At 40.8% G+C, this 144,179-nt stretch overlaps 1 long non-coding RNA gene across 2 annotated transcripts; it reads left to right on the plus strand.

The window, feature by feature from the left end:
- The first annotated feature begins 26,751 nt into the window (after positions 1-26,751).
- On the plus strand, positions 26,752-112,313 carry LOC137202131 (uncharacterized). 2 transcript variants are annotated; one of them, XR_010932463.1, is made up of 5 exons: positions 26,752-26,898; positions 69,548-69,636; positions 71,320-71,442; positions 109,597-110,692; positions 112,047-112,313. It is a non-coding gene; the product is annotated as an uncharacterized lncRNA (long non-coding RNA). The 2 variants fall into 2 exon arrangements; XR_010932462.1 differs by lacking the exon at positions 26,752-26,898 and adding an exon at positions 67,003-67,059.
- The last annotated feature ends 31,866 nt before the right edge of the window (positions 112,314-144,179 follow it).

A 144,179-nucleotide genomic window follows, 5' to 3' on the forward strand; every position in this document is an offset into this window, starting at 1 on the left:
ATTTTGTTAAATGCAAATTGACCCCTCCACAGAACTGGTAAGTTTTTAACAGATAAATACAAGCGTATCTGCTTCTTTCTTTTTTTTTTTTTTGTGGTACGTGGGCCTCTCACTGTTGTGGCCTCTCCTGTTGCGGAGCACAGGCTCCGGACGCGCAGGCTCAGCGGCCATGGCTCACGGGCCTAGCCGCTCCGCAGCATGTGGGATCCTCCCAGACCGGGGCACGAACCCGTGTCCCCTGCATCGGCAGGCAGACTCTCAACCACTGCGCCACCAGGGAAGCCCATGCTTATTTCTTGCTATACCAATAATTACAGTATTTTCTGAATATCTGAATTACTTTTCTTTTAACTTATAATTAAAAGAATCAGTCCCTAGCAGATATGTGAGTTAACAGAATACAATCCTCAGCTTAGGTGATGTGATGATTAATTTTATATGTCAACTTGACTTTACCACGATATGCCCAGATAGTTAGCCAAAAATTATTCTGGGTGTTTCTGTGAGGGTGTTTTTGGCTGAGCTTAACACTTAAATCAGTAGACTGCGTAAAGCAGATTGCTCTCCCTAATCTGAGTGGGCCTTGTCCAATCAGTTGAAGGCCTGAATAGATCCTCCCCAGAGTAAGAGAACTCTTCCTGCCTGACTGCCTCAGAACTGGGACATGTTTTTTTTCCCGCTGTCTTAGGAATAAAATGAAACATAAGCTTTTCCTGGGTCTTGAGCCTGCCAGACTGGAACCATCAGCTGCCGTCAGCTGTCCTGGGTCTCCAGCTTGCTGACTCACCTGCAGATGTTGGGCCTTGTCAACCTCCGTAATCACATGAGTCAATTCATTATAATAAATCTCTTTATACATGTATACGTATGTATATACACATGTATATATGTATACATATATGTTCTATATTGGTTCTGTTTCTCTGGAGAATCCTGACTAATCTAGTTCTAGGTAATATGTTTTAAAAAGTTCTGTCTCAGTTAAAGCCACCATGAGTCTCAAGACATGTGTGGCCTAGTTAGTCCTTGCTCTAACTCAGACACGGTGGGCAGCCTAGTACTTGTCTCTTCACTTCCTAGTAAATAAAAGATTGGGCTAGATGATCTGTTTCCTCCAGTTCTGAAAATCTGATATGTCGTGACTCTAAAAGGACATCTTCCCTGGGTCTGGTCCTTACAGTTCAGGTTCACGCAGGTGAAGATGACCTTGGCATGGAGGATCAAGTGCTCTGCATTTGGTGCTTATTCAAGAGGTGAGTGAAAGAGGAATGATAAAAACAAAACCAAAACACAAAAAGGACATTTGTGGTCCTTGAATTAGTATGTGTGACAGCTCTATGAAAAGATAAACCGCAGTGTCCAGTTTCCCTCATTCATGCTCAGGGGATTTGTTCTTATAAGTCCTATTAAGTAGGTGACTTCTCTGTGTATCTGAGAGAGCACAGTCGAACAAATATCAGTTTACTCACTGCTGTTTGCATGCTATCTCTGTGGTAGGTGCCTACCTAATTTTTCTAGAAAACATGTTCGCTAAAACTCAGATTTGTATGCCGTCTTTTATTTGTTTGGTTTAAATACACTGCACACAATAGATTGTTAAGATACGAATACAAGCTTGAAAAATCTAGCATGACCAAAAAAATTATAAAGTGCAGCTCTTTATGTTAGGTTTATCACACTTCTACCAGATTTCAATGTGCATAAAGAGAAGAATTGCAGGCAACCAAATGGAATTAAGATCACATTGCATATTTAGAGAGGCAGAGCATATGGAATTTAGGGTCATGGAGGTCTGGCTTTGAATTTCTGCCTTATTAGCTGCAGGATCATTCGAAACTTAATCTCTTTCTAAGCCTCAGTTTCCTCAGCTGTAAAAAAAAAAAAGGCGGAGGAGTGGGCTGAGGACAGGAAGACCTACTTCATAGGTGAGTTGCAAGGGAGTAGAACATAGTAATTACACAATAAATGGCAGCTATTATGATGACAAATCTACATTTTGAAGGGGGATAGATAAGCCCTACATAGCTTGGGAATTAAGTGAAAAATTGTGTCTACTTTAAAATTTTACTTCAGTTATTACATTTATTTCTTTTATTAATTTTGCAGGAGTCTCTCATGCAGAAATATAGCTGTGTGTTGTGAGTTTTCATTTACAATTGCCAGGGATATCCTAGTCTTTGATTTGTGCAGGGGATGTCTGTTCAAAGTGAAATGACCACGCGTGGCAGGAGGAGGGACAGTGATGCTGCATCTTTTTCTTTTCTCTCAAGGGAAGCCCAGGGATTTCTTGAGAAGAGGTAGTAGCAGGGCAAAGACTTATCAGGTGAGACATTGTGATCTATGCATTCATCCAGGCTCCTAGGAACTAAGCCATTGGGATGTTTTTCGAAGTTGAGGTTTGCCATCACTCTGCAAACTCTGGAGAGGCCCCAGACACTATTCTCCATGACCTTATGTGCTGCTGTTCTAGGGCAGTTCTACATCTACCATATAATGTTATAGAACTAACAAGCATATCCCGTTGCATGGAGGTTCTTGATCACAAATCATTTAATCTAGGAATACTTAAGTCTAGAACTAAAACCATAACTTTGTTTTATAGCTTCCAGGCATTGTAAATTTCAGTTTTCTTTACGTTCTAAAAGAACCTGCTGATGTTTGTTGAAATATTATGTACACTAGTTTATCGATAGTTGGAAGAGTTAATTTCCCTGCCAGTCCATCTCTGCAGGCTGCATTTCACATGGGCACAAGAGTCAGTTAAGGTGCGGCTTGCCTAGCATACAAGTACATAGAAAAGAAGCCCAGTTGTTTCCCACACCATCCGAACTGTGGCTGCCATATAAAACCTGCCAAACTATATGTGTATAGCTATATATAATTTGGCACCAAACGTCTTCCTCTCAGAGACAAAGGATACTGAGTATTAAAAACATCAAAAGCAGAAAAAGTTAAGTAGTTGCAACAGGTACAGATCTAAGGCAAAGAACTACATCTCGCTGCGGAATCTTAGATCAAACATGCCCGCTTTTTCCTTTCGCCCTTTGGGGTCGTTCCTCTGATAAATAATTCACAGACTGCAGTGCAAAGTAGTTTGCATACTGACAAGATTAAAAAGAATGCTTTGTCTGGGTTAAATTTACAATCTGAAACCTTCCTTTAAAATGTCAAGAAGGTAATTAATTTAAGAAGGTTTGCCAAGCAGAGTCTCCGACCCTGTCAGAAAAATTTCATTTCCTGAGGGTGAAGGGGATGTTGCGTTTATCTTTCCCAAATGCCTGTTTTGGTTTCCATTTTAAGACCGTTTTCTCCCTTCCTAATATGCTTTTTATAGCCCTTTTCTTTTTAAGCAAAAATTAACCCAGTATTCTTTCCTGGTGGATTTTTAAAAAGATTATCTAAGATAGTCTGCAAATTACCTCTGAATGGGGACTGGAGTACAGGTCAGACCTTTTGACACAAACGGAAGAGGAACATTTTTCCACAGAGAGAGCTCTCCCCTGAGAGAGCCTGAACATGCAGACAAGCCTTTGGAGGAGCAGCGGGAAATGCATAAATTCAACAGCATGAAAATTCGCTTTTGGCATAGCAAAACATCCTGTCCCACGCATGCTCAGTGGTGTGCGTTCTTATGAATGAATGCTATGACAATCAGTGGGGTTTTTACAGAAGCTCTTCGAGCCAAGGTTACTGGTGTGAAATTTTATTAGCAGTTGTGTCCCTTTAGAGGAGATGAGACAATGCATTGCTGTTTGAAAACCTAATCCAAAATCGGCGTGTCACATGTGTGCATACACACACACTTACATACACATGGCAGAAAAAGAAAACGATTAATCAACCCACTAAAACCATGTGGCACTTCCCCTGAAGAGTAGGGTTTGCCAGGGTCGCAAATCTAAGTAGATGTCATTTCATTGATGCTAATTGGGAAGAAAGAATTTCATCTCTAATTTACTTCAGGAAACAAAGGTCATCTGAAATGAGACATAATGCTAAATGAGAAGGGAAATAGCTCACAATATATGAAATTCTAAATAAGAATCTCGTGGTTTTAATGCAAATCTAAATCAGGAATGTGTTCAACAGACATGCTTTTGGATGCTTAGCTGTCCTTCCTAGTTACCAGCTCTTGAACCTGGTGAATGAAGTGTTTGCGTCGCTACAATTCGCTTTCCTGAGATCTCCCTTCTACATCTTGTGTCATCTTGGTGGGGTCAGGATGTGCTATGTCAGTTTGACATTTGTGTTCTCTGAGACTTTAGAAAAGCAGCCACTGGACAAATCATTTTGCAGATTCCTCACTCATTACCATCATACCTTGGAAAAAGGGGTATCTCATTAAGGGTACGTGTTGGATTCTATCTATCTTTCATGGAGTCTACACTATTAATATGCTAATACTCAACATTAGTCTCTATAATCTTTTCACTTGGGGTATTCAGTTGTCCTTTTAAGAAATATTGAAATTGCCTGCAAATCTTTTGGCAAGTTGTGGTAGTATAGATTAAAAACAAAATATGGTCCAGTAGGAATAAGTATAAAAGCAAATAATCTCACAGCTGAAAGTGCAATTTAAGTTTAAAAATCTATATTTTCTATTACTGTAAAGATTGCTTTTGAAAATTTCAAGCCATCATTTTAGTTTTTTCAAAGAAAGGGTTGGAGAAGAACCTCAGAAACCGATTTCAGAGGAATGTTTAATTTGGAGATGATCGTGTTGGACATAGAAAGAAATATGTGTCAGGGAGGGGTGTAAGTTTGGCCTCTAGGACACCATCTGGAGATTGGCCTAAGTGTTTTGATTTTCAGGCGACAGCAGAGGCTGCACTTGCTTTAGTCAATGGTATCCAGAATAGAAAAGATCTGGATTCTCCATGTGTTAATGGAAACTCTCAGACACTGGAACCATCATTCAAGGAGAATAATTTATTCAAGAGAAGAACACATTTTAGGAAGGAAGAGGTAGTAAACATCAAATTATTCTGAGATCAAGAAGAAAGAATGTTGAGAAAAATACTCTGGACTTGATAGTGGCCTTTGAGAAAGCATTTCAGCAGCTTGTTGGCTTTGCATGTAAGATTTCAGGAGATATTTTTAAGTGAGCTGGGTTGAGGAAAGAAACACAGGGAGTTTAAATTGCTTTTTGTAGTAAGAAAGAAGGAGAGCTCTGGCACAGTGACTCAGTGGAGCATAGAATTCCTAGAAGAATTCCTTCTTTTGTTTTTCATTAAGATAGAGGATATAATTATATGTATAGGTCAAGGGAAAAGAACCAGCATATAGAGAGATATAAAATATTCAAGAGAGAGATGGAATAATTAAGAGATTAATATCTTGGGAGAAGCAAGAGGGGTTAGGACCGAGATCACGAGAGGAAAGTGAAGCCTTAGGGGAAAAAGGGAGCAGAACAATTTTTTCTCTGAGACAGGAGGAAGAAAGGATTAGTGAATGAACGAGGCAAGTAGATAGGGAGAAAAGAATTGACAGGATTTAAGTTAGTTGATCTCAGTTTTATCAGGAAGTAATAGATGTTGGTGCCTAAAGATAGTGTGGAAGTTTGAGCAGAAGAGATTTGGAACAGATCCTGGAGAGCGAGAGAGATGATCCACCATAGATATTTGAGATGCTTGGCTAGCAGCACAGGTGACAAAGTGGAAGGGAGAGAGAGTGTGCCTTGAAAGTGATGCTGCCATGCTTGTAATTTTCTCAGCAGTGCTCAGCCATCTGGGAGGTGGATCACAGAAAGCAGAGAGTGGGGTTTCTCAGGACGGGAAAGACAAAGCTGTGTGGTAGAGAAAGAGAGTGAGGGCGCTCAGCACGCTCCTGAGAGCATTGCATCAATGGCCGATAGGGCTGTCCAGGTTGGGCACGGAGGGATGTGATCCAGGATGGGGGTAACAGGCTGGAGGAACAGGACGGGAGGGGACGGGGGCTTGAAGGTGATGATGATGGAGCCTAGGCTCGAGAAGAGTGAGTGAGTATGATGTGAAGAATGACAAAGCGGTCTAGAGGCAGAAAGTGCTGAGATGTGGTTAGGCTTGTGGAGACTAAAATACAATGGAGATGACAGTAATCCGAGTATCCAAGTTTAAGGCCATGTGGTATAAGAGTGCTGGAAGGTCATCAGCATAGACACTGAGGGAGGGTGGGACAGTTAAGGGAATGTTAAAATTATGATGGAAGAGGCAGAGCCTGGAGAAAGTGGAAAATTGGAAAAGCAGTAGGTAGCATGGACTTTAAAAGAAAGATTAGTGAGTGATGGCCTCAAACAATAGTCTGGAAGTGATCATGAGGGACAAAGATGATATTGATTCCTTTCTTATCCAGAGACTTTTAGAGAGTAACATTCATTTAATAAATATTTAAGCAGTGTCTATTAAGTATAACAGACACTGGACTTGGGAGTGAGCATGCAATTGACAGACCCTGTTTGTCCTTATGTACCTTAAAATCTAGTCGGAAATACATAGACTAAATTTATAAAATATATAATTATAAATCATGGTAAGATCTATGAAGAAAACAAGCATAATGATATTTTGATAGAGAAATGATCAAATTATTCCTCCTTGGTTATATTTGTGCCCCAGTAGCAAGAGTGAGAGCATTAACTCACAGCCTGAACAATCCTTTTAAAACATGTATCAGATCATATTCTCCCCTTTTAAAAACTCTTATTTCTATTACACTTGGGATAAACTCCAAATTCCTTATCAAGGTCTAATAGACCCCGCATGATCTGATTCCTTAAATCTCTCTAAACTCTTCTCTTTCCATTTTCCACCTTCTTTCTCACTCCGGTGACTCCATCCTTTCTGCTCCTCAAGGATGCTGATTGCTTTCCCACTGCAGGCCCTGGAACACGGGCCTCCCAGGCCCTCCTGCACTCACACCTCTGCCTTCTCTCAGCTTCCTCTCTCCTTTTCAGAGAGACCCTCATTGATTTCCCTTGCTAGGATATCTTGGATTCCTCTATCCTACTGTTCACATCTCATCCATCAGTGAGACCTCCCATTTCAGCTTCTTAAATAAATCCTCTCAAATCCACGTCTCCTTGGCTATCTTTACAACCACCATGTATCAATTCAACCTATCACCATCTCATCTAAAACTGTAATTCCTAGTCTTATCATAAAAGACTGGCAGAAGGTCAGCTGTTCCTTTTCTAGGAACCCTAAACAGGAGAAGTTTCAAGCTGAGATATCTGATTCTAGATGGACCTTCCTAAGCGTGGCTACCAACTTGTACTCAGCAAGGTGCAGACCTTCCCTTGAACTCTCACCTCCCCAGCAGAGAGGGAACAAGGAATACAGAATGTGTGTGCCTAGAAGGGTAATTAAATGAGTCAGGTTTTAGCATACTGGGTTGTGCAATGGAGAGGTTGTTCTAGGACTTTGGTATCAAATATATCCCTGTTCGCAATCTCGCTTTTCCACTTACGAGCTGTGTGAACTTCAACTAGTACTTCAGGTTCTTGGTGTCTTGGTGTCCTCATAAATAAAACGGGAGCAATGTCTGCTCTGAAAGGTTGTTGTGAGGATAGTGTAAGTGTCAAGTAGAGTGCCTGGTCCATTCTGGACACTCAGTGTTAATTCCTTCTACTTTGTTTTTCTTAGATTTTGCCTAGGAGACAGGGATGTAAATTCCCGAAAGCAATCCCACGCATTTTGAACCATGACCGTTGCTGGCTGGAGGACTGCCCCGTGCAGGAACTCCAAATTCAATCCACATTCTCTATAAAGCAAGGATGGGAAAGTTGAGTTTGGAAGTTCTCAAAAACAGAAGAACATTACACATGCTGTTCCTTGTTTGCACTGTTGCATTGTGTTTATTTCTACATTTCCAAGAATCGTACTATTTCAGAGCTGGAAGAGTCCTTAGAGGGCATTTTGTGGTGTAGTAAAAATAACTCTGTGCTTGGGGTCAGGAGATAAGGATTGGAGGCTTGGATTTGCAGCTAATGAGCCATATGTCTCATAGTACCTGCCCTGCTTACCTCATTGAGTTGGTGAGCCTTTGGTAGGATGAGTCAAGCCTCCTCAGGAGCATGCCAGAGAGGCAGTAACTACTAATTGTTTTGACCAGCCATCAGGGTTTTACTTTGTTTGTTTGATGTTTTCATACTTGCTTTTTCTGTTTTGCTTTGTTGAAGTCACAAGGGCAGGGTTTTCAGTGGAAGAGGTGAGGAAGTGGGTCTGGGGAACAAGGGCTTTGAGCAAGGAAGACAGCGTGCTCTGGAGACTGTCTGATACAACCACCTCCATCGGCCTCCTCCAGAGAACTTCAGTGAAACTACATAGCACTGCAGTCATTTTGAAAATTGAGTTTTGTATGTTCAGATGTTACAATATGTGCAGTTGGCCACCAGGATAGTCTCTAGTGAATGCAGGGCTATTCCCAAGAAATTCAATAACATGTGGTAACTCGAATGGCAAACTAAGTGATACTTAAGAAAGCACCTTAGAAGTGCGTGTCGTAATCAGCCGTAAACTGTTATTCTTTGCTTCAACACGATGACTTTGCAGATGAAAAATCTGAAGCTCACAAAGTTCATGTGATTTGGATGTGGGTATTTTAGCGTATTTCATGGAGATTTTTAAGAGGACCAAATGAGATGTAAGGTACTTGGCTTAGGCCTTGGCACATAAGCATTCAATAAGTGTTACTGATTATTCTTATTGTTGTTCTACTGCTGCAGTTGATATTGCTGGTGGTGGAGGAAAACGTGCTGGGAGACTGTTTCCCGACATCTAGTCTATTGTACTTTCTTTCTTTTGCAATTGCCATGCAATTTTTTTTTTAAAACATCTTTATTGGAGTATAATTGCTTTACAATGGTGTGTTAGTTTCTGCTTTATAACAAAGTGAATCAGTTATACATATACATATATCCCCATATCTCTTCCTTCTTGCGTCTTCTTCCCTCCCACCCTCCCAATCCCACCCCTCTAAGTGGTCAAAAAGCACCGAGCTGATCTCCCTGTGCTATGCGGCTGCTTCCCACTAGCTATCTATTTTACATTTGGTAGTGTACATATGTCCATGCCACTCTCTCACTTTGTCCCAGCTTACCCTTTCACCTCCCCATATCCCCAAGTCCATTCTCTAGTAGGTCTGGGTCTTTATTCCCACCTTGCCCCTAGGTTCTTCAGGAGCATTTTTTTTAAAATTTAGATTCCATATATATGTGTTAGCGTATGGTATTTGTTTTTCTCTTTCTGACTTACTTCGCTCTGTATGACAGACTCTAGGTCCATCCACCTCACTACAAATAACTCAATTTCGTTTCTTATTATGGCTGAGTAATATTCCTTTGTATATATGTGCCACATCTTCCTTATCCATTCATCTGTTGATGGACACTTACGTTGCTTCCATGTCCTGGCTATTGTAAATAGAGCTTCAATGAACATTGTGGTACATGACTCTTTGAATTATGGTTTTCTGAGGGTATATGCCCAGTAGTGGGATTGCTGGGTCGTATGGTAGTTCTATTTTTAGTTTTTTAAGGAACCTCCGTACTGTTCTCCATAGTGGCTGTATCAATTAACATTCCCACCAACAGTGCAAGAGGATCCCCTTTTCTCCACACCCTCTCCAGCATTTATTGTTTCTAGATTTTTTGATGATGGCCATTCTGACCAGTGTGAGATGATCTCTCAATTTAGTTTTGATTTGCATTTCTCTAATGATTAATGATGTTGAGCATTCTTTCATGTGTTTGTTGGCAATCTGTATATCTTCTTTGGAGAAATGTCTATTTAGGTCTTGTGCCCATTTTTGTATTGGGTTGTTTGTTTTTTTGATACTGAGCTGCATGAGCTGCTTGTAAATTTTGGAGATTAATCCTTTGTCAGTTGCTTCATTTGCAAATATTTTCTCCCATTCTGAGGGTTGTCTTTTCGTCTTGTTTATGGTTTCCTTTACTGTGCAAAAGCTTTTAAGTTTCATTAGGTCTCATTTGTTCATTTTTGTTTTTATTTCCATTTCTCTAGGAGGTGGGTCAAAAAGGATCATGCTGTGATTTATGTCATAGAGTGTTCTGCCTATGTTTTCCTCTAAGAGTTTAATAGTGTCTGGCCTTATATTTAGGTCTTTAATCCATTTTGAGTTTATTTTTGTGTATGGTGTTAGGGAGTGTTCTAATTTCATTCTTTGACATGTAGCTGTACAGTTTTCTCAGCACCACTAAATGAAGAGGCTGTCTTTTCTCCACTGTATATTCTTGCCTCCATTATCAAGGATAAGGTGACCATATGTGCATGGGTTTATCTCTGGGCATTCCATCCTGTTCCATTGATCTATATTTCTGTTTTTATGCCAGTACCATACTGTCTTGATTACTGTAGCTCTGTAGTATAGTCTGAAGTCAGGGAGCCTGATTCCTCCAGCTCTGTTTTTCTTTCTCAAGACTGCTTTGGCTATTCGGGGTCTTTTGTGTTTCCATACAAATTGTGAAATTTTTTGTTCTAGTTCTGTGAAAAATGCCAGTGGTAGTTTGATAGGGATTGCATTGAATCTGTAGATTGCTTTAAGTAGTACAGTCATTTTCACAATGTTGATTCTTCCAATCCAAGAACATGGTATATCTCTCCATCTATTTGTATCATCTTTAATTTCTTTCATCAGTGTCTTATAATTTTCTGCATACAGGTCTTTTGTCTCCTTAGGTAGGTAGGTTTATGCCTAGATATTTTATTCTTTTTTTTGCAGTGGTAAATGGGAGTGTTTTCTTAATTTCACTTTCAGAGTTTTCATCATTAGTGTATAGGAATGCCAGAGATTTCTGTGCATTAATTTTGTATCCTGCTACTTTACCAGATCCATTGATTAGCTCTAGTAGTTTTCTGGTAGCATCTTTAGGATTCTCTGTGTATAGTATCATGTCATCTGTACATAGTGACAGCTTTACTTCTTCTTTTCCGATTTGGATTCCTTTTATTTCCTTTTCTTCTCTGATTGCTGTGGCTAAAACTTCCAAAACTATGTTGAATAATAGTGGTGAGAGTGGGCAACCTTGTCTTGTTCCTGATCTTAGTGGAAATGGTTTCAAGTTTTCACCATTGAGGACAATGTTGGTTGTGGGCTTGTCATATAATGGCCTTTATTATGTTGAGGTAAGTTCCCTCTATGCCTACTTTCTGGAGGACTTTTATCATAAATGGGTGTTGAATTTTGTCAAAGCTTTCTCTGCATCTATTGAGATGATCATATGGTTTTTCTCCTTCAATTGGTTAATATGGTGTATCACAGGGATTGATTTGCGTATATTGAAGAATCCTTCTATTCCTGGGATAAACCCCACTTGATCATGGTGTATGATCCTTTTAATGTGGTGTTGGATTCCCGTTTGCTAGTATTTTGTTGAGGATTTTTGCATCTATGTTCATCAGTGATATTGGCCTGTAGTGTTTTTGTGACATCTTTGTCTGATTTTGGTATCAGGATGATGGTGGCCTCATAGAATGAGTTTGGGAGTGTTTCTCTCTCTGCTATATTTTGGAAGAGTTTGAGAAGGATAGGTGATAGCTCTTCTCTAAATGTTTGATAGAATTCGCCTGTGAAGCCATCTGGTCCTGGCCTTTTGTTTGTTGGAAGATTTTTAATCACAGTCTCAATTTCAGTGCTTGTGATTGGTCTGTTCATATTTTCTATTTCTTCCTGGTTCAGTCTTGGCAGGTTGTGCATTTCTAAGAATTTGTCCATTTCTTCCAGGTTGTCTATTTTATTGGCATAGAGTTGCTTGTAGTAATCTCTCATGATCCTTTGTATTTCTGCAGTGTCAGTTGTTACTTCTCCTTTTTCATTTCTAATTCTATTGATTTGAGTCTTCTCCCTGTTTTTCTTGATGAGTCTGGCTAATGGTTTATCAATTTTGTTTATCTTCTTAAAGAACCAGCTTTTAGTTGTATTGATCTTTGCTATAGCTTCCTTCATTTCTTTTTCATTTATTCTGATCTGATCTTTATGATTTCTTTCCTTCTGCTAACTTTGGGGTTTTTTTGTTCTTCTTTCTCTAATTGCTTTAGGTGTAAGGTTAGGTTGTTTATTTGAGATGTTTCTTGTTAAGGTAGGATTGTATTGCTGTAAACTTCCCTTTTAGAACTGCTTTTGCTGCATCCCATAGGTTTTGAGTCATCGTGTTGTCATTGTCATTTGTTTCTAGGTATTTTTTGATTGCCTCTTTGATTTCTTCAGTGATCTCTTGGTTATTAAGTATTGTTTAGTCTCCATATGTTTCTATTTTTTACAGATTTTTTCCTGTAGTTTATATCTAGTCTCATAGCATTGTTGTCAGAAAAGATACTTGATATGATTTCAATTTTCTTAAATTTACCAAGGCTTGATTTGTGACCCAAGATATGATCTATCCTGGAGAATGTTCCATGAACACTTGAGAAGGAAGTGTATTCTGTTGTTTTTGGATGGAATGTCCTATAAATATCAATTAAGTCCATCTTGTTTAATGTGTCATTTAAAGCTTATGTTTTTTATTTATTTTCATTTTGGATGATCTGTCCATTGGTGAATGTGGGGTGTTAAAGTCCCCTGCTGTGATTGTGTTACTGTCGACTTCCCCTTTTATGGCTGTTAGTATTTGCCTTATGTATTGAGGTGCTCCTATTTTGGGTGCATAAATATTTACAATTGTTCTGTCTTCTTCTTGGATTGATCCCTTGATCATTATGTAGTGTCCTTCTTTGTCTCTTGTAATAGTCTTTGTTTTTAAGCCTATTTTGTCTGATATGAGAACTGCTACTCTAGCTTTCTTTTGATTTCCATTTGCATGGAATAGCTTTTTCCATCCCCTCACTTTCAGTCTATATGTGTCCCTAGGTGTGAAGTGGGTCTCTTTTAGACAGCACATTTAGGGATCTTGTTTTTGTACCCATTCAGCCAGTCTACGTCTTTTGGTTGGAGCATTTAATCCATTTACATTTAAGGTAATTATCGATATGTATGTTCCTATTACCAGTTTCTTAATTGTTTGGGGTTTGTTATTGAAGGTCATTTCCTTCTCTTGTGTTTCTTGCCTAGAGAAGTTCCTTTAGCATTTGTTGTAAAGCTGGTTTGGTGGTGCTGAATTCTCTTAGCTTTTGCTTGTCTGTAAAGTTTTTATTTTCTCTGTCAAATCTGAATGAGATCCTTGCTGGGTAGAGTAATCTTGGTTGTAGGTTTTTCCCTTTCATCACTTTAAATATGTCCTGCCACTCCCTTCTGGCTTGCAGATTTTCTGCTGAAAGATCAGCTGTTAACCTTATGGGGATTCCCTTGTGTGTTATTTGTTGTTTTTCCCTTGCTGCTTTTCATACGTTTTCATTGTATTTAATTTTTGACAGTTTGATTAATATGTGTCTTGGCATGTTTCTCCTTGGATTTATCCTGAATGGGACTCTCTGTGCTTCTTGGACTTGATTAACTATCTCCTTTCGCATATTAGGGAAGTTTTCAACTATAATCTCTTCAAATATTTTCTCACTCCCTTTCTTTTACTCTTCTTCTTTTGGGACGCCTATAATTCGAATGTTGGTGCATTTAATGTTGTCCCAGAAGTCTTTGAGACTGTCCTCAATTCTTTTCTTTTTTTTTTTTCTTTATTCTGCTCTGCAGTAGTTATTTCCACTATTTTATCTTCCAGGTCACTTATCCGTTCTTCTGCTCCATTATTCTGCTATTGATCCCTTCTAGGGAATTTTTATTTCATTTATTGTGTTGTTCATCACTGTTTGTTTGCTCTTTAGTTCTTCTAGGTCCTTGTTAAATGCTTCTTGTTATTTTTTCCATTCTATTTCCAAGATTTTGGATCATCTTTACTATCATTATTCTGAATTCTTTTTTCAGGGAGACTGCCTATTTCCTCTTCATTTGTTAGGTCTGGTGGGTTTTTACCTTGCTCCTTCATCTGCTGTGTGTTTCTCTGTCTTCTAATTTTGCTTAATTTACTGTATTTGGGGTCTCCTTTTCACAGGCTGCTTGTTCGTAGTTCCCGTTGTTTTTGGTGTCTGTCCCCAGTGGCTAAGGTTGGTTTAGTGGGTTGTGTAGGTTTCCTGGTGGAGGCGACTAGTGCCTGTGTTCTGGTGGATGAGGCTGGATCTTGTCTTTCTGATGGGGAGGTCCACGTCTGGTGGTGTGTTTTGAGGTGTCTGTGGACTTATTATGATTTTAGCCAGCCTCTCTGCTAATGGGTGGGGTTGTGTTCCTGTCTTGCTAGTTGTTTGGCATAGGGTGTCCAGCACTGGAGCTTGCTGGTCGTTGTGTGAAGCTGGGTGCTGGTGTTGCGATGGAGATCTCTGGGAGATTTTTGCCCTTTGGTATACGTGGAGGTTGGAGGTCTCTTGTGGACCAGTGTCCTGAACTTGGCTCTCCCACCTCAGAGGCACAGCCCTCTTGCCTGGCTGGAGCACCAAGAGCCTGTCATGCACACGGCTCAGAATAAAAGGGAGGAAAAAAAGAAAGAAAGAAATAAGAAGATAAAATAAAATAAAAAATAATTATTAAAAATTTTTTTAAGTAATAAATAAACAAAAGAAGAGAGCAACCAAACCAAAAAACAAATCCACCGTGATAACAAGTGCTTAAAACTATAGTAAACAAACAAAAAACGGACAGACAGATCCCCAGGATAAATGGTAAAAGCAAAGCTATACAGACAAATCACACACAGAAGCATACACATACACACTCACAAAAAGAGAAAAAGGGAAAAAATATATATATATCGTTGCTCCCAAACTCCACCTCCTCAATTTGGGATGATTCCACAGATGCAGGCTACTTCACGTTGATTGTGGAGCTTTAATCCGCTGCTCCTGTGGCTGCTCGGAGAGATTTCCCTTTCTCTTCTTTGTTCTCACAGCTCCCAGGTGCTCAGCTTTGGATTTGGCCCCGCCTCTGCGTGTAGGTCGCTGGAGGGCGAGGTTAAAGGAGCCGCTGCTTCGGGGGCTCTGGCTCACTCAGGCCGGGGCGAGGGAGCGGTACGGATGCGGGGCGAGCCTGCGGCGGCAGAGGCCGGCATGACGTTGCGCCAGCCTGAGACGCGCCGTGCGTTCTCCCGGGTAAGTTGTCCCTGGGTCCCGGGACCCTGGCAGTGGCAGGCTGCACAGGCTCCCGGGAGGGGAGGTGGGGATAGTGACCTGTGCTCGCACACAGGCTTCTTGGTGGCGGCAGCAGCGGCCTTAGCGTCTCATGCCCGTCTCTGGGGTCCGCGCTTTTAGCCGCGGCTCGCGCCCGTCTCTGGAGCTCCTTTAAGCAGTGCTCTTAATCCCCTCTCCTCGTGCACCAGGAAACAAAGAGGGAAGAAAAAGTCTTTTGTCTCTTCGGCAGCTCCAGATTTTTTCCCGGACTCCCTCCCGGCTAGCTGTGGTGCACTAACCTCTTCAGGCTGTGTTCACGCTGCCAACCCCAGTCCACTTCCTGGGATCCAACCGAAGCCCGATCCTCAGCTCCCAGACCCACCCGCCTCTCGGGCTGGTGAGTGCCGGTCGGCACCGATCCTCTGTGCGGGAATCTCTCCGCTTTGCTCTCCGCATCCTTGTTGCTGCGCTCTCCTCCGCGGCTCCAAAGCTTCCCCCCAACGCCACCCGTTGTCTCCCCCGGCGAAGGGCCTTCCTAGTGTGTCGAAACCTTTCCTGCTTCACAGCTCCCTCCCACTGGTGCAGGTCCTGTCCCTATTCTTTTGTCTCTGTTGTTTCTTTTTTCTTTTGCCCTACCCAGGTACGTGGGGAGCTTCTTGCCTTTTGGGAGGTCTGAGGTCTCTGCCAGGGTTCAGTAGGTGTTCTGTAGGAGTTGTTCCATATGTAGATATATTTCTGATGTATCTGTGGGGAGGAAGGTGATCTCCGCGTCTTACTGTTCCGCCGTCTTGAAGCTCTGCCATGCAATTTTTATTTGCAAAGTTGTTGAACTTATTGTATCACAAATCCTAAAAATGTAAATATGATGGAATAGATTGGGATAAAACATGTCTGAAGCAAGCTTATACAATTTTTAAAAAGCAAAACAAAAAATTAACACTCTTGATCTAACTAAAGTTATTATCACCATCAAAAGTGAGAATGGTCAACTGAAATTGACAAACGATAAATACCCATCCAGCTCTATTACTCTTAGTGCCCCAACTACTCGAAGTCCTAAGTGAGACATTTAATTAGGATTTGGTGAGGTGCATTTCATTCATGCTTGTTCATTCTTCATTCAGAAAACCTTTACTGAGTGCCTTTTATGTGAAGGCACAGTTCTAGCTAACATTAATTGAGCACTTCTTTTGTTTAGAACTATCTTGTAAGGAAATGTGGAAGGAAAACCTGGAAGAGTCTACAACACATCCATGCAAAACATCCTACTAACAAGGGGAAGATGAGAAATAGTGGAAGGAGGCAGAGTCAAGGACTGTTCAGAAATCTCTAGATTTAATCCCCAAAGTCTTCCTGGAGGAGGGGGAAATCTATACAGTGATGCCCTGCAGGTGGTAATGGGCAGGATTTCCAAGGTAAGGGTATTGCAGGCCTTGGTGGCCTAGCAGCTATGTGGCTGCTAGTTTTCCTTCTTTCCTGCACTGCAGGAATTTTTTTCTTAGAAATGTGGCTTCAGAAACATTGTTCAATTTTGCACATCTCCTTACCTTTCCCTTAATCTCTTATGCTTTTATGAAGAAACTTAAAAGAGCCTGCTGAAGAGAAGTTCTCTGCCTTCAGCATTGTCAAATTCTAACACTCATTATACATCAACCACTCAAGACTTTCCCTCCCTCCCTCCCTCCCTTCCTTCCTTTCTTCCTTCTTTCCTCTTCCAAACTCTCTTCTGCATCTCAGGGTAGAAGCAGCTAAATTAGACCTTTTAGAATTCTGCTTCCAGCAGGGTTCTGGGTTAGATTCTGCCAAGAAGAAGCACTGCACGAGATTTGGAAGATAGGAGAAGGGAAAAGCCATTTATCTCTGGTGGCAGCTGCAGGCATACCTTTCAGCAGTAAGCAGACATGAGATTTACAGCAGCTTCCAGGGGAGCTCCTGCAAATCACCTGCTTTGGTACTGCCGTCAGCGGAGATGATCAGCAGGAACTTCCCTGTATTTCCCATCTACCCAAACTTCCTGAAGTCCAGCTGTGGTTTTTCTTTCACCTTGGTACCCTAGCTCTTTAAGTGGTTGTGTAAATCCCTACTTGTTAGTATTATATTGTAACTTGAAAAAATTTTTTGAAGTCATCATGCTAGGCTAAGTTTTGTGATAAATCTCAGTGGCTTAACACAATAAATTTATTTTTTGATTATGTGTTAGTCTAATGGAGGTGGTGGTCGTAGGAAAGGTAGTCGGGGGTGGGGACTCTGTTTCAAAGAGCCATCTGGGGACTCAAGCTGATGGAGGCTCTCATATATATCTTCAGCCTGGCTTCAGGAAGCCTTGGGCATTGGCATCCAGCTGAACGACAAGGAAAGAAGGTTGAGAAAGGTGATTTCATGCATCAAGTCTACACTGGCACACACTACTTCCTCCCATATTCTACTGACCAATCACAAGCACCAGTGCAACTGCAAGAGGGGATGGAAAATTTGGAGTAGCTGTGTGCCGTGGCTCCTTTCACTTGGCCCAAGCCTTAGGTCTTGGTGTTTCTAGGAGTTCTGAAACCAGATCTCTCTCTCTTTTTTTTCTCACTCTGCCCTTTTACTCTCACTTTGCCCTTTCTGCCTTTTTACTCTTACCTGTACTCATTACTTCAACTTCTACTTCTGCTCTTGGTTTCTCCTCTACCTGGAATGTCCTCTCCCTTTTTGTCCTTCTGGTGAATGTCCTCCAAGGCACCAATGGTATCTCCTTTCTGAAATTGTCTGTGAGTATCCATTGGTACTTCCTCAGGACTTTTTTGCACATAGCTATAAAACACAAACTTGTAGCTGTAAAACTCAAATCTGATCTCAGTACAGACAGTTATTTGTTAGACACAGTTATTTGCTAACTGCTTTCTTTTCCAGTCAGTGTAAGTTCTTTGTGGGTAAGGAAAACAAGTCATGTATTCTGAATCCCCTGCCCTGACTTCTCAAAATGTAGTAGGTGCTCATTAAATATTGTTTAAATGAATTGATAGATTTGGCTGTCTATTGACAAATTGGAGTAACTGAACAATAGTCCTAGTCATTCTCCCAAATATAATACAAATATTATTAATATAAATTAAAATAAAACCTCTGTGGTTTGGTAATATGTTCACAGCCAGTGTTTAAACATACATGCAGAATGAATTTGATTAAAAATAATTAATACTTTAAATAAAGAATTTGTATACACATGCTAAAATAACTCCCCCATGAATTTTTTTCTACAACTTGCAAGATCCTTTGTGCAGTTGGTGTTCATTGCAGTAGGTCATTGACAAGGTACACATTCAATACAGATCTTCCTGGCTCATAGATTTCCTGCCATATTCATCTGCTCTACGTGGATTCCATCCCCTTACATTCTGTTCTTTTCTCTCCTCCTCCAATCTTCCCTCCTGCCTTCTCCCCTCCCCTAATTGATCACCATCTCTACTGAGCTTGAAAAGTTGTGACAGCTAGAAGAGACAAAGAAACACGATAAATCCATGGAGGGACAGACATTTTCCCACCATAAATTTCTATTCTCGAGCACTCCTCTCTACCCCAAGATGTGATTTTTAGCAGATTTTTTTTTTACAAGCACTGGGTTTATTTAGGCAACACATCACCAAGAAATATAATTGTGACATAAACAATGTCTATAATTTGTCTCAGAGCCATTATCTTTTCTTTGAATTAGTACTAGATCAATACCGTAGTAGGTTGTCAGGAGGATTGTATTGATGTCTCTGTAAACAAGTAAACTAACATTTCATCTAGTTTTACTAGGTATTCTGCTTGGCAATGGGAGAGGGGGTGAACAAAGAGATAAAAGTAAGTTCTTTGTTCTCAAATAATTTACAGTCTATCTATAAATTTGAGATGTTGTTAATTTATGCTTTTGGAAAAATTCATAGAACTTCCTTCACAAAATTCTAAAATTCTGCTTTAGGGTTCATTTCAGATCAGATACTTTCCTGTTCATCTTTTTTACTTCTATGGCTTTTAACTGCATCTCATCATCAGAGCTTTTTTTTATTCCTGTGCTTATATCTGCACATCCATTCACTCATTCTACAAATATTTAATGTGTGGACCATTATAGCTTTTAGGGGACACAGCAGAGGACAAAGTCCCTGCCCTCAAAGAACTTGTGTTTCAGTGGGAGACAATAAACAAACACACATAATATGGTCAGTGAGTGCCATCAAGAAAAAATAAAACAGGTGAAAATGATTTTAGCGAGAATCGTCAGGGAGGTTATCTCTGAGGAGGTAACATTTGAGTAGAGACCTGATTGAAGTAGGAATTAACCACGAAGAGAACTAGCAAACAGCATTCTAGGTAGAAAGAGCAGCAAGTGAAAAGGGCCTGGGGCAGGAATGAGCTTGACACATTTATAGAACAGATAGAAAGCCTGTGTGGCTAGAGCTAAGTTAATAGAACTAAGTTACACATGCATAACTTTTTAGCTCATCAAGTCTTTTCACATCCATTATTCTATTTGTACCTCACAACAAGATAGTTATCATTTCCACTTTACAGATGAGGAGACTGAAGTTCAAAGTTTAACCAGTCACTTGTCCAAAGAGATTGAACTTGGCTTTAGACCCTAGGCTTAAAACTCCACATCAAGTACTCTTCCCATACTTCAAATAGTGCTATAGTGAATGTTTCTTTGGCTCTGCGTTGCCCTTAGGATACTGAAAAGTCTATAAAAGTCTATAAAATCTGTGCCCCTGAAAAGAGGGCACAGAAGGATCAGTAGCTACACTGAGCTGTCATACTCGAATCACAAAGTGGGATTTGGGGAAGGTCTCTGCTTTTTATTTCAGAGTCTCCTTGGGCAGTGGAATCATCTCTAGGATGTTATCCTCAAAGGAAGAAGGTTCCAATCTAGGACAGATTACCAAAGTAGATTTAGTGGGCAGTTCTCCAATACTCACGTTGGTACTTTGTGTACATCTGGCCTGGAAAGGAAGCTCAGCAGACATCTTGATCAGGGTTCAGACAGACTCTGATGCTCACGTGATCCCCAGAGAACTTCAGAGCAGGATGAAATCATTGGATTTACACCCCTTCCTCACCTGTTTGCTATTTAAATTAAGACAAAATGTAGGTGAAAAGATAACACATGTAGATGGAGGCAGACCTGGCGTATGATTGTATTTATTCCTTCATAAAGCATTTTGAGCACTTACTGTCAAACACTGTGATGTGTGCTTGAGATAAACAAGGCATAGTCCCTCCATTCAGTGAGGTTGGGATCTAGAGGAAAACCAAACATATAAACACATAATTATCACACAATAAAGCTGTCTTGGAAGAAGTGTCTAGAGAACCCTTTAGAAGAATAACAAAAAAGAAAATTTGCCCCCATTCTGTACTGTCTTTGTTGAGAAGGAGAATCTTGCAGCCCTATTTCTGGTGGAGAAAGTACTCATTTGATAGAAAATTACTTTATTGGCCTTTCTCAAGTGACTTACTAAGAGTTGATTAATTTCTGGGAGTTCTATGGATAGCCATCTGTATGTCATAAAAATAGTGTTCTATCATTAGTGAAATCAGATTCATGGAATAGGGGCTTACTGTGGTAAAACCACAGAAGTGAGCTACCAACGGATAGTTAAAAGTTTCCACTTTTGGTAATATTTAGGAACAAAATAGATGTATATCTCTGCAGAGCGGTTGGGAAGCTGCGGGTTGGACAGATGAGTTTGAGATGTTTATGATTTTTATCATTGTCTGTGGTAAACTGTTACATCGGAGACAAAATACAGATTGTATTTCTTGAAGTCATACAGTTGAGGGTCTATTAAGCATAAGCAAACCTTAATACTTATTAAATAAAATTTCTCTCCAGTGTTTCATGATTCTCTCTGAGTCACTTTCCCTAGTCTGGGACTCATATACCAAATACCCCAGAGAGTGGAAATTCCAGAGCTCTCTGTTTGTGGTCTAAATGCTGACACTTACCCTGGAAGCTCCTTGAAGCCTTGCCTTTCTGCTGTAAATCCTCTCAGCTCCTGCTTCATTCTCTTATATTTCACCTTCTCCTTACTCTCCCCACTTGACCCTCTGCGCGGTTATCTGCGTGATTCCCTGGACCCCACTGCACCAAGACATACTTCTTCTAGCACGGGCTCTGTGTCAGCCTGCCTTCGCACATGGCTGAACACTTTGATCCCAGCAGTGGCCCCCACCACGAGTTGCAGGCAGTCCAGACAGGCTCTGCTCGCCCCACAAAGTCACATAGCTTCCGGTCTTGCCGTAGCACCAAGTTCACTCCTGGGGAACCTACAGAACAAAGGGCGATGAGTAAGATAACTTCTATTGCCAGCCTCTCTGGAGACTCTGGAAATAGAATGGAGACCGCCTTTGTCATGGGTCTCACACAAACTGGGTGGGCTTTCCTCACGGTGTCCTAACAACTGACCACTGATTTGAAGTGAAAAATCTTCTGCAAACTGAGCAGTGTCTTAGGTGAATACGGACACTGTTGATCTTTATTATTTGTGGGCTTCGTGCTTGTGGATTCACCCACTCACTAAAGTTTATTTGTAACCCCCAAATCCATACGTGTGGCACTTGTGCGGTCATTCGTGGACATGCCCACGACAGTGAAGAGTTCGAGTTGCTTGATGTTCCCAGCTGAAGTCAAACAAGGTGATCCTCTGTCCTCCTGGCTCAGCTTTCATATTGTAAACAAGCGTCCTGTTTGTGGTCTGCTCAGTGCACATTCGTTTCCATTTGTGTGCTTACTGGTTGGCGATTTCGGTGTTTAAAGTGGTTCCGAAGCATAGTGCTGAGGTGCTGGCTAAGTGTCTCCATAAGACACACCACGGGGCGGCGACGTGTCTTAGGGAGAAAATAGGTGTGCTAGATAAGCCTCGTTCGGGCATGACTTACGGTGCCATTGGCTGTGAGTCCCGTGTTAATGCATCAACAATATATATCACATGAGGCTTCTTTAAACAGAAACACACGTAACACAAGGTTATGTATTGCTCAGTTGACAAAAATGTGAGCAGAGGCTCACAGGAAACTGACCCTATATTTCTCCTAGGAACAATGGGTCAGTATTCACTAATTCTGTGTTTGTGGCAAATTTATAGAACATAGCTATAAGGAATAATGAGTATCAACTGTGCATGTGTGTGTGTGTGTGTGTGTATATATATATATATACACACACACACATTTAATTGATGTGTAGTTGACACAATATTATATTAGTTTCAGGTGTACAACATAATAATTCGATGTTTCTATAGATTACTCTCCATACAAAGCTATTATAAGATATTGACTGTTTTTCCTGTGCTGTACATTACATTCTTGTAACTTATTTATTGTATACCTTTAAGATTGTATCTCTTAATCCCCTTCCTCCTGTCTTGCCCCTCCCTCTCCCCCTCCACTGGTAACCACTAGATTGTTCTCTGAATCTGTGAGGATGTTTCTATTTCGTTATATTTGTTCATTTGTTTTATTTTTTAGATTCCACATATAGGTGAAAGCATGTACTATTTGTCTTCCTCTGACATATATTTTTTATATATTTTTTATTATCACCTAAAGGGAGTCACATAAATCTGTTTGCTATCACATTAACCACATGCTGGAGAAGAAAACTGTGAGATTTGTGGGATCTTCTCTAATGAGTAAAATAAATACAATTTTTAATGAGATGAAATAATTGTTTACAACTAATCAGAACCTATTTACTGTATCAAATTTTATTTTCTCTAACTCTTTGCAAAGAATATTAACTTTCAAGGCAAGGAGACAAAGGAAGGCCACCTTCTAATCAGCCCCTGCGTTTGTGGAGAGCAAGGCTAGTCCACTCACCGCAGAGCTTTGTGGCACATTTATAATTCACAGAAGGGGCCATCTGAAAGCATTTCCCAGAATTGTCACAAAATTCTGTCAGCTCCTGCAGTGATGAAGAAGTACAGTCTTGTGAATATGATTAAGGTGCATTGGAATCTAAGAAAACCATCGATAGCCACTCCAGCTCTCTTCACGCTCTTGGAATGTACTCTCGAGAAGAAGGTCGGTTCTGACAGATGATTTCATGGCATTTTACTCACTGTGGGATGTATTTGAGAAGCCGTGTATCAAAATCTTGACCTTTGCTTTATTTTTTCTTTATTGTTGATTTAAAAGATTAGAAGCATTCCAAAACCTTTTTCTAAATGTCTTCTCATACATTTAGCGAAAAGAATTCAGAACGCATTTGACACACATTGTAGAAGCATAAATCAGTTAAGGGTAGGATCTTTGCAAATTGCTCTCGCCTTTATAATTTCACCTCATTAGGGAAGAAGGGACAGGTGGGTGTACCGGTGGTTACTGATCAGGAATTGCATTTTCTTTCCAGAGCAGTGAGGATCTTGTGGTATGAAATCCCCTTCTGAGAAAACTATGCAGGTTTTTATTATGCATAAAAATCCATCTCTGTTAGGTTTCTGTAGTTTATAGAAAATGTGTGAACTGAAGTTAGAAACTGCTTATCTTTTATATTTTATTGACTTCTTAGGCTGAGTGTAAAAAAAAAAAACAACGAAGGGATCCCACAATAAAATTTTTCTTCCCTTGGTGTATTAAGATGAACATGCGAAGTACATTTGTGAAATATGCTCCTTTAGTCACTGACACCAAATGTGTTTGGTAGACCAAAGATGAAGGAATGTGGTCTAGGAGTTCCAAGGACTAATGAGTAATATTTGTATAATCCTATTGTAAAGTCTGCTTTCTAAATACAGATCTCTTGTGTTTCAACTCTGAAGCCTCCTGATAATGCAGAGGGTAAACATAATGATTTCAGAACATGCAGTAATTGTAGTGATAATGAGTCATTTTATGTCATGGTATTTCATCTTTATAACAGCCCTGAGGAGGTATCAGTAAACAAGTATTCATTCAATACTGTTTTGTACTCTGAATTTTAAAAAAATTAATTTAATTGTTTTTTCTTTTTTTTTTTTCCGGCCGTGCAGCTTGTGGGATCTTAGTTCCCCAACCAGGGATCAAACCTGGGCCACGGCAGTGAAAGCACTGTGTCTGAACCACTGGACCACCAGGGATTCCCTTAAAAATTTTTTTTTTTAATTGTGGTAAAACACACATAACATAAAAATGACCATTTTAGCCATTCTAAGTGTACATTTCAGCAGCTTCAAGCATACTCACAATGTTGTGCAATCATCACAACTGTTCAGTTCCAGAATGTTTTCATCATCCTGAACAGAAACTTAGTACCCATTAAACAATGCCTCCCCATTCCTCTCTCCACCCAGCCCCCGGAAACCTCTGTTCTACTTTCTGTCTCTATTAATTTGCCTACTCTAGGGACCTCATGTTAGTGGAATCATATAGTACTTGTCCTTTTATGATTGGCTTATTTCACCTAGCATGATGTTTTCAAAGTTCATCCATGTAGCATGTATCATAATTTCACTCCTTTTCAAGGATGAATGAATAATTAGTTTTTCAGCACCAACTAATGTTCTGGACACTTTTCTAGACCTGAGGTTCTTACTAGGAAATGCTCATGTTTGCTTCTCCCCAGGGGTCTCCACCCTCTGGAAGCTCTATCATTTTGCCCTGACTCCTGGCTTCCAGAATCCACCCCCGTGTCTTTTCCTTTTTCAAGCCCAAACTCCAAACTTGAGACTCAAATTACTACTCTTTGGGTTGAACTATAAATATGTAATTATTACTAATTGTGCTGATCAGTACAAACTAGCTCACCCAACAATGTTGTGAAACAGTATAGTAGTGTCATCCTTAAACCGGTGGGTGTTTGAGGGTGCGCCAGGGGAAGTACCATGGCACCGCATAACAGGGAACAGCCGCTTTAAATTTATACCCAGGTCAGTTAGTGAATGTTCCTACCCAGTGGAGTAAATCACACTTCTTTTTTTTCCCCCAGGATAAGAGAGAACACCAAAGTAAACCAAAAATCTTATCCCATGATTAATAAAGCAGGCAACTGACATTTCTCAGAGTATACTGAAAGGAGGAATCTCCATGGAATCCAAATATAGACTGTCTATTTGAAGAAACTGATAAGAAATCATTAAAGACTGAGGTCTGAATACAGGGATGCAACCATCCTAACGCAAAATGTCGCAGAAAGCACAAGAGTAGCAGCTTAGGTGGGACAATGTAAGGACTAAAAAAAAGTGTCCTGGCAGGACCAGAAGAGGATTCTCCTCACCTTAATAGTCAAGCATTTGATACAAATTCCTAGTATATAGGAACTAGAATTTGATTTAATACTACTATAATATTCACAGCCTGTCATAGAAATCTAGAGTTTTTTAACTGTATAGCAAATGTATTTTAATTCCATAACATGGGCTCAGTAATTCCCTACACGTTTATTGTATTCAGAGAGCCCAGAGTTAATGCATTCCTGTAGGTCGGTGGGTGGCTCTCAGACATCAGCGTGCATCAGAATACCCTGGAGGGCTTGTGAGAACTAGATTCCTCCAGAGTTTCTGATTCAGTAGGTCTGGAGTGGAGCTTAAGATCCGAATTTATGACGAGTTCCGAGGTGATGTTAATGCTGTTGGAGCGTTAACCCGAATGTCAGGACCACATGTTAGGAGCTCCTAGGTATATCTAGCTATATCTAGATACCTAGATCAGATGAGTTAAAGTTTGGTTGAAATTCTGACACATAGAATGCTTTTCAAATCCGCTCATCTTTTCTATTTTCATTGTTACCATTGATATTCAAGCCACCATCAGTCTCATGAACTGCAAAAGCCTCCAAATTGGTGTCCAATTTCCTATCTTGCATCGCTCCAATTTCTCCTTCAAAAGCAGCTATGGTTATCTTTTAAAAGCCTAATTAGACCATCCATCTCTTCTGCGTAATGTTATTCAGACAATTTTCATAGCACTTACTCCATATAACCCAGCTTCTTACCGTGGCTCTCCAGGGCTTGTGCGACCCGGGCCCAGCCCATCTTTCCATCCTCGTCACGTTTTCTGCCCCTCCGCTCCTCGTTCACTAAACTCCAGTCACCTGACATCCTTTCAGCTCCTTCAAACACATCAAAATTTCCTCCCGCAGGACTTTTTAACCCACCATGCCCTTTGTTGCTATGACCACTCCCCAACTATTCTTTACCCGACTAGCTCTTTCTCTTCTAGCAGGTATCAACTTAAAAATCCCCTCAGAGACACCTTTTCTGATCCTCCACACTTAAACTAGGTCCTTCCTTTTATCCTGCTTCCAGTTACACTCTCTTATTTCCCTTTGTAGCCCTCATTCCAGTTTTGTAACTGCCTACTTCTTTGTTCAGTTCCTTGTTTACCATCATTAGGCTCTAAGTTGCTCGAGAATGGGATCACATCAGTGCCTGAGAGATGGCAGGTGTTCACCGGGTTGGATCACAGACGGGACAGGAAGCAGGCAAGCTGTTGTTGAGTGCAGTGTTCATTTTCTGGGTTCATCCAAAGCCTTTCGAGTAAGGAGTCTGTCACTTGGGGCCTTTGTTCCTTCAGTTAATGCTACTTGAGGCCTTTGCTCTGAGTCACAACCATTCCATCTTTGACTGCTGAAACTGTGAGTGGCCTGCTTCAGTGTGGTTAGTGACTAAAGCACAGGCCTGGTTGTCATCAGCTCTCCTCTTCTACCCCTGTGCTATTTCAAAGCGTCTCCTGAGAGGGCTGCCCAAGGAGCTGAGGAAATGGAGTGATGCTTTGATTGAATAATTAATCAGAGTGTGCCCAGATCAAGGGAAGAGATGGTCCTTTGGCAATCTACATTACATCAAAGGCTACATTGAGAGACTGTATTTAGTTTGGGGTAAGTTTTTAAAAGGAGGGAGTTGGAAACTGTTCCAGGAGGGCAGCTAGTATAGTTCAGAATTTGAGAAGTTTGTCACAGAGAAAACTATGGAGAGAGAAGCCACCATCTTGAAAAAGAATGACGCTTGCTCTAATTGTCCCAGTGGAATGACAAACTTCAGATAAAAGTCACAAGAAAGCGGATTTGGGGTCAGCATAAGGAATAATTTTCCAAAAAGTAGAGCTGTTGAAAAACAGAGTGGAATTACTTTGTGAGGGAGTGAATTCCTCTTATCACTGGAGGTGTTAGGGCAGAGATGGTGAGGAAGGTGGGAAGAAGGAAGGAATTAACATTTATTGTGAACTGGTCACTTTACCTGTATAATTGTATGGAGAAAACCTTATTTTCTTGGCAGCAGACTCTTTCAAACCCCTACCGTCTTTTTGAGGGAGGGTATATATTGAGAAGCCTACGGGGTGGGGGTGGTATTGAGATGCTCGTGCCCTGGAGGAGGAGTAGATGGCCCTTGTTCAGCTTGTTCAGCTGTTTAACAAACTTTTTTTTTTTTTTCTTAATTCCACTTGCAAACTGAGGAGAGAGCTCTATATTTCAAGATAAGGGAAGAAGGGTTGGGGGTGGATTTTTAGGGTGATTGTTTTAGGGAAGAAAAAAAATGTGAGGTGAGGTAGCTGCCAGTGGAAAGAAATTCTGAGAGAAGAGCAGAGGTGCTCAGTGGGGAATTTGATGACCTTTATGTTGTGGGGTCTCCAGTACGAAATCTTTTTTTCCCCATCTCTATACCTAATCTGCAAAATACACATTTCTTTATTAATGAACTGTGGCTTTAGCTGTTTTTTGGAAACCAATAAATGTTGAATGTAGCCCTAAAATGGGTTCAGAGCAGCCATGGTGGGTCATGGAAAAATAGCCCTTCTATATTACACATCTGAATTAATCCTCATAGCAACAGGATGCAGTGGGCAGCTGTCTTCGTTTACAGATGAGTAAAATGGGGTAGTGGGAAAGTAAGTCACTTTTTCTATGTTATTAGATGATTCATCTGATTTTTACTACGCCAGAGGCAACTCAGAGGGAATCCTTTCTTTAGATATAAAGGTAGGCCAGATTATTTCCAATATCCTTCTTATCTCTTAAAATTTCATGAAGCAGAAAAGAGCAAATGAGAGTCATCTCACTTCTCTGCAACTACAAGAATAGGGAGTTGCAGTAGGATGCAGATAAAGATTACGAGATGGCTATTTCCTGGGGCTCAGTGCTATCAACAGGGCTGGCTTCATGGCTGTGTGACCAGTGCATTAACATGGCCTTGTGCTTATAAAAACCCCACACTTGGTTTAATGCTCTACAGTTGCCATCTTGAAATTACCGATAATTTTTAACTTTTAATAATTTTGGACAAGGAGCCTTATATTTTTATTTGCATTGAGCCCTGCAAACTAGGTAGCTGGTCCTGGCTACAGCTGAAGGATTTTTAGATACCTGGTGCTGACACGTTGTCCAGAGAGTCTTACAATGTTTTAGAAACCACAGAATCTTGGTCTTGGAAAGGATCTTGGCAGTTCACTCTGTTTAGTGGATCTCATTGCTCTCTGTATATCAGGATCACCTGAGGAACTTTAGAAAAAGATGTATAACCTCAGAGATTCCAAATTTAATTGGCCTGGGGTGGGGCATCATATTTATTTTTTAACAATTCTCTTAGATGCTACTAAGCAGCCTTGACCCAATTCATTGGTACCTACCATTGTATAGTTAAGCCTAACCTGTTATATTTTATTTACTCATTCAACAAATATCTACTAAGGTTCTACCATGTGTAGAATGTTATAATGCATTTTATAGGAGACAGAAAAATAAATAAACCAAGGCCAGTGTCCTCAGAAATCTAATAATATAATGGACTTTCCAGCTGGCTTGGCTACCCAATCCATTCTTCTGGTTCTCTTGGGACGTTGCTGGTCTCCTTCCTGTCTCGTTCCATACTGGGTCTTCAGCATCAGTATACAGCTTCCTCTCCATGGAAGATCTGAAGGCTTTAAACAGCACAACAGCATACACACACACACACGCACACACACACACACACACACACACACACACACACACACACACACACTTTTTATTCTCAGTGAAAATGTTTGGGCTCCCAATGCAATTAGTATCCCTGCTTTTAGGCAGTACTATATTCCTGGAAGAATTGGCATATGCATTTATAAAGGCCCATTGTGGAAGAAATTTATTTAGTTTTACAATATGCAGTCCCAATGTTTATAGTCATATTTTAGAGCAAAGCCTTTACATTCCATCTCCCACAAGATATCATCATGACCACCTGGGCTGTAATTTAAATTTTAGATGTTTTGTACAGTCTTGTTTCCCTTGGTCTGAAACCAGCAAAGCATGTACTCCAATCATATAAAGGCAGTGTGGGTGCAGCACAGCACCTGTTTTTAATCTCAGAAGGAATTGTTTATTGTCAGTATGTCTGAAGGATGAGGAATAGTGAATTCATTCTTAATGTTTCTCTTGCTTTGGGATTTTGCTTGGCAATAGTGCCATGAGAGGTTCTCGTTGTGGCCAAAAACCAATGGCAGATCTGTTTAGGAATCCACCAGGGTGTGTCTTCCCAGCCCCAAGTTCACTGAAGCTCCACAAACCAGTTCAGAAGTGGCTACCAAAATTAAAACAAAACAAAAAAACAGAAGAAAAAAAAAGTGGTTACCATCCCATCCTGAGGACCTCCTGCTTTACCCACAAGACCCATGGTGGCAGTTCACAGCTCCTCTATGAAGGATCAGTTAGAGCTCTAAAGAGTATGAAATGAACAGTTTTACTTTACCCTGGGTCCATCCAAAGAAAGGGCCTACAGTTTAAGACTTTCGAGAGAATAGTGTGTCCACTCTCCTCAGCATCTCAGTGCCTGGTCTGAACAGACGCTGCAACCCTCGCTCGGAGCTCTGCTGCGTCTGACAGTAGGAGAAAGTTCACTTCCCTGCCCCACCTTCCAGCCATGATGGTCTGCCTCTGATAGCTCAGTGGTGATTCCAGAAAGCAGGGCAGGGCCGCTTTGTCCCTTAAGTGAGAGTCAGGGGATATTCAGCTCTGCAGGGCCTGCAGCAAATACAATTCTGAGTGCCCTCTTTTTTAAGAAAAAAGAAGACAAAATTATAAATTAAAAAGTAGATAAATAATTGAACAAGCAAAGAATTCACAACTAATTATCAGAGCCTTCATACTCCAGCATTTTTAAAGATCTTTTTAGGCAATTTACCAGAAATGACTACAATTACAATGCTTCCTGATCGCATCCCGGCTTTCTCTAACCTCCTAGAACACTACATCTCTCGGCACTTCGCGGTGCTCGTGGGCACCTGAAGCTGAAGCTTCCTTAGATTCAGGGTGAAGTATTCCAGTCCCATCCTGGTCTTCTCATCTGCCAGAGCCAAGAGGTTAATTTGCCCTGGTTTATTTACAAGACAGGGCTCCTTGCTGAAGCGAGCATTAGCTGCTGTTAGGGACAATATAGTTGTCTCCTATGAAAAAGACTGTTGTTCCTCCTGACATAACCCTCCTCTTACCACTACTTAATTGTAGTCCCAGTGTAATTGTGTTCCTTCCTGGTCCTGGCTTAGATCGCAAGAGTTGTATTCACCTTAAGTGACTTCCATTGCCAACACAGATGGGGAAACATCAACTCTTGGTTCCAAATCTTCCCTCTAAAAGGATGTTCCGGTTTTTCCTGCCATGCGTGTGCCCTGACTGAAGAATAACGTGTGTGGGAGGAGATTGTGTCTACAGAGGTCCTCTGCGTGGCCGGTGCACCTTAAGGACACACTGGTAACAAGCACCAGCATGCCTGTCCCGTCTTGCCGTCAACGTGCTCTGCGTCAAGAATCCCAGGAATGGATTCCAGGATGCAGAAATGGATGGTCATTGCTGCGTATTGAGTGAAGAGGGCATCTATCCTGGCCAAGTGAAGCCTGTACACACCTGCTGCTGGGAAAGACACACATTAAAATATTTTAAAACTGGAACCGTTGCTGCACCATGATAAACCTGGAGCTAGTCCTCTTTAAGTGAGGCCAAAGCTTAGCATTCAGGATTCATTCCATGCCAGACTTCTCTGGAGTGTGAGTGATGCTGAGAAAGGCTGTTAGGTTAATAAGAACCTCAAAGGGATAGAATAATCTCTTATTTCTCACTCTCACTGGAGGCTCTGTTTTGAGTCTGCTGGAGTCGAATAATTACTTGGTGTTGCTCTGAATTGCATCTGAAGGTGTCTTTTCACGTTAACTTTGCCTGGTCTTCTTTAAGCTTTCACTGGCTTCTCTGGATTATTGGAGGGGAAAGGGGAAAAATAAAGTACCACTTGCAGTCTCTAGAAGCAATAGGAAAAGACTGAGAGGGAGGTGGGGGTGAATGGAATTCTGAGGAAGGCCCAGGGCAAACAAACGTAAAAGAGCTGTTGGGTCCCAGAGCAGATGCTTCTAGCCTCTAGCCAGCATCTGGAAACAAAATCCTCTCTGCTCCACACTCCTACCCCACCTGCTTTCCCACCACGAGTGTCAAATAACTGGTGCGGTTCCTTGCCTTTTGTAGAAAAGTATGTTGCTTGATATATGTAGGCATACTACCTTGATCAAATGTTGGAAAACAGTGCAAAATATTGAAAGTGAACCAAGAAAGCTTGCTTTAAAGAGAAACGTACAAAAATAAAAGCAAAGAAGACAGTTGAGTTTGGGCTTCTGATAGAACAATCATCACTGTGGACAAGACTATGAGAAGTAGAGGCAGGCGTGGTTAAATTTTAAGTCTGTGCTCAGTACGTGCCATGGAGAGTCCCGTGTATTGTCACACAGCTGTCTCTGGGAGCTACTATTATTCCAGTTCCACACATTGTACTGGGTTGAATAGTATCCCCCCAAATCCATACCTGCCTGGTCTCTCCCAGATGACTTTATATGGTAATAGACCTTTGTGGACAAAATCAAGTGAAAATGAGGTCACACTGAATTAGGGTGGATCCTAATCAGTCCCATCCCTCTGAGTGACTGGGGTCCTTCTTTATTTTATGTATTTCTCTATTTATTTTAGTTACGGCATGTGGGATCTAGTTCCCCGACCAGGGATCGAACCTGGGCTCCCTGCATTGGGAGTGCAGAGTCTTAGCCACTGGACCACCAGGGAGGTCCCCTGGTGTCCTTCTAAGAAAAGGGATATTTGGACACAGATATAGAGAGGAGGACACCATGTGAAGACAGAGACACAGGGGAGATGGCCATGAGAATGAGGCAGAGGTTGGAGTGAGGCATGTCCAAGCCAGGGAACACCAAGGTTGCTGGCAACATCAGAAGCTAGAAGCGTCAAATAAGGATCCTCTTCTAAAGGCTTCAGAGAGAGCATGGGCCTGGGGATACCTTGATTTCAGAACTGTGAGGGAATACATTTCTGTTGTTATGAGCCAGCCGGCTTGTGGTCATTTGTTTTGGCAGCCCCAGGAAAGTGATCCACAGATGGAAGACCCCTGGTTCTGAAGGTCCTGCTAAAGTTCCTTGCATGGGGGCCATGGTGAACTGGCTGCACACATGGCCTCTTGCCTGTGAACCACACTAGGTCAGTCACGGGAAGTGACTGGATTCATGACTGACGTGATTGGTTTTGTCCATTTGAACAGATCCGTAGAATTCCAGAGAGAGATTAACAGTGAAAATCTGAGGACCATCATAAATTGCAGCTGCAGAATTCATATACCTATTTATTTTTCTTCTCACCGTATCCTAAAAAGGATTTAGAATTTCTTTCAAAGATGCAAACAACAGAGCAAGGTTAAGTCAATTAAAAAAACAAAAAAGATGAAACAGAGGGAAGAAAAACAGTGGTAGGAGGCAGCAACAATAAACCTACACGACACCATGCCCTCCATCTCCTTGCCGCTGAGAAAATGGACCTTCCTGGTAGGAGTAAAAAAACCTCAAAATGAGATAGTGCCAACTTCAATTTTTCTCTAGTTTGTGTAAATTCAATGAAAATTTCAGGCTGCTGCTTCAAGTAGAAATGAGCTTTAATTATCCTTCTGATTTTCATATCATTTTCAATAAGTCAACATTGCTGTTACAGTTGATCCACCAGAAAGTGGGGAAAGAAACCTCACATTTTCTGGGGCCTCTGTATCCTCTTAAATGTGCTTCTGCTATGTTTAAAAAACTGTTGTCTTTTGAGCCTTTGTGTGGAGCAAAAAGGAGAGGATCTGGAATGGTTTAGCATACTGTTGTCTGTGGTTTATCAAATCAGGCACACAGACTTACTGTCAGAGCAGAGACAGTGCTGTCAAACCAGCCTGGGAGTTATTGTTTCATTTGATACTGAGCTTTTTGTGGGTTTATTGGTCATCTTTGGTTGCATATGAAAAATTTATCCTGCTCTGTCTAAGGGAGCAACTGTATGAATAAATATGGAATTACCTTTGTAGGAGTCTCAACTCTAGAATAATTCGGTATTGCTCTACATGGGACTTCATCTGCTGAACAGACCCCAAACCATCATCTGGGGACCAAGGCTATGCAGACTGCCTTGGGTTGAGCTGTGCTGTAGAGATAGGAACCTCTAATCATGTTTCAAATATCAAATATACAAGTGTGCTTTTTTTTTTTTAAAGGGCATGCTATTCACATGGCTCTACACGTAAATGACCTCCTTATTTGGAGAATATTTTAGAAATGAGGGTCAAGGAAAATGGTCTGCTCCTAGCTAAGTGCTTGTTGTTTGTATAATCATACTTTGAAAGCAAAGAACAATACAGCAGATGCGTTACCGATTTATTAAGTTCGGTACGCGGGCCTCTCACTGGTGTGGCCTCTCCCTTTGCGGAGCACAGGCTCCGGACGTGCAGGCTCCGGACGCGCAGGCCCAGCGGCCATGGCTCACAGGCCCAGCCACTCCGCGGCATGTGGGATCTTCCCGGACCGGGGCACGAACCCGTGTCCCATGCATCGGTAGGCGGACTCGCAACCACTGTGCCACCAGATTTATTAAGTTTTTTAAAGGAAGTCTTTTAGGTTTAAGAACAGCTTTCCCTGCAACAAGGAAACGTACCCCTGAAGGTTATTTAGTCCCTTGCTTGCTGACGTTAAGTTGATGACGACCTGGGCTTTTCACAGAGTGATTACTCTTAATGAAAAATTAAGTGTAGTCTTCTAGTAAAGATAGCACACCGAAAGGAGACATGCCGGGTGGTGTGACCTGACCCAGGATGTCGCGCTCAGGTGAGGCAGTTCCTGCAGATGGCAGTGTAGCACTTCGGCAAACAGTCTTGCTGGGTGTTCCTGGGCTGTGGATGAGATGCAACGGATAAAAGCAGGCTTGCCCTCCAGCCAGCAATTTTACTAAGTTGCTGCTTCACTACTCAATTTCATAGTTGCCCTCTAAAAGAATCTTTTCCGAACTCAGCAAAAGTACAAACTGTTCCCTCATACACCCCAAATTGTCCTTTTGGTGAAGTGAGTTTTTACTTTTAATGCCTTCCATTTTTTGAACTTCAGAGTTACTTTGAGAGGGAGATCGACTTAAACATCCCTCTTCTTGAATTGTAAGAGCAATTAGCTTAGCTGTGGAGCACTCTTTTAAGAGAGAACGAAAATCTCCTCAACTGAGACGATCATAAACTACATTTATCATACAAGTCAACGCAGCACCATCCAAAATAAATATCTTTCTGTATAAACCCTACAACCAGATTTCCACGATTCTTTTTCTCTCATTCTGATTGTTTTCCTTCCTTCCCTTTTCCTTAAGCCTTCTATTAAAAACTGTCCTCTGCGATATGGGGAGCGGGAAGGGTAAGCTGTGACAAAGCGAGAGAGTGGCATGGACATACATACACTCCCAAACGTAAAATAGATAGCTAGTGGGAAGCAGCCGCACAGGGAGATCAGCTCGGTGCTTGGTGACCACCTAGAGGCGTGGGATAGGGAGGGTGGGAGGGAGGGAGACGCCAAGAGGAAAGAGATATGGCGATATATGTATATGTATAGCTGATTCACTTTGTTATAAAGCAGAAACTAACACGCCATTGTAAAGCAATTATACTCCAATAAAGATGTAAGAAAAAAAAAATTGTCCTCTGCTATGCCCAGAGGACCTGGATGACTGAGAACTGAAATAATGCAATCTAGCAATCACAGGCTTAGGTAATTGTTAATAAAATGAAGGTATGATGTCAATTATTTTCTTCATCGTTTTGCCCTTTAAAGCTAGATAAGGGTTATATTCTGCCGTAGAGGAAGTGAGTAATGGCAGTTCTGAAAGAATCTGTGGAGCTGTGCTAGTCATTCCAGGCTAAGTTTTCCTCTCCCACCTCCCCAAACATTCCTCATTCCTTCAGCAAGCAGTTGTGCACAAGCAGTGTTAATGTCACACACTCATAATATATGTGCTCCACTAACAGAGCTGCGCTCCCATGAATTGTGAGTAACCCAAGCTCACGTAGGTAACCGAGAAGGGCTTTCATCCTCTAACTTTCACTATTTACCCACAAAAAGTATGTATATCAAGAAATGGCAAGTTTAGATATGAATGATGCATGGGAATCTGTTGTTGATGTAATCGCTATGGAGATATTATAGGAGGATCTGGTTCGTAATAGGCAATCAATACCTTCTGTTGAATAAATGAAAGCTTAAATGGAAGTAAAAATGATGTGAAAATGATGAATAAACTAAAAGGAGAAGAGACATTGACTAACAATCTAAAAGCCCAGAAAAACATCAGAAAGGCTTAAGAGACATGGGAATTCAGAGATCAAGAGGACAAAGTAGGTGGAAAGGAGGCAGCCACTGGTGCTAGGCTTATTCTCTTAGGTACAGGAAGAAGGCTAAAGAGGAGATCAAAGAGCCTGGAAGGATGAAGGAAGGGCATGTCGATATGCATCAGAGGAGATTAACAAAAAGCTGATGGTGCAACACTGAGTGGTAAAAGAAAGATTAAGGAATCTGGAAATTTGGGGAGACCATCAACAAGAGGCAATTACACAGCTGACAAACAGGGCCCTGGGGAGAGAAAGGTTGAGGGTAAAAGTAAGGGTGGGGAGCAGTGTGTAGGTCATCAGTTAGGTGCATAAGCAGTGTCAGTATCACAACTGATAGTTAGCATGTCTTTTATGGCAAAGTCAATGCTTTCTTTTCAAGACTTCAGATGAGGATGTATTTGTGTGGAGTAAGAGCCCACAAGAGGGCTTTCTTTATTCTATGATAAAGAAAAAAAAAAAGAAATAAAACCCAGCAACCAACCCTCCATTGCTCTGATCTACTAAAGTAAGTGATACCTTCTGTGCACCAAAGGCCTGATTAAATTGGCACTCGTCTAGAATTATTCATCAAGGGGAAGCTAATTAGAAATTGTTAGGGCCTCCCCCAGATCGTGATGCAAGATTGCATGAGTTGTCTTTGTTGGACATTGATGATGAAAACATAACCGCAGTAGAAAGCAACGGCTTAATAGTAGGTACAGAATAATTGGATGTAGCCAATTTAATGCTGCCATTTAGAAGGGGGAACAGTTTAATGCCAAGACTGTTTGATATGGTTTTTCTTTTAGATACTCATTAGCATTTAAAATTTTAAATTACTAAGCAATGGGGTCAGTGACATTCTTACCCCAGTTGACCACAAAACTCAATATTTCCCTAAGGCTCACACACAAGGCACAGCTTCAGACTGGAGTCAGGCTCAGGCACTGGGCAGAGCCCACTGTGGAGTGAGAGGGAGGGAAAGCAGAGAGTGAAGGGCAGAGGGGGAGGAGGGGTTTGTTGAGGCTCAGGGATGGGTTGAATGTAAGAAGTGTTCACACATTCACAGGTGGAGGTCTGTCGAAATGGTTGACGCAAAAAGCAAGTGCCCTGCTCTGATTCTCGGAGATGTTAGATTGACCACAGCGAGAGAAGTTACGTTGTGCCGGGTCATTTGATAACTGAATTCAAACTGACTTTCTTGATTGGTAACTGAAGGTTGCAGTTCTTTAACATTCTATACGATAGGAGTTTTTCCTCCCTCCTCTCCTGCCTCCCTTGCTTCTTTGCTTCCTTCTTCTTTTTCCTCCACCCCTCCCTCTCTGTTTCCTCTCTTTTTCTCTTCTTCTCTCTTCCTTCATTCTTTCCTCCTTCTTTCCCTTCTTCCTTTTCCTCTTTCCTTCCCTCTTTCTTTTCTTATTTTCTTTATCCCTCCTTTTTTCCTTCCCCATTCCCTCCCCCTCTTCCTTTCTTTTTTTCCTTCCATTCAACGTGTATTAATCATACACTATGTGCTAGTCCCTTCATTAAGCCTCCAAGAAAAATTTACATCCTTGGAGAAATACCAAAAGATGCAGAAATGTTTTAGATGAGTCAAAACATTTTTTTTCCCCAACTTACCACATCTTGTTTATTTCACACATTTAAGAAGTCACTTAGGGCTTCCCTGGTGGTGCAGTGGTTGAGAGTCCGCCTGCCGATGCAGGGGACACGGGTTCGTGCCCCGGTCCGGGAAGATCCCACATGCCGCGGAGCAGCTGGGCCCGTGAGCCATGGCCGCTGAGCCTGCGCGTCTGGAGCCTGTGCTCCGCAACGGGAGGGACCACAGCAGTGAGAGGCCCGCGTACCGCAAAAAAAAAAAAAAAGTCACTTAAAAAGGGGATCATCATTTACTATCGCCACAAAAATTGTACCACGTATACTAATGGAACAAGTGCTATTTGTATTTAGTGTTATAATTATGCACAGGTACTATTTTCTGTGGTCTCTGATCTGCGTATTCCCAAGATTTCAGTGGAGGTGAGAAAGGCTAAAATAAGTAAGAAGTCACAAGATAGAGAAGCCATTCTCGAGAAGCCTTTGTGCTTAACCTGGTGGCTTAATGTAGGATGATAGGCTTTTAGGATACAGATTTGCTCAAAAGTTAATCTAAACAAATTAATTCCACTGCAGTTCTGGAAACCAATCTGCTGCACAATCTGGCAATCACGTAGCTGAAATATTATAGGTGACCTTTAGACATTTCAAGGCTATTATAATATTTACAGAGAGATATCTGATTTGTTCTCAGTTTTTAATTTGGTAGTCTTTCTATCAGTTTTGCCAAAATCCTGGTTGCCTGGTTTACTTTTCAGTGAAGGCCTGAATGGGGTACAGCTTTTCTATTCCATCATGTCACTAACCCAACCAAATAGCCTTCATATCATGTCACCTGAGCAATGATAACAATCACCATTCATATCATATGAAGCCCTTTCACATCTATTAATTCACTCAATACCTAAAGCAGACCTGTGAGGTGGGTATTACTACAGATATTTCTACAGATTATTTAAGTAACCCAAGCCCACATAGGTAAACAGGGGTGCTGGACCTTGGCCACAGATCTACTCTAAGTCAATGTGGTATTTTCAAATGGACACTTCAAAAGTCCTTCACCAGCTTGATTTCTGTCAACTCCAGGATGAATGTTACTGTATCATGTAAGTCCATTAAATGCATTATAAACACGCCCATGGATTTATGTGGGTGTCCTCTCTACCTCCATCCTGGTTCTGGGCCCATCCTGGGAGCCATAATAGATCAGGAATCTTAGACTTCCTGCCTAGTGCCTGGACCAGGACCTTAGCAGTCATTCTAAGTTTTAGCCTCTAAGCTCCAGCATCATTTTACTAGATGCCTTAAAAGTCGAAGACAATTTTAAGACCTGCCTTGTCATTTTTGTTGTTTTTTATATATGATGATTCTTACCATCCATACATCCTTAAGATGAGCCACAAGAATGGAAACTAAATCCAAGAGATCAGCTCTTTATTTGGGAGGTAAGGGTTAAGATGTGAGGACTAGATGTTGAAATGTTCCAACTTCTTCTCCTAGTGGCTACTTCAGTATTTCTAAGTGATCACTTTTGGTGGTTACACAAAACCGTGTAAGACTTACTCAATTTAACCACCAGCCATTAAGGGGATTCCATAAATACTGAGACCTAGGGCAAGGAACTATTTTAGCTAGTTTAACAGCACACTAAGTAACCATTTTGCCTGGCAAAAGCTCCTTATTCTAAGACATAATCATAAAATAGCTTTTAAGAAAAATTTAATGAAAACTTTTGTCTAGAGGCTTTGGTACACATGGGTGCCCATATCTATTAAGGATCAGTTTATTCCTGAATATAATAAGGAATGAATATTAAAATTAATTCCTCCCTCATGTGACATATTTTATATCTTTAGATTATCTTAAAGTAAATTTTGCTGTGTGGTCCCAATCATTTGCTCATTTATTAAACATCTATAATGCACTTACAAGGTGTGCAGGGTTCTGAACTATGCCATGGAGATATGAAGACAAACCAGACTATCTCTTCCTTCTAGGAGTTCAGAGTCTAATTGGGAAGAGGTGGATTATTAGAGAATAAACAGAAATGTGCTTTCATTCATTACTATGTGAACTAGAATCAACTTTGATGGGCTGCTTCATAATGAACTTCATGTTGGGGGACCATCCTCCATGGATCTCTGCATGTCTTGTTAGCAGAGGCACTGGCACTGGATTATCTTTTCAGAATGTTTATACAGAGAACAGCCTTGAAACACAGGAATCATGTTTCTCTATGGAGCAGAGATTAGATTTGCTTACGTTTCTGTATAATAAAGATAATGTGCCCTTCTGGGGCAAAGGTTGGCGTAGGTTTGCTCGTAGCACGTTATAGAAGATTTGGGATCCCTAAGCTTGGGATTCTTCAGCTGTGATGCAAACCCCTTGCTCAGTGTCCACCGTGGCTCTTCCACACTGTCTCTATGTGATGTGAGCCTGGGAGGGAGAGTGGCCCTGCCGTGAACACAAAGCTCATGCTGCTTGCTGTGCTGAGTCCTTTGTCTCTGACCCAGGAGTCTCGTGTCTTCTGCCGGCACCTATGAAAATGGGGCTGGGTAACTTGTTATGTTGTGAATAGGGACAAAAGTCTCAGACTTTTCACAGCTCTGGACACTTCAGTCTCTGAATTGGGGATGCATTTGAATACTGTAATTTTTTAAAAGAGAACCTGCTAGAGAAATATATCTTCCAATCTTCCATTTATACTTCATTTTTGGTCTTGAATGATTGTATCTTCATCTTTGTTGATATAAAATGAAAGTGTGGGAGATTTCCCTGGTGGCTCAATGGTTAAGAATCTGCCTGCCAATGCAGGGGACAGGGGTTCGAGCCCTGGTTCGGGAAGATCCCACATGCCGCGGAGCGGCTGGGCCCGTGAGCCATGGCCGCTGAGCCTGCGCGTCCGGAGCCTGTGCTCCGCAACGGGAGAGGCCACTGCAGTGAGAAGCCGGCGCACCACAACGAAGAGTAGCCCCACTCCCTGCAACTAGAGGAAGCCTGAGCACAGCAACGAAGACCCAACACAGCCAAATATACATGAAATTAAAAAAAATAAAGTCTGGGTTGCTGTACTTATCCAAATGGCCTCTGCCCTTCTCCTGAAGAGCTGAGCTGTAAAACAAACATTTGGAGAAGAAAATTGAATCACATTATAATGAAATAACTGCAGTGTTCTCATTTGCTAATGTTTCCATTCATTTGTAATTTAGCCCACAGTGCCACAAGAGGTATTTTACTCTGAGATGGATGATGACAAATTAAATAAATAAAATGTGTTTGTTAAAACAAACAAGCAAACAAAATAACAAAGTGTTGCTTTCATGCTACTATTAATGCATAATTCAGGAAAATAAAATTGACCGCTTAAAAGCAAGAATAATAGTCTAGTGCTAGATTCTAGAAATCAGTGGTCAGTGACCTCTGAGCTTTAATTCTTAACTTGCAACTCACAAGGAATACTGGTCCTTGTGTTGTTATTTTTTGTTTGTTTGTTTGTTTTTAGCCAACACTAGATGAAAGTTTCAGATACCTTGATGCAGAACATAGGGAAAGATACAGAGAATATTGCATTTTATCAACAATTACAGAGATTCTAGGTATTTAGGTAAAAATCGGGGCTCAAACCATTGCTTAGAAAAGGTAGGTTGACTAGGACAGGGAGCTAAGACCAGTCGTAACATTTATTTGATGTAGCATTCAAAGCAGGATGAGGCATGAGATTTAGTAAACCACTTGAGTCCAGATGAGCAAGGAGAGGTGGTAAAGAAGTAAGGGTGAGAGCATAGGGCACCAACTTTAATTGCTAATTGTTGCATACTGCATAGAGAGAAGTAGAGACGGCCAGGAGCCAAATATCTGTATTTTCGGCACTGCTGATATTGTGGGGTTTTTTTTTTTTTGCGGTACGCGGGCCTCTCACTGTTGTGGCCTCTCCCGTTGCGGAGCACAGGCTCCAGATGCGCAGGCTCAGCAGCCATGGCTCATGGGCCCAGCCGCTCGGCGGCATGTGGGATCTTCCCGGACCTGGGCACGAACCCACGTCCCCTGCATCAGCAGGCGGACTCTCAACCACTGAGCCACCAGGGAAGCCCTATAGTGGTTTTTCTGAAGAAGATCTATAATTAGTTTAGCTGGGGCTCTGGCCCCACTTCTCTAGTTTCCCATCATGGGGCTCTTGTTTCTAAATACAGTGAACTGGAATAGATGAAATGAGAGCCTCCGTGATCCCATTTGTGCATCTATTCCAAGACCCTTTACCAGGAGCAGGCCAACGGGCTCTCTTGACTCCTTTCCCCAGGGCTACCCCTTCATCTGGGCTGGAGTTTCATCATCTTTTGGGTGGCCAAAAGATGAATCCAAGAGAAAGAAGGTTCTCATTTCAGCCCATAGCAGAGTAGACTTGAATCACCCATTCTAAGCTTCCTTTACTTCATTCCCTTTTATTAAAATTTTTTTTAAAAATTGAAGTAAAGTTGATTTACAGTGTTTCATGTGTACAGCAAAGCGATTCAGTTATACATGTGTGTATAAATATATACATACATATATTCTTTTTCAGATTCTTTTTCATTATAGGTTATTACAAGATATTGAATAAAGTTCCCTGTGCTGTACAGTAGGTCCTCGTTGTTTATTTTATATATAGTAGTGTATATCTGTTAATCCCAAATTTCTAATTTATGCCTCCCCCCCGCTCCTCATTTGGTAACCATAAGTTTGTTTTCTATGTCTGGGGGCGTATTTCTGTTTTGAAAATCAGTTCATTCCTCCATTCCCTTTTTTTTTTAACATCTTTATTGGAGTATAATTGCTTTACAATGGAATGTTAGTTTCAGCTTCACAATAAAATGAATCAGTTATATATATATATATGTTCCCATATCTCTTCCCGCTTGCGCCTGCCTCCCTCCCACCCTCCCTATCCCACCCCTCCAGGCGGTCACAAAGCACCGAGCTGATCTCCCTGTGCTATGCGGCTGCTCCCACTAGCTATCTACCTTACGTTTGGCAGTGTATATATGTCCATGCCTCTCTCTCGCTTTGTCACAGTTTACCCTTCCCCCTCCCCTCCCCATATCCTCAAGTCCATTCTCTAGTAAGTCTGTGTCTTTATTCCTGTTTCACCCCTAGGTTTTTCATGACATTTTTTTTTCTTAAATTCCATATATATGTGTTAGCATATGGTATTTGTCTCTCTCTTTCTGACTTACTTCACTCTGTATGACAGACTCTAGGTCTATCCACCTCATTACAAATAGCTCAATTTCGTTTCTTTTTATGGCTGAGTAATATTCCATTGTATGTATGTGCCACATCTTCTTTATCCATTCATCCGATGATGGGCACCTAGGTTGTTTCCATCTCTGGGCTATTGTAAATAGAGCTGCAGTGAACATTTTGGTACATGACTCTTTTTGAATTATGGTTTTCTCAGGGTATATGCGCAGTAGTGGGACTGCTGGGTCATATGGTAGTTCTATTTGTAGTTTTTTAAGGAACCTCCATTTGTTCTCCACAGTGGCTGTATCAATTTACATTCCCACCAACAGTGTAAGAGTGTTCCCTTTTCTCCACACCCTCTCCAGCATTTATTGTTTCTAGATTTTTTGATGATGGCCATTCTGACTGGTGTGAGATGATATCTCATTGTAGTTTTCATTTGCATTTCTCTAATGATTAGTGATGTTGAGCATTCTTTCATGTGTTTGTTGGCAGTCTGTATATCTTCTTTGGAGAAATGTCTATTTAGATCTTCTGCCCATTTTTGGATTGGGTTGTTTGTGTTTTTGTTATTAAGCTGCATGAGCTGCTTATAAATTTTGGAGATTAATCCTTTGTCAGTTGCTTCATTTGCAAATCTTTTCTCCCATTCTGAGGGTTGTCTTTTGGTCTTGTTTATGGTTTCCTTTGCTGCGCAAAAGCTTTGAAGTTTCATTAGGTCCCATTTGTTTATTTTTATTTCCATTTCTCTAGGAGGTGAGTCAAAAAGGACCTTGCTGTGATTTATGTCATAGAGTGTCCTGCCTATGTTTTCCTCTAAGAGTTTGATAGTTTCTGGCCTTACATTTAGGTCTTTAATCCATTTTGAGCTTACTTTTGTGTATGGTGTTAGGGAATGATCTAATCTCATACTTTTACATGTACCTGTCCAGTTTTCCCAGCACCACTTATTGAAGAGGCTGTCCTTTCTCCACTGTACATTCCTGCCTCCTTTATCAAAGATAAGGTGCATGGGATTATCTCTGGGCTTTCTATCCTGTTCCATTTATCTATATTTCTGTTTTTGTGCCAGTACCATACTGTCTTGATTACTGTAGCTTTGTAGTATAGTCTGAAGTCAGGGAGCCTGATTCCTCCAGCCTCATTTTTCGTTCTCAAGATTGCTTTGGCTATTTGGGGTCTTTTGTGTTTCCATACAAATTGTGAAATTTTTTGTTCTAGTTCCGTGAAGAATGCCAGTGGTAGTTTGATAGGGATTGCATTGAATCTGTAGATTGCTTTGGGTAGTACAGTCATTTTCACAATGTTGATTCTTCCAATCCAAGAACATGGTATATCTCTCCATCTATTTTTATCATCTTTAATTTCTTTCATCAGTGTCTTATAATTTTCTGCATACAGGTCTTTTGTCTCCTTAGGTAGGTTTATGCCTAGATATTTTATTCTTTTTGTTGCAATGGTAAATAGGAGTGTTTTCTTGATTTCACTTTCAGATTTTTCATCCTTAGTGTATAGGAATGCCAGAGATTTCTGTGCATTAATTTTGTATTCTGCTACTTTACCAAATTCATTGATTAGCTCTAGTAGTTTTCTGGTAGCATCTTTAGGATTCTCTATGTATAGTATCATGTCATCTGCAAAGAGTGACAGCTTTACTTCTTCTTTTCCGATTTGGATTCCTTTTATTTCCTTTTCTCTGATTGCTGTGGCTAAAACTTCCAAAACTATGTTGAATAAGAGTGGTGAGAGTGGGCAACCTTGTCTTGTTCCTGATCTTAGTGGAAATGCTTTCAGTTTTTCACCATTGAGGACGATGTTGGCTGTGGGTTTGTCATATATGGCCTTTATTATGTTGAGGAAAGTTCCCTCTATGCCTACTTTCTGCAGGGTTTTTATCATAAATGGGTGTTGAATTTTGTCAAAAGCTTTCTCTGCATCTATTGAGATGACCATATGGTTTTTCTCCTTCAGTTTGTTAATATGGTGTATCACGTTGATTGATTTGCATATATTGAAGAATCCTTGCATTCCTGGAATAAACCCCACTTGATCATGGTGTATGATCCGTTTAATGTGCTGTTGGATTCTGTTTGCTAGTATTTTGTTGAGGATTTTTGCATCTATGTTCATCAGTGATATTGGCCTGTAGTTTTCTTTCTTTGTGACATCCTTGTCTGGTTTTGGTATCAGGATGATGGTGGCCTCGTAGAATGAGTTTGGGAGTGTTCCTCCCTCTGCTATATTTTGGAAGAGTTTGAGAAGGATAGGTGATAGCTCTTCTCTAAATGTTTGATAGAATTCGCCTGTGAAGCCATCTGATCCTGGGCTTTTGCTTGTTGGAAGATTTTTAATCACAGTTTCAATTTCAGTGTTTGTGATTGGTCTGTTCATATTTTCTATTTCTTCCTGATTGAGTCTTGGCAGGTTGTGCCTTTCTAAGAATTTCTCCATTTCTTCCAGGTTGTCCATTTTATTGGCACAGAGTTGCTTGTAATAATCTCTCATGATCTTTTGTATTTCTGCAGTGTCAGTTGTCACTTCTCCTTTTTCATTTGTAATTCTATTGATTTGAGTCTTCTCCCTGTTTTTCTTGATGAGTCTGGCTAATGGTTTATCAATTTTGTTTATCCTTTCAAAGAACCAGCTTTTAGTTTTATTGATCTTTGCTATCGTTTCTTTCATTTCTTTTTCATTTATTTCTGATCTGATTTTTATGATTTCTTTCCTTCTGCTAACTTTGGGGTTTTTTTGTTCTTCTTTCTCTAATTGCTTTAGGTGCAAGGTTAGGTTGTTTATTCGAGATGTTTCCTGTTTCTTAAGGTAGGATTGTATTGCTATAAACTTCCCTCTTAGAACTGCTTTTGTTGCATCCCATAGATTTTGAGTCATCGTGTCTCCATTGTCATTTGTTTCTAGGTATTTTTTTATTTCCTCTTTGATTTCTTCAGTGATCACTTCGTTATTAAGTACTGTATTGTTTAGCCTCCATGTGGTTGTATTTTTTACAGATCTTTTCCTGTAATTGATATCTAGTCTCATAGTGTTGTGGTCGGAAAAGATACTTGATACAATTTCAAGTTTCTTAAATTTACCAAGGCTTGATTTGTGACCCAAGATATGATCTATCCTGGAGAATGTTCTATGAGCACTTGAGAAAAATGTGTATTCTGTTGTTTTTGGATGGAATGTCCTATAAATATCAATTAAGTCCATCTTGTTTAATGTATCATTTAAAGCTTGTGTTTCCTTATTTATTTTCATTTTGGATGATCTGTCCATTGGTGAAAGTGGGGTGTTAAAGTCCCCTACTATGTGTTACTGTCGATTTCCCCTTTTATGGCTGTTAGTATTTGCCTTATGTATTGAGGTGCTCCTATGTTGGGTGCATAAATATTTACAATTGTTATATCTTCACCTTGGATCGATCCCTTGATCATTATGTAGTGTCCTTCTTTGTCTCTTCTAATAGTCTTTATTTTAAAGTCTATTTTGTCTGATACGAGAATTGGTACTCCAGCTTTCTTTTGGTTTCCATTTGCATGAAATACCTTTTTCCATCCCCTTACTTTCAGTCTGTATGTGTCTCTAGGTCTGAAGTCCTCCATTCCCTTTTAAAGTGTAGAACTTGAAGAACTGAAAGGGAGGGTGTTTTTCCTCTGAAAGAACCTATATGATTGGCTCTTATCCCACCAGCTCTAAGGGAAGAGATAAAATAGAGAAAAGCAACACAAAGCAAACCAAAAGGAAGGAGCAAGAATCCAAGATAGAGACAGGAGGAGAGAGAGAGAGAGAAATCTCAAAAGAGGTAGAGACCCCTGCTTATTGCACTGAAAAACTCCACTTAAACCACTTAAGTGCCCTTGACCTCTACCAAACAATTGGCTCTTTGTGTAGCATATCTGAGTCTTGAGCTCCTCCTAAAGGAAATCACTTAATCCAATGATTTACCTGCCTGAGAGGTTGTTGTTGCCCTTAAAGGAGAAGGTAATCCCAGTCTGAGATGTCTTGCCTGTACATTTGAGAAACTACGGCTCCAATCCATCATGACACTGACATATCTATTTAGGCCAAGGGAGTGAGCAGTTTCTATTTCCAAAGAACTTCATGAATATCTTTTGCTTATTTTCTGCAGAAAGCTCCAAAAGGCATCAGGATATTATTCAATTAAATTTTTCCTGGAACTAGATGTCACCTTCGTTACAAAACCTGTCAAAATCCCCAGCTCTCCATGCTCCACGATTAATTCTTTGTTCTTATGAAGAAATGAAAGCCTCTTCTTCCTGTTTCCCTAAATAAATTAGTCACTCACGGTATATACAAAACAATTTCCTCTTTCATTGTTCTTTTTCTTCTTAATATCAGCCAAAGGAACTTCTTTTAACAGCCTGGTTAGAATCTAGCTCACCTGGGCAGCTTCTGCTTGGGGCACCCGTGGGAGCTTCTGTAGTTCCTTCTAAACCTCCCAAAGTGGATTAATTTTCTTCTTTCATACGCTGCACTTCTCCAAAATTCCACAGGGTTAACAGGATACATAGGAATGCATTAATACAAGGCCCGTGCCTGCAGCATTTTAGAAACTTAAGTACATTTATTTTACAACATGTGACCAGGCAACAGTTTATAATATAAACATTAATTCCCATAAACTATAGCATTTCCCAAGCAAAGTTAGTTTTTCCAAGATCCGTTACAAATTACATTCTAGACTGTGGTTCTCAACCCTGGCCACACATTAAAACTACTCAAGGAGATTCTAAGTAGTATTGCTTCCCAGGCCCTACCTCAAACCAACTAAATATCTAGGGGTGGGACCCAGGGATTGATAATTTTTTGAAAGGGTTGAAAAGTCACTGACAGAAACACAATCTAAATTTTTTCTGGCTGTAAATTACAACACAGATTAAATTATCTAGAGGAAGGGGATAGAATGACCAAGGAAAGAGAGAAGCAGATAGAGGACTCATGATTTAAGTGCTTCTAGGGTCACATAAACCCCTGCCAGTTACCCAGAATCTACCACTTGCTACCTTAGAAATGAAAACTTATTTGGGATAACTTTCCTAAGAAGAAGTTCATCGTGTGCTAAGCTTTTCATATTCCAGAAGGGGAAACAAAACTTCAAGAGACCCATGTGCCTAGTTGAGTACAGAGAAGGCCAAGTCTGTCTAAGCAGTCAGATCCCTGTGTTTGTCTCCTTACCATATTCTCTTTGAGAAGGAGAAAATAAAAGAAAAAATAAAACCAAATGAGGTGGGATTCCGTAGTAAGTGAAATGTGTCTAGGGATATTTGTTAGAGGAACAAAATATTAAAATTCTTCCTTACTTAAAAGTTTGCATTTAAGTTAAAATGGTTTCCATGCTTAGTGAAAACTGTCTTATTGTTCCATACATCACAATGAATATACAAACATGCAAAGATAGTCACCTTGGAACCTCATGCCTTTTCCAAGAGTAGCGACAATATTATCAATTCCTTTATGTAGGTTCAGAAACAGGGCCTTGTGCTCTTTCTTACCCACAAAGGAATACACTGGTGGGGTTCATTTCCCTGATGTGCCAGAAGAAACAGATGAGGTCTTTCTCAGAACGTCTCCAGTTCTCTGTGCTAGGGCCACATCCTTCACAAAGTTTACCCATGGATTCCAAGTGTCTTACTGTGAATTTGTCAACATAACCTTTTCGTCAGCTGGAAACCTCTTATGCTTGCAGAAAAGATGAGGTATAACAATCATTTCTCACCCTTGGCTTTCAAGAGAAATGGCTCCGCAGCTGCAAAATTCATTCCTGCACAACAGTAAGCCCATAATATTCTTGATTGGTTTGGTAGATTGATCTGCTGACAGACCATAATTGAGGGAAACATTGATTAATTGATCTGTTACTAGCTTGTAAGGCTCTGTATGGCAATGAAGAAGATGTGGTATGCAGATTAGCTTTTAATTATTTTTATTTAGGGGCCCGTCAGATGAAATAAGTGACTAGGCACTATCATCATTGACCTGTGGCACAGAAAGAAATAGTCGACCTTACATGCTGCAGACTTAGAAATAGTTTAAAATGTTTGAGAAGTTTAGAATGGATCTTTGCCCAGGAAGGCTTTGACCTATGTACAATGCAAATTATAATAACTTGCATTTGTGCAAAGCTTTGCAGTTCACAAATTATTTTCTCATGCATTATCCCATTTGACCCTCACAACATATCTGAGCAGTAGGCTGGACAGATGTTATAATTTCCCTATTATTGATACAAGCAAAGAGATTAGGGCTGAGAGATTCTCCCCCCAAGTAATTTGCCCTATTTTAGTCTACAGAGTACAGAGAGGAAAGAGGAATTTGAAATTAGTGATTTCTGGCTGGTCAAACATATTTAAGGCATTAATCACCACTCCAAGCAGTATCATACTTATCAACACTATTTCTCAGTATGAAATGTGCTAAAATAGAACCTGCCATTGTAATGTGAAGTATATTATATGGATCTGAGTGTGCTAAAAGGCCTTGTCTCCTCCAATTTTGTTACTAAGTGCAGAAGAAGCTCAAGATAAAACCCCTTAACCAGCATTATTAAAGATTTTCCTACTGTATTCACAAAAGCCATGAAAAAAAGACTTTGCTCTCGATGTAGAACCAGTGCAAAATTAGTGTGGATTTTTAACACTCAGGGCAACAGAGACTGAGTATAGACTGAGTATAGAATATTAACATTGACCAACTTGTGAGCTATGTGATCGAACAAGAAGTACTGAGTACTTTCTATGTGCCCAGAAGTATGCTGAGTGCTGTGGGCGTTTAAAACAAGCTCCCCGCCCACAGAATTCACAGTCTAGTTTGCCATCCAGTAATTTATGCAGACCCCATTCCTTAATAAGAAGTGAAGAGTTGGGAACATATGGAAGGATAACTGCTCTGGTAATATTAAAGATGATAACAAGCAGAAATCGAGACAGTCTTTCCTCCTCTGTTGTTCTGGGCTAATTTGTCAGCGCCTCATAGCCTGAACAAAAGCAGTGTCAATAGGAATCTGTACTAAGGAAGCAATATTTTCATCCTTTTTAATGTCGGTCTGCAAGCCAAAGTGACAACTGATAACCATTCAATGACAGGTCAGAAAACAAGGATGCCACTGCATTTGTTTAGGACTTACCTTATCTTTGTCTGATAAATGAAACTATTGGCCTTAAGTCACATAACCTGAGGCTCTTCACGTTTTACTCAACTGCGGTCAAAGAGTTGAAGATGATTATAATGATTTTTTTTTTCCTTCGTGCCCTTCCCACTGAAATGGCTACATGATTTTCAAAGACGAGGACAATTTCCGAAAGAGGATGAGTTTTCTTTTTACTAGAAAACATGTAGTTTTGCTTTTTATAGAAATTGAAAAAGATTAATAATAGGGGTGGTTCAGAAATAAGAATGACTGCCTTTGAAATGGAAAGAGACAAAAGAAGCCATGGTAGGGAAGGGAGGGTTGACAGAACTGTGATATCCAGGCTGGCCAGGGAATCAAGAGTAACTGGAAGTGTAATTACAGTTTTGGTTCCCCTGGGAATAATTAAGGGATTAGTGGTCCCAGGGAGGACAAAGAGACAGTGTCAATAGAGTAATAAAACTCTTTAATACCAACAGACATTGACAAATGGCTCCCACGAAAGATAAGACTTTGTTCTAAATCCTAGCATCCCTGGCTCCAGTACCTCCTCTCCACGCCCCATTCACCTTCAGATATGGCTGAGTTTCCTGCTCTTCTTTCCCTCCCCCCAGGGCTCTTCCATCTTTCCTCTAGGTGTTTACAAGTGCTTCCTCCCTGGTTTCACTTCTGTCCCCATATGTCCTGAAGGAGGCTTGGAACTATGCCCTCACAGAAAGGGGCTAGATGGCCATCTAGGAGCACAGCAGTGCCATGGTGAGATTGGGTGCTTGAGGGTGGGGAGACATGGTCAGAGGCATGGAGGAAATGAAAAGCTGCCAGGACAATGGAGCGTACTTCCTAGCTCACCCATCTGGTAAGAGTCTCCAGGTAGGGCTGATGGGAGCTTTCAGCACAAACCTGAAATTCAGTGTTGAAAACCAGTGGAAAGTTAGGTCTCCCAGTAATGGCCAAATAGTTTATATTAAGCTAATTCTTCTGCTGACAACTCTTATAGACTCTCTACAGATACATATCTCCAAAAGCTAGTAAGAACTGGAGTCGATTTAACCCTTGAAAGAAGGAAACTACTACATTGGGTGAAATCCACATACATAAGGCTCTTCTCCTGAAAGCACCTCTTCCTGTTCTCATGAGTCCTTAGAGAACGTCACAGTCATATTGACCTGAGAAATTAGAAGGCAAAGTTTGGGATGCTGAGGTGGCTGGAAATTGAGACAAAATATCTCTGAAAGGAGGAAACCTAACAATCTTGAAAACTTACCTTATTAGATTTCAGAACTTTCTATAAAGCCCACCACATTCAAGACAGGGCAGAATTAGCATGAGAGAACAAGAAAAAAAAATGGAACAGAATAGAGTCCAGAAATAGACTCACATATATATATGATAAACAGATTTTTTTCTTTTCTTTTCTTTTTTCTTTTTTACCAAGGAACAAATTAGTTTAATGAAGAGATTTTTTTTTCAATGAGTGTACTGGAACAACTGGATAAACATATGAAAAAAATGAACCTTGATCTCTACTTTATGTTCTACACAAAAATGAATTTCAGATGAACTGCAGATCTACATATAACCTCTAAAACTATAAAGCTTCTAGAAGAAAACATATGAAAATACCTTTGTGACCTAGGAAGAGGCAAAGATAATTTATTTATCAATATAGACTCATGGATTTTTATCTTACTCGATGATTTATAATTTATTCAACCAATGTTCAATTTGATGCTCAGTTGTCAGACTTGACCACAGGGAGCCCCTCACACTGGATCCTATGTCTCCATTCTGATATGTCCCCATTATTTTTTGAGCACATTTGCATTTTCTGACACAGAACGATTTCCAGACTTACTTTGTTCTTCCCTTCTCCAAGCTTTAGAATCAGCTATTTCTCCAAGGAGTTCTGACTCTTTCTTATTGGGAATGGTATAGATCTAGGCCTTTACTTTGCCCACATAAACAGACGTATTTGATTTCGTAGTCAATGGGACAATGGATATCAATATCCACTGGGAGATGGCCACTGAAGGATGCTTACCATCCCCCAGACTATCACCTTCAAGTTCATTTAGAATGTGAATCTCTCCCTTGAAGGAGTTCTTAGTTTCATTAGAGACCAAACAAATATATCTAAAACAAGAGAGAACTATAAAAGGAATATATTTTCAGGCTTGATGTACAGCTTCTAGTTGCCATGGGATCCCAGGAGAGGGAGGTGTGGTAAGGTTTGCAGTGGTCAAAGAATGTCAGCTTTGAGAATGGAGGACATGGTGTGATCAAAGGCTGGAGGGAATATAGTACCCTCTGGAGGCAGTAAGGAGATTAGATTGGTGGATAAATAATGCAGAAATTTGGACAAGGTGATGGGAAGAATTTTATTTTAACAGAAAGATGTGAGAATTTTATGTTAGACAGTCAACATGCCTTTCCCCATCCACCTTCCCTCCACCCAGATAGAAGGCTGACCAGAGAGGAGAGTGGTCAGCTGCCTATCCATTCTTAGCAGAATGGGTTATTTAGCTAGAGCTCTGAGGCACGCTAAGAAGAAAATAGAGAAACTCCCTACTTGTTATCCTTCCAAAGATAACTCATGGCTTCCAGGTTAGGAACTGAATGCTTAATTCTGGGCATTGTAATTATTAGGCATAATTCTGAATGCTTAATTCATTTCCTTGAGGTCAATAACAGATCCCCAAATTCTCATTTTACAGTCTTCAAACATGCACTACAATCAAGTTAGAAATAATTTGAAAACCACTTTTCTTTCCGATCTGGGTCTGATAGTTTTCCTTCATTTCTTTCATGGTCTTAGGGATTTTTTTCTTGCATTCCCAAGGACAAAGGTCACAGACACCGCAAAACCTTTCAGAGACTTTAAGTTGAAACTAGGAGACTCAGGTTTGAAGATAAACTACAACGGGAGAGAGGTCCAGGGAAATAGAAAAGGCCCTCATATAGCACTAGTCTTAGGAGATGCTAAAGGACAGACTTTCTAGATGCTGGTGCTAGAGATGTCACTATTGACAAGCAAACCAGGAATTAATCTGTAACAGGACCACACAAGAATGAGTGCTTATTGAATCTTGCATGAATGAGGTATTATGCTTAATGCTTTACATGTCGTTTTTCATTTAATCCTCATAGAAATCCTATAATGTAGGAGTTTTACAAATGCAGAGACCAAGGCTCATGAGAATGTCTTAGGTTGAGTTCCCCTGGAAACAGCTTCTGTGGTCTGTGTACAGAAGATTTGTGGAGGAGTGCTGAGCGGCACCTGTAAAGGAGTGAGGAAAATACGCTGGGCAGAGGGAAATGTTGAAATGGGAAGATGTGACTGAGGCTGCAGGGAATCCCCCATGGAGCTCTGCTACCAGGATGGCCTTTCAGAGCTGTGTCATGTCCAAGTGAGGGAGCCAGTCCTCTGAAACCTCCCATGGACCAGTCATTGGATGCCACTGACCCCGAGGAGAGGCAGCTCCATTTGGCTGAGGGCAATTCCTAGATCTGTCATTAGCACACATTCTCAGAAGCTAGTGCCTTATTTGTGAAGAAGAGAGCTAGGTGATACACCACACCACTCACCATGGTCTTACCCTAGGATCAACTTGTTTCCTACAGTAAGATCCCCTCCTCTGGGAACAACTCCTCTAAAATTCTGATTGATCTCGTTTCCTTATGAAATTTAACCAGGGAAGCTTAGTGAGTCCAGCTCAGGCCCTTGCCACCGTAGCTGTCCAGATGTTACTACTGATATTCATCTCCTTTCTCTGCTACCCACTGTAGATCCCCCTCAGTCTTGATGAACACCTCTGCTGCTTTATACGTCTTACCTGGCATGGTGACCCAGAATCATCCCCGAGGGGTCTGAGCCCCTGGTCACCATACCTTTCTCAAGCCACAGCTACAGTACTTCTCCATTCTCTATCAAAGCTGGATAGGAGAGCACTAAGAGATGCCCAGTGCGTCACCTGTGTGTCAACCATACTCTTCCTTACCTCAACTGTATAAAAGGTCCTGCCTCCTCCTTATGATAAGGATCATTAATCTTGCCAATTCAGTGACACTCTTCCTTGCCTACTGGTCTCTTGGCACAAAGGACTCAAAGAAACTGGGTGGCAGCTGTAGCTTAAAGTTCAGTAGGACTTCATGTCTCTGGTAGAAGCATTCCCCTTCTGAGATCCGGGACCTATTGATATCCAGAGCCTAGAGATGTAGAATTGGGGAGCACTAATTTCCCAGGAGGGTCACTGGGAATGATGGTAAGATGGGCCTCTACTACTTCCACTCCTTGCTTCCTGTGTTACCAAACTCAAGTTCGGCTGTTCACTGCTCAAGAAATAATAATTGAGGGGCAAGTGTCAGTAGAAAGGAAAGGTGCTTTTTTCAGAAAAGCCAGCAATCTGGGGAGAAGGTGGACTCTTGTCTGGAGACCAACTCCAAAGATTCTGCTCAGTCATGACAATTTTTAAAGGGAAAGAGGGGAAACAATCTCAGTTAATCATTAAGGTAGGAGGTCAGACTCTTTGTCATTTTTCCATTGTGTGCAGACCCGCTGACTTCTCCTGACCTTCTTTCGGATGCTGTCTTGCCCTCACAGTCTGCCTGCAGATTTGCTAAGGGGGAAGCTGGGGGTAGAGAGTCAGTCTTCTTTAACTACCTAATTCTTCATTCTTATTCCTTCTAATCTAGGAAAGGAATCAACAGGTCAGGCAAGGCATTGTATACATTCAGTAAAGCACAAATCAGGAGTTAGATTAAACATTGCCTAGTGATCTCATCTTTATGATAAGGTCTGAGGAAAACAGAGATGAACAAACAAAAAAGGGGCAAAACAGCTGCTTACACCTGGACCTGTGTATCTGACTCAGAACACACCACACCACCTGGTGGTTGTTATCTGAAGGTGTACACTGCATCCTGGAGGGTGCTCACCAGTCTCACAGAGCATCATCTTCAAGGCGGTGCCTCAGCAGCTCTTTCTAAAGGTCATTCCATTGCTCTATCAGGCCTGCAGTTGCTGTCAGGTGGGTCCCCTGTTCTGAGGCGATATTAGGCGGTATCCCACGTCAGCAGAATAAACGCTGTGTAAATCCTGGGTAGTGGTGCTTGGCAAAGTCCTGTGGGCAGAAAAAGGCAAACCCATCCTCTGAAATAGGGCACTCTCTGCGGGAGCGTAAAAGGGAATTATACCCACTCAGTGAGGGCAGCGGAAGTTGTGATAAGAAGACATGTGGTAGGAATGAAGGCAAGGCTGAGCCCCAGCAGCCCCAGTAATAAGTTTTGAGGGTGCATCTGGGGTAGATGTAGCAGGAGCAGAAGGTCCCTGGAGACTGCATCACTCAGGTCACTGGACAGCAGACAGCAAGACCCCTGCAGGAAGTGAAGGTGAGGGCTCTGCAGAGAACATGCGGTCTGGGGAGTTTGAGTTTCCCTGCCAGGGAAAGAAGGATCCAGCCATTCCCCTCCAGTCAGAGACAAGGTTATTTTTTGTTAGTATTGTTATTATTTTTGTTAACATGCCTCGATTGTTCCCTTCTGTGGGTTTTCTTTGGGGGGGCGGTTGCAGAAATATGGGTTACACAAGGTTATATTACTGTTCAGGTTCAGCCCTGTTGGTGCTGGTGGTGGGGGAATGGGTGATGTTGGTGTGGCTTTGGGTCTGGTGTGTGGATTCAGAGACACCTGGCCCATCTTTCTTGTACTTCAGTTTCCAGAGTTTGTAAAATCATACGGGAAATCAATCAGATGTTATTTGGTGATGTTGAAAGATCTGATTTGAACACAAATATTTTCAGAAGGAACATGGGAAATGTCAGAAATTGTCAGCTCAGTGAATATCTTCTGGTGATAATGCTTTCTAGCAGTAAATTTCCACTGGTTCTCTCTCATATTGTCAGTTGAACAAAGCACTTCCATGCTTTGCTGGTTTCTAACTAACGAGTTGGCTTTGCTCTTTTAAAACAGTAATATATAATAGAGAGTATGTACTGAGTCAGTAAACCTTTAATCAGAATTGTCTTAATGACAAACAGCACAGTATCACATGAAATAAGGTTAAAGTTTATTAAATTGAATCATATTTCTGGTTTTGAATTTTTCCACAGGAAAACAAGAATGATAAAAGGGATTATGTCATATTTGTTGTGCCCGAGGAAGTACAGAGATATTTGTTCCACACTTCCTTCTCTTTAGAATTTGAAAGTCAAAGCCCCCAAATAATTTTTTTAATGGCATTTAAATGTGCAATTTTCAATACTAGAAATGGTAGGGTCCAAGTGCAACTCTTTTTAAAACTCTTGTCAGTAAATTAATTCCTCACCACTTTTATGATATCTCTGACAATTATTGGACCTTTTATACAATTGTAATATTGTAAGATTTTTATTACAAGCACCCTGGTATCTTGTCTAAGAGTTTTATTTAGAACATGAATATTTTTCTATTTTCTCAAATATTGATATTTGTTAAGCAAAGTAGCCTGCCTTCCCCGGTCTGTCTTCATTCCATGGGGACACGTAGGATTTTAAAAGCTTGTTGGATCTGATGGTAGAACTGCTGTCACAAGCCACCTAGAGATTTCTTACTTTGCATGTTGCTTTGCTTAGGCATCGGTATCAAAGCTCTGTGTTGTCATCTCCCCCCTGCTGGCACTCCACTCAGTCTCTTTCAGATAGATGTTCTTCTGATGGTCTATACATGTCCAAAGCAGCTCAAGGACACATTTCCTTGACATATGGGAAGGTTGGCCAAGTCATAGTAGCCCATAGCTTATACTGAACAGAGGTCTCATGACTGCTTCCTTGTCTCTGGTCCTCCCCTAGCTCCCCAAATTTCGTCTAGTCTCAAAATGACCTATGACCAGTCTCTTGTCTAGTCTCTCTCCCATCCTTTATTCCCTGTACATGCTACAAGAACTAGCTTTCCCAAGCACAATTCTAATCAGAAATCTTTAATGTCTCTGAAAAATGTATTTTAATATTTCCGTGTTTTCAAATGTATTTTGATATTGTTTGAATGATACTTTCCTGGGAGAAGACTGATTGGAAGAGCAGAAATCAGCTGAGGGTGTTGCCTAAGCACTCCTTAGCCTAGAGCGTTCTTGGTCTTTCTGTTCTTCTAATGAGGTGGAATCCCAGAAATTCAAGGCCATGTTCAACAGTCTGTAAGCTTTCAGAAGGTAATGTAAGCCCACCTTTGATAAGCTAGGTAGAGGAGATCCACATAGGAGGCCCCATAAGAAACTAAATCCAAGTGCTGTCCTACAGCAACATGTGAGAAAGTTGAACCTCTTTGAAGGGTGGAACTAGCTGTAGAATCTCTGGTGAATGTGTCTCAAATTAATTACACTAATGAAAAGAAATGGTTTAGGGACTAGAGGTCACCTTCCCTGGGCTAACATCAGAGAAATCTCTGGTAGTGATGCAGGAGAAATCTGCAGGCTTAGCATAGAGTAATCTGGTGGCAAAGAACTGCCTGTCTTTGGAGGCAGAATAGAACTGCCTCACCCAGAGGAGCAGGGACAGGAGGACAGAATGGCTGGAGTCATTTCAGAGCTTAAGTATAGCTTAAGTATAGCTTTGAGCTTGGGTCTCAGAGTAAAGCCTGAAAGAAGTTAGGGTGAGTCCTGGCAGGGACTGAGATCTCTAGACCCTATTTAGAAATAGGGTCTTTGCAGATGTAATAAGATGAGGTCATACTAGATGAGGGTGGGCCCTGAATCCAATGACTGGTATTTTTATAGAAGGCCTTGTGAACACACAGAGACATAGACACACAGAGGAGAAGGCCATGGGACAACAGAGGCAGAGATTGTCAGAAACTGCCAGAAGTTAGGAGGAGGCAAGGAGGCTCTAGCTTCCGCTTCCCTAGAGCTTTCAGAGAGAGCGAGGCTCTGCTGACATCTTGATTTTGGACTTGTGGCCTCTTGAATTTTGAATGAATAAATCTCTTTTTTCAAAAATGTTTTGGAAAAAATTGTAAGAACACAGAAGATCTACCCTCTTAATAAATTTTTTCTTTTGTTTCTCAAATTTTTAAGTGTGTAATGTTGTATTCAGGTCTGTAGAACTTTTTCATCTTGCATGACTGAGACTGTACATATTGAATAGCAACTTCCCATTTTCCCCTCCTTCGAGTCCCCAGAAGCTATCATTCTACTTTTTCTATGAATTTAAATACTTTAAATACCTCATATTTGTGGAAACAAGGCAGTATTTGTCCTTCTGTTACTGGCTTTTATTATACTTAACATAATGTCCTCAAAATTCATGTTTTAGCAGAGAACAGGATTTCCTTCTTTTTCTTTTGTGTTTTTTTAATTTTATTTATTTATTTATTTAACATCTTTATTGGGGTATAATTGCTTTACAGTGGTGTGTTAGTTTCTGCTTTATAACAAAGTGAATCAGTCATACATAAACATATGTTCTCATATGTCTTCCCTCTTGCGTCTCCCTCCCTCCCACCCTCCCTATCCCACCCCTCCAGGCTGTCACAAAGCACCGAGCCAATATCCCTGTGCCATGCGGCTGCTTCCCACTAGCTATCTACCTTTACGTTTGTTAGTGTGTATATGTCCATGACTCTCTCTTGCCCTGTCACAGCTCAACCTTCCCCCTCCCCATAACCTCTAGTCCGTTCTCTAGTAGGTCTGCGTCTTTATTCCTGCCTTACCCCTAGGTTCTTCATTACATTTTTTTTCTTAAATTCCATATATATGTGTAGGAATATGGTATTTGTCTTTTTCTTTCTGACTTACTTCACTCTGTATGACAGACTCTAGGTCTAGCCACCTCATTACAAACAGCTCAATTTCGTTTCTTTTTACCGCTGAGTAATATTCCATTGTATGTATGTGCCACATCTTCTTTATCCATTCATCCGATGATGGACACTCAGGTTGTTTCCATCTCCGGGCTATTATAATAGAGCTGCAATGAACATTTTGGTACATGAGTCTTTCTGAATTATGTTTTTCTCAGGGTATATGCCCAGTGGTGGGATTGCTGGGTCATATGGTAGTTCTATTTGTAGTTTTTTAAGGAACCCCCATACTGTTCTCCATAGTGGCTGAACCAATTCACATTCCCCCCAGCAGTGCAAGAGTGTGCCCTTTTCTCCACACTCTCTCCAGCATTTATTGTTTCTAGATTTTTTGATGATGGCCATTCTGACAGATGTGAGATGATACCTCATTGTAGTTTTGATTTGCATTTATCTAATGATTAATGATGTTGAGAATTCTTTCATGTGTTTGTTGGCAGTCTGTATATCTTCTTTGGAGAAATGTCTATTTAGGTCTTCTGCCCATTTTTGGATTGGGTTGTTTGTTTTTTTGTTATTGAGCTGCATGAGCTGCTTGAAAATTTTGGAGATTAATCCTTTGTCGGTTGCTTCATTTGCAAATCTTTTCTCCCATTCTGAGGGTTGTCTTTTGGTCTTGTTTATGGTTTCGTTTGCTGTGCAAAAGCTTTGAAGTTTCATTAGGTCCCATTTGTTTAGTTTTGTTTTTATTTCCATTACTCTAGGAGGTTGGTCACAAAGGATCTTGCTGTGATTTATGTCATAGTGTTCTGCCTATGTTTTCCTCTAAGAGTTTGATAGTTTCTGGCCTTACATTTAGGTCTTTAATCCATTTTGAGCTTACTTTTGTGTATGGTGTTAGGGAATGATCTAATCTCATACTTTTACATGTACCTGTCCAGTTTTCCCAGCACCACTTATTGAAGAGGCTGTCCTTTCTCCACTGTACATTCCTGCCACCTTTATCAAAGATAAGGTGTCCATATGTGCGTGGGTTTATCTCTGGGCTTTCTATCCTGTTCCATTGATCTATCTTTCTGTTTTTGTGCCAGTACCATACTGTCTTGATTACTGTAGCTTTGTAGTATAGTCTGAAGTCAGGGAGCCTGATTCCTCCAGCTCCGTTTTTCGTTCTCAAGATTGCTTTGGCTATTCGGGGTCTTTTGTGTTTCCATACAAATTGCGAAATTTTTTGTTCTAGTTCTGTAAAAAATGCCAGTGGTAGTTTGATAGATATTGCATTGAATAGATAGATTGCTTTGGGTAGTAGAGTCATTTTCACAATGTTGATTCTTCCAATCCAAGAACATGGTATATCTCTCCATCTATTTGTATCATCTTTAATTTCTTTCATCAGTGTCTTATAATTTTCTGCATACAGGTCTTTTGTCTCTTTAAGTAGGTTTATGCCTAGAGATTTTATTCTTTTTGTTGCAATGGTAAATGGGAGTGTTTTCTTGATTTCACTTTCAGATTTTTCATCCTTAGTGTATAGGAATGCCAGAGATTTCTGTGCATTAATTTTGTATCCTGCCACTTTACCAAATTCATTGATTAGCTCTAGTAGTTTTCTGGTAGCATCTTTAGGATTCTCTATGTATAGGATCATGTCATCTGCAAACAGTGACAGCTTTACTTCTTCTTTTCCGATTTAGATTCCTTTTATTTCCTTTTCTTCTCTGGTTGCTGTGGCTAAAACTTCCAAAACTATGTTGAATAAGAGTGGTGAGAGTGGGCAACCTTGTCTTGTTCCTGATCTTAGTGGAAATGCTTTCAGTTTTTCACCATTGAGGACGATGTTGGCTGTGGGTTTGTCATATGTGGCCTTTATCATGTTGAGGAAAGTTCCCTCTATGCCTACTTTCTGCAGGGTTTTTATCATAAATGGGTGTTGAATTTTGTCAAAAGCTTTCTCTGCATCTATTGAGATGATCATATGGTTTTTCTCCTTCAATTTGTTAACATGGTGTATCACATTGATAGATTTGCGTAAACTGAAGAATCCTTGCATTCCTGGAATTAACCCCACTTGATCATGGTGTATGATCCGTTTAATGTGCTGTTGGATTCTGTTTGCTAGTATTTTGTTGAGGATTTTGCATCTATGTTCATCAGTGATATTGGCCTGTAGTTTTCTTTCTTTGTGACATCCTTGTCTGGTTTTGGTATCAAGGTGATGGTGGCCTCGTAGAAGGAATTTGGGAGTGTTCCTCCCTCTATGTATTTTGGAGGAGTTTGAGAAGGATAGGTGTTAGCTCTTCTCTAAATGTTTGATAGAATTTGCCTGTGAAGCCATCTGGTCCTGGGCTTTTGCTTGTTGGAAGATTTTTAATCACAATTTCAATTTCAGTGCTTGTGATTGGTCTGCTCATATTTTCTATTTCTCCTGGTTCAGTCTTGGCAGGTTGTGCATTTCTAAGAATTTGTCCATTTCTTCCAGATTGTCCATTTTATTGGCATAGAGCTGCTTGTAGTAATCTCTCATGATCTTTTGTATTTCTGCAGTGTCAGTTGTTACTTCTCCTTTTTCATTTCTAATTCTATTGATTTGGGTCTTCTCCCTTTTTTTCTTGATGAGTCTGGCTAGTGGTTTATCTATTTTGTTTATCTTCTCAAAGAACCAGCTTTTAGTTTTATTGATCTTTGCTATTGTTTCCTTCATTTCTTTTTCATTTATTTCTGATCTGATTTTTATGATTTCTTTCCTTCTGCTAGCTTTGGGGTTTTTTTGTTCTTCTTTCTCTAATTGCTTGAGGTGCAAGGTTAGGTTGTTTATTCGAGATGTTTCCTGCTTCTTCAGGTGGGCTTGTATTGCTATAAACTTCCCCCTTAGAACTGCTTTTGCTGCATCCCATAGGTTTTGGGTCGTTGTGTCTCCACTGTCATTTGTTTCTAGGTATTTTTTTATTTCCTCTTTGATTTCTTCAGTGATCACTTCATTATTAAGTAGTGTATTGTTTAGCCTCCATGTGTTTGTATTTTTTACAGATCTTTTCCTGTAATTGATATCTAGTCTCATAGCATTGTGGTCGGAAAAGATACTTGATACTATTTCAATTTTCTTAAATTTACCAAGGCTTGATTTGTGACCCAAGATATGATCTATCCTGGAGAATGTTCCATGAGCACTTGAGAAAAATGTGTATTCTGTTGTTTTTGGATGGAGTGTCCTATAAATATCAATTAAGTCCATCTTGTTTAATGTATCATTTAAAGCTTGTGTTTCCTTATTTATTTTCATTTTCGATGATCTGTCCATGGGTGAAAGTGGGGTGTTAAAGTCCCCTACTATGAATGTGTTACTGTCGATTTCCCCTTTTATGGCTGTTAGTATTTGCCTTATGTATTGAGGTGCTCCTATGTTGGGTGCATATTTACAATTGTTATATCTTCTTGGATCGATCCCTCGATCATTATGTAGTGTCCTTCTTTGTCTCCTGTAATAGTCTTTATTTTAAAGTCTATTTTGTCTGATATGAGAATTGCTACTCCAGCTTTCTTTTGGTTTCCATTTGCATGGAATATCTTTTTCCATCCCCTTACTTTCAGTCTGTATGTGTCTCTAGGTCTGAAGTGGGTCTCTTGTAGACAGCATATGTAAGGGTCTTGTTTTTGTATCCATTCAGCCAATCTGTGTCTTTTGGTGGGAGCATTTAGTCCATTTACATTTAAGGTAATTATCGATATGTATGTTCCTATTCCCATTTTCTAAATTGTTTTGGGTTCGTTATTATAGGTCTTTTCCTTCTCTTGTGTTTCTTGTCTAGAGAGGTTCCTTTAGCATTTGTTGTAAAGCTGGTTTGGTGGTGCTGAACTCTCTCAGCTTTTGCTTGTCTGTAAAGGTTTTAATTTCTCCATCAAATCTGAATGAGATCCTTGCTGGGTAGAGTAGTCTTGGCTACAGGTTTTTCTCCTTCATCACTTTCAGTATGTCCTGCCACTCCCTTCTGGCTTGTAGGGTTTCTGCTGAGAGATCAGCTGTTAACCTTATGAGGATTCCCTTATGTGTTATTTGTTTTTCCCTTGATGCTTTTAATATGCTTTCTTTGTATTTAATTTTTGACAGTTTGATTAATATATGTCTTGGCGTATTTCTCCTTGTATTTATCCTGTATGGGACTCTCTGTGCTTCCTGGACTTGATTAACTATTTCCTTTCCCATATTAGGGAAGTTTTCAACTATAATCTCTTCAAATATTTTCTCAGTCCCTTTCTTTTTCTCTTCTTCTTCTGGAACCCCTATAATTCGAATGTTGGTGCGTTTAATGTTGTCCCAGAGGTCTCTGAGACTGTCCTCAGTTCTTTTCATTCTTTTTTCTTTATTCTGCTCTGCAGTAGTTATTTCCACCATTTTATCTTCCAGGTCACTTATCCGTTCTTCTGCCTCAGTTATTCTGCTATTGATCCCATCTAGAGTACTTTTAATTTCATTTATTGTGTTGTTCATCATTGTTTGTTTCATCTTTAGTTCTTCTAGGTCCTTGTTAACTGTTTCTTGCGTTTTGTCCATTCTGTTTCCAAGATTTCGGATCATCGTTACTATCATTAATCTGAATCCTTTTTCAGGTAGACTGCCTATTTCCTCTTCATTTGTTAGGTCTGGTGCGTTTTTATCTTGCTCCTTTATCTGCTGTGTGTTTTTCTGTCTTCTCATTTTGCTTATCTTACTGTGTTTGGGGTCTCCTTTTCGCAGACTGCAGGTTCGTAGTTCCCGCTGTTTTGATGTCTGTCTCCAGTGGCTAAGGCTGGTTCAGTGGGTTGTGTAGGCTTCCTGGTGGAGGGGACTAGTGCCTGTGTTCTGGTGGATGAGGCTGGATCTTGTCTCTCTAGTGGGCAGGTCCACGTCTGGTGGTGTGTTTTGGGGTGTCTGTGGCCTTATTATGATTTTAGGCAGCCTCTCTGGTAATGGGTGGGGTTGTGTTCCTGTTCTGCTAGTTGTTTGGCATATGTTGTCCAGCACTGTGGCTTGCTGGTCGTTGAGTGAAGCTGGGTGCTGGTGTTGAGATGGAGATCTCTGGGAGATTTTCGCCGTTTGATATTATGTGGAGCTGGGAGGTCTCTTGTTGACCAGTGTCCTGAAGTTGGCTCTCCTACCTCAGAGGCAGAGCCCTGACTCCTGGCTGGAGCACCAAGAGCCTTTCATCCACACGGCTCAGAATAAAAGGGAGAAAAAGTAGAGAGAATTAGTAGAAGTATGAGGAAAGAAAGAAGGAAAGGAGGGAAGGAAGGAAGGAAGGAAGGAAGAAAGAAAGAAGCAAAGAAGGAAAGAAAGGACGGAGGGAGGAAGGAAGGAAGGAGGGAAAGAAGGAAAAAATACAGAAAGAAAGAAGATACAGTAAAAAATAAAATAAAGTATAGTAAAGTTATTGAATTAAAAAATTCTTATTTAGAAAAAAAAGGGACGGATAGCCTTCTTTTTCTTATGGCTGGATATTATTCTATTTTAAGTATACACCAAATTTTTTTAATCTATTCTATTCATCCATAGATGGGCATTTAAGTTATTTCTACTTCTTGGCTATTGTTAATAATGATGCAGTGAATATAAAAGTGCAAATACATCTTCAAGATCTATATTTCAATATTTTTGGATATATACCCAGATGTGGGATTGCTGGATCATATGTTAGTTGTATTTTTAACTTTTTGAGAAACCTCCATACAGTTTTCCGTAGAGGCTGCACTTTTTACATTCCCACTGACAGTGTACAAGAGTTCCAATTTTTCCACATCTTTAGCCCAACAGTTTTATGTCTTGTCATTTTGGTAGCAGATTTTACTAGCTTTAAGGTAATATACCTCACTGAGATTTTGATTCGCCTTCCCCTAATGAATAGTGTTGCTGAGCATTTTTTTCATTGGCCATTTTATGTCTTTGGAGAATTGTCTATTCAGATCTTCTGCCCATTTTTTAAATTGGATTCTTTGTGGTTTTTGCTGAGTTGTAGGAATTCTTTATATATTTTGGATATTAACCCCTTATCAGATATATGGTTTGCAAATATTTTCTCCCAGTCTGTAAGTTGCTTATCTCTGTTACATTAAGCCCTCCAGTTTGTGGCAATTTGTAACAGCAGCCCTAGGAAACTGATACAGTATGGAAAATAATTTCAATTATGTAAAATGGCTCTATGTTCTATAGGAAAAAAATGCATAAAGGAAATAGATCAAATTGTTATTAGTGCTTTTCCCTCGGTGTGGAAATAAAGGTGATTTTTGTTTTCTCCTCTGTAATCTTTTTTTTTTTTTTTGCGGTACATGGGCCTCTCACTGCTGTGGCCTCTCCCATCGCGGAGCACAGGCTCCGGACGCGCAGGCTCAGCGGCCATGGCTCACGAGCCCAGTCGCTCTGCGGAATGTGGGATCTTCCCGGACCGGGGCACGAATCCCCGTCCCCTGCATTGGCAGGCGGACTCTCAACCACTGCGCCACCAGGGAGCCCCCGGGAGGCCCCCTCTGTAATCTTTTGTATCTTCCAAGTTATTTCGAATAAGAATGGATTGCTTTCTTTTAGAAATAAGCAATATCTGTTTTAAAATTAAAACTTCATAAAAATATTCAAAGATATTTTGAAGTCTGTCATGTAGTAAAAAATATTTATTGAATATCTACAATATTCTTGGCAGAGTTCTGAATACTGGGATGAGGCAGAGTTCCTACCTTCAGACTGTTTACATTCACATAGGAGGAAATAGACAAAATGCAGTTAAGGAAATCAATAAAATAATTTTCTGGACGTGTTAGAACTAAGTAAGTAGAAGATAAAAAAAGAATGTAATAGAGAGGGCCTGGAGTGGTAAAGGAAATAAGACATTGATTATTTTATTGAGATCTCAGTAGTGTGAGGGTAGCAGCAATGAGAGGTTCTGGAAGCAGAAGGAATAGCAAGCGTGAAGGCCCTGAGATGGGAAGGAGCTGGTATGTCTGAGGGACAGAAAGAGGCCAGTGTGGCTGGAGTGGAGTGATTGACAGGGAGAGGGGAAGGAGATGGGTAGGGCAGATCTTATGGGAATATAGGCTGTAGCAGAGGTCTCCGTGGTCAAGGTGTGGGCCCACATTCCTGGTGAGGGGTCTGGGCTATAGTGTGGTGGCAGTGCGAAGTCCATTAGAGGGTTTTGATTAAGGGAGTGTAATGTATTGATGTTTGCATAGAAATCTCACTCTGGCCATCGTGTGGAGGATGTCCTTCATGTGTGCCTCTGTGTGAGGGTGTTCCAAAAATAAAGGTCAGTCTAGGCAGTTTAAACAGAAAAGGAATGAATTCAAGAACACTAGGGAGCTCACAGAAACTCTGGGAGGGCCAGAGAACTGGATTTGGAGGCTACAAATGAGACCATTCTCCAGTGACATACTGGCCACTCCAGTGGGGACCCTACTGGACCTAAGTGGACACAGGCCCCACAGCCTGCATTTGGATCCTGGACCCAGGACTTAGGAAAAGATGTCTATTTCCTAAGCTAAAGTAGATTATGATCTGAAGCAAATGATTGATACCGTTTAGGATTTCTTCTCTAGCTAAGAAACTCAGCAGTAAATGTACTGTTATTTTTTCCTTTTTCTTCTTTGAAAAGGATTATGTTAATGAAAATTTTCCAGTTGCTTCCTTGTTTTCATAAACCATTGTAGATTCTTGCATTTATATCAACTTTATTTTTGAAATATTTGACATTTTTCAGACTGCCTGCTTTTTAAAATTTTTTTGCGGTACGTGGGCCTCTCACTGTTGTGGCCTCTCTTGTTGCGGAGCACAGGCTCCAGACGCGCAGGCTCAGCAGCCATGGCTCACGGGCCCAGCCGCTCGGCGACATGTGGGATCTTCCTGGACCACGGCACAAACCCGTGTCCCCTGCATCAGCAGGCGGACTCTCAACCACTGCGCCACCAGGGAAGCCCAGACTGCCTGCTTTTTACCTGAGTAATGTTTAGGGGGAAAAAAAAATATTTTTTATTCTGGATTTATTCTCTTAAATAGAAATACTCATACAAAACATTAACTTTGATTTTAAGAAGCCTCTAAAAGTAATCTGACATAACCTTATTAATGGTCAGATTAGCCAATCCAGCATTCCGAGGTGGGTAAAGTGCTCAATTTCTAAAAATGCATAGCTGAGATCAACTAATACAGTTGCACATCCCAGAAACAAGAGTAAGAAGGTGAAGGGTTTGTACATCCTATATAGAAGCCTCCTGATCAGTTTTCTCTCTCTCTCTCTCTCTCTCTCACACACATACACACACGCACGTGTGCATACATACATACAAACATACGTACATATATATCACCTAGAACTCCCGTAGGATTTAGAGGCTAGTTCCAATTCTCGCTCAACCACCTACATCTCTAGAATGGCCTTGAGAAGTTCATTTCTGTTTTGTTAACTTTTTTCCTTAATACATTATCTTTATTTGATGAGTGACTTTAGTACATTACCCAGCTGAAATCTTTTGTCAGAAATACCACAGGATAGAGCAGCTCTCTTTTGATGGAGAGGCCTGATTTTACTTAGAGTGTCAACGGTGTCTTTTTTTTAATTAATTTAATTTATTTTTTTATATAGGTTGTTTTTGTTAACTTTTGCTGTAAACCACAATGGCTTGTTGAAAGGTAAGATAGATCATGAATTTTAAAGTGCTTGTTAGCTATAATTTCTTTTCCTGTTAAGCCATGGGTTCTCTGTAGGCCTATTTCTAGTGTCTACCCACAGGGTAGGAGTCATGTCCAAGCCAGATCAACTGTAGTGCTTTTCCCATCTGCGTATAGTCACCTTTCCTGTGGGTCCTGGAACCAGTGGTTGGAGACAGCTTAATGTGCACTGAAGCTCTTCCGTCATTTCAAGGTGCCCATGTTACGTTCGTTCCATGGGCTCTGTTGATCATGAAACTGGTTTTTCTTCTCTGGGGTGATAACAGGTAGTTGATACTCCCTTTCCCCCATTTTTCCACATTGATGGGCTGGTGAGATATCACTTATTTGCAAGGCTCCATTAGAAGCAGTCTAGGAGAACAGACTCATGAATCGCAACAGAGAGGGCACCCAGGGACATCTGCTGGGAAACTGAAAAGAACAAAGTTGGAAGCCACAGTGATTTTTTGCTCTTCACTCTGAAGTTATCCAGATTAGCTGGGTGAGTGAATATTTCATGTTACCACATCACATACATAATTTGCCCTGTCTGCTTTTAATCTTAATACCAGTTTTATAATCTTAATAACATTTTAATTAAAAATAAATGAACTGAATACTCCAACAGAACATTTTAAATGCAGGCTATCAGGTGGGAAACCCAAGCTCAGCTGGAGAGACAACCAAAATGAAAATATTCTGAAAGTATATATAGCTGAGGTATCTCTCCCCTTCTGCTCAGAGATAATAGTATTTCAATGACCAAGACATCCTAAAAATATTATAGGCAGGTCCCAACTCACAAACAGAGGGAGATCCAGACCTCCTTCAGTTTTGGAGAATGTTCCTTGAATGTACAGACTGGGATATTCCCGTCTTCTTTTGATCATTACTCTCCCAGGGCTTACTGGCTTAGAGCACTTTCTGTCTGTCTTAACCAGACCTTTGAGGTAGCTGACTCAGACTCAGACCTTCCCCTGATGTCTAGTAAGTGCCCAAATCATATGCCTTTATTTGACCAAATTCATTAATATATAAATGAGTGTACATAAATGAATACACTGTTTTTCCTAGAGAAGTTTGTTTAAAAAACAAATGTTGTTGGTTCCAAACACACGTCTAAAGAAATTTCAAACAGTCTTGTAAAACAACGTACACAATCAAAGGAGTGTGGGCAGAGATGTTTTGGATTCAAGACCTAGTGTCTTAGATTTTCTGGGGGGCAGTTCTGGTTTCAAATAGGTCATGTCATTGTCCACAGAATGTTTTAATATTTGTTTGAAATACATGACCAGACAGCCACAATGTATATGCCTCAGTCTGTAAAGACTGCATTTTAAAATTACACTATTATAAAGTTTTAATTGTATACAAAGTTTTGGATTGTAGTTTTGGAGAAAACAATACTTTTATTTTTGGAACCTCATTGACGGTGGGGTTGGGATTTTATTAATAGTTTACCTCTTTGTTATATCTGGGGGTTCTGATTCTATTAGAATTGTTAAGCACTGAGAAAAAATGACCACCAAATTAAGATTGGAAACAAAGCTGAATTTATTGCTTACCTGGCAAAGGAAAGTTCCATCAGTCAGCTACAAGTTCAATGAGTCTCTCCAAGTGGAAATTAAAAGGGCAATTAAAAGGAGGAATCGGGCTTCCCTGGTGGCGCAGTGGTTGAGAGTCCGCCTGCCGATGCAGGGGATGCGGGTTTGTGCCCCGGTCCGGGAGGATCCCACATGCCGCGGAGCGGCTGGGCCCGTGAGCCATGGCCGCTGAGCCTGCGCGTCCGGAGCCTGTGCTCCTAAACGGGAGAGGCCACAACAGTGAGAGGCCCGCGTACCGCAAAAAAAAAAAAAGGAGGAATCACATGAAATATATCAGGCAGGATTCTGAGTTCAGGGCTCTCATTGCATCCCATGGCAGAGTCACCACTTCTTTATAAATGGTCACTTTCAGGTTTCACAGGGCTGATGCTGGGAGACCAGATTTCCAGTCGGTTCAAGATGAGCTGTGTAAGATTCCAGTGCTCTACAGGGTCATTCATCAGACATGCTCATGTGCTCATGTTTGAAGTTTAGCATGGTTGCTTTTTCTTTTTCTTCTTAAGGAAATAGATGATGTTGAAACAAGAAGTCATTATGATAGAGGACATTAAAAAACTGGAGCTTTCAGGCTTTGAATTCAACACTGACAGGGTGGTGTGCTCATTCATGCACTCAGTTATTTACTTATTTCTGTTTTCGTAAGTATTTGTCAAGTCCCTACTACATGCCTGTCATTGCTGGAAGACAGGGGTGACAAACATGTCACATGAGACCAATTTCCTGTCCTAAAACCTCTGAGAAATCTAGTATCTTCTACAGGGTTTGCATTTACTGGTTACTCAGAACTGAAAACTGTAGCTTACTGTCAACCTTAGCATGACTTTTACTACTCACCACTGTGCATTAACCTGACTTTATTTTTCCAGGAAATTCTTATCCAGGAAGATGTCTGTCTCATGGACGTTCTGAAATCCATTTATTTCAGTGGTAGACGACTCAAGTAGCCTTCATCAAGGTAAACAGCCTCCTTCTCAGAACAATAGGTTATTCAACTGGGTTTATCAAAGGACTGTTTACTCTTCAAGACTTCCTTTATAACCTTGTTCTCACTGCATCTGCCAGTTCTAAACTATTATACCACAAACCCTGCTCAATTTCCTTTCACACTGAAGGACCCATCTTAAACCAGACTCTTATCTTTCCTCTGTACTCTCTCTGTCAAGATGCTTCTAAGACTCCATCAAGGTAATGACCTCCTTTATTGAAATAAGCTATAAACTTGACTTTGCTTAATCTATAAAACTTTTGGTGGGCTTTTTGGTTAGTTGGCTATCTATAGAGATTATATCCTTAAGGTGATTCTGGCTTTAGTTTTTGATCTCATCAAACTTTTATGTGTCACCATCTATTCCTTTCTCTTGTCTGCTCTACGTTGACCAAGACATAAAATTTTCTCCCTTCCTTGTTTTCCAAAATCCCTATCCCCAACTGCAACCAAAACAAAATCCATTCATGCAAAGCATTTAAAAATTTGGTGACATAAAGGGTACATATATATCAGCAATGACAACTTAAAATTGAATATTAGACATTATTGTTCTTGAGAGTCCTTCAACCTCCCCACCCTCTAGACAAATGCTACTCAAAGTGGTGGATTCTTATCAATTCACCATGAGGTAAATCCTGAAATTGAGAGTAAGCATTTACAACAATTAATCAGTGATGATCAAAACTAACTACCCCCCCCCCCACAAGAACAGCTCACTCCAACAACAAAAAACTAAAAAGAAAACCCAAAAACCCTGTCCTTCACCACAGATAGTTTGAGAGCCATTCTCCAGAATCTCTAGTTTTCAGTTTAGTGGACTCCCCCCCCGCCTTCATCCTTAAGCAACCCAGGGAAACTCAATTCTCCTTACTGTGTTATGCGGGGCAATTTATTTCCTGTTCCTCTGCTTTGGGTATACTTTTTTTTTTTTTTTTTTTTTTTTGCGGTACACGGCCCTCTCACTGTTATGGCCTCTCCCGTTGTGGAGCACAGGCTCCGGACGCGCAGGCTCAGCGGCCATGGCTCACGGGCCCAGCCGCTCTGCGGCATGTGGGATCCTCCCGGACCAGGGCACGAACCCGTGTCCCCTGCATCGGCAGGCGGACTCAACCACTGCGCCACCAGGGAAGCCCTGCTTTGGGTATACTTTTGAATAGGTGGAGATACACCTAAGGCATTCTGCTAAACAATGGGATGTGTGCTCTACTTTCCACCATGAAACAGCACAAAAGAATTGGAAGAGGTCTTGCAATTTTAGTCTTTTCTACAAAAGTCTCTGCGAAAGAGAATAGAACTATGGCATTTTTCCTATTGGGTAGAAGTTGATACAGTCAGCTTTGGCTTTAAATAATATTTTTTGTCCCATTACATCACAGTAAACTAGATATTGTCCTGGACCTTAAAGTACTCGTCAGTTTGTGAAGAAGTAGCCAGGTAGGTGTATCATGACAGCACTGCAAGTTAAGTAGAGAGAGAGCTCCCAAGTGTCAGAGGAATGCTGAGGGTGGAGGACCAAGTGTGCCTGGGGATTCAGGGGATCCACTGCTTTATATCACTGATGAGGGGAGTGAATGACACGTGGTGGATGGAATTTAGCGTGTAGCTATGTCATGGATCTAACATAGGATTCACGCTATGTCCCTTCTCTAGATGGCTGAGGTTTACCCCCCAGCAGGGTCAACATGCAGTAGGGATAATACTGAGACTGGAGGGATGGCAGGAGGTTTGTGGTGACGGAAACTAAATGGCATTTAATTGAATTTCTAACAGATGGTGAGTAATGAAATCATTTATTATCTTTTCACAATGAGTTAATTCATAGGTAAACCTCAAATGATCAAACTGTTTTATCCAGCCTCCTGCTAAAAGATTTAATATTTTCATCTGATTCAACTCTGTTATTTCCTGGCTCAATTTAATGATTAACATGGCATAAAAGTAAAAATTCCTTGATTATTAAAATCCTATTTGCTGCACATTACAAATAGAATCTATTTTAAAGCCATTACTAAATAGTCTGCAATAATAAACTAACATTGAACAACCTTCTTATAAAACCTTAATGATAAGTTTATCAGAGAATTTAAATTCAAAACATTATCACAGAAATAAACTCAGCTACTAATTTTTTCTCATTGAGACAACTCTTTGATGTCGAATAATACGTCAAATAACTTGCTTTGCCAATAACAGTCTATGGCATTTCCTCCTAAATTTCATGAGCAAAGCAGCAAATCGAACAATCAGGATGTCTAACCATGGTGGCCCTGAAATGGCTTAGCCAGGAGCTCAGTTAAAACTACGAACAGCTTCCCGATGTCCAACTGCAGGGCTGACCCTTACTTTGTGTTTCTGACCTTGTGTAGTGCTCATTTATGACAGTGAGTGTGAAACATCTGACCATGAATCAGCATCTTCAAACTGTTCCCGTGGAACTGTCCTTTCCCATGGAAGAACCATATGGGGGTGCTATCCAAAGGCACAAATATTCACAAGCTCACATTAAAGTGTTTATTTCTAAAATTATCCATTTCACTGTACATAAAGAACCCATAGAGTTAAAAAACTTTAATATTTTGATGTACATTCTTTCTGATCTATGTGTTTATCACACACTGTATATGTAAATATCAAGGAAAAAATGCAAATATTTGGTATACTTTTCTGAATGTGCTTCTTTTTAATTTTATTAACTTATTTTAGTTGACTTTAAATGCTGTATATTGCTGGCGGGATCAGATTAGAAGACAGAGTTTGATCCTCTAGTCAAAGTTTCCTACTAATTTTCTTCCCCAGAAGTAAATTGCACAAAAGATGCAGACCATATATCACATAGAGGAGACAAAAAACCTATCATGGTGAACTTGTCATTTAATCAATATGCTTGCTTCAGCATCACACTTTTATGCCCTTATACATTATTTCATTTGGGGTTGTTTTAGTGAGAACCTTCTTGGTTTCAAGAAATAGTCTTGCTTGAGGCTCCTCAATGAAAAAGTGTTTTTTTGTTACGACACGTGTGGGCTGGAGCTGGACCTAGAAGGCTGTGGCCGTCTAAGCAGCTCTAGGAGAGTTGCTTCTCTCTGTGCATCTATTTCATTCTTTCTTTTTACTAACAGTGTTCCTTTACCTCCTCCTAATTCTCGTCTCTGTTATGTGATGGTCTTTCCTGTCTAGATGAATGCATCGTGGCAACCTTTAATCCATCCTTTCGGCTCCTGTCTCCATAACCGACAGCTTTAGTCTCTTGGTTTCCTGTTTGTCCATGCTCATCACTTTGTGCTGACCCATCAGTACCTTCATCTCTGGCAGGATGAGGTCAGGTTCATCTGGTGTAAAAGTTGACCTTACCTCTCAGGAAGAACTACAGGTGAGACAAACCCTTTAGAAGGGCGTATGGTCAAGGTATGTAGCAATCAACACTTCCAGGGCAAATATCTCTGCAGTTGGCAAATAAGTTCCCAGAAGTCAAATTCCTGACTCAGAGCATAAACACTTTAAGAGCTTTTGGTATATATTACCAAATCCATCTCTAGAAATGTATTCATGTACGTTCTTACCTGCAGAATTAGTTACTTTTCCCTGCACCTGCATCAACATTGTGTATTTTACTGTCACCATTTCAATTCCAGATTTTTTATTTTTGAATATTTAAGACATAAATTTAGTAGGTGAATAGTTAGGAGACCCGACTTAAATTTTGTTTTACCAATATCATCCACCCCCTTTAAAATGGCAAAGAAATGTCTTGGGTTCCTTAAGAAACCCATTTCCCTATTTACTAATGAACTGGAAATTTATTTTACATGTTTATGGGCCATTTTATGTTTTCCTTCTGTGATATGTTTGTTTGTATTTTTTCCTAATAAGTTGTTTATCTTCTTCCCCATTGATTCATAATTCTTTGTGTGTTAAGTATTACTAATTCTTTGTTAATTAAATGTAGGCAGATGCCTTTTTCCAGTTTGTTGCTCGTCTTTTCCTTTCATTATGTTGTCTTTAATGAAAAAGTTCTTGACTTAAATTAGTGTATGTACTAACCTTTTCTTTTATGGTTTATCTGTCTAATCGCTGCACGGTTTGTACTTTGGAAAGCAGCTTGATGCCTACTTTGATAGTTAACCTGAAAATGCTCATATTTACAGCAGTAATTCTACTCCTAGGTATATATTCCGGAGAAATTCTTGTATTTATGTAACTGTTCATATAAATGTATATAAATGTTCATAAGAGGCATTTTTCTTGACAGCAATAAACTGGGAACATTTCAAATAGTTATCAAGAAAGAAATGGATTTTTTAAAATCGTGAAGTTATTCAATGAAGTACTAGGCAGCTATGAAAATAAATGAATTGCAGTTATGCTTTAGTTATCTACAGTTGTGCAACAAACCACCTCAAAACTTAGTGGCTGACAGCAACAGTGACGTATTACTTTTTGTAATTCTTTGGGTTGGCTGGGTTATCTGCTAATTTTGCCTGGGATCACTCATGAGGCTACACGTAGCTGGAGCGTCAGTGGGGACTGGACTCAGCAGCCAGAGCTGGGACAGTAGGACCCCTCTTTCCACTTGCCTGGGTTCCTTCACAGAGTAGTGGTCTCAGGGTAGTGTTAAGAGAGTGAAAGCAGGAGATGCCATCCCCGAAAGTTGTATAACATCAGTTCTGCTGCATTCTATTGTCAAGAGTCACTAGACAACCCCAGATTTAAGGAGTGAGGAAATGGGTTCCACCTCTGGGTGGAAGGCATAGCAAAGTGACATAAAATGGGAATGAACAAAAGGAGGAATGGTTCATTGGGGGGCCATTATTGTAACAATGTACTCTAATAATCTTTGTGTATTTTATAATCATACTGTTCTTTCTCAATTCTGTCCAGTTTTCTGTAACCACGAGATATAGCTGTCAAGAAATTCAAGGAATTATTTTTTAATATGGAATTTCTGAGTTTTAGGAGGTTGCCTCCCAATCATTTCCTAGATCCCAACACTCGGGAAAAACCACTAAAATCTGCACTTCGTATATGTCTGGCTTGTTTTTTAAGATCTCAGGGGTCCCTGTGACGTTTAATTTTATGTGTCAGCTTGGCTAGACTATAGTACCTAGATGTACGGGCAAACGTATCTGGATGTTGCTGTAAAGGTTTTTTTTTTAGATGAGGTAAACATTTAAGTCAGTAGATGTAGAGTGAAGCAGGTTATCCTCCATAGTGTGGTGGACCTCATCCAATCAGTTGAAGACCTTAAGAAAAAAACTGACATCCCTAGAAGAAGAAGAATTCTGCCAGCAGACGGTCTTCAAGTTTTCTTTGGGTTCCTATTGGCTTGTTTCTCTATAGAACCCTGATGAACATATTCCCTTTAGAGAAACTGTTTTTTCACTCTAGTTTAATCTACTAGCCTTTATGTTGTTTTATTCTTTCCCTGCCCCCGATAGTATGAGTAATGAACGCCTCTAGTTCCCCCTTATTTCTCTGAGTGAATTTAATTCCAGGCATGTGTACATTTAATTTCATCTTTATTTTCCTTTTAATTTTTTTATAACCTTTGAGTCTGCAGTATAATAAGAATTATGAATATGAGTAAGATCCCATTCCTTTTTGTTTATTAATAAATTGACCATTTTTTTCCTATGGGGGAAGCTATACTTTGTATCTTGAATTCTAACTACAACTGGAAAGAGCTTCTTTTCCTGACGTATCTGACAAAACTTCATAAAGATGTCTGCCTAGAATGTGGCTGCAATCCTGGAGGTGCAGCAGCCATTGTATGATCATGAAGAAAATCAAACTCTAAGGTTGGAGTGGCATGAAGGTAGGATTAACCTGGGTCCTTAACATCAGTGTTGAGCCTTAGATTGCCTACCCCCGTATTTTTCGTTATTTGGCAAAAATAAGTGTTTTCCAGTTAAACCACTTTAGTTTGGTTTTCTCTGGAAGGCAGACTAATACAATCTGAGGTGATATAAAAGGTGTTTCAGAATCTAGTAAAACAAATAAATGAACAGAACAAAAATTGAAACCAAACATTTCAGTGCTATTCTTAACATTTATATTTTCAAAACTCTTAATTATTCACAAGGTTTTATGTCTATTGTCTCTTTTGATCTTTGTAGAGGTCCTGGATAGAAAAACAGGTTTTATTATCCTCATTATACAGATGAGGAATATAAGTCCCAGAAAATCATGATTCATGATTTTTTTTTAAGCGGGTATGTTACTATTCAGAGATCAGACTGGCTTCTCAACAACTTATTTAACTATAACCCCTGGCACATGGTAGGTGCTCATTAAATTAATGAATGAATGGTGTATATAAAAATTTTAGTTCAGAACCTGGCATATACTGTGTGTTAAATAAATAGATGTTAATAACAACAATAATAACAGCACGTTAACTTCTTGCCTCTTGACCTATAGAAGTCTGTGTATTTAATCTCTCTTCAGTACAGACCTCAAGTTGTCCTCTTGTGCATAAACGGCACTGACAAAGGCTTCCTACCTTTGCCAAGTGATAGGAGAAATTAATTTATTCATTCTTCCAGAGAGACGTAAACAAATGCACAAAACTTAGATAAGAAATTTCAAAGATATGTGTCTCTGATTTAAGAATATTTATTAAAGTGTTTATTTAATTAACTAACTTCCCCTCCCCCCCACCCCCTTTAAGTGTTTAAGAAATGACTGTCAGAATATAGAATGTAAGTGACTATGGCTGGCTTCTTGGCTCAGCTGATGGGAGTTCTATGCAAAAAGACAAAGATCTTGGGTGTGATTCCCTGTAATAATGTCTCTGTTAAAATAACTATTATTTATTTTGTAAACCACTCTGCACACACTAATTTATAAATACTCATATTAATGCTGCAAGGCAGCTACTGTTACACACCTTTACAGATAAGGGAACTCAGAGTGCTTGATTGTGGGATCTGCTCCTACCCTGAGCAAGTGATCACCAGGGTGATAAGAAAGAGGAAATTGGCTGAATCAAGAAACACTGCAAGGGAAGAGTAAGACGCGGAGATCACCCTCCTCCCCACAGATACACCAGAAATACATCTACACCTGGAACAACTCCTACAGAACACCTACTGAACGCTGGCAGAAGACCTCAGACCTCCCAAAAGGCAAGAAACCTCCCGACGTAACTGGGTAGGGCAAAAGAAAAAAGAATAAACAGAGACGGAAGGATAGGGACGGGTCCTGCACCAGCGGGAGGGAGCTGTGAAGGAGGAAAAGTGTCCACAACCTAGGAAGCCCCTTCGCGGGCAGAGACTGCGGGTGGCACAGCGGGGGAGCTTCGCAGCCGAGGAGGAGAGCACAGCAACAGGGGTGCGGAGGGCAAAGCGGGGAGATTCCAGCACAGAGGATCATGGCCGACCGGCACTCACCAGCTGAGAGGCTTGTCTGCTCACCCGCCGGGGCAGGTGGGGCTGGGAGCTGAGGCTCGGGCTTCAGTTGGAGCACCAGAGGGAGGACTCCGGTTGGCGGCGGGAACACAGCCTGCAGGGCGTTAGTGCGCCACGGCTAGCCAGGAAGGAGTCCGGGGAAAGTTCTGGACCTACCGAAGAGGCAAGAGACTTTTTCTTCCCTCTTTATTTCCTGGTGCACGAGGAGAGGGGATTAAGAACGCTGCTTAAAGGAGCTCCACAGACAGGCGTGAGCCGGGGCTAAAAGTGCGGACCCCAGAGACAGACATGAGACGCTAAGGCCGCTGCTACCGCCACCAAGAAGCCTGTGTGTGAGCACAGGTCACTATCCACACACCCCTTCCGGGGAGCCTGTGCAGCCCGCCACTGCCAGGGTCCCGGGATCCAGGGACGACTCCCCTGGGAGAACGCACGGCGCGCCTCAGGCTGGCACAATGTCACGCTGGCCTCTGCCGCCGCAGGCCCGACCCACACTCTGTGCCCCCCCCACCGGCGTGAGTGAGCCAGAGCCCCCGAATCAGCGGCTCCTTTAACCCCGTCCTGTCTGAGTAAAGAACAGACGACCTCAGGCAACCTACACGTAGAGGCGGGTCCAAATCCAAAGCTGAGCCCCTGGGAGCTGTGAGAACAAAGAAGAGAAAGGGAAATCTCTCCCAGCAGCCACAGGAGCAGCGGATTAAAGCTCCACAATCAACTTGATGTGCCCTGCATCTGTGGAATACATGAATAGACAAGGAATCGTCCCAAATTAAGGAGGGGTGTGGATGAAAGGCTCTTGGTGCCGCAGCGAGGAGTTAGTGCTGTGCCTCAGAGGTGGGAGAGCCAACTTCAGGACACTGGTCCACAAGAGACCTCCCAGCTCCACATAATATCAAATGGCGAAAATCTCCCAGAGATCTCCATCTCAACACCAGCACCCAGCTTCACTCAACGACCAGCAAGCTACAGTGCTGGACACCCTATGCCAAACAACTAGCAACACAGGAACACAACCCCACCCATTAGCAGAGAGGCTGCCTAAAGTCATAATAAGTCTACAGACACCCCAAAACACACCACCAGACGTGGACCTGCCCACCAGAAAGACAAGATCCAGCCTCATCCACCAGAACACAGGCACTAGTCCCCTCCACCAGGAAGCCTATACAACCCACTGAACCAACCTTAGCCACTGGGGACAGACACCAAAAACAACAGGAACTACGAACCTTCAGCCTGCAAAAAGGAGACCCCAAACACTAAGATAAGCAAAATGAAAAGACAGAAAAACACACAGCAGATGAAGGAGCAAGATAAAAACCCACCAGACCTAACAAATGAAGAGGAAATAGGCAGTCTACCTGAAAAAGAATTCAGAATAATGATAGTAAAGATGATCCAAAATCTTGGAAATAGAATAGACAAAATGCAAGAAACGTTTAACAAGGACCTAGAAGAAATAAAGATGAAACAAGCAATGATGAACAGCACAATAAATGAAATTAAAAATACTCTAGAAGGGATCAATAGCAGAAAAACTGAGGCAGAAGAACGGGTAAGTGACCTGGAAGACAAAATGGTGGAAATCACTGCCGCAGAACAGAATAAAGAAAAAAGAATGAAAAGAACTGAGGACAGTCTCAGAGACCTCTGGGACAACATTAAACGCACCAACATTCGAATTATAGGGGTTCCAGAAGAAGAAGAGAAAAAGAAAGGGACTGAGAAAATATTTGAAGAGATTATAGTTGAAAACTTCCCTAATATGGGAAAGGAAATAGTTAATCAAGTCCAGGAAGCACAGAGAGTCCCATACGGATAAATCCAAGGAGAAATACGCCAAGACACATATTAATCAAACTGTCAAAAATTAAATACAAAGAAAACATATTAAAAGCAGCAAGGGAAAAACAACAAATAACACACAAGGGAATCCCCATAAGGTTAACAGCTGCTCTTTCAGCAGAAACTCTGCAAGCCAGAAGGGAGTGGCAGGATATATTTAAAGTGATGAAGAAGAAGAACCTGCAACCAAGATTACTCTACCCAGCAAGGATCTCATTCAGATTTGATGGAGAAATTAACACCTTACAGACAAGCAAAAGCTGAGAGAGTTCAGCACCATCAAACCAGCTCTACAACAACTGCTAAAGGAACTTCTCTAGGCAAGAAACACAAGAGAAGGAAAAGACCTACAGTAACGAACCCAAAACAATTAAGAAAATGGAAATGGGAACATACATATCAATAATTACCTTAAATGTAAATGGACTAAATGCTCCCACCAAAAGACACAGATTGGCTGAATGGATGCAAAAACAAGACGCATATATTTGCTGTCTACAAGAGACGCACTTCAGACCTAGAGACACATACAGACTGAAAGTAAGGGGATGGAAAAAGGTATTTCATGCAAATGGAAACCAAAAGAAAGCTGGAGTAGCAATTCTCATATCAGACAAAATAGACTTTAAAATAAAGACTATTAGAAGAGACAAAGAAGGACACTACATAATGATCAAGGGATCGATCCAAGAAGAAGATACAACAATTGTAAATATTTATGCACCTAACATAGGAGCACCTCAATACATAAGGCAAATACTAACAGCCATAAAAGGGGAAATTGACAGTAACACATTCATAGTAGGGGACTTTAACACCCCACTTTCACCCATGGACAGATCATCCAAAATGAAAATAAATAAGGAAACACAAGCTTTAAATGATACATTAAACAAGATGGACTTAATTGATATTTATAGGACATTCCATCCAAAAACAACAGAATACACATTTTTCTCAAGTGCTCATGGAACATTCTCCAGGATAGATCATATCTTGGGTCACAAATCAAGCCTTGGTAAATTTAAGAAACTTGAAATTGTATCAAGTATCTTTTCCGACCACAACACTATGAGACTAGATATCAATTACAGGAAAAGATCTGTAAAAAATACAACCACATGGAGGCTAAACAATACAGTACTTAATAACGAAGTGATCACTGAAGAAATCAAAGAGGAAATAAAAAAATACCTAGAAACAAATGACAATGGAGACACGATGACTCAAAATCTATGGGATGCAACAAAAGCAGTTCTAAGAGGGAAGTTTATAGCAATACAATCCTACCTTAAGAAACAGGAAACATCTCGAATAAACAACCTAACCTTGCACCTAAAGCAATTAGAGAAAGAAGAACAAAAAAACCCCAAAGTTAGCAGAAGGAAAGAAATCATAAAAATCAGATCAGAAATAAATGAAAAAGAAATGAAGGAAACGATAGCAAAGATCAATAAAACTAAAAGCTGGTTCTTTGAAAGGATAAACAAAATTGATAAACCATTAGCCAGACTCATCACGAAAAAAAGGGAGAAGACTGAAATCAATAGAATTAGAAATGAAAAAGGAGAAGTAACAACTGACACTGCAGAAATACAAAAGATCATGAGAGATTACTACAAGCAACTCTATGCCAATAAAATGGACAACCTGGAAGAAATGGACAAATTCTTAGAAAGCCACAACCTGCCAAGACTGAATCAGGAAGAAATAGAAAATATGAACAGACCAATCACAAGCACTGAAATTGAAACTGTGATTAAAAATCCTCCAACAAGCAAAAGCCCAGGACCAGATGGCTTCACAGGCGAGTTCTATCAAACATTTAGAGAAGAGCTATCACCTATCCTTCTCAGACTCTTCCAAAATATAGCAGAGAGAGGAACACTCCCCAACTCATTCTACGAGGCCACCATCACCTTGATACCAAAACCAGACAAGGATGTCACAAAGAAAGAAAACTACAGGCCAATATCACTGATGAACATAGATGCAAAAATCCTCAACAAAATACTAGCAAACAGAATCCAACAGCACATTAAACGGATCATACACCATGATCAAGTGGGGTTTATTCCAGGAATGCAAGGATTCTTCAATATACGCAAATCAATCAACGTGATACACCATATTAACAAATTGAAGGAGAAAAACCATATGATCATCTCAATAGATGCAGAGAAAGCTTTTGACAAAATTCAACACCCATTTATGATAAAAACCCTGCAGAAAGTAGGCATAGAGGGAACTTTCCTCAACATAATAAAGGCCATATATGACAAACCCACAGCCAACATCGTCCTCAATGGTGAAAAACTGAAAGCATTTCCACTAAGATCAGGAACAAGACAAGGTTGCCCACTCTCACCACTCTTATTCAACATAGTTTTGGAAGTTTTAGCCACAGCAATCAGAGAAGAAAAGGAAATAAAAGGAATCCAAATCGGAAAAGAAGAAGTAAAGCTGTCACTATTTGCAGATGACATGATACTATACACAGAGAATCCTAAAGATGGTACCAGAAAAGTACTAGAGCTAATCAATGAATTTGGTAAAGTAGCAGGATACAAAATTAATGCACAGAAATCTCTGGCATTCCTATACACTAAGGATGAAAAATCTGAAAGTGAAATCAAGAAAACACTCCCATTTACCATTGCAACAAAAAGAATAAAATCTCTAGGCATAAACCTACCTAAGGAGACAAAAGACCTGTATGCAGAAAATTATAAGACACTGATGAAAGAAATTAAAGATGATACAAATAGATGGAGAGATATACCATGTTCTTGGATTGGAAGGATCAACATTGTAAAAATGAGTCTACTACCCAAAGCAATCTACAGATTCAATGCAATCCCTATCAAACTACCACTGGCATTTTTCACAGAACTAGAACAAAAAATTTCACAATTTGTATGGAAACACAAAAGACCCCGAATAGCCAAAGCAATCTTGAGAACGAAAAACGGAGCTGGAGGAATCAGGCTTCCTGACTTCAGACTATACTACAAAGCTACAGTAATCAAGACAGTATGGTACTGGCACAAAAACAGAAAGATAGATCAATGGAACAGGATAGAAAGCCCAGAGATAAACCCACGCACATATGGTCACCTTATCTTTGATAAAGGAGGCAGGAATGTACAGTGGAGAAAGGACAGCCTCTTCAATAAGTGGTGCTGGGAAAACTGGACAGCTACATGTAAAAGTATGAGATTGGATCACTCCCTAACACCATGCACAACGATAAGCTCAAGGTGGATTAAAGACCTAAATGTAAGGCCAGAAACTATGAAACTCTTAGAGGAAAACATAGGCAGAATACTCTATGACATAAATCACAGCAAGATCCTTTTTGACCCACCTCCTAGAGAAATGGAAATAAAAACAAAAATAAACAAATGGGACCTAATGAAACTTAAAAGCTTTTGCGCAGCAAAGGAAACCATAAACAAGACCAAAAGACAACCCTCAGAATGGGAGAAAATATTTGCAAATGAAGCAACTGACAAAGGATTAATCTCCAAAATTTATAAGCAGCTCATGCAGCTTAATAACAAAAAAACAAACAACCCAATCCAAAAGTGGGCAGAAGACCTAAATAGACATTTCTCTAAAGAAGATATACAGACTGCCAACAAACACATGAAAGAATGCTCAACATCATTAATCATTAGAGAAATGCAAATCAAAACTACAATGAGATATCATCTCACACCAGTCAGAATGGCCATCATCACAAAATCTAGAAACGATAAATGCTGGAGAGGGTGTGAAGAAAAGGGAACACTCTTGCACTGCTGGTGGGAATGTGAATTGGTTCAGCCACTATGGAGAACAGTATGGGGGTTCCTTAAAAAACTACAAATAGAACTACCATATGACCCAGCAATCCCACTACTGGGCATATACCCTGAGAAAACCAAAATTCAAAAAGAGTCATGTACCAAAATGTTCATTGCAGCTCTATTTACAATAGCCCGGAGATGGAAACAACCTAGGTGCCCATCATCGGATGAATGGATAAAGAAGATGTGGCACATATATACAATGGAATATTACTCAGCCGTAAAAAGAAACAAAATTGAGCTATTTGTAATGAGTTTGATAGACCTAGAGTCTGTCATACAGAGTGAAGTAAGTCAGAAAGAGAGAGACAAATATCGTATGCTAACACATATATATGGAATTTAAGAAAAAAAAATGTCATGAAGAACCTAGGGGTAAGGCAGGAATAAAGACGTAGACCTACTAGAGAACGGACTTGAGGTTATGGGGAGGGGGAAGGGTGAGCAGTGACGGGGCGAGGGAGAGTCATGGACATGTACACACTAACAAACGTAGTAAGGTAGATAGCTAGTGGGAAGCAGCCGCATGGCACAGGGATATTGGCTCGGTGCTTTGTGACAGCCTGGAGGGGTGGGATAGGGAGGGTGGGAGGGAGGGAGACGCAAGAGGGAAGACATATGAGAACATATGTTTATGTATGACTGATTCACTTTGTTATAAAGCAGAAACTAACACACCATTGTAAAGCAATTATACCCCAATAAAGATGTTAAAAAAAAAAAAAGGGAACCCTCTTACACTGTTGATGGGAATGTAAATTGATACAGCCACTGTGGAGAACAGTATGGAGGTTCCTTAAAAAACTACAAATAGAACTACCATATGACCCAGCAATCCCACTACTGGGCATATACCCTGAGAAAACCATTATTCAGAAAGACTCATGTACCAAAATGCTCACTGCAGCTCTATTTACAATAGCCCGGAGATGGAAACAACCTAGGTGCCCATCATCGGATGAATGGATAAAGAAGATGTGGCACATATATACAATGGAATATTACTCAGCCATAAAAAGAAACGAAATTGAGCTATTTGTAATGAGGTGGATAGACCTAGAGTCTGTCATACAGAGTGAAGTAAGTCAGAAAGAGACAAATACCATATGCTAACACATATATATGGAATTTAAGAAAAAAAAATGTCATGAAGAAACTAGGGGTGAAACAGGAATAAAGACACAGACTTACTAGAGAACGGACTTGAGGATATGGGGAGGGGGAAGGGTAAACTGTGACAAAGCGAGAGAGAGGCATGGACATATATACACTACCAAACGTAAGGTAGATAAGTGGGAAGCAGCCGCATAGCACAGCGAGATCAGCTCGGTGCTTTGTGACCGCCTGGAGGGGTGGGATATGGAGGGTGGGAGGGAGGGAGATGCAAGCGGGAAGAGATATGGGAACATATGTATATATATAACTGATTCATTTTGTTGTGAAGCTAAAACTAACATACCATTGTAAAGCAATTATACTCCAATAAAGATGTTAAAATGAAAAAAAAAAAAGAAAGAGGAAATTGGCTCAGTGGAAATTCACCCCGACCCTGTAGAAGTAGTTGACAGCTCATGTCCTATTCTGCTGTTGACTCAGTCGTGGTATCTTAGTAGAGGCAAGGTGAGGCCTTTGCAATATCTGCTGGAGAAAGTATTGATCACAGAGTAAATCAGGAGCCGACTCAGTCCACACACTGAAAGCATTAAGCAGACATTACAACAATTTTAGCCACAGAACATGTAGTACGAGTCTTTCAGACAAATTCCTTTACCAGCTGGCATCCCGAACTGTGACTTTCCTCTGACTTTGCTATCAACTTCAGCTATATCTTCAATGGTAAAGAAGTAGGAAATGATGCAATTACTTAGGAAAACCTGATCAATAAATAACCTAGGAAATTACAACTGCATAGCAACTGCGGCTGCTTCCCACTAGCTATCTACCTTACTACGTTTGTTAGTGTGTACATGTCCATGACTCTCCCTCGCCCCGTCACTGCTCACCCTTCCCCCTCCCCATAACCTCAGAGTTTTCTGTAATATCAACAACAATGGGAAAAACACATACCTGAAATATGGGCCATGACAAAGATCTAGGTTAATATAGCTATTCCCTTGATTAGCTGAGTTACTTCAAGTTAATCAGTTAAATTCTAGGTCTCCTTATCTATACAATTATAATAATACAAGTAATAAAACACTTCATTCAGCTGTTAGGATGCCAAAAACAGATGTCACACGGGCAAGCCCTTTGTATGTTATAAAATGCTATAGAAATGTGGCACATTATTCCTGCTCATCATTTTACTCCAGCCTCCCAGCAGCTCTGTAAGGCAGCTAGGGTGGAAATCACAGACAAGCCTAGCAGCATTCAGCCACACAGCTGTGATAGAACCAGTCACCGACCCAAGGCAACAAGGACATGAAGAGTGCCACAGACATTCCCGTGATACGGAAACTCTCAGTCATGGCAGCACAGACTCAGACTCGTGTAATTACCATACTATGACAGGGCCAGCTGGACACAGGGACATGGCAAATGTTTCTGAAAATTAACGCAGCACTGCATTCACAATATCACAGACAAGAGACAGAAATACACATATATACTTGTTGTACAAGTGAGGGAACTGAGGTTAGATAATTTAGATGATTCACCTAAGTCCATCATAAATGATAGATCCAGGATGTGAGAAAAGGAGTTCTGCTCCAATGAACTGAACATTTACTGCATCACTAGCCTAATTTCAGAAAGGAAGTATCATATATACCAATACCAACCACTGTTCTCATGTATTATGTGAACCAGTTATGCCTTTGTTGACCAAAGTTTACAATATAAGCTTCTTGCCATACTCTATCCTCTTTCTAAAATACTTTGGCCAGAAAAGAGTCTGATGATCATGAAACTGAGGGTAACCATCAGTTAGCTCCATTAAATTACAACTTGCTTGATAAATAATGAACCATAACCTGCCTTCACTGGTCAAGTTTGCTCTGTTTTTACAAAAATATGCATGTCTTCCAAGTGTCACAAACCTGGTTCAATAACAATCACAGAATTTCAGAACTAAGAGATGATCTTTATAATTCCCTTATATTAGAGAAGAATTCAGAGGAGTTAATTGACTTCCCCTAGGTTGCACAGCTGATCTGTGACAGAGCTAGACCAGATCTAGGTCTTGGATGCATTGTCCTAGACTCCTTTCACTCCCTCTTCTCAGCTGTGCACCATCTTTAGAATCTCAGCTGATGTGCCAATGGGAGGGCCATGTCCTTGGTGGGCATGACCGGGAAGGTATGCCTCTACAGTATAGCATGCACACTGAATGATAGGTGGAAACAAAAGAACATTATTTAGACCCTGAGGACATAAGTGTCCATTGTGAAGTATTGGTTTGGCTTTTCTGTAATAATAAGAGAAGAAATAAAAAGAGCCAAGAGGAAAAAACCATCTTGTTGCCAAGCTAATAACTCACATCATTAGACATTTAAATGATTAATGCAATATTTAAAAGAGCAGTTGTAGCCTTGCATGAGATGATCTATTGGCTAAATAGGCTCCAAGACATTTTGAAGAAGCAAAGAGTAGTAATTATCATGCAAGAGGTTTTTAATGGGGACCCAAAAGGCAGCAGCCAGAGACAGAAAAGCAGCGTTAGGAACCTCAGTGCCTGTAACCGCAGCAAGATAGACCAGGAGCTTTTATTTTCTCCTCTTCTGTCCTAATATCCAAACTCATTTCCCTAGATTCACTTCAGATTTTAGGGGTGTCCCCTGAAAGCAGTTTTTGTGGGTCCAACCCAGCTGAGCCACATTAGGACACTCATGTTTAAGAGAAGAGCTTCCATTTCCAGTTGGTCTCTGACTTAGAGTTGCATGCACTGTGCTGTATATCTGGGCAAAGTCCACCTGGCTACCTTTCCTTTCATCAAAGAGAAAGGCTAGCATGTGGCCAAAAAAGAAAGCAATATTTATCATTAGAATACAGGATTAGAGCTCAAAGAAGATGATTATCCTCAAGTCTGATGCTTTTTAGTGAGGAGCATAGAGGAAGGTGAGCTGAGCTTCTGCCATGAGGGTGACCGTGTGTGTGCAAAAGGCAGTTAGGAAAAAGAAATTACCACTTTTGTGGATAAGGTGTTATTTATAGCATTCTAGAACTTTCAACCAAAATGAAGCCAAATTCTGCATTTCAGGAAATTAAGGACCAGGGAAGAGAAATAACTTTCCCAGATTCTGGGTTGTTAGTAGCTGGCTATGGGAACCCAGGTGTCCTGCCTCCTAGCCTAGGGCTTTTCTATAACTCCACAAAAAGATTTGTAAGTTATTAAGGGAAGATACCTTTCCTTCCTTCCTCTTTCCTTCCTCCCCTTCCCCTTTCCTCCTTATCTGCTATTTATTCAGCATTTATTGAGAACTTACTGTGTGCTGGGCATTGTTCTAAGTCCCTGAGCCACTGCTTGATGCAAAGTTCCTTCCTTCCTTCCTTCCCTCCTTCCTCTCTCTCTCTCTTTCTTTCTCTTTCCCTAGTATGTGATAACTACCCATAAATTTTTTTTGATGTGAAATAACTATTTTGTTGTGGCATTAATTTGAAATTTCATGATTACTAATATATTTTCCATGCTTTATTGGTCATTCTGAATTTCTTTTCTGTGAACACTTTGTGCATATCTCTTGTCATTTTTTTCTATTGATTCCTATGTCTTTTTTTAAATTGAAGTGTAGTTAATTCACAATGCTGTGATATTTCAGGTGTATAGCAAAGTGATTCAGTTATACATACATATATATATATATATATACACACATACATATATGTATATACATTCTTTTTCAGATTATTTTCCATTATAGGTTATTACAAGATATTGAGTATAGTTCCCTGTGCTATACAGTAGGTCCTTGTTGTTTATCTATTTATATATAGTGTATATATGTTAATCCCAAACTCCTAATTTATCTCCTCCACCCCCTTTCCCCTTTGGTAACCGTGAGTTTGTTTTCTGTGTCTGTGAATCTATTTCTGTTTTGTAGATAAGTTCATTTGTATCATTTTTATAGATTTCACATATAAGTGATATATGATATTTGTCTTTCTCTGTCTAGCTTACTTCACTTAGTATGATAATCTCTAAGTCCATCCATGTTGCTACAAATTACCCATAAATGTTGAATGAAAAAATAAGGTTTATATACAAGAATGAAAACATTTGTTATTTTTTTTTGAATTAACCAATGAAATTTTGACCAGGCCAAGTTAAATTCTACTGGACAATAAACTGCATTAAATTAAATTGCCATAGGTAATCTACATTTACATTTAGAATAATATAGAAACACTATCAGTTTTAAAGAATTTGATACATTTAGAGGAAATAAGTTACTTTTCAAAAAGTTTTTGAAGGTGTAGTGTCACATCTTGGTAAAGTACGGAGGCTTCTAATAGGACTTAAAGGGGGAATTAGTTAAACCAGCCAGTTAACAATTTAGAAATAATTTTAATCTATGACAAGAGTTGATGCTTCCTGCATTTACCCTGTAGCTCCACAGTACTGAGAATGTTAACAGGGAACAAGGTAAAGTGTCTGCTTTAAATTTCAGGACAAATGACTCATGGAGATCAACTCATAATTTGAATTAGGGCAATATTATCTCTGCCAGCATTCACAGCCAAGGTGAATGACTTTGGATTGGAAATGTCTCCCCCGAAGATGTGATATAAACCCAAGATATGGCTGCCAGCACTATTTTCATATTTCAGATTAATATGATCTTGGCATTTTCAAAACAGTAATGATATTTGATTCTTCTAGTTAACTAATCCCCTGTATTCTCTTTACTGCCTGCCAATGCCATCACACTCTGCTCTTTCATTTTTTGTCTTGAGTTAGAAAGTTTTTTCCCTTCTCATCAGGGGCACATTTCTCAGTACTAATTTTAACTTTGCTGAAAAACCATGTGATGGAATGAAAAAGCAAAGTACTTCCTCACTGAACCAGGCTTGATGTAAATTATTTAGTTAAAGCTATTTAATTTGGAAAAATGACCCAGATAAAAATTGGCAAAGAGAACAGGTCCAAAAATAAATACTCTAAGTTGTATATGGATTTCCCCCCCACCTATTGACAGTATTGATTTATTATAGTTGAGATTTCCTGACACTTTGTGCTTTTTAAAACAATTCTGTACATGTTTAGATTTTAAAATTGTTTTCATATTTTGTTGCTAATTCATTTTCTAGGAATTGTGCCTACTCTGCATTCTTTCCTAAAAGGTGGAAACAACCTAAATGCACAGCAATAAGGAATTGGTTGAACAAAATCATGGCATGCCTCCATAATGGAATACTATTTGGTCATTAAAAAGTGTGTTTCAGAAATATATATCTTGACATGAAATACACATGAGTTGTTGTTAGGCTTAAAAATCAGGTTAAAAAGTAGATTTTATCATATGAATCTATTGAGAATAATATATAATACAAGTATAATATATGTAAAACATAACATATAACATAGAAAGGATTCTAAAATATTCTATATTTGTCCAAACCCATAGAATGTACAACACCAAGAGTGAACTGTAATGTAAACTATGGACTTGGGTGACTATGATATGTTAATGTACAATAGGTTTATCAATTGTGACAAATATACCACTCTGGTGGGGAATGTGGAAAATGGGGGAAGCTGTGCATGAGTGGGACGGGGGTAAATGAGAAACCTATACCCTTCCTATTGGTATCCTGTTCATCGTATTATGGGAGCAGATAACTTGTTTCTTGAGTTTTACAGGCTCAGAGATGGAGGGAAATTGTGGCCCTAAATGGATAGTACCCATAGCTTTACCCATACCTGATTTAATAAGCAAACTGCTTTGCTCAGTTCCTGCCTCACAGCAAGTGCTCAGTAATCTTACCTGCTATTGGTATTGCTCTTGTTGTGAAATCACATTGGACTGTAAGAGGGTCTTGGTTCAGCTCTAATGTCTGCACCAAGATGGAGTAATGGTTCCACGCTATGTTTGTCCCTGGCACATTGGTTGTTATATAGAACATGGAAGTTGCTTTGGGTGAATTGGGCAGAGCCATTAACCCTTATACCTATTTTACGCATGAATTTACATAATAACAGAGGAGAGTGTGCAAGCAGCGTGATAAGTATCTTAACCCCATTCCACTGAAGTTTACAGTTACTAAAATATACCTGAAGATCCAGGATAGTTCTGACTCAGAGCTCAGTGGCAAGAGAGCATAATGGAGGGCCCCAGAAGATAATTCACATCTACGGTAAGAGAAGCCTGGGCAGCTGGATCAGCCTCTATACCTGTGCAAGACACTCTGGGCTGCTGGGCGAGAAAATGCAAATGGGAGCAAATGGCCTGGTCAAGGCACATCTCGTGGACAGGCAGTTAGCAGACAGGGGAATCAAACTTTGGTCTTTGATGGTAGCAGTAGTAGCAGTAGCGGTGTTAGCAAGTTTTGGAGCAAATAACATTTGGGTGAATAGTTGTGGAATCCTCTGGTCTTAGGAAGGTGCATCTGATTCGACCTTTATTAGTAATGAAGTATGAGAAGTCACAAAACCCAAATCTTTGCACATGAGTAAGGACCTCCTGGTAGTGCTGGATTTTGCAGGTGAGTGAGAGCCCCAGGGAACCCTCAGGCTTCCCTGCCACGTTGGAGAGAAATGCACTCTGGGGTTGTTATTGTAGAGTGATATTGTTTATTCCCCAAACTACAATGGTTGAACATTACAATTTCTCTCTCATCATCATCATCTCTTGACCATTACCATCATCGTTGTCCTCATAATTGATTTGTGAGAAGACCAAATTCACGTTAATTTACTGAGACATTATTGCTTATTGACATTTTAAAGACTTTAAACAGTGAAGACAATAATGTAATATCTTTTTTAAAAATAAATTTATTTTATTTACTTTTGGCTGTGTTGGGTCTTCGTTGCTGCACGCGGGCTTTCTCTAGTTGCGGCCAGCGGGGGCTACTCTTCATTGCGGTGCGTGGGCTTCAGTAGTTGTGGCATGAAGGCTCAGTAGTTGTGGCTCGCGGACTCTAGAGTGCAGGCTCAGTAGTTGTGGCGCACGGGCTTAGTTGCTCTGCGGCACGTGAGATCTTCCCGGACCATGGATCGAATCTTTGTCCCCTGCATTGGCAGGCAGATTCTTAACCACTGAGCCACCAGGGAAGTCCCTGTAATATCTTATTATAATAAATTCGTCCTTTATTTATGTTGCTCCGTGTAATATTGCATATCCCCATTCTAAAGTTATTTCTCTATGTCGTACCAGAAGGACTGCAGACTCTATTATCATAATTCCTTTATTTCCCTTTGGGATCATAGCTTCAGGTCACGGTCACTCACTCTCCTTCTCACCTGGTGTTCTTCCTGGGAGGCTAGTCTTTGTTTTACACTGAATGACAGGAGGCACCAACTATGTACCGTCCACAGCAATAGAGGCTACCACAACTGTTTGGTATTCAGTATTATATTCCTTTCTCTTCCGTCACATCAGCAATCACTGATATTTCCTACAATCATTTATTTCTGGCTGCAGTCTATAGTAAATTTATCCAATGATGAAATAATGAACCTTTCTGTCTCTGTTAGTTTTTCCGAGGTTTTAAGCCTATTTCTTTCATCGCACTGTGATCCTGGGTTGAGACTAAGTTTCCAAGTTTATTTCTCAGGCACCTATGTTATGTGTTGGAGACTATTTGAACAAAGAACTACAGAAGGAGGCCTTTGTGGGAGATTTTGTGAGCTTATATCAGTTCTTCTGAATTTGGTTTGACATCCTTCTCACTGTGCTCTGAAGTAAAGTGATGGTGCCTTGCACACGGTTGAAGAGGGCACCTTGGAAAAGTGGGAGAATAAGCCCCCAGAGAGCCACTGGATATATGCCTTGCTTCATATGAGAGAGATGGTGATAAGAGCTGAGAAATTATAACAACAATATTGATGGTGTAATAGAAACTAGTCTTGAATTTACTGAGTGATTTCTAAGTACTTTACATGTACGATTACCTTCCATTAACCCTGTAAGTAAGTATTAGTATGAATTCTGTTTTGCAGATAAGGAGATCAAAGCCCAGGGAAGTTATGGAACTTGCTCCAGGTCACCCAGCGAGCAATGCAAGTAGGATTCCACTCCAGCCAGGCTGATCTGCGGTCTGTTCTCTTAGCCACTGTGTACACAGCTTCCTTTTGCTTGCTAGGACTGCGTCACACCTACTGATGACAACTCATTCTGTTTGTGAGATGGCCACAAAAGCTGAGTCATTTGGAGTTGCAGAGAGTTCTAGCCTTGCCATTTGTGAAGAATCTGGAGACACAAACAAGAGTGGAGGCCTTGAGGTGTGCAGGACACAAGGGAATGGGGACACCAGGGCCAAGTGGTAGCGAGTCCACAGCAAGCAACCTAAGCTAGATCAAGAACTGTTCCTAACACTCAGAGAGAGAGAAGAAATTTGGAGGTTTTTTTTACTAACTGCTCATGTCCTCTGTGTGAGGAGGGTGACATACAGCTTCCAACAGGATTAAAACAAGGATTATCTATATTCTGATGGGAGTGAGAGGACCATGACTGGGTGGAAGATCCCAAACCCTTATAATCTGATAAAATTTTCGGACCCCTGCTCAGAAATATGTAGGCGTGGTCATACCAATTTCGCACCCAAGTCCGGGTGGTTTAGGCCACAGAGAGTAAAATACAGAATTCTGACTTTAACATTGGGCTTATGCTAAACAAAAATATCTGTGTCTCTGAATCTTCGGTGTTGCGAGGCAGCATTTCTTAAGGAAGAAGAGGCATTATTCTTGCCTTTGCACAGGCACCACAGTGCCATCTGTGGCAGGAAGAATTCTGACAGCCCACCAAGGTTCCTGGCACCTGATGTGCACACCCCTTCTCCCGGCTAGTCAGTCCAACACCAATCTAAGGACTGTTGTGAAGGAAGTTTGCAGATGTAATTAAGGTCATAAAACAATTGATTTTAAAATAGGGAGATTATCTGTGTGGGTCTGATTTAATCACATCGAACCTTTGCAAAAAGTTCCCTCCAGCTGCTCAGAGAAGAGGAAGTCAGACTCCGAAAGTGTGAGAAGCTTTTGAAGCTTCACTGCTGCTTTGACGATGGAGGAGACCACATGGCAAGGAATGTGGGTGGCCTTTAGGGGCTGAGAGTAGCCTGTGGCTGATGCCAACAAGGAAACAGAGGCCTCAGTCCTACAGCTGCAAGGAGATGAATTCTGCCAACATCAAGAATGAGCCTGGAAGCAGATTTTTCCTTGGAAGCAGATTTTTCTCCAGATGAGAAGCCAGCCCTGCCAACACCGTCATTTCACAGCTTTGTGCTGCCCTGAATGAAGATCTCATCATGCCGGACAAGACTTCTGATCTATGGTATTATGAGCTAATGAATAGACATTGTTTTAAGCTGCTTCGTTTAGTAATTTGTTACGTGGCAATAGAAAACTAGTACACCATCTCCCTAAGCTGTTCAAGGGTGCTCCAGAGAGGACAAAATGTTCCCATTGCAGCAAATACCGAAGAGGGAAGATGAATTCTCTCTTTGCCTTGTGCACAGGAATGCACCTTTAGAAGTATTTTTCTTCCCTAAGATTGGAGAGCTAGGTTTCAAACAGATGGTTTGAACCCACCAGCTCTACACAAAGAGTCTTACTGTGAGGACCCTTGGAATTTAAAATGTGATATATGAGCACTGATTTTATCTATTTCCCTCCTTTTTAAAAATTGGATATGGTAAAGCTAAATTTTCACTTTAACAATGTACTCTAGCTTCTAACTCCTTAAGGAGTTAATGCCCCTCCTGAAGTGTCTCACAGTCTTTTAACTTCTCCATTCAGGAGCTTTCATTCTTACTGGCATTTGGGATGCATCCTACCTCCCCCCCCCCCCCCCACCTTTCCTTAGACTCTCTATCAAAGGAAGCAGTGAACTTCCTTTCCACTCCAGTCACATTTCACAGACTCTGTCATAGAGACCAGCAGCTGGCATGACCACAGCCCACAAAGTCATTCAGAGTGGCAGGGTGGGGGGCCACTTTTCACAATAGATGGAAAAGCTCTTCTGTCTTGGTGGAGAAATTTTACGAGAGATTCTACCCCCTACCCCAATTTTTTTCCATATCATATTTAGTAAAAAAAATTAGAATCAATACATAACTTAATTAAAACAATAGATTGATCATGTGATCTGGAGATGGTGACACCTATTTCTGCAAGGTGCCTGAGATGCAAGCAGGTAGGTTGCACAGAAACGCTAAGCCCTTAATCAATACAATGAACTATTTCCAGACTCACCAGCCTGATAAAATCGAGCAATCAATTGCTCTGTAACATAGGTCTGGTACAAGCAGGATTAAAGATATTATTTTTTTTAAGTCCCACCTCTTGATTAACTATTGCTGGAAGTTCTTAGAATTAATCCTTCTCCCTTTACTCTCAGTCAAATACCCCCAACTTTTTTTTTTTTTTTTTGCGGTACGCGGGGGCCTCTCACTGTTGTGGCCTCTCCCGTTGCGGAGCACAGGCTCCGGACGCGCAGGCTCAGCGGCCATGGCTCACGGGCCCAGCCGCTCTGCGGCATGTGGGATCTTCCCGGACCGGGGCACGAACCCGTGTCCCCTGCATCAGCAGGTGGACTCTCGACCACTGCGCCACCAGGGAAGCCCACCCCCAACTATCGAATCCACTGATCACATTCCACAGGGGCAAGAGAGCTTCCAAGTATAAAAAGGAAAATTACCTGCCCCCTGCAAAGACAAAAAGTAAAGCCACCTCTCTTGCTAATTCCATTCCTAACAGTCCCAAGCTGCTGCTCATACAGAAAATTATGTTGTTCTAAAAGCAATAATGAATTTGAAAATATCTCACGCTCCAGAAATCTGCTTCCAGAATTATTACAAAATTCTGCATTCTACAAACAAAGGCCCATTAATCCCCCTATTGACTTGCTTCCTGCTGCACTTCTCTGGAGCTGTTTTAAGTGCACAACAGAGCACTGAAATCTTTTATATAAATAAATAAAGGAGAGCTGGGTACCAAGTAGTGTCAAAGATCTTTACTATTTGGCAGTGCTAAATGCCTACCACACCTTGGTTAGCCACTGAAAAATCACTTGATATACTTGCTTGAAATGTCTCCAGTTGCCTTAGAAAAAAAAGACCCAGACACAAAAGCACTCGATGTCCAGCCCCATCATGAAAGCAGAGAGTCTGCAGATGAGAGATGCTTGTAAGGCTATCTGAGAAAGTCTGCAGAAAAAGTTCAGAAATAAGGAAAATGTTTTGAGAGGAAGGGAATGTAGAGCTAAATAGACCCAAAGATACTGCTTCACAGAGAAAGCAGAAATCTAAGTCCTTATTTATTCCTTCATTCAACGTACAAGTCAAAAACTTGTTATTTACCAGGCACTGCACTAGGGCAAAGGTTACAAGATGAATAAGACACAGCCCTCGGAACTTATGCACTGGAATGTTAGAGAAAAACTGGGTTGGGGTGGGTAGGTAAGAGAAGTAAAATGGAAAAGAACCTAAAGGAGAATTTGGGTCTGGCCAAGGGAACACTGGGAGTCATTTTGCACAGGTCTCACTGTGGGACAAATTTTAAAAGTTGTACAGTATATAGAAAAAATGAAACACAAAACACCACGTTTGGTACCACTTAATTGGGATCTTTTTGACCCAGAAGAGTACATAGGAAGTTGATGGATGGAGCCTGCTGGTGAGAAAAGGCCAGGCTGGGCTGGGCACAGGCAAGATGGTGAGAAGCGTAAACAGGTGATGCCATGAGCTTTCCTACAGCTTCTACGTCTCCATGGAGATAAAAAATTTTGTCAAGATCTGATTCTTTGGTTCTCATACACTGGGCTCTGACAGCTCAGCCATGGATGGCTGCCACTAAACGAAATCACTTTAAGTATCCATTCAGACCACTTATGCAATCAGGTTGAATCTATTTCTTCAATGAAGAGAAGAAGGCTTCTAGGTACACTGACAGCTCTTGAACCCTGATAGCACACTTATCACAGAGATTCCCCAGAAGCTTGCTCTAAGCAACACTTCACATTTGCCATTTGATTAACTGAAGGCAAATGGCAGAGATTTCTCCTTAACTGGGTTGATTTAAGAGCTACTGGCTAATTTTGGTTGGATTCTTCAGTAGGAGAGGGAAGAGGAGAGGAAAGAAAGGGACTGGAAGCAAGAGGAAGAGAGAGGAAATGTAAGGATGGAGAACAAAGAGAGACCACTTGGTAGCAAATTTATCTCATTTTAATACATGATTATTAGGCCCTCAAGCTTGAGATTACTTTGATTTGGTTTTATATCATCCTCATGGCATCCTGACTCCAAATAAGAGATTTTATTCAACAGTTGAAAGGATTCTTTTTTCTTAAAATCCAGTTTCTCTGATAAACTCTGGGCAAATCTCAACAGGCTACCTCATATGTACAATCCTAGATGTGGTTTGGTTTAGTGGCATGACTTAAAGGAGTCATGAAACTTTCATCTAGTTTTAGCAGTAATAAATTAATTGTGAGACCTTGTCTGGGAAGCTCCTTTACCTGTCGGAGCCTCAGTTTCCTAGGAGGCCTGGCTTGGATGATGGCTCACAGCTCTACAACTGTATGATGTTCATTTCTGGGCAACCGAGCACTCCTGATATCCTTTGTCTTTTGTATCAATTATGAGTCTTTGTTTTGGTACAGTAATTCTTGCAGGTCCTAACAGCGTATTTTGTTGCCACAATACAACACTGGAAAAACCCATAATTCTAGGGAGATTTAGCGTATTTATCTATCATAAAGCTAATTTTGAGTTATTATCTGGTTTAGGCCTGTAAGTTTTATTTGGCCAAAATGAATTTAGGAGGTGGTGGGAAAATAATTTTCCTACTGTTTGCACAGGTATCCTTTGATATGACCCATCCATCTCCCTTGAACTGAGGCCTGCTTTGTTTAAAATTTGCACCACTTGTAGTCTAAGATTCTAAACCTCCAAACAGAAGCAGAGACGGAAAGCATGCTCAGGCAAAGGACTTGAGCAGGACTGGGAGGAACAGCACGCTAAGGACAAATTCAAACGTGAGCATTCGGAGGATTAGTATCCCAAGGAAAAGCTTTTTCATCTTCTCCATTTTTGACTAATCAAAATAAATCTTTAAAATTACACGGTGGCTGAGAATTCATTTTTCACCCCTTTGGAGAAAAGCAGAAAGAAACATCAAAAGCATCCAGAGGCAGATCTATAGCTACAGTGACAGATATGAATGGGTAGCACACAGGATCCTTCAGGGTGGATTCCAGGAACTGAGTACAGGTCAGGAAGATCCTGAACTTGCAATTAATTATTTAGAAAGTGCTTTCCTCGCCGCTAAGTAAACACATAACAGTCTCTGCAAAGGGAATTTGTTTGAATTCTCAGCCCTGAAGCGAAGCAGTCAGGCAGGGCTGCTGCATGCATTTCTAACTGCAAAATGAAGAGGTTCCTATGAGAGGTATCCCTGATTTGCAGCATGACTCTGCTCTCAGGATCTTAGCCTAAGGAAGCAGAAGATGGTGGGGTCTTTGGGAAAAATGGTGATTAAAAAGAACTGATTAGCAACCCTAAGTGAAAGGAAAAAGGGAGATGTAAATATTACACATTCACTGAAATTTCTCGCCCTTTCGCAAAGGAGTCGTTATTAAGGTGAGTGGTGTTGGGCATTTGAGGATGCTCACCCCGAGAGGGTACTAAGTTGCAAAAGGGAGCCAGGCTTGTCGAAAGGTGATGATGGAGACTTGCTGAGCCTGGTGGCCATTTGGGTAACAACGAAAATAATAGGACAGTCATGGAGGATATGCTAGGTCAATACAATGAACAGTAGCAGGGAGGGAGCCATGTGGTCACATGACTGAATGTCTCTACAATATATACACTTACGACTATACTAAAAGACAGTGTGATGGAGGGATGAGAAGAGAACAAATGAAGTGCTCATGGAGCACAGAAGTGAAAAATGTGATCTTACTTTGGGAGAACCAAGAGAAACATCCTGAAGGAGAACCTGGGAGGAAGAGGGGAAGGACTTGGTAGGCAGAGGTGGGGGCAATCCTTTCCAGGCTGAAGGTACCATAGGAGCAAAGGCTCTAAGGCAGCAAGTAATAGGGAGTGATTTGGTGCAGCTGAAACACAGCATGTGAGAGGGGAAAGATAATAGGAGACTAAGTGGGAAAGGGTATTTGGGGCCAGATTGTTAACAGTTTTAGACATGTTTTTGAGCTTTATTCTGACAGCAACAGAAGGAGAGGGACACAGTTAGAATCGAAGGACATGGGGAGACCAAGAACTGCTATGAGGCAACAGTGTAGGTGAGAGTTAATGTTGACCACAATAGAGGGAGTTCAGCGAAAGAGATGGGGGTGAGAAACATCATGGAACCAGAGTGTACTGGATTTGATGGCTCATCCCATATGGGGAGTAGAGGACAGGAATGAGTAGTTAAGGGGTAGTTTTAAGCCTGTGTGAGTGGATGCACAGCCATGCCATGAGCAGAGGTAGAGAACACAGAGAAAGGAGGAGGATGGCGGGGGATAAAAGGCCTGAGGATAGAGAGTTCCATATGGGGTGGGCTATGATACGAGAACAGGGAAACATGCCCAAGAAACTGTCCTGGTTACCTAAATGCAGACCTAGAAGCCGTCCCAGAAGACTGACCTGGAGACAGAATTGGAGGCATCCCTCATACAGGTGATAGTCGAAGTCAAGATTAAAACAACAAGGACAGGTTAACCAAGGGAGAAGGGAAGAGGAATGTGGACGACATTCTGGGAGATGAAAACAGGTAGGGAGCAGAGAGTGGAAGGCGTACGTGCAGAAGGACAGGGACGAGGGAGTGGGAGAGGACAAAGAACCAAAGATCCAGCCTTCTGAAAGCAGAGGGAAGGGGACAGTTTCAAGGATGGCTGCTGATGTTCACCAGGGCTCAAAGGCTGCTGGGAAGCCAAGGGGACAGAACTGAGGTCCTGAAGCGGCATCAGTGATCTCCAAAAGAGTGGTGTCCATCATGGGGCAAGAGGGTGAAGAGTGGGTTAGGAGTTTAGACGTGGAAACAGCATGTTATAATTAAATTATAAAGCTCTCTTCCTTATTTACAGAGAAAATAGGTTGGGCATTGAAATGCCATGGTGATAGACAAGGGCTTGAAAAAGGTAAACATTTATTCAATAGGGTACTTTTTTGTATTCTTATTTCAAACCTGGAAATCCACTTACTCTCATGTAGTCTAAAGTAAACTGAACCAATAAACAAAACATTAATTTAGCTAAACATGTGTTCGTGCCTCATTCAGCCCACAGCGTAGAACCAAATCCCCCTACAGAGGTGCAGCATGTCCACGGCTCACATTTGCTGAATTTTCTGTGTTACCTTTAGAAACTACGGTAATAATTAAAATGAATATTCCACAAATATTACTTGAGTCCTTACTACCTTCCTGGATTGTAGTGGGGACCAAACTGTTCCTCTCTGCTTTTGCTGAAATCACATTTTCCCCACAGGTACGGTGTGTGTGAGTGCCACAACTTTAAATATTCAGAACCGATATTCAAACACAATCCTGCAGGATTGAGGTGGGAAGGGGCAGGTACCCACCGTGAGGTCTGAAGGTCTGAGTTTAGGTTCTAGCTCTGCTCCTGACCTGTTGATGACTTTGGGTTAGCTATCCAATATCCTTTTCTTTTGTCTGCTAATTGAACTCTTTAGTACCTGCCAGGCACCTTATGAAATTTCACTTAACTCTCCCAGCAAACCTGGAGAGGAAGGCAACAACCTTCATTTCACAAATGGAAACCTACATTAAATTTGATCTAGATCCAAATAAAATATATGGGATTATATTTCTCTCTGGTTCCCTACCTGAAACTATACTCCCTTCCCAACATTTCTGATATCTTTTTCCTGCAATATTTTTCTATCTAGTTTTATCAGCATATATTTACTTATCTTGTTTATAGTCTGTCTTCTCCACTAGACTGAAAGCTCTCATAGGGAAGGAACTTTTGTGGTTTTGTGTATGCTGTATCCTCAGTATGTAAAACATATAACAGGTGCTTGATGAATATTTGTTTAATGAAAAACTGCACTGAACATATGAATACGCTTACATCGGTATGTAACTGATGCAAATGTGTGTATTTGAATAGATACATAGATGTGTGTTATAGTGTTCACATAAAATAAGACTAGGTTGTCAAGTTTATTTTGTTTGATTTCTTGCAAAGTGCAGAACTGAAAATTTAAAAATGGAACCACCAATATTCTGATATGTCCCATTTGAACTCTTCCATGGCTGTACTGCTTTGTCAACGATCTGGGAAATTCCTTCCTTATTATTTTCCTCCTCAGTCCATGGAGGGTTGATATTTGGGAAGCTTGGATCTTTCTTCCAGCCCCGTTGCTCGGTTTAACTCTCTGGTTGCCCACCAGCTGGTTCCTGCCTTTCCCCCTAGACAATCTCTCTATCATCCTTAATGAGTTCAGTGCCTTTTGTCGTGAGATCATTCTATGATCTGAGAAGCCAAAATAATCCCATTTGAGCCTTTGAAAATTATAAACCTTTAAAACTGGATGATATTTGTAGAGCATTTAGTCCAAGTGAAAGAAGGGGAGAAGAGAGAGGAGGAGGCCAAAGACATTTTATGGAGGAGGAGACTCAAACCCAATGGGCTAGGTAGCTTGTTCATAGCACAAGTGAATGTGGAGTAGAGACTAGAATCATTCCTCGGACTTACACTCCTGAGTGTGATATCACTGGTTCGCAATCTGCTGTCTAAGAGCATAGCCTGGGAGCTTTGACAAAATAAGGGTGACCCCACATTCATGTATTATGAATTAATTGGTCTGCAGTGGGATCTGGGCATTCGTATGTTTTAAAAGCCAGATGTGCATCCAGGGTTGAGAATCACTGAATCACATCCTGCCCCTTCTCAGTACGTTACCTAGATATAGCCATGTCTGGCCTTTCAGAGTAGTACAGTCAACTTGTTTATCTACACAGTTGTGAGAAAAGGCAAATTCTTAATCTAATGTCTATGGATTATAGTTATATTTTCCAAAGTATGATTGGTTCATGCTGATTATACAGACCAGGAGAAATGCTGGATTTATTGTTAATTGGAGGAGTGCTTGGTTGTTACTCCCATGGCTACTGGACTGTAATTTCTCTTCTCTTGGAGATTTCTGGAGAGAAATATGATAGAAGAAAAAAGGTGAGAAAAACTAAACAAGATCAGGGTGGCAACTGGGTATTTGTAGGACGCTGGTATGGAGGGGCAGTAATATTTGGAAAAAGAAGTTAGGAAAAGCTCCATTGGAATATATTGTAAGGGTTCTTACCTACCTTTCTCCTCCAAAGTAGATAACGTTTTACAGCTACCTGAGTGTAATAACTGTGGAACAGAAAGAGACAGCCTCCCAGCACAGTAAAGGAGAGGTCTGAAATCAACATTAATAGGAATATCAGACAAACTGGACAGTAGGAAGAATTTGGACCAGAATCAGGAAGCAGCACCCATCAACAAGGCTTTCAGATCAAGACCCAGATGAAGAGAAAGGATGTTGAAATCCTGAGCTTCCCCAACAATTCTGTGTTTGCATGTAGTCTATAGAAACTAGTTAGCATTTCCCTTAATTAACGCAGTAAATACAATTTCTAAGTCTGCTGAATTAACCTGATTTTGTTGTATCCTGGCCTGATCCCTTCAGCGTATCTAGCTTTTCACTCAGCTTCCTTCCTTGTCACACTTTCATCTCTTCTCCTGGGAAGTCTATTAAAAATTCCCTAATCTACCTCATTTCTTGAGGCCATGCTGCACTTTCTCATATACCAAACCTTTTGAGGAATGCCCCTCAAAGGCAGAAGCTGAACAATTGGGCAGTACAGGATGCCAGTAGCAATTTAAGACAATGCTAATAAGGGACCCACTGTAAAATGGATTCAGATCTGATAGGGAAGTATTTGGGGTTAAATTCAAGAGTCTTTCTATTCTTCTTGCATAAGTAAGCAGTTTTAAAATTTTTAACATCTTTATTGGAGTATAATTGCTTTACAATGTTGTGTTAGTTTCTGCTGTATAACAAAGTGAATCAGCTATATGTATACATGTATCCCCACATCCCCTCCCTCTTGCATCTCCCTCGCACCTCCCCCATCCCACCCCTCTAGGTCCTCACAAAGCATCGAGCTGATCTCCCTGTGCTATGCAGCTGCTTCAACTATTTTACGTTTGGTAGTGTATATACGTCAATGCCACTCTCTCGCTTTGTCCCAGCTTACCCTGCCCCTCCCCGTGTCCTCAAGTCCATTCTCTACGTCTTCGTCTTTATTCCTGTCCTGCCCCTAGGTTCATCAGAACAATTTTTTTTTTTTTTTTAGATTCCATATATATGTGTTAGCACATGGTATTTGTTTTTCTCTTTCTGACTTACTTCACTCTGTATGACAGACTCTAGGTCCATCCACCTCACCACAAATAACCCAATTTCATTTCTTTTTATGGCTAATAGTCCATCGTATATATGTGTCACATCTTCTTTATCCATTCATCTGTCGATGGACACGTAGGTGGTAAGCAGACTTTTGGAAGTTGATTTCCCACTTGTATGTCTCTAGAGTACCGATGAGTACACTAAGCCAGACACGTGTCTTTATCAAATGCCTCTGCCCCCACCAGGGTTATTTATGAGGCTTTCCAAGCTCTCATCTTACTCCCAAGGAACAGCCAAATCCCAGGAGGCTCTGGGCCAATGTGTCACTCTGCCAGCTTGAGGCAGCAAGGGCATCAGTCATCAGAAGGGCATTTTCTGTGAGGTGTGAGTCATCACCCCTCCCTGGATACTGAGCTTTCAATATTGACAGGTGCTCCCAGAAGCAGCCCTTAGGAAAAGTCAATTTGATGAAACCTGGTAACTGGAGGACTGAGGTGAAAAGGCAAATTTCTTATTATAGGCTGAGAAGCCCACAAAGCAATGTCAGGCTAGAAAAGCTGAAATTTACCTAATTGCTTGTTGTCTTGGGTCTTGAACGCAACCTTCATTGGTCTGTTCTTCCTCCTTCCTGTACCAAAGTGTTGTCTCCACCTTTCACAGCCAGATTCTCAGACAACTGACACAGTGTGCTTTCTCTTTCTCCAGAGCACTGTATCTCATACTCATTTAATTTGACCTCTGTTGCCATTATTCTTTGAAAATTCCACTGTAGGGAATAGGAACCGCTCTTTATGCTGCTTTCAGCCTAGGTCAGTGCTTTGTACATGGTAAGGATTTAATGAATGTTTTAATTTTAACAAATGCATTGGTTATTATGTTATCAGAGGCCACTGCTGACTTCCTAATTAATACATTTTTTTCTTCGCTGACTCTCTAAGAGATGCTATCACCCTGCCTCACATCCTTGAAACTATCTCTGCCTTCACGGGGTATGGAGTAAAATGACCACTAGATTTCGCAGCCACATGACCTTCGCTGAATCCTCGATCCAGCATTTACAATCTGTGTGTGACTTTGGTGAAGTCACAATCTTTCTAATCTCACTTCTTTCCTCTACAAATCTCTTTCTACCTGACAGAGTTGCGGTGAGGATCAAATGGACTCATAGTCAAGTACTTTGTAAACTAATCAATGCGCGTATATATACATACATGTATACATACATCCATTTCAAATTGAATCGACTCTTTCTTTTCTTTTTTTTTTTTTTTTGCGGTACGCGGGCCTCTCACTGTTGTGGCCTCTCCCGTTGCGGAGCACAGGCTCCGGACGCACAGGCCCAGCGGCCATGGCTCACGGGCCCAGCCGCTCCGCGGCGTGTGGGATCTTCCCGGACCGGGGCACGAACCCATGTCCCCTGCATCGGCAGGCGGACTCTCAACCACTGCGCCACCAGGGAAGCCCAAATCGACCCTTTCTTACTGTACCTGCCTCACTATGTTGTGGGGAGGATAAAATTAATGATATGTATATATGCAAGTACCTAGCACAGGGGAGGCTTAGATGAAGAGAAGGGCTGGGTCATGCATCCGAGGGGAGAAACACTCCAAGCAGAGGCACAGCTAGTGCGATGATGCTACAGAAGGAAAGGGTTTGCATGCACGAGGAAAAACAAAGGACTGATGTGGCTCAAGTATAGGGAGCGAGGGCAGGAGTGACATGTGTCGCATATGGAAAAATAAGCAGGGAACAGGCCACATAGAAATGGTAGAAATTTGATTTTCTTCTAAGTGCAGTGGTTATCTTTTGAAACTTTTGAGTAAGGGAGTGGAATGATCTCATGTAAATTTTTAAAATATCACAATGGCCACTGTGTGGGGAGCAGACAGTAGTGGGGCCGGCACGGAGATGATTTAGGAGGTGTTGCAGGCACCCCACGGCTAACTGATGGGGGCTTCTCTTAGGGAGGCAATCATAGAGATGAAAACAGTGGACACATAGGGATATGTTGCTGAGGAAGAGCCAGCAATCAAATATAAGTGCTTTTACTGATATTTAATGCTCCTCATGGTTTGGCTACAACCATTTACCCTAACTTTAACTTACATTTCACTCCTACATGCCTGTCGGTGCCGTCCAAGCTGTGGTTCAATTAAGCCCCTTTGTGCATTCCTGCGCCCATGCCTGGTTCACGTCTCCTCATTAAAATGCCCTCTCTATAAAAGTAATCTTTAAACGATCTGATAATGAATATGTCCCCATAACATGTGTGTTTATTTTATAAACTGTATGCATGTATATTATTAGTTCATATAGTAAATATTAGAAAGCCTAATTTAAAACAAATATAAAAAGTGAACACATATGAAAGTTCTAGTATTTCTCCATCCACTCCAGTAGATGTCCTGTGAACCTCACCCTGCCCCCACTCGAGGTAAGCACATCTCACTTGGTGAACACATCTCTAGGCTGTCAGTTTCTACCAACTTTTTAAGATTTAATTCAAGCTGCTTTTTCCTATGGAATTTTCTTAACCACTCATTCTTTCTCTCTGAAGTCCTATAAACACTTGAATTCTACCACCTTCATTCAATTTAGCATTTATCACTCACCATTTATTGTGCTGTACTCTGTCATGTCCTATCTTGCGTCACCTGGACTACAGGCTCCTTCAGAGCAGTGACTAATGGCTTAGACTCATTTTAAGTTATGATATTTATTGACTGGAGAAAGACTCTAATAATAAAAAACAAATCTTTTTAGTCGTGGACATCAAGGGTAGTTCATTAATTCAACAAAAATGACCACTGAGTCTCTAATACAGAGCTATCAGCAAGGTCTCCTTTCTCATAAAGCTGGTAGTTGAGAGGGAGGGTGAAAGCAAATAAATAAATAATAAATAAATAAATATTGTAAATAATGGTCCAAGATAATTTAAAATGATGAGTGATTAGTTCTACGGAGAGAACCACGTAGTAGGAATGTTGGTTGGGGTTAACGTGATGAATGGAGACCTCTGAGGATGACCCATTGTATCTCTCTGTCCTATAGGATGGGAAGATTCCAGAGTTAAGCTTAACTGAGGTGAGTTAAAGATGCTTGTCACTGCAGGTATACGGTTTACTTTTCACCATCTAGTTCTATTTACCTCCGTGGTCACTGAGATTATAAAAAAACTTTCTTTGTCATAGTGACCAATTCTACTTTTGAAAGGCTGGCCAGTAACTTAAATGTAAGTATAATAAATCAGTCAGGCTAACGCTAGCCACTCTCACAAATGAATTCCAAAATATCAGCGGCTAACCCACAACACAGTCTAATTTCTTGTTTATGTAACAGTTCAATGTGGGTGTTCTTTGTCTGCACGTGACCTTTTGAGATCCAGACTTCCTCCATCTTCTGGCCCCATCCTCCTCTAGGACCTCAGAGTTCTCCACATTTAGCCAGAGGATGGGGAAAGAAAGGATCACATATGGGAAGATTTTGTGTACCTGCAATAAAAGTGGCGATGTGCATATTCTAGCATGAGGCTATGTCTCAGTGCAAAAGTGGCTAGGAAATGTAGCTTCCTGTGGTCCTGGAAGGAGAGGAAAATAATTTTGTGAAAGGCTGGCCAGTTTCTGCCATAGTCAGCTTCTCCAGAGTTCCTCTTTCTAAGGTCTGAAAAATAACCAAATGTACTGACCACCGTAAAGCCAGAAAAAAGCGTAAATGATAAAATGGGCCTGTGACAGTGAATTTATCTCCAATGATTATTTTCTCTCACTTATTTTAGATACTGTTAATATCACACATCCCACTTATCCCCACAAACTGGCCCATTTTCACAAATCTCAACAATGAATCAAGATTCAATCCTGAATTACAAATGTAATGCTTCAATGCAAAACTTCTTGTCACAAGTAGAAATTCACAGCATATACTCCCCAGGTCATTGAATTCAATGCCTCAAAATAACCTGAAGCCACGCCTGTTCTTCCAATAAGGAAATGGTTGGCTACATTAGCTGCTAGAATGACTAACAATAAAACGTGTACATTTATTCAGTCATAAGCTCTTTGCCTTTATGGAGCTACAATCATCTTTGTTGCTCTCTTTACTTATTACATGTAAAGTACTTTTTACTTTGAAAAGTCGGGTTTGATTACTTTGACTTCTTAATGCACATAGACCTTTATTCATCATTTCTTTTAACTTGGGTTGGGGGGCAAGTGGCTAGTAGCTTCGGAAGTCTCGATGCTTTGACTTTTTATTTACTTTACTTTTTTGCTCAGAGTCAACATGGCTCTTGTATATTAGGTACAATTTATACTTCCCAAATGCTCTGAAAATAAATGATGATGTGTTGAACTTACTGTTAGCCCTGGACTGAGGGAGAGAGGGAATTATAACACTAATTTTGTTAGGGTTAAATATGAAACTGAGGAAAATTAGGCCAAGTGTACAAACTTGTCCAGTTCTGACTTCTGGGGCTGGGATGAGGATGGTTGGAAGGGCAAGGAGCAAGGAATACACACTGAGGATTGAATTCAGCCGGATGTAAATCAGGGAAGCTGGGGTAGGAAACCAGGTTGTAGCCAGAGAAATGAAGATAAGCGTGAATTCAGAAAAGACGAGAGATGACTGAGAGTGTGGAAGGCATGAGACGGGGATGGAATCTCTCGTAAAGACAGGATGAGGAGAGCACCTGAGAATATATCCTCCCTCCGCTGCTCACCCTTTCTGCACCTCAGCCACTCTAGGCACCCTCATCTGAGCTCCCATAAAACGCTGCGTTCTTTACAAAGCTTCCTCCTCTGCATAGCACAATGCAATGGCCACGGTAAGACTTTCCTCTCTTATCACTTTGTGGCAAGTTCAACAGATGACTATTTTCTATTACTTGTGCACACTTAATGTAATAAAATATTTGTTTATAGCCATTTTACCTAATTTAATCAATTATGCATTAAGGAATCTCTATTCTGTATCTCCTTTGTGTCAAGGGCAGGTGTATAAAAGTGAAGTAATATGGAGATCTTGGCATCAAGGGGCTTATAATCTAATGGGAAACAAAGGCATGGAAATGAACAACTGAAACTTATTTCAACACACACAGACATAGAAAACAAACTTATGATTACCAAAGGGGATGGGGGGGGAGATAAATTAGGAGTTTGAGATTTACATATACACACTACTATATATAAAATAAACAACAAAGACCTACTGTATAGCACAGGGAACTATATTCAATATGTTGCAATAACCTATAATGGAAAAGAATATGAAAAAGAATATATATATGTGTAACTGAAACTAACACAACATTGTAAACTAATTTACTTCAATTTAAAAATGGTTATTAAAAAAAGAAACTTAATTCAACAACTCCAGTTCAAGATATCTAAGAAAATCCATTTGCTTTTTCTCCTGTGATCCTACTGAAAAGGTAGAAAAGAATATAAAAATAAGGATAAACACATAGTGAAACTAGAAACTGCAAAAGGGCAGAGCCACTGTATACCACTGGGCAATAAAAATAACATTTTTGTCAGCCCTTGGAAAGGGCGTCATCAGCAGGCCAGGAATGTTAAGGAATTTCTGGAAGACACACAGCAGATGGACTTGGATGGATAGAGGGCTGCCTGTGGCCCATAAAAATGAAAGTGAGCACCATTCACTTTCAAGAATGAAGTTTTCCGACTGATCTCAGGAAAAACCCCTAGATCAGAGATTCAAGACTTGCAAGTAGAAATAAGCCAAGGGATGCTTATGCGGTGATTATTAAAAGCCCTGTGGGACCAACTGCTCCAGTCTTTACTGTTTAGTGGCTGAATCAGCAGTTGCTGCAGTTTAGCGGTGCAGGAACAGTTCTTTTAACAAATGGGGCAATTGATTTACGGGAAAATCCAGCGTTGAGTATTGATTGCAGGGGAAGTAGTACAATAAAGCAATGGACACGGAGCTCCTAGGCTCAGGAGGCAAGCTCTCTCTTTATTCACGTTCCCCCATTCACGGCAGTCAAATTTTTTTTGATTAGCAACTTCTTCACTGCTGAGGGAGAAAATGGTTGCCCCTTTTGCTGAGATATGGAATATCTGTCTAAGATATTCAATATTTGTCTAATAATAGTAAAAGAAGTGAAGAAAATGGAGGAGAAATGAGCAAGGAAGATAAGTACAAGTAAAATTTTCTGATATGAATAAAGACTTGACAGGGATGGAGGGAAATTAAAACAAATAGAAAAAGAAACACTCATAGGAACATGTTTATGAAACCTCTGAGCAAAAGTAAAAAGAAAATCCTGTGAGTTAAGTGAGAGAAAAAGTTGCTTATAATAAGCAAGAATCAGACTAATAGCAGAATGCTCAGTTGCCATACAGGATGCTAAAAAAATAACAAGACAGTGTGTACAAAGTTCTGGAGGAAAATGGTTTTGAACTGAGATGCCCTGTATCTGCCAGCTTATCATTCAAGTACTAAGGCAAAAAGTAAGCCTTCATAGTTTATCACTCATGTCTTTCTTTTCTCCTCCCTCCCTCCCTCCCTTCCTTTCTTCTTTCCCGATTTTCTTCCTTTCTCCTTTGTTCCTTTCTTTCAACAGTCCTTCCTCTCTTCTTTCTCTCTCTCCCTCTTTCTTTCCCATCCATTCTTCCATCCATCCATCCCAAAGAAAATATCAAAAATGTGAAGCGTTTTTCTCTGGGTAGAAACATTACAGAATATTTAAAATTCTCTTTTACTTTTCTGTATTTTCTTTTTTCTCTCCCTCTTTTTTTCTAACAACTCATTACTATCACTGCTACTTATATTACTAGCATAATCGCCAATTATTAAATATATTTTATTTGCCAGGCTCTGGTCTACACTGTTGCTGTAGATCTCAAATGATCCTTACAATGACCCTATAATGAAAATGAACCCCAAATATATTATCTGTAACATTAAAATAGTAGTAATTTATAATTTAACCCCCAACTCAAACCAAAGATCCTTTCTCCAGTACTCTTCTTGCTGCCTCAGTCTCTTAAGGATGGGGAACACAGGGCTTCGTCGGGCAACTCATTCCTTTGATGGGATTTTTAGGATGCTCTGTCATACTGTGCTGTACTTTGCAGTGCATTCTGTACACGGTCCCTCAGTAAATCACAAACCGTCTCAACTCCTTGTTAACATGTGCTGTTTGAAGATGATAACAATCATGTCGATGTTGATTTTCGGAGCTCAGGATGGTAAGTCATGACTAACTTTTTCATTAATTAATTTTTTTTTTTTTTTGCGGTACGCGGGCCTCTCACTGTTGTGGCCTCTTCTGTTGCGGAGTACAGGCTCTGGAAGCGCAGGCTCAGCGGCCATGGCTCACGGGCCCAGCCGCTCCGCGGCATGTGGGATCTTCCCGGACCAGGACACGAACCCGTATCCCCTGCATCGGCAGGCGGACTCTCAACCACTGCGCCACCAGGGAAGCCCTAAAATTTTTTTAAACTATATATTTCATAAGTATGTGTCCCCTGAATTAAGAAAGTTAGCTGAAATGAGCTTATATATATATATGGTCTGGAAAAAATCACAATGGCATATAATATTCTTTGGCATATATACCTTTAATTGGATTTTTATTTGCAAATAAGTGTTACGGTGTGAAGATGGATTGTAAGGGGCTAAGGAATCTGGCACAGGGAGAATCTCAAGGGATGTGAAGCTTTGGTTCAAAGTCAGGAGAAGTCTCTTGATTCTACTATTTGACTTTTTTGGACTGACTTTTCGGTCCAAAACAGCACTGCTCTTTTTGGACTGACTTTTCAAGACTGGGCAGTCCAAAAGTCAGGATTCCAAGAGTTTAAGAGGTTCTGGTCCAGGGAACCCCATGGTCAGATGCAGACTTGGTTTTCTCCCCTTAGCAGTGTTAGCTCGAGTTAGCAAAGAGAGCGTCAGACTCCGTCATTTGGTGAGAATTTGGGAAGGCTTTTTTCTAGGGAAAGTCAATGAGATGTTGCTTTAAAAAGACAGTTTCCAGAGTTATTTGCAAAATGCTTTTGCTTAATTTCTAATTTTTTATTTAAAAATACACATATAGGAAGTAACTAAATAGCAGTGGATTCTCCGTAAAGGTCATTATTTATCCTTCTTACCAAACTTCATTGGTTATACTCCCATTGATTTTTCAGGTCTCATGGTATTTGTCTTTTCTTCTAGGAAGCACTTCCTGTTTCCTCCACCTCTGGATTAATGCCCTTCCTCTGGGCTTCCATAATATCTTGTACTTCCCACATCAGAGCATATGCACTGCAACTGTCCTTTCCTGAACCCTGTTCCCCAAGGGTGGATGTGAGTGGCTATGAAGGCAGGATGGAGTTGGCATTGCTTCTGGCTGGATTCTTAGTGCTTTCCACACTATCCAACAGAGTTGGTCATTCAAAACATGTAAGTAGAATATGTTAATGAGTGAATGTCTTCCTAACTAGCTTAGCTCATCCAGACAATAGTTAGGAATGAGGAAAAGAGATCCTAAAATACTGGGCAATGAAACATTTAAAATTCTAAAGGGGATATTAAAAAAAAAAAAAAATTCCTCTCTCTGTTACTAGAACTAGAGCCGTATTTATCCTTCCATCTCCTGGTCCCCAACACTCAGAACCAACCCCAAGAGGAATTTATTTTAAAAAGAAAATTTTGACATGTAAGCTACTGCGTTTATCTTATTAGAAAGAAAATGGAATTAAAGTAATTTGTTTTGGTGTTCCTTAGTTATCACCACTGTCCACCGCTGATAAGAGATACATATCAGATACTGTTGAGAGTTTGATTTCACCTACAGATACCCTTTTCTGAGGGTATTTAAGTCATTCTCTTCTCTTCCCCTTTTAGCTTTGTGCTCTTAGTTTCCAGTGACTTCATTTCACTCAGGCAAAAGTGGAAAAAAAAAGAGCAAGAATTCAAAGCAATGTGTCCCTGTGTACGATTGATTCTAGGCAGCTTGTTATTAAATCTTTAAATAATTAAATACAAGAGAAAACCTTAAAGCAACATTAAAAAGCCAACCGTATGTTGAAAATATAAATGGAGAGGAGGGGTGTGGAGATGGCCATAGAATTAAACTGCCCCTCATTAACCTTGCTCCATGGTGCCTGTGCTGATCATTTCTGTGCATGGCCCTCATGTAGGATTCTCTGCTGGGTGGGCTGAGTTGAAGGAGAAGGGGAGCGCTTTGTCTGGAGCAGTTTGCCAAGAAGAAAGGTCAGTGAGTGAGGAGACATGAACAAAGACAATAGGAGGGAAGGAATGATGAGTGAGTCATGAAAGGGTCCCTCAAACAATTTGTTCTGTTTGTTCTTTATAATCTGGAGGGTTCCCAAGATAGCAAACTTCCTTCCGTTCAGAGCACAGGGCCTGAACTGTAAGGTGGCAAGCCAGCGGTGATAAGAATACAGAGCATACAGAGCGCTGCTGCAGGGGACTCATGGGTGTGGGCTTATTAGACACTAGTTAGGAAACTGAACTGTATAAAATAAGGAAAAAGAAGGCAAGAGGAAGCCGATGTCCTGGACAAGGAGAGAGCGAAGGATGGCATGCAGCACCACTATGTTATGGAATTACTTGTGTTCCCCAGAATTCATATGTTGAAGTCCTAACCCTCCAGTATCTCAGAGTGTGTGACCTTATTTGGAAATAGGGTCATTTCCCTATGTAATTAGTTAAGATGAGGTCATACTTGAGCAGGGACCCTTACTCCAGTATATGACTGGTGTCCTTATAAAAATGGGCAATTTGGACACAGACATGTACAGGGAGAACACCAGGTGAAGATGAAGACAGAGACTGGGGTGATGCTCACGAGGCAGAGAATGCCAACGATGGCCTGGAAACCACCCGAAATGAGGAGAGAGGCCTGGAACAGATTCTTCTTCACCACCCTCAGAAGGAATCAACCCTGCTGACATTTTGGTCTTGAATATCTAGTCTCCAGAGCTGAGACAATACATTTTTGTTGTTTAAGCCACTCAGTCTGTGGTACTCTGTTGTGGCAGCCCTTCCAAACGAATAAACTGAGGAAGAGCAAAGTTGTGAGGTTCACGTTTTTTGTTAATGACTTGTACAATTTAGGGCGCATTCTACCCCCTACTGCGTGGCGGCGGGTCAGCAAACACTCCCATATTGCCCTGCTGCATGCCAATTAGCAAATATTTTCATACAGCTTTGCTGCGTGTCAAACAGTAAGCACATCTTCCTCTCCTCCCAGCATTCAGCACAGTACCAGGCACTCCGGGAAAGTGAAGAGTATAAAAATGATTCTTGCCATTTGTGGCACAGACTGGCCACCTCTTTGAAAAGAATATGCTGAATAGTAGGCACTCAAATGAGTGAGGCTGACTTACAGATCACGTGGGAGGCCTTGCAGAGGAAGTAACAATGGTGGCAGCACCAACTAGTTATTGAGAGCTATGTGTCATATATAATATCATATCACAACATCATCTTCAATGACAGCCCCGTAAGCTAGCCAGGATTATCATTCAGAGTGTACAGAAGAGGGAACTAGGTTAGGAGCACGTAAGGAGCTTGCCCAAGGTCACACTGCTATTAAATGATGGAAGTATTGTTAGAACCCATATCTATCAAACTAAATTGGATTAGGACAAGTAAATATTTGTATTATATTGTTGTGGCTACTGTGGCTAATTGGCTCCAAATTGCACAATTTACAGCAGCACTGAGATTTCAGTCTTGGCCTCAATGAACCAGCCAGAAATAATTTCATTGGATGAGGCATTGCTTAAATTTTTTTTCATTAAAAATAGTCACATATTTGGGACTTTCCTGGTGGCGCAGTGGTTAAGAATCCGCCTGCCAATGCAGGGGACACGGGTTCGAGCCCTGGTCCGGGAAGATTCCACATGCTGCGGAGCAACTAAGCCCGTGCACCACAACTACTGAGCCTGAGCTCTAGGGCCCATGAGCCACAACTACTGAAGCCCGAGCGCCTAGAGCCCGTGCTCCACAACAAGAGAATCCACCGCAGTGAGAAGCCTGTGAACCGCAGCGAAGAGTAGCCGCTGCTCGCCACAACTAGAGAACGCATGCGTGCAGCAACGAAGACCCAACGCAGCCAAAAATAAATAAATAAAATAAGTAAATTTATTTTTAAAAATCCACATATTTTAAAACCTGTGAGATTTGTAATTAATTCTCTGTTAAATATTGTTGTTTAACTTTTCCTATTCCTCATTTGGGTCTTGCTTACCCAAATGGTTGTGAGTTCCTTTGAGGTCAGAAATCATGTCATATATATTAGGAACTCAAAAAATCATTTCTTAGGAAAATTAATGTTAAGTTTGATCTCTTTGATTGCTCCCCTCCCAACTCCCTATCCTCAGAAAGAAAACCTGCTTTTAAAGTGGAATCATTTCTTACTCATTTTATTCTTTACATCTCACATCCAATACGTCAGCAATCCTCTTGGCTCTATCTTAAAAATATATCCAGAATCACTATTTTCAGCTCCCTAATCCAAATCCTCATAAATTCTTGCTGCGTTACTGGAAAATGCTTCTAACTGGTCTCTGTCTCCATCCCTGCTCTCATGATCGACCCTCCAGTCTGAGAGTTCCCCTTAAAAAGAAAGACAGGTGTTGTTTCCCTTCTCTCCAAAGCTCTCCAATAAGTTTCATCAGACCCACGACAATAGCGAGTCATACCTTAACTGTGCTTCCTGGCCCCTTGCCACCAGACTATTTCCGCGACCACTCTGATTCTGCCCCACTGGGCTCCACCAATCTCCTTCCTGTTCTTGAGAGCACTGAGCATGCTTCCTTCTCAAGGCCTTTGCACTTTCTGTCCTTTCTGTGTGGAATACTGCTTCTCCAGATATTCTCGTGGCTTTGTCCCTTGTTTCCTTCGGGGGTCTGCCCAAATGTCGTTGTATCGGAGGAGACTTTCCAGCCCACCCTATATGTAATGTCATATTCTCCTGCAAAAATCAGTTCTCCTCACAACACTCTTCATTTTGCTTCCCAGCACTTATCGTTCGTCTATCTCCACTAGCGTGTAAGCTTCATGAGAGCAAAGGTTTTGCTTTGTTTACTTCTATATCCCCAGTATAGATCTATATACCTAGAACACTACCTGGCACACAGGCATTCAATACATATGTGTTGATGGATTGAATGAATCAATGAATGAAGAAAGAGTTCCAGTAGTTACAGGACGGTTGCCTCATCTCTGTACATATCAGAGTATAGACATTTCCTTACATGTGGGTAACATTTCACAGTATTTTTCTGCACATTAACTTCACCAAATCCTCAGAAGGTCTATGAGGGTTTGTAGGACACATGTTCACTCTGAAGAAAGAGAGTTATACACAGGTGAAGTGACTTGCCCTAGGTCATATAGTTAATAAGTGACTTGTCAGGTCTGAAAACAAGGACTGCTCTTTCCTTTAATCCAAGAGTCTTTTCACAAAGCCACGCTACCCCTGTCAGTCCTGACAAACCTGGTGAGTTACTTCTCGTTCCTGATGCATGATGCTTGTGATATATCCTCTGGCTGGTGTCAGAGGTGAGGGACCGGGTGTGGGTTGAGAAAATAGCTCACTTTGAGGATCTGGCTTGGGATACCAGTTCCAAGTAGAGTGTCCTTCAGGCTTGACTGAAGCGTTTATATTCTTGCTGACAACTCCGGTAGAATGTACCTGGGGCTGTTCTTATAGAGACACCTGTCCTCAGAAATGTCAATGCGACTTTGAATGCTTTTGAGTGTGCCAGCTCTCATTTGAATCTCTTCAGATTTAGACTTCTCTTTGACAGGGACATGAGATCTTTGGGGGGAAAAAAAAGAAAAATAAAACCTTTCCCTGATAGACAGTCCAAAGAGTATAGGAGGGTAATAAAGTGGCGAAAGGTGGCCTCCTTTCAAGAAACTTCGATGGAGCCAGCCAAAAAGATAGACTCACCATGCAGGAAGGGGATCCAGCAGGTGGAAGTAAAGGTCAGCTTACTGTGAGGAGTGAGGGAAATGATACGAATATGTATTTAGTTTCTATTTTTCATTAGACGCAGTTCCTGTACCCCAGCAGTGATAAAGTAGAAGAGAGGCTGGGACAGACAGGAGGGAATAGAAACTGCAGGAGCAGCTGTGTCTCAAAGCCCCACTGGGGACCTAAGTCATATTCTCTCTTGGGGTCTGTGGGTTTGGCATGTGTGCTGACACCAAAGGACCCTCTTGCCTGTTTGCTTCCCATTCTTAATTAGCTAATAAACACGCATCAAGCATGCTCTGAAGTTTGTGGGACCTATGGAGGATACACAAGATATATGAGTTGTATGTCCTGCACTTAGGAAACTTATCATTGCTAGTGTAATAGGATATTTCTAAATAGATTGGAGAAGGGAAGTTGGCAATATATGTTGAATAATGTTTCTCTGGCCTTTTTCTGAAGCTCTATCACCTGGATGCCCCCATGGATAAGTTTCATAGGTTTATCAAGTGTTCTTCCAGCATCTGACCCAGCCTCTGTACATGCCAGTAGTGAGAAGCTAGAATTCATTCAACATTCGCCTGTGAGCAGGTATGTATTGAGTGTCTACTGCTTGCCCTACACAATGCTGGTCACAGAAGCGCAGTGCAGCCAGATCCTTTTTCTGAACAGAGACATTTCCCCAGGTTTTCCTCGCCCTTCACTCCCTGCTCGTCCCTGGGAACTCCGCTTTTTAGCCTTTTAGTAAACAGACGAGACTCATCACCGGATACCCACGGAACAATGTTTCATGTTCCTCAGGGGTAGAGCCACTTGACAACTAGCCCAGGAGCAGGGAAACAGACCTGTCCAGCAGCCCACACACAGCAGAGAAATTTATTACTATTTCCTATTTCCTCCACAGGAAAAAAAAGAGCTCTAGCCTATATTTTAACATTTTAAGAAGACTTACAGGAGTTATGCCACATCAAATGAGCTGACGTTATGACATGCTGACACTAATGTTCAACAAAGCACATTTATTGCAGAATTTAGAGGCTGGTCACATACCTCCAAGGCTTTTTTATTACTATTATTTCTTCCTGGGCCTGCTTATCTTGAGGTTTTCAAGAAAGGAAACTCTTCAATTTTATTCCTGAGAATTAAGCTGACATGGGCACCTTGTGCATATTCTCTTATCTCAGTTCAACAATGAGGCTGATGAATCATACATGGGCTTATAATGATTTCAGTACTTTCCTCTGAAGGGTAATTCAAAGTATTCTAGCTTCAGACACTAATATTAAGGGCATTTTGAGGAAAACACATTTACCTTTAGAAACTGAGCGATATTTTGCCTGACTTGCTGCTTTGGTATCCATAAACATATATTCTATTGCAGACAACGATCCCCAGTAGTTGAAGTGTCCCATGTCAATCAGTGTGGAACATCTACTTTGTGCTCAACCTTGTGGAGGAATTCAGTTTAGTCCAGTAACACGCTGACGAGCACCAGCCATGTGTGCACCCTCATGGCAGGTGCTACAGGGCACAATAGATGGATTTTCAGTTTAAGAGAGGACACAGGACAGCACACAAATAGCTTAGACAAGGTCAGTGTCAGGAGAAAGGCATAAACCAAGTGATGTAAGGGTTCAAAGGCGTAACTCTACTAGACTGTAAGCTCCGTGAAGGCTCTGTTTCATGAGGCCCTATATCACCAGTGTTTTCCTCATTACCGGGCACATTGTTGCTTCTCAGTAAATATCTGCTGATTGAATGAAGGTTCCATATGGGGGTGAAGGTGGAAGGTTAGGCAAGACTCTGATGTAGAGTTTGAGTTGACTCTTAAAAGATGGAGGGCTTCCCTGGTGGCGCAGTGGTTGAGAACAAGGCATTTGTTAAATCACGGAGGATGGAATGCCTATGGCAGAATTTGGCTAGAGAAAATGATATGTACATGGGAGCAACGGAAAGAAAAGTAGATAACTGTTGGAGCCAAATTGTGGTGATCTTATATATCAGGTTAGGGATTTTGAATTTAATTTGTAGGCACTGGAGAAACATTAAGGTATTTTGAGCAGGAACTTGTTACTATCTGAACCATGATTTAAGAAAACTGTTGTGGTAGTGGTATGTGATATGTAAAAAGTAGCTCCTAAATTTAGATGTACTTCAGGATGAACTGGGAAGCTTTTTAATCAGACAGACCTATATACCAAGACCAGATGAATTGGGAAATCCATTATCTGTATTTATACCAAGTTCTCCAGGTAATAGCCAACAAAGTAGTTTATAGAATTCCAGATTACATGTGTCTGGGGTTAATCCTTCTGGGAGCAGAGGGCATGGGAAGAAGCATGTGAAGAGAGATGGGGGACAAGATGGCAGACTTCCTGAGTCAACCTTCAAGAAGAGCTCGAAAGAAGGAGCGTCCTGAAATCATGGGAGAATAGAGTCCTGTAGCAGAAGGATGGAAGCCATGCTTGAGTCAGGAGTGAAGGAAATAATTCTTTTTTTTCTTTTTTTCTTTTTTTTTGCGCTACGCGGGCCTCCCACTGCTGTAGCCTCTCCCGTTGCGGAGCACAGGCTCCGGACGCGCAGGCCCAGCGGCCATGGCTCACGGGCCCAGCCGCTCAGCGGCATGTGGGATCTTCCCGGACCAGGGGCACGAACCCGTGTCCCCTGCATCGGCAGGCGGACTCTCAACCACTGAACCACCAGGGAAGCCCGGAAATAATTCTTAAGGGGAGGATCAGAGCTTAAGAGGATCTGCAGATGGGAGTCTAGCAACATGAGCAGGCGTCAGGATCAACAAGCAGAGGCATGATGCATGGCTGCCAGGAACACAGACACATCATCTTTCTCACCTCCACCTGCCAGGGAAGCCCCAGGGAAGAGATTCCCAGCAAGCAATCTAGTGTATCAATCATTATTTCCCCATATCAGAACTTTCAATAGTACACTCATGTGTACTCAGATATAATATCAATAAGAGGTGGTGGTAAGGGTCCTTAAATGCACTGATTTTTTTTCTAACTTGAGAATCCTGCAGTAATAGCAATGTGAAGGCTTGGCCTTATTTCAAGGACAATTCAGGACTGCAGAATGAACAGCGGCACTGTTCTAAAGTCATAGCATGATTTTTCTACATGTAGTGAAAGAAACTTGAGACACAACTAGAAAAAATAAAAGGCTTCAAAGATTTAATAAATCTTTGAAATGGTACTCTAAGAAGTGTGTTTAAAAGTCTATTGTAGGGGAAGTTATAAAAATTGGGGAGGATTATATATAAAATTTTTTATTTATTGCATTTTGTTCCCTTTAAAAGAACAAAGATTTATTTAGGCACTGACAGCCAAATAGTTTAGTTTTGAAAAGAGGGACCTGAGTAATATAAAATAATGGAAAGAATAATGCACAGGGAATCAAAAGAACTGAATGCTATTATAAATAATGACAATAATAGCAACAAGGCTACACTTAATTTAGTGATCTCTATGTAACAGCTACTGCGATAAGTGCTTTACATGCATCATCTCATGTAATACTCATAATTACATAAGTTGGTAAGATTACATCTTCATTTCACAGAGGGGAGCTTGTGGTTCAGAGGTGGAAGGTAGTGGTGAGTGGTAGCACAGCTTGAATTTAAATGCATACCTAACACTTCCTGTCCCTAACAGTCACCGGCTTTCTTTTCTTACTCGACATGAATTGCTCACTGAATCAAAGAAACCCTAGGAGTTAAGAGCTATTATTATATTATCCCCATTTTATAGATTAGACCATTGAGGCACAGGAAACTTGATTAACTTCCCCAAAAGTCATGTCGTTAATAAGTAGAGAAGCTGCAGTTGGAACAAGGAACTGCCATTCAGAGTCTGCCTCTCAGTCTAGTGACATACAAGAGGAGGAGGAAGAAGGAGGAGGAAGAGGAAGAGGAGGAGGAGGAGGAGGAGGAGGAGGGGGAGAGGAGGGGGGAGGGGGAGGAGGAGGGAGAGGAATTGGAGGGGGAAGAAGAGGGGGAGGGGGAAGAAGAGGGGGAGGGGAAAGGGAAAAGGAAGAGGGAGAAGAAGAGGAAGAAGAAAGAGAGAAAGAAAGGAAGGAAGGAAGGGAGAAAGAAAGAAGGAAAGAAAGAAAGAAAAGAAAGAAAAAAGCTATTTTTTAGTAGTATACCACCAGTCTCTCTTCTCATTCCTGGCCTGTTCAATATTTTTTACTAATGTTGTGTTAAAATGTTGAGGTCACAATTCTGTAGAATTGTAGCAATTGCATTGGATGACAGATTTGGGATTCAGGTGAAATTTAAGTGGCAGGACAGACTGACTAATGAAAAGATACACGAGCGAGATAAATATCAGATTTGACTCATGGATCAAGAAGCACAGTGACCTGGTGAGATGGTGCCAAGAAAGAGAAGGGGATCCTTTTGTAGGTGATAATAGGGGAGCTTTAGGTGACAACAAGCACCATGAAGATGAGTCAATAAAGGTTAATAGCGCCTTGCTCCCAACCTCTCAGCAACAACACAAACAAACCTGATACCAACTTAGGGCGGCAACAGGACCCTTCTTCCTGTGGCTGATCAGAAGAAGTCGGGAGTGCTGTGTTTTGTCCTAGGCACTGAAACTCAGTACGCCAGAAGGATGAAGAGGCTAAAACCATGTTATATGGGAGTGGCTGAAAAACTGGGAATATTAGTCAAGAGGAGAAAAGACATGGGGAGAGGTAATAGCTGTTTTCATGTATCTGAAGGACTTGCAAGGAGAAAATGTTCTTTGCTTGTTCTGTGTACTCCTCAGGGTCAAAAATAAAAATATGAATAGAAATTAAATTTGACTTAATAAAAGGAAGATCTTTCTAGAAGTTGGAGCTTTGGAAAGATGAAACTTTCCAAAAGCTGGTTGACTAATGACATTTTCACATAACCCAGATGTGCAGTGGAATCACCTATGGGGCTTTCTTAATACTGCAGACACCCAGGCCCAGCTCCAAGGAAGTGTGAGGAGGGAAAGCTGTATTTTTTTTTTTTTTTTTGCGGTACGCGGGCCTCTCACTGTTGTGGCCTCTCCGGTTGCAGAGCACAGGCTCCGGACGCACAGGCTCAGAGGCCATGTCTCACGGGCCCAGCTGCTCCACAGCATGTGGGATCTTCCCGGACCGGGGCACGAACCCGTGTCCCCTTCATCGGCAGGTGGACTCTCAACCACTGCACCACCAGGGAAGCCCAAAGCTGTATTTTTTTTAAAGGTTATGTAGGTGATGCTGATGTTTAGCTGGGACTGAGAAACAGTCATTCAATGGATAATGAGAATAATGACTATTATGGGTACGAAATATGTACTGGGGATCCATCTACATGCTTTATGGATGCAATCTCATTTACTATCTTATTTCATCCTTATCAAAAATTTAATGTTGTTATTATATATAGGCCCATTTTATTGTTGGATAAACTGAGTCAAAGGTAAGGTTTCCTAGGGCAGTAGATGTAACAGGGTTGGTGCCTCCACTGGTTTACCAGGCTAGTGGAAGTTCTTGGTAGGTGGAGCTCCAGGCTCAAACCCAGGTTAGATGAGCAGGCCAGAGAGTCCTCCATGCTGCTTTGTGGTTGCAATGACAAGTTGGAGTCAGTGAAATTCAAGAGGGATTCCAAAATGGAAATTTTGTGATCCTGTCACCAACTGAGGGTCCTAACATGCAACAGATCTTCAGGTTAGAGTTTAGGAAGATAATGGAGTTTATAAAGGTATTTCTAAGGCACCAGAAAGAAGCAGATCTTGGTAAGTAAGGAGAACCAGGCCAGATTATGACAAGAATAGATGTAGGGAAAGGCAAATATTCCAGATGAATAAAATGAATATCACTGTGGAAAGAATCCCAGGAAAGGACAACCAAGATTTGAGAGATAAAGTTGAGGGGAAAAGTCCAGAAAAAAGTAGAGAAACCTCTGGTGTTTTCATTACTCAGGTAAAAGTGATCCTCTGAAGTGAAGTTCTAAGAAGACCTGCTGAAAAGGAGAGCAGAGATGTCTGGAGCATTATTTGGTAGAGCAAACATCTGGAGATGATGTGAATATCCACTAACAGGGAACAGAGAAAAACAATGATGGTGCTTCTGAAACCAAGCAGGATCCTTCGGGGTCCTTCTGGGTACAAAAGCCCCTCCATGTCTCCTGTTTCTTGTTTGTAGAAAAAAGGCTTTCATCTCCTAGGCCTTCCCTGAGTTCCAAAGAAGAGGCTCAAGCAGTTAATAGGATAATAGAGTCACAGGACTCCTAGCTCCTCCAGAAGGGATACAGGTAACAATCTGATGCACATCTTTGAGTTGTTCTACACAAACAAAGATCCCTCACAGGGTGGAGGATGGTGACTACATGCTGATCACAAGCATGTAGACCCCAGACTGGTTGGAACCAAAAGCTGAAATTCTGGAAATATCACCCTGTTACCTCACCACCAATCAATCAGAAGAAAGTCACACACCATGAAGCCCTCACCCCAAATTTTGCCTTTAAATCTCTTCCCCCCAAATCACTGGGGAGTTTGGGTCTTTTGAGCATGAGCCGCCCATTCTCCTTGCTTGGAGCCCTGAAATAAACTCTTCTCTGCTCTGAACTCTGATGTCTGGGTTTGTTTGGCCTCACTGCGCACTGGGCACATGAACTTGGGTTTGGCAACACCTCCACATTATGCACTACTATGAAGATTTTAAAAAGCAATAAAGTGGGTCTTACGGACTGGTATGGAAAGTTGTTGAGGATATACTGTTCAGTGATAAAACGATTTGTAAAGTATATATAGTATGCTCCAGTATTTGTGTAGAAAAAGAAAACCTATAAATATCCATATATTTGTATGCATGTGTTATAAAGTCTTGTTAAATGCACAGGAAACTTTAGTGGTGTTTCTTGCTGGGAAATGAGAGTGGGGTATGATTTCATTTTATTTTTGCGATGTGCATGTAAATATTTTAAAAACAGATTTTTCTCAAATTAAGAGGGTCACAAATACAATTAATTTCAAGTTTTATCTGGCTGTTTTCTTTGATATTTATAACAATAAATGCTTTAAATTGATTACTGAGAACTTTACCTGTAGATGTAGCATCTTCACATATATTAACAAATAGTGATATCAAGACATGTCCTTTGAGGATACAGTTGAAAGGAAAGATTTGAGGCACAGAATTTTACCAGAATGTAGAATTACTTCTTCTTCTTCTTTTTAAATCTCAGTGAAGCTGGTAGAAATTTTAGCTCCAGGGGCAGAAAAGAATTCATGGAATCATTATATTCTAACCTGCTCTATCCACTAGAGACTGTCATGTAAATGTCTGACAGAACTCCAAGTATGAGAAGTTACACAACATCAGTATTCATTAAGATGGGTCATTCAGTACAAAGTGAGCTCATTTTACCAATATAAATTTGTAGGGATTGAATGAAAGGAAATCAAAGATGAAGGAAAATCCAAAGCGTGACCTTGAGCCATTGCCTGTGGGTATTGTCTTGTTTCATCAATGTCAAGCAAAGCAGGGGTACCTTTTAAGTTATCTTGGAGCATCAGAGCATGCAAATTACCTTACAGTTCTCTCCCGTGATGAGAAATCAAACTAATACATACATACCTGCCTATTTCATACAGAAGCACAAGCTCTCACCTCACACTAATGACAGGGGGGCCCAATGTGGGTTACAAAATTTTGAGCTTAGAAAGCATGCAAAAGAAAATGACAAGCAAGAATCAACCACAACACATGACAGGATTGTGCTAATCGACTTGGACAGAATTTCTTTAGAATATGTTACTTACAGACACTAAAGTGTCACAGAGGTATCCAGAGGGAGGATAGCGGGTAGAATATGAATAAAGTGTAGTGATTTGTTCTCATCCCTGCCCCATCTAAATACACTGGCATCCCTGGATGTTAGGGTTAATAGGTTTAATAATGAAGTTTCCCCAAGTGGCAGGCAAGGCAGGTAAGGAAAATTAAAATAGGTATCAGATTATATATCTGGCATTTTCTTAGATTCTTCTCAAGTGAGCCTGTATCAGTGCTCCATTTAGATCTTCTACATCCCTTCCCTTTTTACTGTTATTTCCTTTTCCCCTCTCTCTTTCCTCCATTTTTTCTTTTCTTCTCCTCCTCTTTTCCTTGCCTTCCTCCTTCCCTCCCCTTCTCCCTCTTCCTCTCCCTCCATTCCTTTTGCTTTTCTCTCTCTTTTAAATACTCCTTCTTTTCCAATAGCCAGTGTCTTTTTTTTTGGTAGCCTGTCCTCAGGCTACCACAGGATGCTTTCTCTGCATACCCTGAGAGACAAAATGTCTGGAAAGTTTCACAGGTCTACAGGTGGTCAAATTCTGTGGCTACTGGGGTGTGAAAACCTGCCTTCCTTGTTTTTGTTAGGACAACTTTAGAGACACAGCTCATGCTCCATAGTTCTCCTGCAGAAACTCTGGTTGAGTACCCTGAGATGGCACATTCCTGCCGTCTTCCCTTCATTTTCCCTTCCATGGTTTTCCTGGGCACTTCCTTAATAAGTCACGAGCACAAATTTTTATCTTGGGGCTGCTTCTCTTAGAAGACAATTTCTTCTGTCACAAAAGTAAAATTGGCAAAGAGCTAGTGAAATGAGACTTCTAAAAGCTTTAAAACATTTTTCATTGAAATTCAGTTTTCAGAAATTCCTTTGCCAAATGATTTATCGAGGTTTTCGGTTGAGAAACATAGAGCCATCAGAGCTACAGGTAACACCTAAAAGAATTGCCATGACAGATAATATAATTTGAATCTAATGAAGATGGAGCTTAATGAAGGAAATGCCTATTTCACACAATCCCCCACATTAAATTAGCAGAAATCCAATCTTCCATATTATATTTTCTCCCCATTCACTTGGTTTTTACACACACACACACGAGAATTTTATTAGTGATTTCCTCATGAACTCTGTTTTGTTGAGGTTACTGACCATTAATCCCAATCGCCTTTGCTGTATAGATTTTTGGTACTGTCCAGTAGTGAGCAAAATTACTAACATGAGGTAAGATCTCTACCTATTAAAAAAGGTTTAGGAATATTTAGTATACTTCATTTCAAAAAAGAGGAGGTAAACTTAAACTTTCCAACTAAAAGTGATGAAACAAAGAACTTTCTACATGGAAAATCCGAGCATTTCTGCTTAACCAAGTTATCTATTTATATAGAAGTGCATGCATCTTTACAAAAAGGTTAATATCTAGTCCTGACATCTGTAGTATATGTTCTTCCAGAGGGCCAGATTTTATAATTCTGTGCCAACTAACATTAGATTTCTCAATTCATTCTTTCTATGCCCTCCAAATAAAGGTATTCTATCACAACAGGGTGTCTCACTCAGTGGGGCATTTAATTACTCTTCTAGTTGGAGGATTAACATCTAGTTCCCTTGCAGGGCCCTTTCCAAACAGGGACTTGTGTGACCACGTTTCCATTCAAGTATGAACAGAGAAAGCCTTGGTGCTCAGAAGAATGTGGTCACTGGGAAATAATGCATCTGGGCCAAGAGATGAAATCTCAGTGAAAATGCATCCATTTTGAAAACTTCCATGCCATTTTATGACTTCCTAGTCTCTTTTGGTCTGGAATGATCTCTTTTTCACCTAGAAAACTGTTAAGCATCCAATCCTGTAACTGTTAAGCGTCTAATCCTGTAAGTCCCAGTCCCAATGTCTTTTCCTCTGCAATGCTTTCTTTGACTCCTCTTGACAGAGCTAGGTTTTCTGACCTCTGGTTCTCTTGTTATATTGTATATAATACCCTTATTGTAAAGCAATTACGATTATGTAATTTAATATTCCCAGATTTTAGTACAATGACTTACATATTGAATGTACTTAGGACATGTTTATTAAAGGATGAATGGACGAAAGAGTAGGTGAATAACTGTACAAATGAGCAGATAATTAAGTCATTAATGGTCATGGAAAATAAAAGATAATAAAAACAAGTGCACAGAAGATATGTACTCTAAGAGATTAGATGTCTTTTAGTCTGTGGTGATTAGAGACAGCTCTGTGGAGATTAGATTTAAATTGGGCCTTAAAGGATGAGTGCGATTTTGCTAGTCTAGTGAACAATACTATCATTCATAAAAATGCTTTCAGAAACATAGAAAGTGCCGTAAGCTGCAAACGCTGCATTCATACTTATTATAGAACATTCAGTGTACTGAACCACTTGCAATTGATACTCCAGAGAATATTTATAATTAAAAAGAAAAAGAAAACCTTAAAACACAGTAGAAGTAAACTAAAAATTTAGGCAGATGACAAAGCTACCTAAAGCATCTTTTTAATATTAATAAACTTACATACTAATGAATATTTTCAGGAGTTAAAAAGAAGTCCTAAACAGTTTTTCTTCTTTTCCTTTTTTTCTTTCTTTGCGGTACACAGGCCTCTCACTGTTGTGGCCTCTCCTGTTGCGGAGCACAGGCTCCGGATGTGCAGGCTCAGCGGCCATGGCTCACGGGCCCAGCCGCTCCACGGCATGTGGGATCCTCCCAGACTGGGGCACGAACCCGTGTCCCCTGCATCGGCAGGTGGACTCTCAACCACTGCGCCACCAGGGAAGCCCAGTTTTTCTTTTTTAATTTTAGTTTTTGACAAGGTAATTATTTGATTTTGCAATTTTTTTGTCTATAATAATATCTGCACTGTCGTCCACTCAGGACTGAAATTAATTTTAAGAGAGATGGTTGGAATCTAAAAAACGTGACACCCTGAACAAGTTACTGAGCTTTTAAAGGCAAGTCTGTTTGGAAACTCTTGCCTCCAGTGGCGTGGAAAGTGTTCTTACCATTTTGAACACTTGAAGAGAAGCAAATAGAAAAGAGGTGCTCTTGTGCCTTTTTAAATGGGGGAAAGCCATTGTTTCCCCCAGTGTTTTATCCAGAATACTCTGATTTCAGATAATTTGGCACTTCATTGTTGATTGTCCTTAAGTAATATTGTTAATTTTGCTTGTTAAAAACATTTGTTAAAATCGCATGTACATTCAGAAAAAAAGCCTTGCAAACCAAGATAAGTAAATAATTTAAAATGTGGTACCTTCAAATGCCGTGTGGTCCTCTTCCATCATCTCTTTGAGTTTCTTTATTTGCAAAATACCTTCATAATTCTTCATTTCCAAAACTCAGAATTATGCAATAGGTCCTGGAGAGGAAAGAAAGATACATCACTTGCATTAGCACCTATGTATTCTAATTGTTATTTCTAAGCACATACTTAGAAAAAAGCCAGATACAGACATAGAGTCAGACATAAAGGCTAGGTTCAGATTAGAGCCATTGTCCAGTTAATACCATATTTATTTGGAAGACTGGCTCCCAAATCTCAAAGCTGTCAGATTTAACTAACAGGCATTTTATTAACATTTTCAAGAACATTCATCTGCATATATGATGGACCTGCTGTGTGTCTGGTTTTGGAATAAGCTGACCTGAGCAAGGGACGTTGGTGTGGTGTAAATGGCAGTCTTCCTCCCCGGTCCGTCTTTAAATGTAATGCCTAAGTTTGTGGAACACCTGGCTTCTGCTGGGTAATTCATTCTTATGGTTTCCATGACTGAAGCAAGTAGGCTGGAAGGACAGCTTCCAACATATTTAAATAATTTTACTACTGAAAATTTTGCAGTGAACCTTAGGCTGGAACTGACTACCCCATTAAGTGGGCAGAAACTGGGTTGGCTTATCCAATCTCTAAGTTGGGGTTTCATGTTTGAAATGCCACTCAGAAAGGACACCGTGCATTTTACTATATTGTCTAAAATTAACTAGACATGTCAAGGGTAAAACGAGGGACATTTGAAAAATCGGAACTTTTACCATTGTATGTACTCTACCATAGATATGGGTTTATTAGTCAAAGCAAAGCAGCCAAAGCAATCTTTTTTCTTTTGGCCGCTGCCCCATGAGTGTACTGAACTACTTGTAATTACTACTGTAATTACTGTAAGTAACTACTGTAATACTTGCAGAATCCTAGTTCCCCGATTAGGGATGGAGCCCGCACCCTCGGCAGTGAAAGCACAGAGCCATAAGCACTGGACTGCCAGGGAACTCCCAGCAGTCAACCATTTTGGCCTCAGTATGGTAGAGACGGACATTAAAGATATTGTTTTTGAACAGTGCCAATCAACTGTTTGAGTCATGGTCTTTGGTTTTTTTTTAAGATACTAATTGTTGCACATTAACTGTGTTCTAAGTGCTGTATCAAGTGCTTTACATAGATTATATCTCGTTTAATCCTCTCTATAACCTTATGAGGCAGGTCCGAATAGAATCTCCATTTTATAGATGAGTAAACTCAGGCTTAAGTAACCTGTCCAAGGCCACACGGCTGGTAAGTGGGGATATTGAGATATGAGCCCAGGCAATTTGGTTCTAGAATTTGCGTTCACTTGTACCTTGTATTTATTTACCCTGTAGGGACATTATCAAAGTTAACTACTATAATGATGTAGTTTAACTGCTACATATATGGCTTAGTAGAGAGTTTGGCTGGGTGAGTTTTTCGGCACTTACCACATTGGGACACCTGGCATTCAAAGATCCGTTCCTATCTGTATAGGCTTAGCAACTGATTCATATCAGCTCAAGAGAGCTGAGTTTATCAACCAGAAGTACCATTTAATAGTTTCCAGTGGGTGGTTATTTCCTTCCGGTGGCAAGGATGATCAGAGGTTTATAGTGTGGGCATTAGGGTCAGTCAGTCTTGGATTTAAGTTAAGGTCCACCACTTACTAGCTGTGTAACCTTGCATGATTCTATAAGCCTTGGTTTCCCCACCTATAAAATGAAGGTAATAGTTCTGTTTCATGAAATTGTCATGACAATTCATAGGAAGTGCTTTTTATGGGACTAGAGTCAGTCAATAAGCAGCAGTTATTATTAATGAAGATCATGTGAACATGATCTATTTCTGTTATCCTAATATCTGGAAAATCATATGACTAATCAGTAGGTAGTTTGATGAACACCAAATGTTATAAAATGAAGCTGCTATTTAGTTTTGCTTTTTCTATTATTATAGAATATTTTATTCAAGCTTAGAAAAGTATTTGTCCATTGCTGTGTTTACTATGTCAGTTACTGTAACACTCACATCTGCCAGAATCAGCTTCTCTTCTTTAAACAGTTCTGGGTAAACACAAATACATTCCTAAGCTTCAACTCTATTTTTACAAAATTTCTGTTGAAACAAACTGCCTCATGAAAGGAATACTATATTTCTTCAATTCTTAGATGTCATGTATAGTAAAATGTCACCATGGATTAAAGAATAGTTTTAAGAGAAAAAAAAGAAATGATTTATTAAGTGCACACTATTTTAAAAAAACAAACAGAAACTAGCTTACATTAACCTATACTATTACATACTAATTTCTTCCTAAATCTCATAAAGTATGAATCTTGACCTTCACATTCATTCTAAAATTTCTTCTACATCAACTTTGGCCATCAGCAGTTAGGCATAATCTTATGGCGACACACTGTTTTTGTTTTTTTATAACACTTGTTCATGAGCTCTAGCTTGTTAGCACTTCTGGGATTTACAATATAATTTCAAGCCATATTTAAAGCATACAGGGGTTCATGCTACATTTTCCATTTGGTTTAACTCATAGTTTGCTTTTGTTCCCCTTTATTTGAATGAACTGTCCCTAAAGTTAAATAGCTTCTGTTGAAAGTCAGCCGAAAGCTTTTGCCCAATAGGTATTTGATCCCTTACGTTGCTTAAATTTCTTACACAAAACTCTCCTAGATTTGGAAATCCTATGATCCAGTCCAGGGGTTGGCAAACTACCATTCACAGGTCAGACCTGACCCAACAAACGTTCTTATAAATAAAATTTTATTGGAACACAATCATGTCCATTGGTTTCTATATTGCCTCGGCTGCTTTCACACTACAATAGCAGAGTTGAGTAGTCAACACAGAGTCTACATGGCCTGCAAAGCCAGATATTTACTATCTGGCTCTTTGTAGGAATGTTTGTGGACCCGTGACCTAGTCCGGGAGATTCAGTAACTACTGAATGCCTCACACATACTCATTACCTCCTCCTCTCCATCATTATCATCATGAACAAAATAGCTAAGAGGTATTACTGTGCATCCGTCACTATACTGAGCTCCCAACATGAATTGTTTTGTTTAGTACTCACTGAACACCGAGGAAATTAAGGCTTAGGAGGTAAATTATCCAAGTACACATAGGTAGTAAGAGGTGAAACCAGAATATACAGCATTATAAACATGATGGGACAGAAGTAAATTAGCGAGGAAATATACGGTGACTTAAAGGACCTGGAACAGGTGGCTGAACAAGGGTAGAAGTGGGTGGTCTAAGAAAATACTAAGCAATGTTTCAAGCAAAGTCAAGCTTACTAGAGTAACAAGAGAACATGAACCTGAAAATAAACTATTTTCCATTCAGGAAAGTCCCTAGTTTCTTTACACCTTCTGGTTACGTTGTTATACACCTCTATTAAAATGTAAGCTCCAGGGCTTCCCTGGTGTCGCAGTGGTTGACAGTCGGCCTGCCGATGCAGGGGACATGGGTTCGCGCCCGGGTCCGGGAAGATCCCACGTGCCGCGGAGCAGCTGGGCCCGTGAGCCATGGCCACTAAGCCTGCGTGTCTGGAGCCTGTGCTCCGCAACGGGAGAGGCCACAACAGTGAGAGGCCCGCGTATCGCAAAAAAAAAAAAAAAAAAAAATCTTGCCTATAAATTCATATTATAAAGTCCCCTAACCCAAAGCTATTTGTTAAGAAAAGTGTAGATATTCGCTTCTGGGTGAGTTATTAGGAAATCTACTTAATGCACTGTCAATAAAGAGTTAAATTTGAAGCTGTTTAGTTTTAAATGAATGAAGCGATTATTAAACTCAGAGCTTTGTCTTCATTTTGCAGTGCAGCATGTGCATTAGACAACAAACATAACTCTAGGTGGTTAAGGCTAGGTATTTCTATTTTCAAAGGAAAAGAAAATGGGTTTTACAATCAGATATACACACTCTCACATTGTATAAATAAAATGCTTACTGACTATGTGTGAAAAGAGGGAGCACTTATTTAATAAGTCTGAAAATGTACAGTGGGTGATATAGAATGCATATAAAATTAAACCAAGCAGGTACATTAATCACTGCCACCAGGACAAATGGATTCAAGAAACAAACATTTCTTTAAATGACCTACGGCAGGATGGAGGAAAATGGCAGAAGATAAAAAGCACTGGGAAAAGTTTATACGTTTTTCACTCACCAAATACCTCAGAAGTTAGGGGAGAAACAGTGGGAAATGAGCAGACCTATTTGGCCTTCTTTCTGACAGAGATGGAGAAAAGGGGTTAGAAGGGTGGCCATCTTCTTAATGACCTAATTGTAAATCCATTTGTTTTAGATGGCTAATCTGTTTTTGTTGTGTCAGTATAGATGGCTTGTATAATTGCTGGCCCTGTGGCTCTGGAGAGATCAGATGGCACATTATAAATTGGAAGGTAGCCAGGTCTTGCCCAATACAGAGTTGGTTAAAACCCTTGATGACATAAGTGCCTGATAAATAAAATATACCTCGTCAGTTAAAGCTTAGCTTGATAATTAGACTGGAGAACAGGTTGTTTCATGTTTGAAATCCTCCAAGCTCTGAGATACTTAGAACTGAATCAAACTCAAGAACAAATTCTAGTAAGTTTGGGTAAAGTCTGGTTTTTTCGCTTTCAAAGAATTACCTTTTAAAGTGGCTTAATAAAGAGGCCTGTCGTCTGTCTGTTATCTGAGAATTATCTGAAAAATGTGGCTTTGATAAATTAAGTGTAAATGAGTCATAAATGCATCATAAATTGTGGGATTAGTTTTCTCATGAAAGATTGTCAGACTCCAGAACTGAAGCTGAAAAAAAATTTTGGCAATTACTGCCCTTGCCTTGGGGTTTCTAAAATAGTTTTATGATAGTCTGTCTCCCACTTGCCCTTTCTTCTCATGGGACTTGTGTACCTAAGAAGTGTTAGGGGCCTCTAGTAGGGCTGTAAAAGGACAGAGACCCTACTTAAATCAGCATTAAAGGGGACAACAAGACATCCACTTTCACCTTCTTTAAAATAGTATATAAAATTCTCATAAGTTAATCCCCCTCCCCACCCTAAAGCTCTTTACCCTGTCCCTGAGTGGGGTGGTTAGAAGAGAGAAAAAAAAAAAAAACCCTAAAAGTAAAACGCAAATTATGTTAATATGGATGGTGCCCTTCACAGCCAGAAGCATATAACCTCAGCAACCAATCATGTCTTTAGGTATTTCACCTCCATGCAGTTATCTTCAAGCCCCCTCCCCTGACCCTGAGTCACTATTTGACATCACAGGACCCTCACATCGTTGCTTCACCATTGTGTTTACTGGTGTCTGGGTGAAGCTGGAAGCAGCAGTATGTACATTTCTGAAAATCGCTGTTCACTTGCCCCTCATTTGTGTTACACTGATTCCACACCAAGGACTGTTTTTCCCACCAGGACCTCAGAAAGGAGACAAAAGAATCTATAACCGATCCCTGCTCTGCCCTGCCAGTTGGTCCTCAGCACTGCATAAAGATCACATGTGCCCTACCAAATGCTCCACATCATTGTTACCCATCAAAAGCACCACTTTGCTGATGTCTTAATCCACTTCCACAAACTTCATTCTCAACAGATCAACTCACTTCCTCTTCACATATTCCTATCTGCTCACTTTTCCCTTTGCTTCCCTCATCTTCTTTCCCCCATCTCTCACATCATTTGCTCCATCACTCTTATGCTCCATCCCTCCATTTTTAGTGACACATATAACCTATTGATGGGAGGAGCTTTATGAATACTACTTAGGGAAGAGGCTTTGGGAGAAGAAGACCAAGTATATCTTCTTACCAAACTTGAAGGTTTCCCTTTACACTTCCCGTGTCCTTTCACTGATCAGAAGGAGCCAAATGGGCACCTGTAGCTCTATTATTGGGTCCTCAGGTCTCAGAAGATCCCATCAACCCAACCAAGTCTATCTCTTCTCTCAGGTGAAGGATTTTAGAAGTAAAATCTCTGTTTTACCATGGAAACAGAGAGATTTGCTCCCCTGTACAAGAGTGACAGAATGAGGAGCAACAATGCCCTGGAAACAAGAACTGATTGTCATTGGCAAGAAAATAAGTAGCAACAGAAGTGGTTTTAAGGGAGGACATAGTTGGACAAATCCAAGGGAGAATCCCTGAGACATAAAAGGTCAGGTAAGGGGTCTGACATAAATTCAATTGCAGAAGCAATGACTGACTTTCATAACCTGGTTATAGTTATCCTCCTCATTAAGACAAAACCCTGAGGGAAATGCTCTGCAGTCCTGTTTACATGGTGGTTTCATGTTTAGGTGGATTTCTTGGATCCTGGTGTTTATTGTCTATCAACAGAGATTCCCAAACAGATAGGAGCTTCCTACAGGGAGAGAGCAAGACTGGTGGTCAATCTCGACTCCCCTTCTGATCTCTTCTACCTCCCATCAGTCAACAGATCTTTTAAATTCTACTTCTGCCAGCCCCTCCTGTTCAGCCTAATGCAATATCCTTCTGCCTGGTCTCTATGACTTGGGTCCCTCCCCTCTGTTGAATGCACACCACTCCCAGATTGGCTTTCTTTAATTTGTGGGCCATAACTGTCTGCTATGTGCCTGACATTGGAGTCCTCAGGCAACTTGGTCTCATTTTATATTTTCTGCCTTGGTTTCTACTTCTTCAGTATTTAGACATTATGCTATGAAAAAATATAATTTTTCTATCTTTGAATGACCTTATACAACATGAGACTGTGGAATACCTGAAAGCATGAAATATATTTTACCCATTTTTTCAGCATTATCTTTACATCTCTTAGCAGTAGTTCTTAGCAAATGCATTGTAATATTTATTTATGATATATAGGAAACCTCTGTTTATTTGGTGAAGGAATTAGAGTTGTGGGAAATGGATTATCCCACTCTTCCCTAACCCACATAAACCAGTGGAATAAAGCATTCTTAATACCAGGCACTTAAGTAAAGAGAAGAGGATGGGACAAGGAGAAAGGAGTGAACCTCCCAGGTAGTGGATATCTCCCACCCCTGGTCGCCAAACTAGATGCTTTCAAGATTAAGGCATTTACCTTTGGGAGTAAAATGGTTGGCATGGAAAAAAATTAATGACTCCTCCAGATAATGACTTGAAAACAACTGGGTCTAGTTCATTTGAAGAAGAAATTCAGAAGGACTACATTCAGTCTCAGGGCATTTACTGAAAAAATAAGACATATACCACAGCAATTCTATTCTTTGTCTTGAAACTGAGCAGGACCCTGTGGGGGTCTTCCTGGGGGCAGACCTCCCCATGTCCCCTGCATCTTGTTTGCAAAAAAGCTTTAGCCTCCTGGGCCTTCCCCAAGTTCCAAAGAGAAAATTTAATCAGAGAAGTGAGAAAATGCAGAAACAAAGGAAAGCAGTCAAGAAAGACAAAATAATAATAGTTTAGTCATAAAACGAAGTCAGGGCCCTCTAGTTCCTCCTCAAGGACTAAAAATAGTATCCTGAGCCATATCCTTCAGTTGTTTTGCAGATACTAAAACCCTTACCAGGTGGAGGAAGTTAACTGCATGCTGACCACCAGCATGTAGACCCCAGACTGGTTGGAACCAGAACGTTGATGATTGAGATTCCTGAAACAGCATGCTGTTACCACACCATCAACCAATCAGAGAACTGAGCACGAGCTGGTCATGCACCTCACAGCCCCTCTCCCTTACACTGTCTTAAAAAACGCTTTCTTGAAAGCCATTGGAGAATTTGGGTCTTTTGAGCATGAGCTGCCTGTTCTCCTTGCTTGGACTTGCAATAAACACTGTACTTTGCTTCACCACAACCTGGTGTCAGTAGACTGGCTTTACTGTGTGTCAGGTGAGTGGACCTGAGTTTGGTTTGGTAACAGTATGGGAATTTGCCCTGTTGACAACTTCCTGTTGGCATGTGGGATCTTCCTGGACCGAGGCACGAACCCGTGTCCCCTGCATCGGCAGGCGGACTCTCAACCACTGCGCCACCAGGGAAGCACTGATGTACAGCTTTTTATTTATGTAAAATAAAAAGTTTTAGAGTATGCGAAACTTCTGATTTTTGGCTTTAAAAATAAATACCAGGAATTCCTGCTGAAACAGGAAACTCTGGTTTTGAAGTGTACAGAGCCTGAAACTGTAGTCCAAAGCAGTACAATCAGGTCTTTTTGAGAAACTCCCAGGGCTGTTTTGGAAAGAGGAGGGTCAGCAGGGGAAGCTTGGGCACAGACCAGCAAGGCTTGCTGGCTGCTGTCCCAGGCTGACTGCAGTTCCCTCCATGTGGCTGTGCAGTCATGGTGTAGCTGTAGGATGTCAGTCGGTCTGAAGATAGTGACGAAGCCTGAACTTCAACAAACCGCTTGGCACTGCAGACAACATCATCTACGGAATTTTAGTAAATATACCTAGGTTGTTTGTCTTCATTGCCTCTTACATTTTTATACATCGATAAAGTATGCCTCTTCTATTTTGTTGCTAGTAATTGTTAACATCCAGTCTATGTACTTGACACTACATTAAATGAATAATTTACACTCAAATGCCACACTGAATAGACCACATGATTAATGGTTACATTTCCCTGACATAAAAATTGCAGAATTTTTTTCAAAAGGTGTCTTTGGTATTAAGAGACATTAGATAAATATTACCCCATCAGAGAAGATGGTTCATTGGTGAACATATATATATGCTTATTATCTTGGGAATGCTGTGCTCTTTGTTAATTTTCACTGTGAAGTATTTCAGGTGGTTTAAATGGTGGCACTAAGAATAAAGCAGTGGGCACTGAACAGATGGATTGAATTAAGAACGGGTTTAATGCCAAGTTCACTCACGTCTGAATGGTGAAAGGAGGTATTCATTTAAAAGTCTTGTTATTACCTTCTCTTGAGAAAAACGCTGTGATTTTTTTCTCTCCTTCTTCTTTCCTTTTTGACACCAAAAATCCATTTCAATAACTGTGATATGTATATTCTAAATGATTCGGAGAAAATGTAAAATAAAATCACTACCTGAATAGCACATAAAGAGTTGGAAAAGATTTTAAATGGAGAATAAGTTTGCCTTAGTAAAAATGAGCAATGTCTATTAAGTTTGGAATCTAATAAAATATTATGAAAACTAGTTTTGAGGCACACACAGTGAGTTTTTAGGCGTAATTTATTTAATCTTAATGAACTATCATTTCTACTTTTAGGAGAAACTATTTTGAAGTCACAATGAAGTATCTAAGCATCAAATGACTATTGAAAAATAAAAGGTTAATTGTAAATAAATCAGAAACGTATGTTCTAATTCTCCCTTAAAATGTATATACAGCTTTGTAAATTAAAATAAAATGTTCTTCACAAATATGATTTATATCAAGCCAAACCTCAAATATGTGAAAAGTAGTTCAAGCTATTTGACAAACTTTGAATTGAACTGGACAAACTGAAAATTAAATGTATATTACAAAGAAAAGAACTGGCATATCTGTTTGCACAGGAAGAATGAATGTAGTCTGTGCACTGCTCTCGGGTCAGAAGATTTTGGTTCTGATATTGTCTAAGCAAGTTAGTCTCATGTCTGTTCATCTATACACTCGGTGGAGGAGGTGATCTCTGGATCTCTTTCAGCTGGAAATTTCTGAAATACTGGGGAACAAATGAGATAACATATATGGAAAGAATCCACAAAACATAAAGCATAAGACTACTGCTGAAAAGTACACATTGTGTGTTTCTTAGCAACATTTTAATTTCCTTAAGCACAGAAGTCATTTAGTTTGTACCTAGCAGTATTTAGGATAGGGAAATCAACAAATACCTAATTAATGAATGATTACTTAATGAATAAATATGTTCCCTTCAAAATAAAAATAACTGCATAACTATACAGTCATATATAAGTATTACATATATACACATATATATTAGCAGCTTTTGTATCTGAAATGACTTCTGAGGTTATTATTTATGTAGGTGTAGATGAAAAAGTTGAAACCAAGAAGGACCATGTAGGGACCTTCCTGGCGACAGGCCCCTCTGTGTCCCCGGTTATTGTTGACTGAGAAAAGAGGTTATGGAAATACACTGTGCCCTCCTAGACCCTCCATGTGGAACAAAGAACAGGGCCTAGCAGTTAATGTTTGGGGAAGTAAAGAATACAGAAACAAAGGGCAGTCAGGTAGGAGAGGAGCCATAACTTAAACAATGAATCAGTCACAAGGACCCCCAGTTCTGTTTCAAAGGTAAAGCTAAGTCTGACATACATTCCTAAGTTGTTTTGTAGAGCCTAAAACCCCCAACAGGTGGAGGAAGTTAACTGCATGCTCACTACCATCACGGAGCCCCCAGACTGATTGAAACCAGAAAGTTGATAATGTTGACACCTGAAATACCACACTGTTACCTCACCACCACCCAGTTAGAAGGACGTCCACAAGTTGATCACACACCCCGTGAACCCCTCCCCATCACACTGCCTTTAAAAACCCTTCTGCATCTTGGCAGTACCTCTCTGGCTGCCCAGAGTGAGTGCTGCCCCTATAATGGCCGTGTGGCAAAACAAATGCTGAATGCTATTTTTATTTTTCATCTATTTTGTAAAAGTGAAAATCCTCTCCAGATTTCTTTCAGTTAGTGAAAACAGATACTAATGTAGGTCTTTCATAAAGGCAAAGTGACGTGAAATGAACTTTTGAAAAGCGGGGGATACCTATATAAGGTGATGTATATTGTTATGGACTGAATGTTTGTGTCCCCCCCAAATTCATATGTTGAAGTCCCAACACCCAATACAATGGTATTTGAAGGAAGGGTCTTTGGGAGATTATTAAGTTTAATGAAGTCATGAGGGTGGGACCCCCACAATGGGATTAGTGTCCTTATAAGGAGAGAGAGACCAGAGCCGGCTCTCTCTGCCATATGAGGACACAGTGAGAAGGTAGTCATCTTCAAGCCAGAAAGAGGGGGCTCACCAGGAACCAAACCAGCTAGCACCCTGATCTTGAACTTCCCAGCCAACCAGAATTGTAAGAAAGAAATATCTGTTGTTTAAGCCAAAAAAACCACAAAAAGCCCCCAAAACAAAAAAAAAACACCCTTCTCGCAAAACAACTGGGAAGCTCAGGTCTTTTGAGTACAAGCTACACATTCTCCTTGCTGGGCTCTACAGTAAATGCTGTACCTTCCTTCACCACAACCTGGTGTCAGTAGATTGGCTTTGCTGCACCTCTAGTGAGCAGACCCAAGTTTGGTTTGGTAACAAAGCCAATGGATCGAGGACCACCAATATCCTAAAACACAAATGTGCCTTCTTAATTTTCTTCCTTTTGTTGGACAGAATACCAAGCGTTGAGTCTGTGCTGCCCTGGAAATAACACTATGATTTGATCTTGATTCATTCGTTATCTACTTCAGAATGGAAGTGAAGCTAATTTTCTTGAAGTTTCTCCTCATATCATCACACTAGACTCTCTCACTCCAGAGGGCACCACGTGCTCATAAGCCTAGAAAATCTCCTTAAAAACTTTACCAGACCAACAAACACTATTTCTAAGCATAATTAGTTGTTTAAAAAACTGCCCACCCACAAACTGTTAGTGTCAGAGATGTTCTACTCTTCCTCTGCATCTTCATGCAATCAAAAACAGGACCCTTTACTAACCTATAATTCTGAGCTCAGATCTCTCCACTGTTTGAGGGCATGACATGTCTTTGGCAGGAAAAAGAGAAAGACTTCCCACTTTGAATGAAATTTGCCATGTAATAAGCTACTTTCTTCCTTGCTGGTATCCTTCCCTGACATCAATACCCATGAACTAGATTTCAACTCTTGTTGTCTTAGGCCTTTTTAAAATATTTATTTTATTATTTATTTATTTATTTAATTTATTTTTGGCTGCGTCGGGTCTTAGTTGTGGCCAGTGGGATCTCTGTTGAGGCATGCGGGGGGGTCTTTCATTGCTGGGCGCTGGGCTCTTGGTTGTGGTGCATGGGTTTCTCCCTAGTTGTGGCGTGTGGGTTTTTTTTCTCTTCTCTGGTTGTGGTGCGTGGGTTCCAGAGCACGTGGGCTCTGTAGTTTGTGGCACGCAGGCTCTCTAGTTGAGGCCTGCAACCTCAGTAGCTGTGGTGTGTGGGCTTAGTTGCCCCGTGGCATGTGGGATCTTAGTTCCCCAACCAGGGATGGAACCCGTGTTGCCTGCATTGTAATGCAGATTCTTCACCACCGGACCACCAGGGAAGTTCCTGTCTTAGGCTTTTGATCCCTGATGCCTGACTTATTCTCCCCTCCCATCTGCTTAGCCCGGACTCTTTTGAGAACCAGTGCAAACTAACTCCAGCTTTTTCTTGGTCCCAAGTTCAAACCCTGCCTCAATTTGACTGACAATACTCCACATATATTCTCCAATTGTTACACTCTCTGCCAATAGATGCATCACTGAATAAAATATAGCAACATTTAAATCAAGAAACTGGCTCATACAGATATGATCCTTTTCAAATTTTGCAGAAATATGAATTCTTAGAACTAGAAAGTTTCTTAAGGACAGTCTGGTGCCCTAGTTTTCAATCTTCATTCCACAAAACCATAAAGTTGCAGAGCTAGTTCAAGGACTCTAACTGTTTGATTCAAAACAAGTTTTTCCAACTATATGAATTTGTAAATTATTAAAAATAAAGCTCTCCCCAAATATGTCAGATATTTAAGTTTTAAACATATTGGGGACCACCAGTTTTCAATTTCCTCATGACGGACTTCACAATAAGTAAGTGTCAAAAGTTTGTACTAAGTCATATTTATGCTAATAAAATGCTGCTCTTATTTATACAGGGTTCACATAAGTTTGCAGGAAAGGTTCCGTCTGAAAAACAAACAAAAACCTCAAAAAAGTCTAAGCTAATCTACTTCCCATCTGAAATAAGAATCCCTTCTAAAATATCTGGGACAGATATCGTTCCAGCCTCTGCTTGAATCCTAGGAATGTGAACTCCATACTCTACAGCTCTGCCTATTTCATTGTTTCAATGTTTACATTGAGTGGACATCAGTTTCCCCATCACTTCTCACCACTGGTTCAGGTTCCGTCCTAGAGAAAACATAGAACCATTATAAATCCTCTTCTATGTGGCAGCTCTTTGAATATTTCCTGTCATTTCTATATTGGGACATCAGTAAAGTTTCAGATAAAAAGGAAAACTAGATGCTTGGTGAGTAGGTGGGTGCATGGTTAATTTAAAACGGAGGCAAGGGTAGAAGAATGCTGGGAAATGTTAAAAGTGGACCCAATTTCAAGGGCCATGCCTCTTCTTAATGTTCATTACAGCATTGCTTCTAGTAGCAAAACAGGTGGCCGTAACATAAATGTGTGAGGTTAAGTAAATTACAGTAGGGTTGTACTGGAATATCATGTACCATTAAAAATGAAACAGTGGAAGAATAATGTCATGGAAAGATGATAGTCTTGTGTTGGTGAGGAAAGATAAAGCAGGTTGTGTATTTTTATACGTTATATGTATTTTAAATTAATCATACACACATATATTAAAAAGAGACTAGAAGGATATTAACCAAACTACTTAAAGGGTTTATCTGAGACGGTGAGGACGGCAAGTGGTTTTTATATCTTTCTTTATACATTTTTGCATTTTTACTTTTTAACAAAAGTGTATCTCTTTGATAATAATAAAATAGAATAAAGGAACGTTTTCTCTTCTCCTTTTCTGAGGGCGATAAGAAAGGCTTAATTCCCTTCATTGTCGGAAAATACTGGTTTTCACAGTTCTGCCATACTTATTCAACTGCCAGTCAAATAAAGAAATATTTGGCTCAATACATAACTATGAAAGTCTTGAGTTGGGTGCTAACTGAGGATACAAGCTTCATAGAGAGCTGGCTGAACCTGAGGTAGAACTCCCTTCCCCTGACATGCATGGGTGCTCTTCAAATCTCCAGTTCAGATACCTGGCTGTGTTCTTCCTGCTGAGTCTTGCACATGTTGGGTGCACCTAATCCACGAACCATTCTTAGCTTCCAAATGTGTTTCTTTCTTTTTGTAAGCCTGGACACTGCAGGGAGGTCTCCATTCAGATAGTCTGTATCTCTGCATACTGGTCACTCATTAATTCAACTCCGGCTATTTGTTATAGTCGTGAATTCAGAGCAAACATTTTGTAAATGGCAAGTGCGTTCATTGCCTCTGATGGCCCAATGAACCTAAAGTACCAACTGGAAGTCCAGCCCTCTGTGCCAGACTCTAGTTGCAAGAGGGATGACATGAAAGAAGGTCAAGCCTGGGAAGCACTGTTGTGTGTTTGGCAGGCACATGCTCCTCTAGGAATAACTTACAATCACTCTGCTATTGGGCCACAGTGTTGACAGCCTAAGTGGGGCTACTTTTGAGTGACACACAAGCTTCTGCTAGACGGATACAAATGAGTACTAAAATACCATACCATATAATCTATCCAATTCCTTAACAATCCCCTGCCTCCCAAACCCTGAGACACAAACAGGGCAAATGTGTCCAACCGACTGTGATGTCCAAGTCATTTAGTAAGCTGAAAGAAAACACAATGCAGCATCTCACAGTATGAATATAAAATTACTATAAAAGCTCTGAAAGGGAAAATAATTATGAAAATTGCTGCAGCACAGAGTAGCTAAACCAGATATGCAGGGACCATAAATATTGTAGAGCAAACATTTTAACATTTAAATATGACTTGAATCTTGATGGGTCTGAAAAGAGTTATATGTGGCAAAGTATATTTGAGTGTGTCTTAGTTAAAAATCATTATGTAAAAGTCAGGAACCCCAGAATCTTCAATCATTAAACCTTTAAGCCTATTGAATTAACAGGTTTTTGTTGTTGCTGGTTTTTAAATCACTCAGTGGTTACCTATCAGAATTCCCAAACACTCTGGCTCACTGTGAAGTCTTTACACCAATTAATTTTGATCAAGGTGTAAAATTTACTTTGGCTACAAGTGAGTATACACATTGCCACAGTGATGCAGTTGGATGAATGTGGAATTGAGAGGTTTATGTATTCATCTGTAGAGGAGGGTACATATCAGTGGGGTTGAAAGTAGGAGGACCAGCATGGGGGCTAGCCTGGGCCAAATCTAGAGGACTTGTTTATTGGAGCACGCAAGAAGAAAACTCAGCCTCTCAAGCACATAAGGGTGAGGTCAAGGCAAGAAACAGTTCTATTCATACAGGACCTCAGTGCAGTGCTGAAGGCCTACCAAGTGAGTGATGGGATGACTCACGGGTGCTTTCACAGACAATATGAGTCACTGTTAGACAGTAATAATTGTCCTGTCACTGTTGATAAATTTTTAAAGCCTGTCTTGAGTTTTTTTAACCTTTTTGAATGTTTCCAGAAATTCTAGCTTTCTAAGTGTGGTACAAAGCCCAACAAGGCTGGAGTGAGTAGAAGTTGGGCAATGAAGTTTACCTGCCATGACCCCTGGGCTTAATGAGCGGGTTGTCCTTCAATCTTGGGCACTGCCATGCCCTTCAGGGGCTACTGGAGTGGTAGGCGCACTGCTTAAACACAGTTCTTCTACCCAGATAAAGATGTGAACAAGCCCTTTCTACTATTTGTCACCTCTTCTTTGCAAAACCCCCTCTACACACACATTCCAAACTAAGGAATCTCTATATCCTGTTTTGAAAAAAGTATTATAAATCTAGTTGTAAGAAACCATGTACTGGGGACGAGGGGAAGATGGTGGAAGAGTAAGACGCGGACATCACCTTCCTCCCCACAGATACACCAGAAATACATCTACACGTGGAACAACTGCTACAGATCACCTACTGAACGCTGGCAGAAGACCTCAGACCTCCCAAAAGGCAAGAAACTCCCCACGTATCTGGGTAGGGCAAAAGAAAAAACAGAGACAAAAGAATAGGGACTGGACCTGCACCAGTGGGAGGGAGCTGTGAAGGAGGCACGGTTTCCCCACACTAGGAAGCCCCTTCGCGGGCGGAGACTGCGGGTGGCGGAGGCGGGGAACTTCCGAGCGGAGGAGAGCACAGAAACAAGGCTGCAGAGGGCAAAGCGGGGAGATTCCCGCACAGCGGAACGGTGCCGACCGGCAGTCACCAGCCCCAGAGGCTTGTCTGCTCACCCGCCGGGGCGGGCGGGGCTGCGAGCTGAGGACCGAGCTTCGGTCGGAGCGCAGGGAGAGGACTGGGGTTGGCGGCATGAACACAGACTGCAAGGGGTTAGTGCGCCACGGCTAGCCGGGAGGGAGTCCAGGGAAGAGTCTGGACCTGCCGAAGAGGCAAGAGACCTTTTCTTACCTCTTTGTTATCTGGTGCGCGAGGAGAGGGGATTAAAAGCGCTGCTTAAAGGAGCTCCAGAGACGGCGCGAGCCGCGGCTAAAAGCGCGGACCCCAGAGACGCTAAGGCTGCTGCTGCTGCCGCCGCCAAGAAGCCTGTGTGCGAGCACAGGTCACTATCCACACTTCCTTTCCGGGGAGCCTGTGCAGCCCGCCACTGCCAGTTTCCCGGGATCCACGGACAACTTCCCCGTGAGAACGCATGGCGCACCTCACGCTGGTGCAACGTCACGCCGGCCTCTTCCGCCGCAGGCCCGCCCCACACTCCGTGCCCCTCCCCACCCCCACCCCCCCCCCCACGCCTGAGTGAGCCAGAGGCCCCGAATCAGCGGCTCCTTTAACCCCGTCCTGTCTGAGCAAAGAAGAGATGCCCTCCGGCGACCTAAATTCAGAGACTGGGCCAAATCCAAAGCTGAGCCCCTGGGAGCTGTGAGAACAAAGAAGAGAAAGGGAACTCTCTCCCACCAGTCTCAGAAGCAGCGGATTAAAGCTCCACAATCAACTTGATATACCCTGCATGTGTGGAATACATGAATAGACAACGAATCATCCCAAATTGAGGAGGTGGACTCTGAGAGCAAGATTTATGATTCTTTTCCCCATTTCCGCTTTTTGTGAGTGTGTATGTGTATGCGCCTGTGTGAGATTTTGTCTGTATAGCTTTGCTTCCACCATTTGTCCTAAGGTCCTATCCGTCCGTTTTTTTAAAAAAAAATTTTTTCTTAATAATTATTTTTTAATTTAATAACTTTATTATATTTTACTCTATTTTATTTTACTTTATCTTCTTTCTTTCTTTCTTTTTTCCTTCCTTCTCTCCCTCCTTCCTTCCTTCCTCCCACCATCCCTCCCTCCATCCCTCCTTTCATTCTTTCTTTCCTTCTTTTCTTTCTTTCTTCCCTCCTTCCTTCCTTCCTTTTTCTTTCTTTCTCTTTCTTTCTTCCTACTTCTACTAATTCTTTCTTTCTACTTTTTCTCCCTTTTATTCTGAGCTGTGTGGATGAAAGGCTCTTGGTGCAGCAGCCAGGAGTCAGTGCTGTGCCTCTGAGGAGGGAGAGCCAACTTCAGGACACTGCTCCACAAGAGACCTCTCAGCTCCACATAATATCAAACGGTGAAAATCTCCCAGAGATCTCCATCTCAACACCAGCACCCAGCTTCACTCAACGACCAGCAAGCTACAGTGCTGGACACCCTATGCCAAACAACTAGCAACACAGGAACACAACCCCATCCATTAGCAGAGAGGCTGCCCCAAATCATAATAAGTCCACAGACACCCCAAAACACACCACCAGACGTGGACCTGCCCACCAGAAAGACAAGATCCAGCCTCATCCACCAGAACACAGGCACTAGTCCCCTCCACCAGGAAACCTACACAACCCACTGAACCAACCTTAGCCACTGGGGACAGACACCAAAAACAACGGGAACTACAAACCTGCAGCCTGCAAAAAGGAGACCCCAAACAC

Source organism: Pseudorca crassidens, chromosome 11 (assembly GCF_039906515.1).
Source record: "Pseudorca crassidens isolate mPseCra1 chromosome 11, mPseCra1.hap1, whole genome shotgun sequence".
In the NCBI taxonomy this organism is placed as follows: domain Eukaryota; kingdom Metazoa; phylum Chordata; class Mammalia; order Artiodactyla; family Delphinidae; genus Pseudorca; species Pseudorca crassidens.